This window comes from Pocillopora verrucosa, chromosome 12 (genome assembly GCF_036669915.1).
Source record: "Pocillopora verrucosa isolate sample1 chromosome 12, ASM3666991v2, whole genome shotgun sequence".
Taxonomy (NCBI): domain Eukaryota; kingdom Metazoa; phylum Cnidaria; class Anthozoa; order Scleractinia; family Pocilloporidae; genus Pocillopora; species Pocillopora verrucosa.
Window position 1 is genome coordinate 10,321,070 of NC_089323.1, and position 144,179 is coordinate 10,465,248.

Sequence of the window (144,179 nt, forward strand, 5' to 3'; positions counted from 1 at the left end):
CCATGAAATGGACATTCTTTTGAGATAGACATTCCCTACATAGGATGGAATCAATTAGGCTGCAGGACCCAAATCGTTCGAGCTCGCTCCCCTAATAGGTTGATACTGACATTAAATTTCAGAGGTAGGGATTTCATCATCCATTTGAAGTAAGTTAGCATCAGAAACATCGAACGCTTGTCGACTTCAGCATTTTCTCATGTCGTGTGTACTGAGTTATCGAGTTGAACACCCGGAGAGACGAAGAGAAATTCCATGTTCACACGCGCCCGTGTATTGTTATCTATTTATTAGTAAAGTAAATTTGCCACGATAAAGAGTTTCTAAGCTGACGTTTAGAGTGTTAGCCCTTCATCAGAGCGAAAAGAAAAATTGCGAGTTGTGTGTGTGTGTGTTTGCAGAAAATGAGGCTACGTGATTGGCAGGAAAATGGTCACAAGAGAATAAAGATTTCATTTTTCCTTATTTTTCTCGTTGATGATCGTGTGGTCTCATATACCATCGCTAAAGTCGCATGAATTCTAGTTGTTCATCAATAGTGTCAACCAATGCACTCAGAGAATTCCTTTTTTTTATTTTTATTGCCACGTAGTACAGTTTGCAAATACAATCTTCCTAGGTACTAAAAAATTAAGGACGACTCCACTTGATAAATGCCAGGTGGCTTTCTCACTCTGGAAATAGAAAACAATTTTTCATCAATTTGACTATATTCTCGCTGTTATTCATTATGCATTCCCTGTGCTTTCTTCACTAACTCTGCTATATATGTGAATGAAAGTGATCCTCGCAGTAATGTGCACTACTTAGGCAGTAGTGAAAATAAGGCCAGAAAAAAAATTCAGGCCTGTACGGGATTAGAACCCATGACCTCTGCGATACCGGTACAGCGCTCTACCAACTGAGCTAACAAGCCAACTGGGAGCTGGTCATGATGTTGGGTCTAAATAAACCCGTGAAGTGATGAAATAAACGGTTAAGAATATATGAAAGTCACATATTTGAACTGGGGATAAAGTTCAAATATATGACTTTCATATATTCTTAACGTCTTTATATATATATGCTATATATGTGATCAATGCTTAACTCACACGAGAGAAGTAAATTTTACTTCCTATGGTTATTTCTACAGCAAACATTTGAAAAAAGAACATTTACTAAAAGAAGCAATTTTATCATCCAGCTGAAGTTACCTGAAGTAATATTCAAGAAAATGTAAAGCAGAGTTTCATTGTAATCTCTATGAATGAAGTCTCTTAAATCGTGTGTCAAAAAAATTTTTTCATCTTTGGAAAAATTAGCTAACTCGAAACCATTGATTTTCATTAAAAAATATATATTTTCTTGTTTTACATGTCACCTTACCAGTACAAGATTTCGATTTGATTTCTTCGATCGTTTCTTTAAGTTTGTCGAAGTCCTCCACCTGCACCACGTTACTTCCACCTGCGATCTGCTTCAGGCTTTTTATATTTATCGTCTTACCAATTCCCACGGCCAATATGCTAACGTTCTTTTTCTGTTGTAGATAGGTAGGTAGAAATAAAATGATATCAGGAGCCAGCTGATATAGGAGAGTGAGGTATTTACGTCATAACTTGAATGAGGGGCAAGGAAAATTGACCAACGAATAGACAAACTTACTCCCTCACTAAATTACAAACAAACGGGCAGATAGACCTTTAGCTGAACAAATGATGTAAATTCTTAACTGATATGATGATACTTTTTCAAACACCGTCATAAAATAAATTTTTATACGAGCTGCATAATGAAGTACCACCTTTTTAAATTATCAGCACGCTAATTGGTGCCACAAAAAGAGAAAAAAAGGTTAAAAAACATATGGCATGTCAATGAAACCTGAATGGGAACACTCACTTTAAATTCTTTTTCTATATTCGCAGCAAATGCATCAAAACTGAAACTTTTCCCAGGATGTGTTGGCATTCCATCTGTCAATACAATCATGACATTTGGTTTGTCTGGTCTGTCTCCCCCTGCCTTGGTAAACAGCGAGTCTAATGCCAATTTTAAAGCCAGATCGGTGCGAGTATGCAGACGCAGTCTAATTGGCTCATCGGCTATTCTCTTCACGAGAGCTTCCTTGTCATGGTATTTTGAATCCGCAAAGGTAAACGCCAGTTCCGCTCGCTTGTTAAACGTGATGAGACCGAAGTGGTCTTCTTCTGGTGACGGGTGAAATTTCTTCACAAGTTCACACAAGAAGGTGATAACCTTTCTCAGATTAGCTTTTCTGACACTCTCGGATTTGTCGAGTACAATTCCAATGTCGAGTCCAGCTGTGCATGGAGGAGCTGTGGAGGAGTAAAATCTTGGTGATGTACAAAAGGAATCAATTAAACTGCTATGGTTACTCTAACTCTCTATCTATTGTTAGGCTATAATTCTTTTCAATTTATTCCCTTTTTTCCCACTTTCCCAGTCTGGCACTATGTCCGAGAAACTAAGCAAGAGTTCTGTTTTTACACTTAGCTGTACTGCGTCTTTCAATTTACTATTACCAAATAATCGGTCCGAGAAAATTGATTGGATTGCAACGTCTTAAACATAACGTTAATCAATGACAGTCTTTTTTTCTCATTGGGTTTCGCAAATAGAACCAGAAGGTTGCGAGTTTGGAGAGAGACGTGAAAGAGATCAAGCAGATTTCTGGTATCTCTTTGATAAGCTCTGAAAATAAACAAGTAGAAAATAGTAATTGATTCTGTCTTCGCCCAAACTGCTTCTGCAAGTCTTACGATGGTTTATATACTCACGACATATTGCTTCATTGCATCGAACTGTCTTTTCAGCAGGTCCCAGTTCACTGCAGTCCTTTCCACCGTTAGATGGCGGAGGATTGGTACAAGTTCTTGTCAGATTTTTTGTCCCTCCTCCACATGTCACACTGCACTCAGACTCAGAAAACTCAGTGTAACCACCATCAATTGCTACACAATCAACCAAAAACTGCAACTTCAGTTGTGCTTATTTACTTCAGTTATAGCATATAAACAAAATTTTTTACATCTAAATAAACTCCTCTAACCATAGGTGACTCAAAGTGACATTAAAGATACTTACGACATTCTGCTTCGTTGCATGAAACTGTCTTTTCAGCTGGTCCCAGTTCACTGCAGTTCTTTCCACCGTTAGATGGCGGCGGATTGGTACAAGTTCTTGTCAGATTTTTTGTCCCTCCTCCACATGTCACACTGCACTCAGACTCAGAAAACTCAGTGTAACCACCATCGATTGCTACCCGAACAAACAAAATTTGCCACTTTAATTGTGTTTATTTACTTCGGTTATAGCATATGGAACAGGTAAACAAAATTTTTTCATCTAAATAAACTGCTCTAACCATAGGTGACTCAAAGTGACACTAAAGATACTTACGGCATTCTGCTTCGTTGCATGAAACTGTCTTTTCAGCTGGTCCTAGTTCACTGCAGTCCTTGCCACCGTTAGATGGCGGAGGATTGGTACAAGTTCTTGTTAGATTTTTTGTCCCACCTCCACATGTCACACTGCACTCAGACTCAGAAAACTCAGTGTATCCACCATCAATTGCTACGAGGAATAAAACAACAACAGCAACAAAAAACAAAGGCTGTTAGTTCAGTTTATACCTTTGCTGAAGTTCTAGCATGTGAAACATTTACACAGAAACTTCTTTACATCTAATCAAACTGCTCAACCATAGGAGACTTAAAATGACGGTTAAAATACTTACGGCATTCTCCTTCGTTACATGGAATTGTCGTTAAATCTGGCCCCAGCTCACTGCAGTTCTTTCCACCACAAGATGGCGGAGGATTGGTGCAGGTTCTTGTAAGTATTTTTGTCCCTTCTCCACATGTCACACTGCACTCAGACTCCGACCACTCAGTGTATCCACCATCAATTGCTACAAGAAATAAAACAACAACAACAACAAAAAAAAAACTGTTAGTTCAGTTTTACTCCTTTGCTGAAGTTCTAACACGTGAAACATTTACACAGAAACTTCTTTATATCTAATCAAATCGCTCAACTATAGGAGACTCAAAGTGACGCTTAAATACTTACGGCATTCTCCTTCGTTACATGGAATTGTCATAAAATCTGGCCCCAGCTCACTGCAATTCTTTCCACCGCAAGATGGCGAAGGATTGGTGCAGGTTCTTGTAAGTATTTTTGTCCCTTCTCCACATGTCACACTGCACTCAGACTCCGACCACTCAGTGTATCCACCATCAATTGCTACACAACAACAACAAAAGAAGCATCTCTTATGTTTGTTTTTTCAAGTGATAACTTGTAAAGTACAAGCTCGAACAATTTATTTGTATTTCAGCAAAGTGATTTTAACCTTAGGAAAGATTAGATTGCATCTGAGGAAAAGAAAACCTGAATGGAAGACTCTTCATTTAGGTTAAAACGAACCGTAGGGAGATGAACGCAAAGTTTCTAATGAAATCATTTTTTTTTTTACTGTCCACTTTATTATTAGCAAATTGGAACATCGGATACCATACAACTTATCCATAGAAAACTCCTGGTGATAGCTTATTAGACTCAGGAAATCTTCTTTATAATAATTATGCCTATCACCAGGTTTTGAAATGAAAACGCAGAGTGAAGATGGTAGTTTTTTTTATCGTTAGTGTAGTCCAGTAGATGAAATATAATTGCCTTCGTTATCAAAACAGAGAGTAGCAGTAAAAACACTCATTACCAGTTATTACCAGGTTTTTAGATGATGATGCAGAAAGAAGATGGTAAGGGTTTTAACGAAAGTGTAGTAATGTAGATGTAGAATTTTTCCTACACTATACACAATACACAGAGTAGCAGCAAAAATACTTACAAAATTCTTCTTTTCATCTAAATAAACCGCTCTCACCATAGATTATTCAAAATGACACTAAAGATACTTACGGCATCTTGCTTCGTTGCATGAAACTGTCTTTTCAGCTGGTCCCAGTTCACTGCAGTTCTTTCCACCGTTAGATGGCGGCGGATTGGTACAAGTTCTTGTCAGATTTTTTGTCCCTCCTCCACATGTCACACTGCACTCAGACTCAGAAAACTCAGTGTAACCACCATCAATTGCTATACAAAGAACCAAAAGCTGCAACTTCAGTTGTGCTTATTTACTTCAGCTATAGCATGAAAAATAGGTAAACAAAGTTTTTTACATCTAAATAAACCGCTCTAACCATAGGTGACCCACTAAAGATACTTACGGCATTCTGCTTCGTTGCATGAATCTGTCTTTTCAGCTGGTCCAAGTTCGCTGCAGTTCTTTCCACCGTTAGATGGCGGCGGATTGGTACAAGTTCTTGTCAGATTTTTTGTCCCTCCTCCACATGTCACACTGCACTCAGACTCAGAAAACTCAGTGTAACCACCATCAATTGCTATACAAACAACCAGAAGCTGCAACTTCAGTTGTGCGTATTTACTTCAGCTATAGCATATAGAACAGGTAAACAAAATGTTTTTGATCTAATCAGACCGCTCTAACCATAGGTGACTCAAAGTGACACTAAAGATGCTTACGACATTCTGCTTCGTTGCATGAAACTGTCTTTTCAGCTGGTCCTAGTTCACTGCAGTTCTTCCCACCGTTAGATGGTGACGGATTGGTACAAGTTCTTGTCAGATTTTTTGTCCCTCCTCCACATGTCACACTGCACTCAGACTCAGAAAACTCAGTGTAACCACCATCAATTGCTATACAAACAACCGGAAGCAGCAACTTCAGTTATGCTTATTTACTTCAGCTATAGCATAAAGAACAGGTAAACAAAATGTTTTAGATCTAATTAGACCGCTCTAACCATAGGTGACTCAAAGTGACACTAAAGATACTTACGGCATTCTGCTTCGTTGCATGAAACTGTCTTTTCAGTTGGTCCTAGTTCACTGCAGTTCTTCCCACCGTTAGATGGCGGCGGATTGGTACAAGTTCTTGTCAGATTTTTTGTCCCTCCTCCACATGTCACACTGCACTCAGACTCAGAAAACTCAGTGTAACCACCATCAATTGCTACACAAACAACCAAATTCTGTAACTTTAGTTATGCTTCTTTACCTCAGTTATAGCATATAGAACAGGTAAAAAAAATGTTTTCGATCTAATTAGACCGCTCTAACCTTAGGTGACTCAAAGTGACACTTAAGATACTTACGGCATTCTGCTTCGTTGCATGAAACTGTCTTTTCAGCTGGTCCCAGCTCACTGCAGTCCTTCCCACCGTTAGATGGCGGAGGATTGGTACAAGTTCTTGTCAGATTTTTTTTCCCTCCTCCACATGTCACACTGCACTCAGACTCAGAAAACTCAGTGTAACCACCATCAATTGCTATTCAAAGAACCACAAGCAGCAACTTCAGTTATGCTTATTTACTTCAGCTATAGCATATAGAACAGGTAAACAAAATGTTTTAGATCTAATTAGACCGCTCTAACCATAGATGACTCAAAGTGACACTAATGATACTTACGACATTCTGCTTCGTTGCATGAAACTGTCTTTTCAGCTGGTCCTAGTTCACTGCAGTTCTTCCCACCGTCAGATGGCGGCGGATTGGTACAAGTTCTTGTCAGATTTTTTGTCCCTCCTCCACATGTCACACTGCACTCAGACTCAGAAAACTCGCTGTATCCACCGTCAATTGCTTTCAATAGAGAAAAATGAAATGCATGACTTTCATATTATTAGAAAGCTGCAAGGTCATATAAGATAGCGTATTTTTTTAAGTTTAACTTTTTTATGGTCAATAATGCCTTGAAGTTTTAGCTCGACGCCATTTTACGATTTGCAATCACTCATTCACCGTTACCTATTAGACACCAAAACCGCCCCTTATTTTCACTTGCTTGGCTGGTCCGTTCAAATTATTCATATTTGATGACAAATGACAGACGTACTTGGAGACTGAACAATAACACCGACACTATTTGCTGCGCTCTTTACCACGGATTCTGTTTACCACACCCCTGGCCTATTAGTTTTCTGTTTTTCATAAATGTATACAGCTTGTAGGTAACAGTGGTGTGGTGTGATGGTACTTTCCAGATTACCCTAGCACATGTCATACGCTTAGCTTTTCACTTGTGACATTATATAATAAAACCAGCTAATTTACAGATATTCCACATAAATTGAAATCAACTTTAAAAGTAAATACTGTTACATATAAATATAATTTTAAAATTTAAAAAAATTTAAGTTAGGGACATGAAACATAATCTTAAATAATCCCACGTTAAGCTAAGAAGTAAAAAAGGATAATCAAATGTACTAAGAATAGAAGAGCAATATGTAAAAAGTTAGGTTAAAAAGCCCGAAAGGTCAATTTTGTTGGCCTTTAAAGTTCTAACCGTTCTAACTTTATATATGTATTTTGAGTGAACGATGGAGCTTTCTTATATTCAATTTTTTTTCACTCATCTCCCAATTAAATACAGAGGCACCAGTCTATGTCTTAAGGCCCATTGATGATTCAATTACTTTTTATTTCCAATACAGATTGATTAGTTATTTTTGATCTTACCACATGTAGCTTCTAGAATATCGTCCAAATGTTCAGATAGGTCGTGAAAGTTAGGGTACAGAAGCACTTTTCCATTCTTTCCCGCAATCATTGACATTGTCTCCTTTTCTTTGAAAACGCTATTACCGACTCCAACGACAACTATGCTTACACCTTTGCTCTGTGTAAAAACAAGAGAATGAAACCTTATCCAGGTCACAAACTACAAGGCCCTTATGTATGATTCGTGCTTAAGTTACAATCTTCACAAATCTTCAGGATACTTCCTCACAAATCCAAAAGAAAGTTTACAAAGTTTCGTTCAAAAAAAATATCGTGCGGAATTTAAGAGAATATTCGCAAGATTCGTTCGTTTACATTCTTTTTCTCTAGCACCGTATGTCTGTGCTAGATATATGTTGCAGGATCACCAGCTCCAGTTGGCGGCCTTTCTTTCACATATACCTCTGAAATGTAAATATTTCATGACCGCAGTAAATTTGTTTCGCCACTCGTAAAAGACCTCGTTTAAATAGCCGTGGTGCTCGAATAAAGTATTATATTGGTCTTTGCATCCTCAAGATTTACTCCTGGTGTTTACAGAAAGAAAACACCAAACATACCCGAAATAATCTACTGAAACGGAAAGGAATTTAATCTTTACGGACTCAGATTTGCTATTAGTGAGCACATCCTTGAGGAGGGTAGATTATAGGATCCAAGTACTTTCTATCCTTATCTGAATGGGCGGTTGATAAAGAAGAAGTCTAATTTTTTTACCTCCAATACATCTATGGAAGTGCTCAAACGGAATCTTAAAAGAGTGAACACCTGTCAGTTAAACTGAAATCTATTTTGTCTACCTCCAATACTTTAATGGAATCCTTAAACGGAATCACACGTCGTTTATCTCTCCTCGACTTATAAGGTTTCCCATCTGTAAACATGATTATAAAGTTCTTAGCGTCAGGCCTGTTTCCTCCTTGTTCAGTAAACAACTCTTTGGCGGCAAGATCCATGGCGAGATCTGTGCGTCTTCCCCAGGCCTTGGGTTCCACTCCTACTTTCTTCTGAACCAAGTCTTTTAATTTGTCTTCCTCGTAGTATGACTCATCGTTGAATTTGCTTTGAATAACTACTTCCATTGCAAAGGTGATAATAGCAAAATGGTTTCCTGATGGGGAAACACCCTTCTTTTCTACCAGCTCATCAATGATTTTTATCTTTTTCCTTCGCTGCTGCTCGCCTACACCTCTTGATATGTCTTGCAGTATCGCGATATCCAATTTTTTATCAAGACAGCTACCTACCAATAGATAATATAATCTTTATCAATGATTTATCCCTTGAATGTTCTACATGCGCGGGGAGCAAAAGAGAGCAGAGCTGTGCGCATGAAGATGTTCGCCTATCCATGTCTCAGCATACTAAATATAGCGATATCTCGTAACAACGCTGTGCTACCACCACAGCGAGTCTTCTACAGATGTTACTTGCCTTCGAAATAAGAGTATTATAGTCACTAAGGAGAAAAGTGCAGGCCTCCTGTAGTCTGTTCTCAGCGACTGCATCGCGCACAGCTCTATGGCACTTTCACTTCTACCGATCTAAGACTTTCCTGAAGGGTTCAATAGACTGACTTTTGCATTATTTTACATGATTAATTCGAGAAGCGAATTGTCTCTAAGAATTTGAGATAAACAAACCCAAGTGTTCTCGCTTCAAAGACACCATTGTGGCGGTTTATAACCAGCCAATAAAATCCTTTGATTTACTGCATCGTGCATTGTATTCGATCACCAGAACAACCCCTGTTTTGCACAAAAGTGGTGTCTGCCATGTCAGAAAATAACTGGTTAATTGCATTAAAAAACTGATCAAAATTACGAACCTTCTGGGTGAGGTACAGGCATTTCCTCTGCAAAGAAAAAAAGAGATCAATTAGTGCAAATCAAAATCACCTTACAGTACCCAGTAAAAAGATTACAATTATACTGATAATAATAAACTATACTGATAACAATAAACGATACTGATAATAATAAACGATACTGATAATAACGAGACGACAAAGAATGTTCCTTTATTAATGGTATATTCAGAAATGAAACGAATGTGACCAGCTAAAAAGCTATATAGAAACCAGGCCCAACTTAACTCAGATCTCCGCAGTGCGCCAACCGTTTAGGCTTCCACATAACGCCGCCCAGCTGGAGTAGAGTAGTTGACTAGATTCTACATTTGGAGGTGGGTTACACCAACTTAACTATTAAACACCATCTTGGACACCATTTTTGTCTGTGTCATTGCTGATTAATTCGGTTTTCCCCATATTTTACATTTTTAACTCATTTTTTTAGTATTTTTGTCCCTTCTCCACATCTCACACTGCACTCAGACTCCGACCACTCAGTGTATCCACCATCAATTGCTACACAACAACAACACAAGAAGCATCTCTTATGTTTGTTTTTTCAAGTGATAACTTGTAAAGTACAAGCTCGAACAATTTATTTGTATTTCAGCAAAGTGATTTTAACCTTAGGAAAGATTAGATTGCATCTGAAGAAAAGAAAGCCTGAATGGAAGACTCTTCATTTAGATTAAAACGAACCGTAGGGAGATGAACGCAAAGTTTCTAATGAAATCATTTTTTTTTTACTGTCCACTTTATTATTAGCAAATTGGAACATCGGATACCATACAACTTATCCATAGAAAACTCCTGGTGATAGCTTATTAGACTCAGGAAATCTTCTTTATAATAATTATGCCTATCACCAGGTTTTGAAATGAAAACGCAGGGTGAAGATGGTAGTTTTTTTATCGTTAGTGTAGTCCAGTAGATGAAATATTATTACCTTCATTATCAAAACAGAGAGAGTAGCAGTAAAAACACTCATAACCAGTTATTACCAGGGTTTTAGATGATGATGCAGAAAGAAGATGGTAAGAGTTTTAACAAAAGTGTAGTAATGTAGATGTAGAATTTTTCCTACACTATACACAATATACAGAGTAGCAAAAATACTTACAAAATTCTTCTTTTCATCTAAATAAACCGCTCTCACCATAGATTATTCAAAATGACACTAAAGATACTTACGGCATTCTGCTTCGTTGCATGAAACTGTCTTTTCAGCTGGTCCCAGTTCACTGCAGTTCTTTCCACCGTTAGATGGCGGCGGATTGGTACAAGTTCTTGTCAAATTTTTTGTCCCTCCTCCACATGTCACACTGCACTCAGACTCAGAAAACTCAGTGTAACCACCATCAATTGCTATACAAAGAAGCAAAAGCTGCAACTTCAGTTGTGCTTATTTACTTCAGCTATAGCATGAAAAATAGGTAAACAAAGTTTTTTACATCTAAATAAACCGCTCTAACCATAGGTGACCCACTAAAGATACTTACAGCATTCTGCTTCGTTGCATGAAACTGTCTTTTCAGCTGGTCCAAGTTCGCTGCAGTTCTTTCCACCGTTAGATGGTGGCGGATTGGTACAAGTTCTTGTCAGATTTTTTGTCCCTCCTCCACATGTCACACTGCACTCAGACTCAGAAAACTCAGTGTAACCACCATCAATTGCTATACAAACAACCAGAAGCTGCAACTTCAGTTATGCTTATTTACTTCAGCTATAGCATATAGAACAGGTAAACAAAATGTTTTCGATCTAATCAGACCGCTCTAACCATAGATGACTCAAAGTGACACTAAAGATACTTACGACATTCTGCTTCGTTGCATGAAACTGTCTTTTCAGCTGGTCCTAGTTCACTGCAGTTCTTCCCACCGTTAGATGGCGGTGGATTGGTACAAGTTCTTGTCAGATTTTTTGTCCCTCCTCCACATGTCACACTGCACTCAGACTCAGAAAACTCAGTGTAACCACCATCAATTGCTACACAAACAACCAAATTCTGCAACTTTAGTTATGCTTATTTACCTCAGTTATAGCATATAGAACAGGTAAACAAAATGTTTTAGATCTAATTAGACCGCTCTAACCATAGGTGACTCAAAGTGACACTAAAGATACTTACGGCATTCTGCTTCGTTGCATGAAACTGTCTTTTCAGCTGGTCCCAGTTCACTGCAGTTCTTTCCACCGTTAGATGGTGGCGGATTGGTACAAGTTCTTGTCAGATTTTTTGTCCCTCCTCCACATGTCACACTGCACTCAGACTCAGAAAACTCAGTGTAACCACCATCAATTGCTATACAAACAACCAGAAGCTGCAACTTCAGTTGTGTTTATTTACCTCGTTTAAAGCATATGGAACAGGTAAATAAACCGCTCTAACCATAGGTGACTCAAAGTGACACTAAAGATACTTACGGCATTCTGCTTCGTTGCATGAAACTGTCTTTTCAGCTGGTCCCAGTTCACTGCAGGTCTTTCCACCGTTAGATGGCGGCGGATTGGTACAAGTTCTTGTCAGATTTTTTGTCCCTCCTCCACATGTCACACTGCACTCAGACTCAGAAAACTCAGTGTAACCACCATCAATTGCTATACAAACAACCGGAAGCAGCAACTTCAGTTATGCTTATTTACTTCAGCTATAGCATATAGAACAGGTAAACAAAATGTTTTAGATCTAATTAGACCGCTCTAACCATAGGTGACTCAAAGTGACACTAAAGATACTTACGACATTCTGCTTCGTTGCATGAAACTGTCTTTTCAGCTGGTCCCACTTCACTGCAGTTCTTTCCACCGTTAGATGGCGGCGGATTGGTACAAGTTCTTGTCAGATTTTTTGTCCCTCCTCCACATGTCACACTGCACTCAGACTCAGAAAACTCAGTGTAACCACCATCAATTGCTATACAAACAACCAAAAGCTCCAACTTCAGTCGTATTTATTTAACTCGTTTAAAGCATATGGAACAGGTAAATAAACCACTCTAACCATAGGTGACTCAAAGTGACACTAAAGATACTTACGGCATTCTGCTTCGTTGCATGAAACTGTCTTTTTAGCTGGTCCTAGTTCACTGCAGTTCTTCCCACCGTTAGATGGTGGCGGATTGGTACAAGTTCTTGTCAGATTTTTTGTCCCTCCTCCACATGTCACACTGCACTCAGACTCAGAAAACTCAGTGTAACCACCATCAATTGCTATACAAACAACCAGAAGCTGCAACTTCAGTTATGCTTATTTACTTCAGCTATAGCATATAGAACAGGTAAACAAAATGTTTTCGATCTAATCAGACCGCTCTAACCATAGGTGACTCAAAGTGACACTAAAGATGCTTACGACATTCTGCTTCGTTGCATGAAACTGTCTTTTCAGCTGGTCCTAGTTCACTGCAGTTCTTCCCACCGTTAGATGGCGGAGGATTGGTACAAGTTCTTGTCAGATTTTTTTTCCCTCCTCCACATGTCACACTGCACTCAGACTCAGAAAACTCAGTGTAACCACCATCAATTGCTATACAAACAACCGGAAGCAGCAACTTCAGTTATGCTTATTTACTTCAGCTGTAGCATATAGAACAGGTAAACAAAATGTTTTAGATCTAATTAGACCGCTCTAACCATAGGTGACTCAAAGTGACACTAAAGATACTTACGACATTCTGCTTCGTTGCATGAAACTGTCTTTTCAGCTGGCCCTAGTTCACTGCAGTTCTTTCCACCGTTAGATGGTGGCGGATTGGTACAAGTTCTTGTCAGATTTTTTTTCCCTCCTCCACATGTCACACTGCACTCAGACTCAGAAAACTCAGTGTAACCACCATCAATTGCTACACAAACAACCAAATTCTGCAACTTTAGTTATGCTTATTTACCTCAGTTATAGCATATAGAACAGGTAAACAAAATGCTTTCGATCTAATTAGACCGCTCTAACCAAAGGTGACTCAAAGTGACACTAAAGATACTTACGGCATTCTGCTTCGTTGCATGAAACTGTCTTTTCAGCTGGTCCCAGTTCACTGCAGTCCTTCCCACCGTTAGATGGCGGAGGATTGGTACAAGTTCTTGTCAGATTTTTTGTCCCTCCTCCACATGTCACACTGCACTCAGACTCAGAAAACTCAGTGTAACCACCATCAATTGCTATACAAACAACCACAAGCAGCAACTTCAGTTATGCTTATTTACTTCAGCTATAGCATATAGAACAGGTAAACAAAATGTTTTGGATCTAATTAGACCGCTCTAACCATAGATGACTCAAAGTGACACTAATGATACTTACGACATTCTGCTTTGTTGCATGAAACTGTCTTTTCAGCTGGTCCCAGTTCACTGCAGTCCTTGCCACCGTCAGATGGCGGCGGATTGGTACAAGTTCTTGTCAGATTTTTTGTCCCACCTCCACATGTCACACTGCACTCAGACTCAGAAAACTCGCTGTATCCACCGTCAATTGCTTTCAGTAGAGAAAAATGAAATGCATGACTTTCATATTATTAGAAAGCTGCAAGGTCATATAAGATACCGTATTTTTTTAAGTTTAACTTTTTTATGATCAATAATGCCTTAAAGTTTTAGCTCGACGCCATTTTACGATTTGCAATCACTCATTCACCGTTACCTATTAGACACCAAAACCGCCCCTTATTTTCACTTGCTTGGCTGGTCCGTTCAAATTATTCATATTTGATGACAAATGACAGACGTACTTGGAGACTGAACAATAACACCGACACCATTTGCTGCGCTCTTTACCACGGATTCTGTTTGCCACACCTCTGGCCTATTAGTTTTCTGTTTTTCATAAATGTATACAGCTTGTAGGTAACAGTGGTGTGGTGTGATGGTACTTTCCAGATTACCCTAGCACATGTCATACGCTTAGCTTTTCACTTGTGACATTATATAAATAAAACCAGCTAATTTACAGATATTCCACATAAATTGAAATCAACTTTAAAAGTAAATACTGTTACATATAAATATAATTTTAAAATTTAAAAAAATTTAAGTTAGGGACATGAAACATAATCTTAAATAATCCCACGCTAAGCTAAGAAGTAAAAAAGGATAATCAAATGTACTAAGAATAGTAGAGCAATATGGTTAAAAGGCCCGAAAGGTCAATTTTGTTAGTCTTTAAAGTTCTAACCGTTCTAACTTTATATATGTATTTTGAGTGAACGATGGAGCTTTCTTATATTCAATTTTTTTTCACTCATCTCCCAATTAAATACAGAGGCACCAGTCTATGTATTAAGGCCCATTGATGATTCAATTACTTTTTATTTCCAATACAGATTGATTAGTTATTTTTGAGCTTACCACACGTTGCTTCTAGAATATCGTCCAAATGTTCAGATAGGTCGTGAAAGTTAGGGTACAGAAGCACTTTTCCATTCTTTCCTGCAATCACTGACATTGTCTCCTTTTCTTTGAAAACTCTATTACCGACTCCAACGACAACTATGCTTACACCTTTGCTCTGTGTAAAAACAAGAGAATGAAACCTTATCCAGGTCACAAACTACAAGGCCCTTATGTATGATTCGTGCTTAAGTTACAATCTTCACAAATCTTCAGGATACTTCCTCACAAATCCAAAAGAAAGTTTACAAAGTTTCGTTCAAAAAAAATATCGTGCGGACTTTAAGAGAATATTCGCAAGATTCGTTCGTTTGCATTCTTTTTCTCTAGCACCGTATGTCTGTGCTAGATATATGTTGCAGGATCACCAGCTCCAGTTGGCGGCCTTTCTTTCACATATACCTCTGAAATGTAAATATTTCATGACCGCAGTAAATTTGTTTCGCCACTCGTAAAAGACCTCGTTTAAATAGCCGTGGTGCTCGAATAAAGTATTATATTGGTCTTTGCATCCTCAAGATTTACTCCTGGTGTTTACAGAAAGAAAACACCAAACATACCCGAAATAATCTACTGAAACGGAAAGGAATTTAATCTTTACGGACTCAGATTTGCTATTAGTGAGCACATCCTTGAGGAGGGTAGATTATAGGATCCAAGTACTTTCTATCCTTATCTGAATGGGCGGTTGATAAAGAAGAAGTCTAATTTTTTTACCTCCAATACATCTATGGAAGTGCTCAAACGGAATCTTAAAAGAGCGAACACCTGTCAGTTAAACTGAAATCTATTTTGTCTACCTCCAATACTTTAATGGAATCCTTAAACGGAATCACACGTCGTTTATCTCTCCTCGACTTATAAGGTTTCCCATCTGTAAACATGATTATGAAGTTCTTAGCGTCAGGCCTGTTTCCTCCTTGTTCAGTAAACAACTCTTTGGCGGCAAGATCCATGGCGAGATCTGTGCGTCTTCCCCAGGCCTTGGGTCCCTCTCTTAATTTCTTCTGAACCAAGTCTTTTAATTTATCTTCCTCGTAGTATGACTCATCGTTGAATTTGCTTTGAATAACTACTTCCATTGCAAAGGTGATAATAGCAAAATGGTTTCCTGATGGGGAAACACCCTTCTTTTCTACCAGCTCATCAATGATTTTTATATTTTTCCTTCGCTCTTGCTTGCCTACACCTCTTGTTATGTCTTGCAGTATCGCGATATCCAATTTTTTATCAAGACAGCTACCTACCAATAGATAATATAATCTTTATCAATGATTTATCCCTTGAATGTTCTACATGCGCGGGGAGCAAAAGAGAGCAGAGCTGTGCGCATGAAGATGTTCGCCTATCCATGTCTCAGCATACTAAGTATAGCGATATCTCGTAACAACGCTGTGCTACCACCACAGCGAGTCTTCTACAGATGTTACTTGCCTTCGAAATAAGAGTATTATAGTCACTAAGGAGAAAAGTGCAGGCCTCCTGTAGTCTGTTCTCAGCGACTGCATCGCGCACAGCTCTATGGCACTTTCACTTCTACCGATCTAAGACTTTCATGAAGGGTTCAATAGATTGACTTTGTATTATTTTACTTGATTAATTCGAGAAGCGAATTGTCTCTAAGAATTTGAGATAAACAAACCCAAGTGTTCTCGCTTCAAAGACACCATTGTGGCGGTTTATAACCAGCCAATAAAATCCTTTGATTTACTGCATCGTGCATTGTATTCGATCACCAGAACAACCCCTGTTTTGCACAAAAGTGGTGTCTGCCATGTCAGAAAATAACTGGTTAATTGCATTAAAAAACTGATCAAAATTACGAACCTTCCGGGTGGGGTACAGGCATTTCCTCTGCAAAGAAAAAAAGAGATCAATTAGTGCAAATCAAAATCACCTTACAGTACCCAGTAAAAAGATTACAATTATACTGATAATAATAAACTATACTGATAACAATAAACGATACTGATAATAACGAGACGACAAAGAATGTTCCTTTATTAATGGTATATTCAGAAATGAAACGAATGTGACCAGCTAAAAAGCTATATAGAAACCAGGCCCAACTTAACTCAGATCTCCGCAGTGCGCCAACCGTTTAGGCTTCCACATAACGCCGCCCAGCTGGAGTAGAGTAGTTGACTAGATTCTACATTTGGAGGTGGGTTACACCAACTTAACTATTAAACACCATCTTGGACACCATTTTTGTCTGTGTCATTGCTGATTAATTCGTTTTTCCCCATATTTTACATTTTTAACTCATTTTTTAGGAGCACAGCGATTGAAGACCTCTTAGCCGGTGCCAGCTGCTCTTTTCGAACAAGGAAGTAATCTTTATGAATCAACATTTTTCGCGATGAAGTTTTTGTCTTTCTCATTTATCAAAAAGGATATGCTAATCAAAGCAATTTTTCTTCAACAAGACTTTAACTTAACTTTAATTCTTCAATTTAACAAGACTTTCGCTTGTTTCAATCTAACGCACAGAAAGACGAAGAAGTTGTGATACATTTCTTTTCTTGAACGAAAAACAGATCTTGTTTATAAATCTCCTAAAAAATCCGTCTGTTTTAAACGGAATATTAACAATCGTTGAAAGACGAATATTGCTTAATACAAGTTTTTGAAAATTTGTATTTTTTGTTCGGTACGATTTACTGATTGTTCTCAGTCGAATGCATCACACTTAAAGTACGAGGTGCGACTGTTTTTCTCCAAAAGAAAAGAGCTGTCACAGTTTTGAGACAGATTTAAATTTAAGGCTTGGCCAGCCCTTTTATAAATTTTTCGACAAATCATTAACGGCTTCGCTATTGAAAGGATGGCTAAACATTACGCGGCTCTAGCTTACAAATTCTTTACGCTATTTGCCCTTTTAAAGGAAATTTGTTTACCATTCAATAATTAATAAAATAATTTTTGAATGATTTAATTGATAAAATGGTTATTCTAAACACATCGAAAGATAAAGCAATTTAACAAGGACAGCTTACCACAAGTAGCTTTCACGATATCGTCCAAGTGTCCGGGAAGGTCATCAAAACTGGGATACAGAAGGACCTTTCCCCTCTCGCCAGCCATCTCGTACATATTTCTTTTTGCTCTGAACACGTTTCTACCGACTCCGACAACAATTATGCTCACACCTTTACTCTGTTGAAAGGCAAGGAGTCAATTTTTAACAAGGTCATGAACTGCATGAATCAGTCTTGTATGAACCTTTAATTTTGGCACATTTTCGCGATATCTCTGAAAATCAAATTCGAAAGAGAGAATTCAAAGTTTCGCTGTAAATTTCCGTGGAACAATAGACGAAATATCATCAAGTTGGTCTATATTAATTTTCCACAATATTGTGATGTTACCTCCACGAATGCGTTCAAAAGTTAAAAAACAAATAAGCAAAACTTGCTAAAAAAAAAAAAAAAGAGCGAACACCTGTCAATTAAACTGAAATCTATTTTGTCTACCTCCAATACTTTAATGGAATCCTTAAACGGAATCACACGTCGTTTATCTCTCCTCGACTTAAAAGGTTTGCCATCCGTAAACAAAATTATGATGTTCTTAGCACCGGGCCTGTCTCCTCTTTGTTCAGTAAACAACTCTTTGGCGGCCAGATCCATGGCGAGATCTGTTCGTGTTCCCCAGGCCTTGGGTTTCACGTATACTGTCTTCTGAACAAAGTGTTTTAATTTGTCCTCTTCGTAGTTTGATTTATTGTTGAAGTCGCTTTCGATAACGACGTCCTTTGCAAAGGTGATTAGAGCGAAATGATTTCCTGAAGGAGAAACGCCTTTCTTTTCTACCAGGTCATCGATGAGTTTTATCTTAGCTCTCCGCTGCCTGAAGTTCATACTCCTTGATACGTCAGCCAAAATAGCGATATCCAGAATTTGATCATGACAGTCACCTACCGGTAGTAACATTATTATTAATAATTATCCTTTTTTTTAAGTCGACATGCACACGAAGTTACTCAGTGTGAGGAAACATTTCGCGTCTTGTATGCTGTGCATGGTGGCAGCACAGATTGGCCTTAAACAAACTGCATGACACAATTGATACACTCGTTGGTTTTATGTTGCGTTCAATATTAATGAGAAAAGAGCCAAATAACAAACCTTCTGCCTGAGATAGATCTGAGAATGAAAAAAAAAAAAAAAGAAACTATTAATATTAATCATAACTCTCGCAAAAAAACATGATGTGAAATAATGATGCTGATACCGATTATAACACTAATTATAAAAAGAAAATGTGTAGAGTCCTGACAAAGGTGGTACTAAGAGTCTCGGGGGCAAAAGAAAGTCCAAAAGAGACAGGAAAACAATCTTAGAAGTATTGATGTGCACATTTCAGTATCACTTAAAACAAATGCTACTTTTTAGAACAACTGGAATCTTAACAAAGATGTTAGAAAGCAGAAAAAGTGTTAAAGGTTAGTTTGACCGGTGGGCAAATCACGGCGACGTGATACCAAGAGTTACAAACCAGCCTGACGATCTTAAAACCTGTGTACCTATAAATAATAATGAAATTGATAATGACCCTGTGTCTATGACAGTCATTAACGTTTGATCGAGTTGTTTCTCCCTGATGAGGGTAGAGTCCTTACAAGGACTGCTTTCAGTTGCAATAACTAACGCTTTAACCGCCTTAACGAAAGTTATCACTCTACTCTCGTAATAACTCACACCCCCGCTAACTCCAACCATTTTCCTTTCCATTGGGAGTTCGAGTTGGCGAGGTTACTTTGATAATAAAATGATGAGATGATAAAAGAATGTTTTTGGCGATCAGGGCTTAGGAAGAAATTAATGCATAAAAATGCTCTCCACCTGAAGATAGGGCCAAAGTCAAGATGAGACAAAGCCACAAAGTTTCCATTATCAAAAACTGGTCAATTTCTGAAAAACAATGACAGTGAACATCAATTTTAAGTGTGACATGTGCGAGCCATGCTTAAGTTATAATTACATTCCATGCATGATGAGCAAAGTTACAAATGTAAATGACACCCACATTGAGCAATAACTTTCAGAACTCACTCAGAACTTCTCTAATTTTGATTCTACTACATTAAATCCTAAGCGATAGATGCGAGAGCGGTTTGTGGAAATACTAATCGCGAGTTTAAACTTATTCTATCGTAATTGTACTGATTTATTATAGGATAACAGTATTTAATGAATACTTAAGAAGCAACGAGTTTAGCACACACGTTTTTGACACATTAGTCTTTCGTGCGACCGCTGATGACCAGAAAGGCATATTTCTAAAATTTTCCACAACGGTCGGAGCCCCTCAAATATTTTGAAGGTTGTTATAATGGATGCAACGAGTGACATGCTTATTATCGAACATTCATTTATATCGTTGAGATGATGTCACACCCACGAGGTGAAATCCTGAAGTCAAGTAGCGTGTTCCCTTTCTTTGCATTTTGTAATGACTACGTATTTTTATCATCAGTTTCTTTTTGCCGTGGGTTCTGATGTGTCGCGAAACTGATGGGAACGCTTTAATAGGTTTATTACTCTGCAGCTGAAGTGCTTCTCACATGCATGGCTCGGTAATTTTCCCACGAATTTTTACTCTTTTCGGGTCGTTAATCATACAGCAATTAAAATATATACCCTAAGGGTGTAATTGTATTTTCAAGATGCAACTTTTAAGTTGTTTCTAAATGGTTCCAGTATCCTTTATCTCCAGTTATTTGATGGATCGATACTACCATACTTTTTTGTTAAAAAAATTAGGCGGTCGATCATTTTGAAGCAAAGTTTGATCAAAATTATTTTGACGTTAGGCTAACATAGCAACGCAAAAGCTTCTTACAAGCACGCTTCATTTCAGTTCATTGCCTTAGACCTCTGTGTGAATGAGAATATGGACCATGTTTTTATTCTTATTTTTTGAATTACAATCAGTCTCAAGATCAATATTTATGCCCTTATAAACAAAACTCATTGTAGGTAGTTTTCTGTGAATAAGACTAGTCATGGTAAATGAGATCAGGGATGAGATTACCCTTACGACTCTGCAGCAACTTTAATTCTTGCTGCATGGTTGAGCACATAACATCAAACAGTAATCTAACAGCTGTTTTTAGAGCTATCATGTCATTGTAACATCAACGTTGGACAACCTAAGTTCCATCCTAAAGCGGACTACACGTTGGATTTTAAATTGAAAGCAGGGATCAAGGACATTTCTTAGCAGCACTCATTTGTTGGTCACAACGATATGCTAATGTATACTAGCAATTGTTTATTGGGTTGGATCAGTATTTGATCAGTAACGGGAAATGTAATAGAGGTGTTTGTGTAAATAATAAACGAAAACTCTATCATAAAGTATCTTTCTTCGACAAACCCTAGATGTAGTTTAAAGACTTGTTTCCAATGATGACGTCGTGGCGCCATGAAAGAGATATGTGGATAACAGCCAACGAAGAAGTGGCAGACGAATTCCGTTGTACAATGAACGACTTGCACCCCAAACCAAAAATTTGAAATCGCTTCTAAACGAACAATTTACATTAGTTTTTGGAAGTTAGCGGATTTAAATTTGGCCACAATACCCCTCCGAAGGAGAGAGCTGTTAAACTCTCAAATTTTACAGCTATGTGCGTTCAATTTCTTTAAATAGCTACCGCCACCAGAATGAAATACATCCACCTTTTAAATAAGATTATTATGCTCAGACTGAAAATAACAGAAATTGAACGGAATAACTGACTTTGTGTAATCTAACTGAAGAATTGCCTAATTGACATAAAAAAATAAGCAAAGTAGATATTTAAGAATTAGTAGGACAAGACTACTATTGAAAGAGCATGAGACTCACCTTTCAAGAAAATGACAATACAAATGAGTTACCCCTGAAAAATTGGCATATATATTGTGACTTTTTTTTGGGTTATGTGCTCCTTTTGTTTCAGTCTGATATGAGGGCCCATTATGACGACAATCCTCTCGAACTCGAGAAACTCGCGGTTGTGGTGCGTATCGGTTCGGTGATTCTCTAAGAAATCTCACCGCGGTAAGTTGAACAGCGAACAAAAGGGTGTTCATTTAATTAACTCGGAACACTATATGGAGAAGTGTTTATCTCTCGTGAAATTTGAAAAATAACAGGAGAGAAGCCACCTATTTGCAATATTATGGTATGAAGGATGTCAAGGATAATCACCTTCAAAAGTAGTCATTGTATCATGCTGTTTTAACACGATGTTTAAGACTTGTAAATTGATGCTATGCTCTTTGTATTTTCTTGCTTTGAAGCATTTAGTCGGTTTATAATTGCAACACCTGCCTGTACTGTAAGGCACGTAGTAAAGTCATTCGAAGTAGTCATAATCCCAGTTTTAATGTTGAAAGATTGAATATTTCCTGTAAAACTGTAGTTCAAGCCTGCCATGACTTCAGAACTTTGCTCAAGGTACATTCTTGCGTGGGGACTAACATAATAATAATAATAATAAAGACTTTATTTTACGAGGGTAACACATAATAGCATAGCTAATAAACTTGTGGCCCTCAAATTCAATTACAATTTCAATTACATCAGCAAACTGTTATGATCAGAATTACAAGCCGAGGTGCATTTACCAAGTGTTCTAGTTTCCAAATTGGTCTCCTAATTGTTGCAATCAAGTTCACTCCTTTTTAAGCCTATCTTCAGCTGGACCATCCTGTTACACGTGGAAACATCAAATGCTACTCATATATTCCAATAATTTTCTGAATCAAAAGTTATCATTTTTTTGAATAAGCTGCTTCCTTGAATTGTGCTCCAGAAGTTATTAATGGTATTGAAGAAAAAGGGGGAAAGTTCTTGAAGCATTCTAATTTACATGAAAATTCGTTTTAAACGTTAATTGCGACGGCGACGAAATCATCTGTGAAGCCATACTAGCAATTAACTTTCATGTAAACAACCATGATGAAGCATGTTATGTTACAGTCAAGTTCATTCCTTTTTAAGCTTATCTTCAGCTGGACCATCCTGTTGTATGTGGAAACATCAAATGCTACTCATATATTCCAATAATTATCTGAATCAAAAGTTATGATTTTTTTTAATAATCTGCTTCCTTTAATTGTGCTCAAGAAAAGGTAAATGGTATTGAAGAGAATGGAAGAAAGTTCTTGAAACATTCTAATTTACATAAAAATTCACCAAGAACGTTAATTGCGGCGGCGACGAAATCATCTGTGAAGCTATAATAACAATTACCTTTCCATGAAAACAAACCATAATGAAGCATGTTATGAATAAATTTCATCTCACCCAGTTTGACTGTAGAATCCAAAATCTAATTAACTAGCAGGTGATTAGGAAAAACGTCAATGTGTTTTCCCTGCTTCTATCATTCTATGTACTTTTTCTTATGGTCATCCATTTTTAATATCCATCTTTTACCAGCTGAAATTCAGAAGTCCTGACATGTATGATTGAAGTATGTCAAGCATTAAGGTTTGATTGTCAATTTGCTCTTCATTACTTGTAAACAGCTTATTTCTGGCAGATTTGAAAATTTCTGTAAGCTACCAGCAACAGGTTTTTCCATTGCAAGTGTGTCATAAGATCAGATTTTAATTATCTGCTTTCTTAACTGTGCTCCAGAAATAGTAAATGGTATTGAAGAAAAATGAAGAAAGTTCTTGAAACATTCTAATTTACATGAAAATTCTTTATAAACGTTAACTGCGACGGCGACGAAATCATCTCTGAAGCTATAATAACAATTAAGTTTCCATGCAGACAACCATAATGAAGCATGTTATGAATAAATTTCATCTCACTCAGTTTGAATGTAGAATCCAAAATCTAATTAACTCGCAGGTGATTAGGAAAAACGTCAAAGTGTTTTTCTTGCTTCTATCATTCTAAATAACACAAATTAATCACTCCACCACGTCAGTGTTTTTTTTTTTTGACGATACGTACTTTTTTTCTTACGGTCATCTATTTTTAGTATCCATCTTTTACCAGCTGAAATCTGTGAAGAATCAAGTCCTGATATGTATGAGTGAAGCATATCGAGCATTAAGGTATGATTGTCGATTCGCTCTTCATTACCTGCAAACAGCTTATTTCTGGTAGCTTTGAAAATTTGTAAGCTACCACCAACAGGTTTTTCCATTGTAAGATCTTGTAAGTGTTCATAAGATCAGATGTTCATCACATAGTTTTTTACATTTGAAAGCTTAAGTACAGGTTAATGAATACAGTATAATTAAATCAATTAATACAATATAATTAAATCAAACTCCTGAAATTAAGTTGACTACATGATTCAGAATAACTCAGAATAACGTAATAACTCTTAACCAGGATGAAAAAGCAATGCCATTTATGAATTTTAAAAAAGTAAATGCCAAAAACTTAAAGATGAAATGAAAAAATCTACTACTAAAATATGGCATTTGTATTCACTGAGATTTTAAATATTAGATAGCATACACAGAGATATAAAAGAGGCTTTGTAAAAGAAAAATCAGGGCAACAAGCAAATGACATTAACTAGCTCACTGACACCTGCTCACCTGAATTCAATCCGTAAAAGGAACCCTGTAACATGTTTTATCTTCTCACACTTAAATCAAAACAATAAATATAATTATTTGCAGGCAGGTCTGGGAGGAAATTAAAGGCATGGATATATTTTAACTATAAATTAAAGAAACACATTACAATTGAATGGAGCAGAAGCATATTACCTACATGTCGATGCTTCTAAATACAGCTATGATAGGAATTTTTACGCCATTGTCTTCACGTGTAAACCGAGTGCAATAGACGGTCGTAAAAGCAATTTTACGACCCATGAAGGGTGCCCTGTGTATCAAATATATCAGGTTCAGTGCCTCCAGAGTCATAAGCCGGGCTTGTGGGGCAAAAAAATAATCAAATAATCAACAAGTTTTTCCAGGCCAATTTATCGAGAATCAACTGTAAATTAAGTATATTTTCCTAAAATAGTATGGGGAAATTTAAAATGTGCTTTTCTTTAAATTCCGAGGGTTTGACTCAGTAAATTCAAAAGAAAATATCTAAGCAAGTTACAGAAATGGTTCTCGAATTGTAAACTGATAATGCGTTCACAAAACGTCCCGAAATATGCTTTAATGATAGTGCCGATACGAATTTATGGGGGTGTTGCAAAACTACGGACCAGAAGACCGTGGAACCTCCGAAACCTGCGGAACCCTTTATTTTTTGCCGAAGAATAATAATGAAATAAAATATTTAGCTAAAAAGACCTTAACACGGTTTGAAAGTTGCTTAGGGTAAGGTTTTCGGGTATAAAGATTACTTTGCAAGAAAAATACATTTAAATTATCCTTGACGACGACCAACTTTAACTGTGGCGACACCTACCGCGCAAGGGTATGTAGAGTCATAGGGAGCAATGAGTAGTCACCTACCCCGAGTGTTAATAATTGAACCATAAATTGAAAGCTCCAACGTTTTGGGTACCGCGATATGCTAGTAACAGATCATCCAGAGGCTCCCAGAAAACAAAAACAAGCTGGAAATGGCGGCCTCTAATTCCGTTTTATCGTACATGACGCTGGAGTGAGGAACACGAACGTAAAGTAACATCATCGTCTGTGATGCATTGTGATTGTGAAACTTAATGTCATATTGTTTTTTTGTTTATTTCGTGTACGCGTTAATTACCCGCGAGTGTTTTTATTTTTTATTGGTTATGTACTTGTGATTGATGTTTGTACAGTTGGATGCGTGATGCTACCGTAATTATGTCAAATAATATGTCAGATTTTGTGCATAAATTTAGTCCTATGGATGAATTTTTATGTCCACTTATATTTAATTTTTTAAATAAATGATGAACACAATTTCGGGGTGATCAGGGCGTCCGGACTTGCGAATTCATAGCGTTTTGCCTGCAGTGGATTCGTTTGGTTGACTCACAGACATATCTTAGAGAGGATAAGTTAGAGGTCTACTGATCTGCAGTTTAGAAACATCTAATTTATCGTTCATAATCACTAATGAAATTCCGAGACTGTAACTCAATGACTTCAACAGAAAATATCTAGGAAGGTTTCAGAAACGGACTCGTGAATTTCAAAACGTACTCTTCAATTCGAAAACTGTGAGCAAAAATTATTTACGCTAACCTTGTGCTTGGCAGCGTGCTTGCGAGCTCAAATTGCCAGGGCCCGTACCAATACACGATCACAGCTTGGACGCTTCTTGCAAAATGGGCTGACTATCAATTTTAGAGATTGATTCTTCAGTTTCTAGCATTAAGAAAAAACTATTGTATCGCAAACAATGTTCATCATAACCCGAGCATTAAGTTTACCTCGAGATGTTGTGCGAAGAGAACTGAATTAGCTCATGTTTTGTGCGACAAACCATTTCCTGAAGTTCGAACAAATCGAAGCCACTTTCTAATTAACGATTTTGTAAAGTATGAACACACTCACCACCTGATTTGTTGCAAAAAATCCACATGAAAAGTAGAAGGGTAGTATTAATTGTTAAAAGAAATTAATCATTTCAAAATTTTTTTTCATTCTCATATCGAAGAGTTACCAAAATTGTTGATAGAATTCTCGATGAGAGTAAGGATACTCAATCGAACAAACAACTTTTTAAAAGCAAAACGAATTCACTCTTCTCTAGGATGCTTATTAAGTATCATGTAAAAAAAGTAAGAGGATAGCATTAATTGTTCAAAGAAAGTAATCATCTCAAAAGTTAATTTTATTCATTCGCATAACAAAGAGTTAGCAGAATATAATTCTCGATAAAAGTAAGCATACTCAATCGAAAAAACAACCTTTTCAAGGTAAACTGAATTCACCCGAACAATATTTTTTGATCAACTGCACTGGCGAGGGTTAATCGATCGTTTAACGAGACAACGGACAGGCTACCTGGTTGGTAGCTGACAGGATAACTGGCCGACTTACGGACTGGTTTTCCGACTAGCTGGCTAGTTTACCGACTGGTTGAGTGACTGACTGGCTGGCCGACAAGCCTGTCTGGCCTACTGATTGACGAACTGACTGACGAGCCAAGCTGATTCATTGAATGCCCGGCAGACGGTTCACCTTGAACCTTGAAGAAACAGAGACAATGGCAGTGACAGTTACCATGAAGTGACGGTGACAAACGCAGAGACAAAGACAGAGACAATGCCAAAAAAGAAGACCTGAAGCGGACTAAGCGGACGTTAGCATTCTACTATGCGCAGTTTTTCATTTATTTATTTATTTATTTATTTATTTTGCCATTTCTCAACTGGGAGATCTTGATCCTTTCTTTATTTTTATTGTAGATCTATAACAAACGCTAATGAATTCAGGGGCATTGCTTTTTTCATATATTTATTGTTACTAGTAACAGTTTGCAAATACAATCTGTTCAGAGATTCTGCTGGTTGAAAGCACCCCATAATGGTGAACCCTATTTGGAGACTAACTCCACTTGGTGAATCTCAAGCAGGGTTTTCATTCTGGAAAGAGAAAAAACAATTTTCAAGTTAGTTTCTCATAATTACTCAATACATACTCCCCGTTCTTTTTCCTCTCGCTCTGTTATATAAAGCCGGGGTCAATGCTTATATCTCACGAGAAATTCACATGTTACTTCTTATTGTTACTTGTGCAGCAAACAGGCCACAGAGCAGCTTTCAATTGAGCGTCTAAAACCCAAAACTATAGTTATCGTAACTAACCAATTAAGACAAAGGTTACTAGCAGGCAACCTGCTTGAGGTGCGGTTAAAAGCGAGTGATCGAGTTGAGGTTGATGTTAGGTTTGCATCTGATTGGTTGAGATGGTGGCGCGAGTTTTTTTTGGACCAATCAAGGAGCGAAGTAAAGCAAAACCCCATGCACTTTCGATACTCAACTAAAAACGTTTCTAATCTCAAACAATTGATGTCTAACTGAGAGTAATCGTTTTCTTTTCTCTATGTCACCTCACCTGAACAAGCTTTTGATTTGATTTCTTTGATCGTTCCTTTAAGTTTGTCGAAGTCGCCCACCTCAACCACTGAGCCTCCACCTGCAATCTGCCTCAGGGTTTCCTTTTGCACGTTATTGCCAATTCCCACGGCCACTGTACTAACGTCCTTTTCCTGTTGTTGAGAGGTGAGCGAAAATAATTGGCGAGATTATTGTGAACTTTCGGATACAATGTCCAGAATATGATTAGAATATACTTATTGTACTCGGGTTGCGAAATGAACTTGACATTTGATTCCTACCCCCACCCACCCACCCCTAAAATGAGTAGTTTAAGTTTTGACTGATGGACCAAATCTTTTAAGAAGCATACTCTCCCCAGACTCATGAGGCCGAATTTGCATATGGAACCTCCATATAATTCGTTCCTTTGCTACGTATATCCACGAGTAAAAATTGACATCTGGCGCCAGCTGATGTAGGAGATGGGGTGGTATTTACGCTATGACATAAATGGGGAGCACGAAAAATTGACAGACCAACGACCTGCCTTTAGCCTACACGTACTACCATAGTAAATTTCCTCTATACGACTGAAATTAATAATGATTGACACTTCCAGTGAATAATAACTCACTTTAAATTTTTTTGCTAGTTTCTTAGCAAATTCCTTGAAGTTGAAACTTTTGTCAGGATGTGTTGGTCTTCCATCTGTTAATACAATCATGACATTTGGTTTGTCTGGTCTGTCTCCCCCTGCCTTGGTAAACAGCTTGTCTTTTGCCAATTTTAAAGCCAGATCGGTGCGAGTTTGAAGGTTCAGTTTTAGTGGCTCATTGGCTATTCTCCTCAAGAGATCTTTCTTGCTATGGTATTTTGAATCTGCAAAGGAAAACGCCAGTTCCGCTTGCTCGTTAAACGTGATGAGGCCGAAGTGATCTGCTTTGGGTGCAGGATTGAATTTCTTGACAAGGTCTCCCAAGAAGGTTATAACCTTTTCCAGGTTAGGTATCTTGATACTCTTTGATTTGTCGATTACAATTCCTATATCAAGTCCAGCTGTGCAGGGAGGACCTGCGAGAAAGCGAAAAAAAAATTCCCATCTTTCATACTCCATTTACAAAGCGAAATCTTGTTAATGTTAAAATTTCTTTAGAAGAACCGATGAAATTTCTATATGTATCATTTAACTCTCTATCTATTGTTATAATAAAGTTCAGATATAACGCAGGTCATTGGTTGAAAGAGCGTGCTCTGTAAGAGGATGGAGCATATAGAGCTAAGCTATAGCTGCCATCTGCCGAATTGTACCATGTCCGACCCTTTCCGGGACTTCTCTCCAGCTTTTTTTCCTCAGTTGAAAGTGAAATTTCGGATCAAGCGAGCAGGCAACAACCAAACAAAGGTTTGAAAACATGCCAGGCACCATTATTTGCGTTATAATAACGTGAGCAGAGACGAAAATCCCCGGAGAGAAAACGAGACGGACAGTCCGAATTTTGAAAGTTTTCACGCTCAATAAGATTGCAAGCTTACGTACGGTAATAAGAATAAAAAACAGCTAACACTCGTATAGTGTATAAATTTTCGTGTTCAAAAACAAAACAGGAATCATGAAAAATGCAGCCAAACTAACATAATTGTTAAAATTCATACTAATCATGACGGTGTCAGAGCGACTGCAATCATGCTGACATTGAGGATCATCTCTGGACATCGCAGTCAGTGAAGCATACCTCAGAAATTACATCGGCCACCCTTCGAGTGAACAACAAAGAGCTTGCTCTGATGTCCTTTCCAATACATTGAGTGGAAGGCCACATCAGTCACTGCAGCCGATTTTCACGGCGCTTTCATACCGTGCAATCTTCATGTTCCGTTGAATCTGGCTGTCTTCATTCATAATTCATTCCTTGAACAGCTTGTTTTCCTAATTGTTATGTGAAAACACTTGCGTGTTTTTATAAGCCACAATTCGACCGGATTTTACTTAACATTCTACTGTCAGATTGTGTATTAGAGACTAAAAAACTTCAGGCAAAAGTGTTAAATTCGACCTGCCGAACTATTTCAGTTTGTAAACTAATGCTGAGTGTGAGCTTTGATTGTTGGACATTTTGACAGCTCTAGCCTTGTACAGCCAATCAGGTTATTTAAATAATTCTAACAGGGATTCTGATTGGCTTATTGTAGCGTACGTTGTGAGAGTTTATAGAGCATGCTGACGACACTATTGCTCGCTTTGGAAATAAAGTTTGTTTTGAAAACTGAAAGTAATGCGGGGGGAATTTAACGTATTCTTTATTATAAAACCAATAGAGAAGCCTTGACATGTGCTCTGTTCTGATATAAAGCACTTAGGAAGCGGCTAGAGCACCCGAGAAGTGGAAAGAAACACTCGACTACGTCTCGTGTTTCTCCTTACAATTCTTTCGTGCTCTAGCCGCTTCATGCGTGCTCTAAGAAGAGGGCACAGTTAAGGCTTCTCTATTTGCTAATCAGGCCATGCTCGTGTTTTCAATCTATTCTCTTTCTTTGTAGAGAGTCACCCTTTGTCCGAGAGGCTAAGCAAGGTTTATGTCTCTCCTCTTATCTGCACTGCATCTTTCAATTTACCATTATTAAGTAGTCTAAGGAATTTGATTGCGCTGCCACATCTTTAACACTTTTTAAACTTTTGTTCTGGTGTAGATTAATTTGTTTGTTGTAAATGTGATGTAAATGAAGGCGTTCATTAGAGGTTGTTCTTTCCTTGCCTTTGAATGAATGTAGGAAGCGTAGCAAGGCAAAACGAAATCTGATTCGAAAACTGAATTTGAAGAAGTAAAATGTTTAAGTTGATGTGTGTTGAAGGGTAAAATAGGTAAAGTCGGCTTACAAGCCTAGTGATCCATTTGGCCAGTGAAAATACAGGCCAGCATGAAATTAGGCCCTTCTCCTCACCCCCTCCCTTCCAAGCATTTTTTTCATTTTTTCAGGCCCCCTTTATGGTTCGCCAGTAACTATTTATACACCACGGTGGTGAAAGGCTTTGTGAGACTATGACGCCCAAAAACACTTTGACCCACATCGTTAGATCCGGATCTGGTGGGTCTATTGTTAAGTCACCACGCTTCACACTCTTGACGCCTGTTCAACCAAGGTTTGGATAAGTTTTAAAAACAGTATACTGGCAAACAAAAGACAGAATCAAGTGAAATAACGATGTGATATATAAGTGCGGTCGCAGGATGAAGCAGATTTCTGAAATCTTATTTTTAAGCTCTGAAGTTTTTACTGAAGAATCTATTTTGAAAGAGGAAGAAGAATACTCACGACAGGGTCCTTCGTTACATTTAACTATCTTCTTAGCTGGGCCCAGTTCACTACAGTCCTTTCCACCGTTAAATGGCGGGGGATTGGTGCAGGTTCTCGTTAGTGTCTTTTTCCCTTCACCGCACGACACGCTGCACTCAGATTCAGACCACTCAGTGTATCCACCGTCAATGACTTGTAGGAGAGAAAATAACAGCAAGATTTTGACTTGATTAGGAAGCTACCAGGGCAAGTTAGATGTGAAATCTTTCAACTGAATACACAAGCAATAATGTTCTCAAAATGTTAAGTTATACACCATTTCACGTTGTTTTGTCACTGATGTTTATTCATTACGTCCCAAATCGACGATCTAATTGCAGTCGCTCAGTGCCGGGATTGAGTCAAATCATTCAGGCTTGACATACCTAGAGACTACGTTGAGACATAAAATGGACATTATTTATGGCACTCGTCATTACTGCCTTTATTTTCCTCTACCCTTCCTTTACAGCTTTCTGATCTTAACGAAGTACGGAACGTCTATTAGGTAACTAGGTAGGCTACTTAAAAGATTGACTCTCTATTTGCAGTAAACGAATGATCTTTTTTAAAATCATTTGATATCTTCTATTCGTTAAATGCAGTGGGATAAGTTTATGTCCAAAACTACAGATTTTTCGAGCTTCTCTTTTTTCGAATGTAAATTGGACCGCGATCTTTCAACCACGTAATCTTTACTTGAAAAACTTTACTGGCATCTCTTTTGAAAACGTTGATCGATACACAGAAATTTAACAAGGAGAGCTTACCACACGAAGCTTCTAGAATATCTCCCAACTGTTCGGAGAGGTCACCAAACTCAGGGTACAGAAGCACTTTTCCATTGTTGCCTGCAATCTCTGACAACGCCTTTTTTTCTTTATAGACGTCTCTACCGACTCCCACGACAATATTCCTCACGCCTTTGCTCTGTCAGAAAAGGGTGAAACCTTATCAAGGCCATGAATTTCTAGATTGCTGCATCAGATTTGTAAGGAAGTTGATAACTACGATCATCTTCGAGACTGTTTTATGCGAAGTTTATGAGAACAATACAAGAAATCTGACGAAGTTTGTTTGCATTTTTTTTACTTAATATCTTTGTTAAACATGTTTAGCTTTGGTAGGTGTCTTACGGTCACAAGCTCTGTTTGGTGGTCTTTCCTTTAAATTCTTTTTGAAAATGCTACACGGGTGTGCATCCTGTAAAAGGGAAGACTACTAAACCCTGGTGCTCTCTATCCTTATTTGAATGTAAGATATATGAGAAGAAGAGAGCACTAAATTTTACTGAATACATCAAGGTATTAAGGTGAAGTTCAGAATTCAATTATATTTACCTTTAAAACTTCTAACGAATCCTCAAACGGTATATCAGGTCGTTCATCCCATTTTGACTTAAAAGGTTTCCCATCGGTAAACATGATTATGAAGTTCTCAGCATTAGACCTGTCTCCTCCTTGTTCGGTAAACAACTCTCTCGCGACGAGATCCATGGCCATATCTGTTCGTGTTCCCCAGAACTTAGGTATCACATTTAATTTCTCCTGAACTAAGTCTTTCAATTTGTTTTCCTCGAAGTATGACTGATCGTTGAAGTTGCTTTCGATAACGACCTCCTTTGCAAAGGTGACGAGAGCAAAATGATTTCCTGATGAGGAAACGCCTTTCTTTTCCACTATCTCATTGATCAGTTCTATCTTCTTACTTCGCTGCCGCCTGTCCATGCTTTTTGATACGTCGGCCAGTATTGCAATATCCATCTTTTGATTAGGACACTTACCTACCGATGATATCATTTTTATCAATGATTTGTAATTTGAAAATTCGACTGCACACTTATTAACACACTCTGAGAGAGTAAACGGCTGGCCTGCATGCCGGTATAGGTGTTGTAGTATAGCACGTGCACTGGTCTCAACTAACTATCATGGCATTTATCCCTTCATTGTATAGATATCGAAAATGCACCCGAAAAAAGCGGTTTTATTGAGAATTGGTTTCACTCCAGCCCAGTCCTGTTTCAGATTTCAAGGTCTTCGCTTAGGGTTATCAATAACTACGCGATAAACTGAAATGTCATGCTTGGCTTTCAACTACACGGGTCGATAAAATCTGTGGTAAGAGATATTATCAACACTCCAAGATTAAATTCAATTCCACGCGCAGTCGTGTAATATCTTGTCTGTGTTACTTGCCGAGCAGCCAGCAGAAGTTATCAGAGCCGTACACATTAAGGGATTCGCCCATTCACGTCCCATTTCTTAGTGATGTTCATTTAGTACGCTACCTACGTGCTGGTCGCTATGTAGGAAAGTACAGAACAATTTTAAATTCATTATGAAGATTCAAAAGCCCTTTAAGGATGTATTACTTCTAACACGCCACGATTTCTACTTGAGTTTGGATGTATTGATTAATCAAAGAAGTGAATTGTCTCAAAGAATTTGAGATACACCAGCTGAAAAGATCCAGCTTAAAAATACCCGTTTTAATCAGCCAAAAAGATCCTTTTGTACTCTATATCGTGAATTCTCTGAGCATCGTATTCAATCACCATTGGGCTACTTGGGAAAAGAACTGGTTCTACTAGCAAGCGTTTATTTAGGGTTGCTCTCGACTATCCTTCTTCAGCCGTACTCTCCGAACTCCCTAAGTGTATCAATACCCAAGTATACACATGTCGGATCAATATCAGTATCTGGGCAACTGCCCACCTACCCCTCCCTTAACTCAACAACAGTCAATTTACAACGAGTTAAGGTTAATGTTGGGTTAAGGGAGGGGTAGGTGGGCAGTTGCCCAGATACTGATATTGATCCCACATGTCTATCATTTTTTCTATACTGATGGCACTCGTCAGCTACGAAACACGTAGCATCTAATTTACGCCGAAAGTAAAAAAAAGGCGAAAATTACACACCTTCCGGCTTAGGTACAAGTGTCTCTGAAAAGAAAAAAAAAGATATAGTTCAGATAATCGTCTCTCGATAATCATTAATTGTTCACAATTCTAATGCTAATAATGATAGCGATAACGTTAAGATGATGACAATGACAACTACTACGATAAAAGAAGAATGTTATCCTCGTCGATGGTGTACTTAGAATTAAGACATAGATTACCAGCTATGAACCTACTTCTCGCATATTTTTTTAAACCAGGTCGAATTGGGACTCAGTGAGCTAACCCATAGGCCACCTCATTATTCCCTAGTTGTATCAGAGCTGTCTATTAGTGTTACCTTTACAAATAGTATTTGTAAACTAAATCCTTGAACATTCCTGTTCTCTCAAACTTAAGGCCGTTTCCTGGGTGATGACCATCAATTAAAACCAGAATATTAGAAATCTCGCAGTCTTGAAAAACTGATCGCAATTGTGACATGCATGGCGAAAACGTTTCTGAACGTTTTTCGTTAAACAGGTGATAAGAAGTAACTGATGGTTGGTTGTAACAGTTATTGATATGAAAAGCGTTCCCACAGTTTGTCCCACTTAAAACGTTCTGATGGATAGGTAGCCTGTGGTGCTATGTAACCCAACAGCCTAAGTTATCAAACGGTCGGCAAAACAAAAAATGACAGAATATTGAGATTGCTTCAAAAGTTAAACCAGCGGGTGAGTTCGTTTAACGGATAGCCCAACCCCGGACGGCTAACTGAAAGTGAAGGCTAATGGACCTTTACGCGGGAAAAATTACTATTTAGGTATACTTTCTCCTGGCGCAGTCACAACTATTCTTAACTCACTGAAAGATTAAACAAATAGTAAAGACAACTTACCACAAGTAGCTTTCATGATATCGTCCAAATGTCCGGGAAGATCATCAAAATTAGGGTACAGAAGGAGTTCTCCCTTTGGCGTGCCAGCAATCTTGGACATTGTTGTTTTTTCTTGAAATAATTTTTCACCGACTGCTACCACAATTACGCTCACATCTTTACTCTGTTGAAAGAACATAAGTTTGACTTCATCAAGTTCAAAAACTGACCCGAAGGATCAATCTTAAACCGGTTCGATAGACTGATTTAAATTTAACTCTTTTCGCGTTTTCTCTTTGAAAGTCAAATTCAAAAGAGAGTAAACAAAGTGTAGCAGTCAGTTATATTACCTCTAATGCCTCCAGGAAATCTTCAAACGGTATATCAGGTCGTTCATCCCACTTTGTTTTAACAGGTTTTCCATCCGTAAACATGACTAGGACGTTCTTAGCGTCAGGCCTGTCTCCTCCTTGTTCGCTGAACAACTCTTTGGCGGCAAGATCCATGGCGAGATCTATACGTGTTCCCCAGAACTTAGGTATCACGCTTGATTTCTCCTGAACTAAGTCTTTTAATTTGCCTTCTTCGTAGTATGACTGATCGTTGAAGTTGCTCTCAATAATGACTTCCTTTGCAAAGGTCATGAAGGCAAAATGATTTCCTGAGAAAGAAGCGCCTTTCTTTTCCACCAGTTTATTGATCAGTTTTATCTGATCGCTTCGCACCTCAGGTGACATACTTTTAGATACGTCAGCCAGAATAGCAATATCCATCTTTTGATCTCGACAGCCACCTAGCAGCCGTGACATTGTATTAATACTTATGTTTAATAAGGTCGACATAAACACCTTGTGTCTGTTCTGTTGCGCGTAACCACAGCTTAACTAAATGTTGCCCTAAAATATAGTGTATGACGTAAATGTATGTCCAAGAAACTCTTTAGATATGATATGTGTCGCTAATGATTTAGTAAAATACATAAACGTAAGGAAAAGTGTAAAATAACAAACCTTCTGCCTGAGATAAATCTGAAAGAGAGAAAGGAATCAGAAACTGTCAGTTATAACAAAGATAATGCGAAATAACCATTATAATGGATCGCAGGATGGTTTGACCTGTGGGTAGCCTTACGCCTGAAGTGAAACAACCCGTTTAGAGATGTTAAAATGGTGTAAAAATGAAACCTGATGATAATAACGATACTGATAATTATGAAAACGATCGTGTAATCTGATCGTCCGAATGAGTGTATTCATCAGAACGACTGCTTTCGGAGGTAGCGAAAGACGTCTCAACGACCTTAATAGAATTCTTCAGTCGTTCACTAATTCTGACAACAGTTCTTCCTAAGAATTTTCTTATTCGGATGATCACGCTTAAAGCTGTGTTCAAATAATTTACATTTTCATTTGAATGAAAAGGAAAGGACAATGGCAATAACAATATCAGTAATAATAAAAGGAAGTTCATTGTTATTTGAGGCTTTAAACGAAATAGGTGCACATAAATGCTTCCTACCTGAAGACAGGCTTAAAGTTAAGATGATACAAACCAAAAAGTTTTCATCATCAACGAGGGCTCAAACTCTGGAACACAATGACAATGAGTAGCAAGTTAAACAAGTTAAAGAGTAACGCTGGACCAAAATGAATCTCTAGTCATAATCCGCTAATGCATAGAAAAGATTAAAAATGCTAATTATATCCTCAATTGGTGATAATTTTCATAAGTATCACAGACGTTTTCTGCTAATTCAGTTACGCTTTATTACCGACCACACCGAAGACGTGATGTTTATAAGCCTTTAAGTTTAAACGATAAACTGATGAAAACTTTATAGGATTACTCATTGCGAGTTTCAAATCATACCATTGTAGATGCAATAGTTTAATGATATCGAACGATATCTAATGAAAAAATCAGAAAGGAAGAATGAATTACTGGCACGCAGCACGCTTTTGTCGACACATCTGTCTTCGACAAAAAACTAATGAACTAATAAAAACATTTTTAAAATCTCTAACGGTCGGAGCCTTTCAATTTATTTTTAAGGTCGCTGAATAAACGAAACAGGTTGCAGATTAACGACTCATCATTGTCGGTGAGATACCTACCTAACGAGATGTGTTACTGAAGTATAGAACGATTTCAATTTATTAGCACTATGTGCTGAACATGTATTTTTAATCATCATTTCACATCCGCCTTGGTTGTGATGAGGCGCCAAGATGATGCAAATGCTTTTATCATACGTTTTTTACTCCGCGGTCGGATTGCGTGCTACACGGAGCGGTGACTTTCCAAAGAGCTCTCGGGTCGTTGATTACGAACCAAAGGCTGATTAAGGGTGTATTGGCCTTTTTTAGGGTGCAGCTTTTAAGGAGCCTCTAAATGACTCCATTAGCCAGAAATCCCGCTTTTTTGATAGATCGATACTATCACACTTTCTCGTTTGTTTCTTATGAAGTACAAACAATATGAGAAAACTAACTCAGTTCGCAGCAAATTTTGATCGTAGTTTCTTTTGATGTGATGCCAGAATAGCAACACTACAGCTTCTAAGAAACACCCTTCACTTTAGGTTTATGTGCCTTAAACCTCCCTGTAAATGAAAATGGTGACCAAGTTTCTTGCATGAATTACTGGATTACAATCAGTGTTGAGTGCAAATCAATGTGGATGGTTTTCGGTGTAAGTGGCCAGCCATGTTAGTGGGATGGGATTATATTCAAATGATTTGTGACTTTGCGACAGCTTTACAAATTGAATTTGTACTGGTTGATCACTTCACAGCAAACCCTTTGACCTATAAACTTCTTTCAGTGCTATCATGTCTCGGTAACATTTATCATTGGCCAACCTAGTTACAACTGCAATAAAATTTGGATTTTTTCCCCTTGTATTGGAAATCAAGGAACAAGATCATTACTTGGTCACTCATCAACAGTGTTATCCATTATGCTAATGTAAAAGCAATCGTTTGTTGGACTGGAACACCATTCAATATATAATGCAAACTTTTGTTGGTAAAAAAGAGTGAAAGCAAATGCACTTGTGAAAATTCTCTCTTTGAACACTTCTTTTCGATAGTGGTTGCCTCGGCGCACCATTTAAAGGATGAGAAAATAATTTACAAGCTTTTCGACGGACAATTAACCTTAGTGTTTGGAAGTTAACTCAATTAGTTTGGGCGACTGAATACTCTGAACTTCTGAAGTCAAGACCTACGGGTGTTCAATTTCTTTCTAGCACTATTACCGATAGAATGAAATATACTTATTTTTAAAAACATAATTTTGTGCTACACTCGTTGAGAAGACAGTAGAAAGAGAACTGGATGACTGACTACTTGAAGCAAACTGAAGTGTTGCTGAGTTCGCTTCACTTTATTTAGCCCCAGTTTATAATTTTTAGAAAAAGAAAAATCTCATCCTCGGCATCTTGAAATCGACCGAAAAATGATGAGTAAAGTTTATATTTCATCGTCAGTCTGAATAAAACCGTTAGCGAAAGAGCACGAGACTCACCTTTCAAGATGTGATGGCTGATTGTGCCTTCAGTAAACTGTGCAGATGAGTTCCCACTAATAACAATTGGAAAGTTTCTCCAATTTATGTGAATTTACGATTGTGTTATCTGCTCTTATTGTTTGGAAGCGTAGATTTGATCCCATAATGACGAAAGCGCCTTTTAACTGTATTAACCCGCATTTGGGGTGAGTACCGGTTCGGTGATTTTCAAAGAAATCTCATTCTATTTAGTTGCCCACGAAACAAAAGGGTATTTGTTTACTTAAGTCAAAAGGCTATAAAGAAAACTTCTAGTCCCAAGTGAAATTGAAAATAACAGGACAACCCCCACTAGTATGTATTATTTAGTAGCTCGAAAAGATAGCAACAGGGATACTGTGAATTTATATGGTGTGTAAACAGTGATCATTGGAAAGGTTCGTTGTAAAGACAACCTCTCCGAGCCAACCATATATCTGAATGTGACCTCCAGTCACTTTGACCAAAATGAAACTGGAAAGGATGGCCTTGATTCCGTGCGATGGTTCGCTTAGGGCCTTTATGAGAAGAAAAGTGACTTTAACATCCCATTTCGACCAAATAAAACACAGCTTTATTCATCAAGGGATTATGTCATAAATTCATTCACTAACTTTTCGCTGACGTCGTGTTTCTGTATCGGGTACTGAATAATTATTTCGTTTTATCACATAAACTGCGGTGTTCAACAGGGATTTTCCGGCCTGAGAAAAGCCGTAACAACACACGTGAAAAAAATCGTATTTTCTTTCGTGTGTTGATATTGCCAATCAGCTGCTGACACGTCACTCGCCTTTGGCGCCACTCAGTCAGGTCACAAAAGAAAAACCGAAAATTACGTATTCAGTGGCTTTGGTGTTGGCATTTCTCGCGGCTGAAAATGAAAATCGACAACTGGAAGATTTACTGGCCGACTTTGCCCGTTTACCTGAAAGACTTAATCTGTCGGTAAGGACAAAGTCAATAAATGAATTTTTGTAAATTGAAAATTAGGACCATTGTTGTTTTTGTAATCATGATTCAAGAGCTTTTCCATCTTAAGAGTTAGCGCCAACTCACTCTACTATTGTTATTTGGGATTGTCGATTCATTTGTTTTTTCTTCATTAATGAAGTCGGCTTTTCTTCTCAGTAAAGGGCTATTGTGTTTATATGATAAACAAAATAATTCATGGTTGCTTGTAGATATGAAATTGTTCTTCTCGTGTTGAACTCGACATCTCACTCGTTCGCTGCGCTCATTCGTGAGCAGTCGAGTTCAACACTCGAAGAGAAATTCCATATCTACGCGTGCCCATGTATTATTCTCTATGCAACGAGTTAATTTAATAAAGAAGATGAGAGTGATCTTCGCAACAATGAACACTAATTAAGCAGAGGGCAGAACGAAGCCTGAAAAAAATTTTTGTAGGCTTTATTTTCACCACTACTTTGAGGCATAATCCGCAGTCCAAATATAAACATTCATATATTCGCAGTCGTTAAGTTGTTAATTGAGATGAAGACCACCACAGCAAGAAAAATAACTAACCATACATTTCCAATACACACTGTGCATCCGACAACCCCTTTGACTACCAAGGAAAATTATACCTTGGGCTTAGGGATCGGTTAAAACCAGTGCTGTTACAGCAATGGTCTTTGAAAGGCTCCGATGTGGTAGGAAAAAGAGCGAATACATCAAACATGTCATTCACTTTTTTTTTTATATGTTTCAAATATGCGTTGCAAAAACAGCACCGGATGCAGTTAGCAGGAATTACTTAGTTTTACGGTTTTTCCGTTATCCCTCCATAAATTTTACGCGCTAATGAAAAGAGATGATTTAATAACGTTACTGCCATGTAGAGTTACTTTGAAACTTTCTTTGATCGAGGTTTGCCCAATTTGTTTTCCTTCCAGGAAACTGACTTTTGAGGAGAGTTTATTTTCGATCAATTCGACAAAATCAATAAAATTGATCATGCATAATGAAAACCCTAATCGAGTTCATTGATTGCCGACCCAGGACTATAGTCAATTTTTGATTCTTAACGTCTGGGATCAGAGCCAATTTTAATGAATTAACAGAGAGGAGAAAATATGGAACAAACTCATCTTATTAAGAGCCAATCTTGCTCCTCCTGATCGACTGAAAAGCTGCTTTGAATCCTTACACCCTGTTAATACCAGTGAAGCAGGCAAGAATTCCAATCTGTCGCCAAACGACACTGTGTTCCTTTTAAATGCCAAAACGCTCCACATTTTAGTTTTTATAATTTTTTCAAATTTTTATAGTCCTTCCTATGAACATCTTAGTATTTAACAGAGATCAGACTGAAAATTCAAGCTTACGTTTGGCGAAGAATACCATTTTTTAACCAAAGAACGCCTTTTCATAGTTTATATAGTATATAAATATGGAGACCACTTTGATTCATTTGTGGCAGGCAAGCTTTTTTTTAAAATAATTGATGATTTGCACGATAAATTTAGGTATTCAAGCTTGAGAATATTACCAAAGCTGCCCTGTGGCGTTTTTTTCGCCTGCTTGTTTATCCGTGCGCTAAAAGTTGATCGAAAGTGGTATGGTTCGTTGAATACTTCTATGGTATTACTCAGCTTATCAACTTAGAGGGAACTTACACGATCTCATATTCTCTCAATTTTTTGGTTTCATTTTTAGTAGGAGCTTGCCCGCCCGCCTTCTTGATTATGTTCAATGTTTTGACTGAGTAACAATGATTTCATTCACCGTTGGCCAATTATGACAGGTAGCAGTAACGCTAATGGCTAATCGATTATCCGATTAAATTACTCTACCCAGAGCGGAGCCCAAATAATAGCTTAGCTTATGTAAAAACAAATAACTTTAAGGTAAAGCCATTTAGCCATCAAAAGGTGCCCAAACACTTGGCCAACTCGAACAGTTAATTTCAATATAACATCTGACAGTGTTTACTGACAAAGCAGATGACAGTATTACAGAATATTGTTACTAATGCACCATTACCATAGCAGGAAATTATACTGTTAGAGCACTCTCACTGGTTGGCTGAACAATTTTTTTTACACCTGCAGTTATATTCGGTGAGTCATAACCAAGTTAAGAGAATCGGCTTTTTCAAATGTCTACAGGTGTTGTAAAAAAAAAAAATAAAAAAAATAAAAAACAAAAAAAAAAAAAAAATCAACAATAAATCAAACAAAAAAACCGCATGCTTCTTAATGAAATCCAGAATTGCATTCCGCATCAGAAATACACAGTAATTACAGTAGTTGTTGTATGTTTGTATTCGGTAATAAAGGTAACTTTTGAACCACTCCGGCTTATGTACTGCGTCGACAAAGAGAAGCGATAGGTAACCAGGGTCTTTTTTTTGAGCAGTAAGGAGCTTTTAGGTCCATTAATGTAGCAACTAAATAACTATATGATTTTCTCAACATCCTGGATTACAATCGGGTGAAACATCAAGGGTGACGAAAAAATGGAAACCTGGTTTTGGATTGTTGGCTGGTTTCTTTCCATTCTGGCGATAACAGGGAATGGATTTATTATCTTCCTTGTTACTAGCAAACGAGCATCTTCGAACTAAAACCAACGCGTTTTGTCGTTTCACTCGCTCCTGCCAGATCTCTGGTGTAGGATAACAGGTGTTTCCTACATTGTTTTGCTGCAACAAGGTGGCAGGTTGCAACTCAGAAGATAACATGATGTACATTGTGTAGAAACTTTTTTTCGGGCCTTTGCGTCCGTGATGAACTTGTGTAGCTTTGTCCATGGATCGCTTCATTGCCGTTGTTCAACCTTTAAAATACGTGAGTCCGCATGACGCACGTCGCCGTCTCAGTCAAATGCGTTTCGCCTATCTTTGGTCACTTCCGTTTGTATCTCGAGCATTTTACCGCATTGCCACCCCTTTGTTTGCAAGTCCATTTGGCCTCAAGTTCTTAGTATCCTAACTCTCATCATCTTTGCATTCCTTCCAACTATCATATGTGTGTTTTGGTTTTCTAATCTATGTTACAAATTCTCTGTAAACATGATTCAAACAACCCCGCTTGTTAGCAAAACAGTTAAGTTTCAACCATAAGTTTTCTCGTAAGAAATGGAAAAGGCAGTTGTTATAATTGACGGGAGTAGTGGTCGACATATTTCTCCTGTGTTACAGTCTTTACATGCGCGTTCTTTTGTGTACTATTTTCAGTGGACGGTCAAACCGTGTAATGATGTTCACTATAAAATCCCTGTTTTAGTGCTAAACTCTGCCGTCAACCCATTAGCTTACTCTTTCTTTAGAGAGACGTAAAGAAGAGATTAAAGACGACTTTGTGTGCAAAATAAAACCTAACGGGACAAATTATCAAAATTCAAATGATAGGCACGTTGCGCCTGCATTCACGACCACTTACCATAGTACAATTATCGAAAACTTAGTAAACCTTAGAAGTAATTTGCTCTATCTCCTGAATTAAACACTGTAACTCAGGCCAAAAGAGTGCAAGAGAAACACTAGTAACGCTTCTTCCTCTAGTCAGTCCTCAAGTTAACCCAGGTTCCCGGCTCTATCATGCTTTATATCTTAATCCAGAGAGGAGAAAATTAGCACTTCGTTTTACAAGCTGCTTGTAGAATTCAGTCGTCGTGCTTATGGGCAAATGTAACGTGTATGTCCGGCGATATCAACCCCGAGTTAATTAAAGGTATTGAACTCTTCGGACTCAGCAGATAATAGGCTGACAAATAGTGTGGGGCTTTTTCGATATTCCGACTGTTTCCTGAGAAAATCTATTTCTAAGTTTGACGAAAGAAAATTTTTATGTTGTACCGTTCCGGAACGTTATGAGGGATTTTTGTCGCGATTTCGTAAAAGCCTCACACGATTTAATGTGTTAATATCTTCAGAACATTTTAGCCGATTTTCACTAACATCCAACAAATCTGTAACCCACTCAGTTCGTTTTAGGTGACTCGCCGTAAAAACAAACCCTCGAGTTTTTTCGGCTTCAAGAAATTCAGTTTTCGCACCGCATTTAAGCGCGTGTCAATGCGGTCTTGTCGATCTCGTGTTATATTTAGGAATTTTAGCCTTTGACCTAATTTTACCACCCTGCCAGTACCTAACTTGAACATTAGTAGCTTTAATTGGAAATCTACAAGCCAGAGTGGAAGTGTTTGCTGTATTTGATGACGACTTTAACACGTCTAGGGTTCGTGTTTTAGTCAATTGAATCTTTCAACAAAATATAACACTTCATGCTACGGATTAAAAGTTTTGAATATCATTACTAACAAAAACAGTAAACTTCGGGTACCTACAAAGAGTCTGTGACATTTCGGAAGCTTTCGGAATAATCTCACGACGTGAATACGAAAAGACCGCAGGATTTATTCGATTTCTCTTTGAAAAGAAACATTTCGATCTAACATGCAGCGGAATTGTTTTCCAGAATCAGGACTTATTTTCACTACTGCTTTGGTAGTATTCATAACTGCGAAGGTCGCTTCCATATTCATTTCTTTATCCGCAGTTCACATGTATGATTTTCATATCTTTATATTCATGAATTAATTTATTGTATTTTATTTAAGTTCAGGAATATAACTCCAATGCATTTTCAGATAATCCTTTTGAAAATAGCATTGCTAGTGTGAAAAATGTAGGGACTTCTAATTGGTTCTAGATTACCGCAAAGTGGACGAAAGGCTAGCAGTCATGAACTGCGGCAATTCCACCACCAAGGAACAGTACTAACGCAAGGCGTAAATAACAACAACTTTCCGAGAGGAGGCAATTTAAGGACAATTTATTATACTTATGAAATGTTAACTCTCAATCAGAAAACCACTGGGCCCTAACTTCTCATTTTCTATCATTTTTTTTTCCGTCTAATTCGACTATTTAGCGCGTGTTGTCTGGATTTCGTTCAGTAGGCGCGATAAAATCACTCTCACGAGGAATTGTTTAGCTTTAGTGCGACCAATGTAAACGATAAGACGGTGAGGACAATTTACGTCGTACTACGGCCCCTGGGACAACAGTGTCCTCAACATTGGAAAATGCTCTGATATAATGGTATGAAATGAAAGATTGGGGCCTGAGCTCGCTAGTTTTACGATAGATATGTGTGCGTGTGCGATCGCGTTCAGTCAGAAAGTAGAAAGGAAGTCTCGGTCGCCAATGAGATAAAATGTTTTTCGCCTCATGGGAGCATCTGCAGCAATCAACACCACGTTTCAAGGAAAATAACAGAGTCATTTCCTTTCACTGTGAATATCTTTTCAGGCCTGCGAAAACGTGGTTCGTTATCACTATCCATAACACATAGGACTTCTCTCTTGAGAAAATAAGAGGAAGGAAAATGGGAACGAAGAGGTAAATTCTGAGTACCGAATCTGAAGATAAGTACTTGCAACAAATCCTCTGGTGTACTGTTCTTTGCTATTAACTTGTACTGTATCGTCTGCCAAGATCTCCGTTCTCCTCTACTGTGATATTTTCTAGCTCTACTCACTTGTCATTTCCTTTTCCCAGTCTTCGCTTGTCGTTGTGTCGTCTAACTCCTCAGACGTATTAGCTTCGCCGTCCTTCGCTTCGAGTTCGGTAAGCAAAGCTGTAGCTTCGGCGAGTGTGTCGGCAGCGCTCGAAGTTCGTTGGAATGTTCGGCTGGACGAGTACTCATTGGAGGTCGTGGTGTGTGGGGCCCAGTAATGCTCGTTCATTTTCGTTTGAGCCATTGCAGCAACGGCCCACTGCCAGCGTACGAATTTTGAAGTAAGTATCTTTAGCTTGCGGACATTTATTTGCCAACTGAACCAGGAATTTAATGCACTGGTATGCCCGGCGACTGTCAGTCGTGTTACTTGTCTTGATAACCGCTGGAAAACAAATACGCATAGCTCATCCTTAGGACCAAACGTAAAACAGAAAGATCGTCGGCTATAGTTGTTCTTCGTTACCATAAATGGTCACCGGAAAATGGGGGCGTAGCCATACTACTAACCTCAAACGTGCAATCAATAGCATGTGTTTTAAAGAACAATGGCTGAAAAACGTTACAGGTGAAGTGTAGGAGCCTACTGCTCCCTTATGGTGAGAAGTTATCACTGCTAAGCATATGGGATGCTAGTCCATCGTACCCCTACCCCGCCATTTTCTCAAGTTCGCTGAAAGTTTGCCGCCGCCTCTTTATTTTCTTCCGGGTGGGGGTAAGGCACTATGTACTAGGTCACCAAGCCTCTCGTGATATAGACGAAAATTGAAGGAAGCAGAGCACATATTTAACAAAACTTCTCCACCATCCTACGGAAAGTTTTCGCTAAAAAACTCACCTAAGACGCCATCTCCTTGTTCATCGGCCACACATTTTAGTCGCAACAACTGTAAAGGATCCTCGACCATCTGTTGAAAGTAACGCGATTTAGAAAACTTACAAGAAAAAAGAATACCGTAAGTTTCAAGTAAATCAGGTTTTTGTTTACCAGTATCACCATTACCGAATTTCTGCATCCTTCATGCATTGATTGATCGCTAATTGCTCAAGGCTCTTGCTTTAATGGTCATACAAAGTTACTTAAGATCAAACTCACGTACGGAGACCGTCGTCAGTATTCTAAGGTACCCGTGTCAGAACTTATGGCTAAGTCAGGAGAGCAAATGAAAATAATCAATCGCCTACTTTCCAACGTAATGTAACATGTTTTGTGTTTTTGAGTTGTTTTTTTCTGCTGTGCCATTCTACTTAGCTTCTGAGTCTGAATTTCTAACGAGGTGCTACAAGGGACTGTGTGCATTCTACACACATCAGAGTCTTGTTTACCAGTAAATCAAGTAGGGCACCAAACCAATTCCTCATGTCATTGGCGGAAACAGTAGCAAGGAGGGCCTGTGAAATAAACGCATATCAGTGTGCTGTGCAAAATATAGTATTCATTCAGTTCTTTTCCGAACTGCTTTCCCTCATTTGGTTCAACAATGAAACCAGCGTTCAGCGGACAAGGGTAGGGCTCAATTAGTGTCCCCTTAATCAGTATGTCAAGTCTGGATATATTTAAAAAACTGTAACACAATGTTAAATTGTTAAACCCACAAGAGTAGGGTAAGTCCTAAGAAAACCTTTCGGATCTTGCCGTTTTCGCGTCGATATAGTAACACAAGGTGTTAATACAGCAATACAGGATGTCTGCTCGACATGGATCCCCGGCAAATTGTTAAATTAAATTTGACTGCTTGCAAGTTGTTGTGTAAGACTAGGTCAATCGCACAATTGATCAATCAATCAAACAGTTTAGTCAGTCAGTCGGTCCGTTGGTTAGTCTGTGACTCTGTGTGTCTGTCCGTCCATACGTTCGTTAATGTGAGTAAATTTCGAAATTAGTAAAACGGGCATGGACAACAAGAAAAATTGATGCATGCAAATAAAACAAAGCAGAGAGACAATACCATGGACGTACCCTGATATGCTGGCAATACTTTGATACTAAATTGTTCGTTGCACCAACTGCAGTGAATGAACATATTGATAATCTGTTTGTGATGTGCCCATGACGTCACAAATGGCTGTAGACACCTGATACATAAATGAAAACAACCAGCAGCTCACAATACTACTACCGTATGATGAAAAGTATGACATCTTAAAAAACAGGGCCAGTTACAATTGCAAACAGGGGCTTTTGCTAAAGGAAGGTAAAAAAAAAAGGGGGGTTACTTAGTAAGCTTATCCCAGTTATGCGCTCATGTGCGAAAACCTCACCAGTTTCTCTACAAATAGTGAAGAAATTATAAATAAAATAATAACTACTTAATATGAATTCAAAAGAAAATATCAGAAAAAAAAGGAAAGAAGGAAGGTAAAAGAAAAAGAAGTGGAAAACTATGACTACCAATAGAACGAACCTTTCCATGCTATCGAATACAACAGACAGTTAAAATAGAAAGAGTAGTTGCTCTTTTGCAATGCATAGAAACTGGTTATCTTCACATTAAATAAGAAATACAGTAATATCATTTATTAAAGAAAAGAAACTATTGAATCTGACCAAATACAAAGAAACAAAACACTTCTGTTGTTTGTGCATCACTTTTTTTTCGTTACTAACCTCTTTGATGTAAAGTTGCTGTTCATCCCCCGAAGATGGCATCTTCCATTTGAGGAGGCATGGGAATAAGCGATTCAGCACGAACAGTTTCAAGGAACATGGGTCGCAAAGACCTGGGTTCTTATAATCAAAACAGGTCATCATAAGATTTGTTTCGTTTAAAAGGATAGACTGCCATCCATTCAAGGGGCAAAACTACAACGATATTTCAACTTTGCATAAACGATGGAGGTGTGCTCTTACCGACGGTAAGTTGTGACGAAACATCACAACGAGCAAACTAGAGTGGCCAGGACACTGTACAGATGAGTAAACTCCTGAGCTTGAATTGAGCTCCACCTCCGGTTAGATCCCTAGTTACGGGTAAAAAAGGTAATTATGCGTATATGAAAAAGATAAAACAAACAATTGAATAGATGAATACGTGAATAAACGAATAAATGTAAAAATACATCAGTAAAGATATATAATATATATATATATATATAAAGAAGGCAAAAGTAATAAAATTTGTACTCATTAGTCTTACACAGGTAATATTAAGACAAGCGACAACAACACAAGATCACAGAGCGTTACTTCGCCTCGGCCAGACAAAAGAACCAGTCAAGATTGTGAATAAGAAGAATAATGATACCTGAACTAAGGTAACGAGATTTTAATCTCGCTGCGAAGATCACTCCACCATTTAAAAATGGTCGAGTAACTTTCGCAGTGAAGTGAAAATACAAATCTGAATTACGTTGGAGAAAGTCGTCCACGGGACTCAGACATGTGACCTCTATGTCCCTCAAACAAACTAAGGTGCGGAGCCACTGACGTTCGAAATAAGTCAATTGTGAGCTCACGTGATATACTACCATTTACAACCAATTAGATTACTAGTGCGTCACAAACTGCAGTCGACATAAAGCCATCGTCTCCCCTAACTACGATGTCAAACATAACTCACAAAAATACTCACATTTTCAGCATTGGGTCCGACCAAGAAATGCAGAAACTTTGAAAAGGCTGCTTGGGCTATAAGATGTTCACAAGTCTTTCGATTCTGTAAGGAGAATGGAAATAAGGACTGAGAGTAGTATGTTTTTTTCCTTCCTCTTTTGATTTTTCTTCCGTCCTATTGACTGTTGACTCTAAACGTTGTAACTTATAAGAACATAATAAGGGAGTTCTACCGGGAAGTAACAATGTGAAAGATAACTAAACAATGTGGGTGAGAAGGGTTCATATTGACAGACTAACCATTAAGTGCAATGGAAAAATGTATTCAGCGCTTATCTTAGGGAAACACTCTTTTACATTTATAAGCTTATGACAAACAATTAAAATGACTATTTTATAATTGGCCACGAGGGTAAAATTGCTTGAACTTAATTGGTTGCGAAAAGTTGTTCTCTGCCCGCCAACAACGTTAGAAAAAAGAGTCACGTAGGACGATAGTGCAATCATTTCATCAAAACATCAGGGGAAGCTGCACAAATGGGAGAAACACACAACCATAGTTCAATGATTTAGAGGAGAGGATAGTAATTTTTCAATCTGCTTGCGTCAGAACTTGAAAGCGTTCCAGCATAAAATCAGTTCAATGGCTTTCCAAGATCTCTTCCAGGATACTCCTCAAGATTTTTCATGACCGACGATGAGGAAACTAGAGTTAAAAATTATGTGGAAACGATATTTTAATTAAGGCGTTTCTTGTCTTTTAGATAAATTCAGTGATTTTCCGGACATGAAATTAGACGATCTCTTATGGGTATTCCATAACCCGTACCAAACCTACCGTTCGTAATAAGAAAACTTTTTCATACAGCTGGAATTGCTCACACTGAGAAGAGTAAATTCTGTTCACTTAGTGGTCACGATCAAAAGTACGTATCCAGTTAACCGCTTCCCTGAGAGAAAAATCACTACCCTCCTTATCATATCATTATCCTCGGGTCATACCAGAACTTACATATTCACTGAGCAACGTTTGGTAAGGTAGGAATGCGCTTTTGTCTGCTTATCAAGAAAGTAATTAAAAAAAGGAAAGTCCGCTAGTATACTGACCATTGTGGCGTATCGATTCATCAGCCAGAAGTACTCCGAACAGCATTTGTGATTGTCTACCACATCACGATCACACATATGCAACAATGTGTCAATCAAAATATTGAGTTGTCCAGATACCTGAAAAGGTTACAAAGTTTAAGTGGGCAGGTCTTTCGAGTGAGGTGGCTCAAAATCAATACCGGAGAAATAACGACTCTCGCTGGATGGAACGCTAGTCTACGGCAAAACGAAACGGAAAAAGGTTTTTTTATCGGTCTAGGGGTCGTCTTATGAGAAAACTTTTGTGCCCCTGTGTGGAGTGCAGCCTAGAGCCGTACCCAAGACCCAAGACCTCCGGCACAGTTTTTTCTTTCCATATAGACCTTCCACCCAGTAAATAATATATCTATACATTAAAATTAAGTGCAATTGGCTCGCCCCGCTCTTTTTAAATTTGGAATGGGTAATTTTTTTTTTCAATTTCTCGAGTCTATGCAGTTTCAGTAACGCACGCCTATTTCGGAACACTCATGCAGAAAAGGCAACTAAGGCGAGAAAGTAAGAAAACAAAAAGGTACTTACACGCATCAAACTAGTCAAAACAAAACGAAACAAAAGAAAGTTAATACCTAGGTAATTCATCCTCTTAAACCGACGATTATTTAAAACCAGTGCTATTAGGAACGATAAAAGTCTCTTACCACACTCCCTCCATGAAGTAGATAGCTTTCAAACGTAAAACCAAGAATCTGAGCAAATGCTTTACGAACTTCTTGTGAAGGGCATTCCAGGAGGAATGGTCTAAAGTAGAAAGAAAGAGCGAAATTAAGCACAAACAAACAAACAATCTAATGACTATGAAAGCGATCTTCGCAGTGAAAGATCTTCGCAAGAACCGATAGCCAACCAAATAGCCAAACATCTACATCGTCTGAAAAAATTCACGGTTGTGAGAATAGAAGAAGGGGTTCAATGGTTTTGTGGTAAGATACTGTAGGTTGTCAGGTCGTGTTCGATTCCTATCGTGGTAATTTATTCTACGTAATTCTTTCCCTACACTATTGAAAGGTAACCCTTACTTTGAAATGCATGTGATTTGGTGTCAGTCCAGAGAAGAATTGTCCGTTTGAATGGAAATGAAAGCCAACCTTGTGGAAGGTTTGTGTGACTGGCAAGAAGCAATACCTGATCAATGCGAAATGTTTCAAGAACAAGGTACCCCACTCACAGAGGCAAACGCCACGAACCAAAGTAAGGTATTTCGAGAGCCTAGAGTATTGAATATCGTAGTGCTGGTGTTATTAGACCCACAACATATGTTGCAAGATGACTCGAAAACCGTACCTCACGTAACCTTTGCCTCTTTCTCCAGCTAAGAAGTTGATAAACCACAGACAGGCCTCACTGTTGTTCTTTACTATGTCTCCAATACACGAACACCATTCCTCTGTTTGGGTTCTAAACATTACAGATCCTTGGTAAATACTAAGCATTGCAATGTAAAAATCGTGCTTTAATTTCCATTTCGATGAAAGCTCAGTTCAATTAATGGCTATGGTTAAGCATTGAGTTTGTTTGTCATCGAACCAAACTGAAAGGAAATTAAAAGTAACTATGAATAGAATTGTGCTCATAAGACAACTGTTTGGTTATCACTAACCTAAGTTTCTTCGTCGTTCTAAAATAGGTGTTAAATAAGAACTGAACAGCAAGCTGCAGGCTGCAAACTGACAGGATGGCGTGCTTATCAGATGATGAACTTCTCTGTAAAATCAATATCAAATTGAAGTTACCACCCGGTTCTGTTACACCCCCCTCCTCCCCCCTCAAAAAAAAAAAAAAAGATCCGTTTTCCGAAGACGAAAGAACTAACCGAAAGAATGCAAATACTTAGGAATAATAATTAGAATGAACACTTCGATGACGATACTTACACTAAATAACAGAGTTACCAGGGAAGGGTGGGTGGAAGTATTTGAGGAATATACCCGCTCAGGCAAGTTAAGAAATTTGAGGGCGTCTCACCGATTTCTGCTAGACGTTCTGGCTCCTTTTAAGAAATCTCTTTGAGCGTATGACTTACCGCATTGCAAGATGCTAGGTTGAGGATAAATCTGAAGTAGTCCACGTTATAAACATCTCTATTTTGCATGAATTGAAGATTTTCAGTGTGAACCTAAATACACAAGAAAATAAATTCTGAACATCTTTCGCTAATACCACATAACGCTAAGTGAGATAAACTGACTTCTTATCAATCCCATACAATAACAGAGCTTCAAAATTCTAACTGATTATAGTGAAAACAAAAATTCTGAACTAACCACTCTCTGGATAGAAGCAGGCATTTTGTCCTTAAAAATGCCTTTCTTTTCTCCTTTCTGAAGTAACGCTGTAAGCTGACTCAGACCGTCTGTCCGGGTGGGTGATGGGGGCCTGAGCTCGAAGATATCGAGGATGAGGATGGGGAGGGCGGAGAGGATCTGGGTATAAAATAAGAAGAAATAATAAAGCTGGGAAAGAGAGGAAGAGAGTGTGGATGGGGCACAGTTGTAACTAAGAATAAAACGGATTTTAATACAATCAATGGACTACGCCTCCAGCGCAATTTCATTCCGCACTACTCAGAAAAATACCCGATCCCTCCCTTCCTCTCCATTGGGCCCCTGACTGTTAGATTTAGTACTTTGTGCCATGAAGTGTTTTTCCAATTGCAAGTGCATTCATACCTCAGGCCTACATCATGTCGCACCAGTCCACTACCATCACCAAGAGAACCATACTGTGACTTGAGTTTGTCTGAAGACTCATAATAAAGCATGTAGCCATTCCAGTAGCGATGTCGAGTTTCTGGATAACTGTTAACTGCAGGGAAAAGGCGTAACTCCATAATTAGCAAAAAATTCATATACCTCATCTGCCATGTATTCAACGTCTTTCTACTAGCTCTTTTGAAGAGTTCACCACACTCATTTTAAATACCAAATCAGACATGACTTCATAAATGTATTTCAATAGAAGTCAAACTCAAATTCAGGACAAAAATCTTAAAATGAGTTTCCTCTTACAAATAATCTCCTTGTCACAGATTAGCCTGTCGATTCTTCGAGAAATAACTGAAGGCAGAAGAAAAGTTAGAGTGAAAAAAATCTACTCCGTATTTCTAGACAGAAAATGCCATTGGTGAAGTTTCTTGAAAACGACAACAAGCGAAGGCAGCTCTTGGGAAAGGTCAAGTACATTCTAAATTCTCTGTATAATAATATTGGCATAATAGAATTTATTCCGTTGTGTGTGTATACAGAGTATATAAACCAAATTTTCTCGGCTTGATAGGTTACTACTATTTCTTTAAACGACTGTGAATATATGAAAGTCATATATTTGAACTGTGGATAACGACGTGAAGGAAAGTGATCTTCGCAGTAATGAACATTTCTTGAGCAGTAGGCCTTATTTTCACTGCTGCTCAAGTAGTGTTCATTACTGCGCAGATAACTAATTCTTTATAGGCATGTAGCTTTGCTGCGCGCACGCTTTGCGAGCTCCGCTGTTATTTTAGCGGACTTAATTTTTTCGAGTAGAGACATTGAGTCGGGTTAGAGGCTCTTTGAAACTAGCAGAAACAAAGTCTAAAATTGCACTTCCTGCTCATGCACTGTCAATGGTCTATGCTTCACATTTTAGAAGATGGACCTCACTAAAGAACCAAACTTCTCTCAAGGTCGCTCGATGCGTTGCTCTAAGTGTCTTTAAAAATGTTACTCACCAGTATCATAAACTGTTGCTTTGTATGTGCCGCCAAAACATTCTGCTTCTAGTGTGTCCTCGTTCATGTCAAATTCCTCAACAAAGATGTCATTGAACTTGTACCACTTTTCTTTACTCTCACTGTCATTTGCACCATTCCTTTTGGGAAAAAAAATTTGAAAACAAAGCAAAATGAACAACAACAACAAAAAAACAGAACAAAAAAATAAATGTCACCGGCATTCGTATATTTTCGAAATCCTACTATTCCATGATGTTTTCCGTACTATTTTTCCATGACCCACGATTAAGTACCAGCCGCTGTTCGAGAAATGAGTTCCTCGAAGAATCAAAGACTGAATCCGAGAAAATGACGGAAATCGAGGCAAAAGATCGAGGGGCGTGTTTCTCAATGTGCTGTGAGTCGCTCGATGGTGGTAGAGTTTTACGTTGGTCTACAAAGCAGTTATTCTTACTCATTACCAACACTTAAAATTGGTGATTTTCCAGGGCTGGTAATTGATATGACAACATTCGATGACTTTTCAGCTATTCCATGACCGGCACGATCCCCAAAAGAGTATTAGTATAAATCTACCAGTGGTCGATTAAAAAAGCTGCAATCTCATTGGCCACACTAATCGCCATCGACTGCTCATTTTAGGAATTTAAATATGGTAAAAATAGATATTCACATTTGAGCTCCAGGTAATAACATGAGGATAAATTCATTTCCATAACTTTAAAAAATTGAGAAGTATCAACGTTGTCATTGTTTCAGGTCGCTATAAAACACGATCACAGCATTAGCAAGAGAGTTTCCCTACAGACCTTCTGTCCTTAATGAATGAGTAATAATGTCCGGCATTTGCTTGTCCGCTATGGACAATGACTCCTACTAGCTCGTACTGAATCTCAGGTGCATTAACAGATACGGTGGAGTGAAGCGAAGACGACGATGCAGACATGTGTAGATCTGTTATACTTCCATTTTCACTGTCTGTATCTGCCTGCAAGTTTGTTGTGGACTCTCGTCTTGATACTCCATCCGTTGTGTATGGCTCCATGTTCAAAACCCAGGGAAACTGGTAAAAAAAATGGAAGTTACTTTTAACTTGTGTTCCTTGTGGAAAAGGGCTGCAGCCAATGAGCACTCGCACTGCTGCATTGTTGTTTTTTTTTTCTTTATGGGAGTTTCGAACGGCTGAGCCGCGAGAGAAATATGTAAGAAATAATTTTAAAAATCTGCTTAAATTCAAGGGGTTTTGAGTTTACCCGCACACCTGAAATGTATAACTCTGTTTGGCTGTCTGAGAACGCTTAACGATCCACTTTACGCTCCTTGATCTTGTTTACCTCCCAAGAGTGACGTGGAGGATAAAGAGTTAAAAAGAAAAACCAATCAAGTTCCAAGTAATGGTTTTTCCACTGGTGGCTTCCTTTCTCTTTTGCGGGGCTCTGCCACTTCACCAAGCGCCCCCCGGACGAAGAAAACAAACGCTGGCTGGAACACCCATTCCATAGTGCAATTATATACTGACGTGGTGTACATTACCTCAAAATGATCGTCAAACTTGAGTGCTCTACCAGCCTCCCAGTCGTACCCAAACCTCTTCAGTTGAATAACGAGGACCGGGGGGAGGCTCTTAATACACATGCGCTTTACGGTAGTTCGCTGAAATGGAAATATTTGCGAGAATACAATGAAAACCTACACAAATGCACACAAAGTGTTTGTAGATGAACCAAAATGCCAGCTAATTGACTTATTCTTGGCATATCTTGCGGTCATCTGTGATCTATTACTAAACAGACGCAGATAACAAAATAATACATCATAAAACACATATTTTAAGAGCAAACCTCCATCTCTTAGGGGCGTCCTTTTGAAGAAAAAAGTACACCAAAAATTTATAAAATAAAACTAGGCTAAGACAAATTAGTAAAACTAATGAACCTTTTTTTTCTAAGTCCCCATTAAAATTGCGCACTTAGACTCCTATAACTAAGATAAATCGCGTAAAAATGTGGTTAAGTTTCTATTAAAACTCGAGCAAGGCATCCACATGTTTTACACTCAATACAAATAATACATGCATAGTTACTCTTTCATTGCACTTTTCGCAGAAGTAAGCATTGTCCCCTTCAAGTATCTCGCCATTTACAAACTGTTCTAGGGAGTCTTCCAATTTGTGGTTCTTGACAGTCACTTGCAGAGAATGGAAAGCTTCTTCTCTTTCATACCTGTCGCCAAGGAAAGTCACTCATTTACCACCAGATTACCACTTGACATATAATGAATGAAAGTCACTACAGAGCCAAGACTATTACCGGATCCGCTTGAACAATTTAACCGGCCATATCATGGTAAACGACTTCTGATTTCATTTAATTCAATTGTGCCAATCAGTGCTTGGAACTTTAGCAAGCACAGGATTCATGTTTTCCGTTTCTGATAATCAGATTGGTCAGTGTTGTGTGAAAGATCTCGGTTATGAGTCACATGGTAATCTCAGAAAATTTGACCAACCTCTAAATTATTTGCGAGTAATTGACTAACAACACGGAGAGAAAATAATAGATTGATCTCTCACCTGTGATTACACTCTTTACAGATTTTCTGGTCAGCAAACATACCACAAAATGTTTTTTTGAATAACTGCTCTTGTCCTTTTTGCTGAAGATAAAAAAACACTACAGGTTATTCCCTGAATAAAAAACAAACTAGATATGATTTCAGATCTTTATTCAGCTTGAGAAAGATCTTTGTCTCCATATAATCATTTCAAATAAATATCAGATGGTTTCTTTACAGAATTAAAGCATTTCTGTTCTTGTCTTGGCGATTTCTTTAGCTCGTATGTTCGTTGCTCATTCAAAATAAGGGATATTTTTTCACTTACTTTCTTAAGAAAAAAAATTATTACCAATCAAAGAGGAAACGAAAAACGACTTACCTTAAGGATTTCATCGAGCTGATCCGTTAGGTTACTAAAGAACTCAAAAGCATCCTGTCAAAAAAAACCGAAACAAAAAAACAAAACAAAACAATACAACACAAAACAAAAAAAGAGCATACAATTCATTAGCCACGAATGAAAAGAAACGCTGCCACTGTTGACTTTCGCTCAATGGCGATTGAATCATACGCCAGTAAGCATTCATCGAGATACGAAGCACATGGGAAGATTAGAGCGCACCAAAGGATGCGTAAGAGTTGCTCGCCGAGAACAACTCTTATTAACTTCTTGAATGCTCCCCTGACTTTTTAGGCGCCTCACATCTTGATGTACGCATAGCTTTATTACATTTTTAACGTTGGAATGATTTTGAAGCCTTTGCAACCTTTACATCAGAGTGAAAAATCTTCAAACTTTCCATTTCACATTCCCTTCGATGCTGAGACAGCAAGACAGTTTGTTTAACAATAAAGAGCTTTCTTGGCTGATGATCATTTCCTTTATTTTCGTGACCTTCATGTGCGATTCAGGGGTGATATTGTAAGAAGAAGAAATTAGATGCTAATCACTCTTAGGGGTCAAAAGAACTTCGTCTGTCAAGGTTCAATGGATACACAGATCACCAGCCTACACAGTAGGGGTACAAAACACTCTCCGACGATTTAAAATACCTCCACAACTTCCTAGCCATGGTTATCAACTGAAATAAATAACTCATTTCACCCACCTGTTGTTCACGAACATTGACTGGTTGGCCCCATAGCTTGAAACATTTCCAAAATTGCTCAGGGGCAAAGAACTGTAACTTGCTGTCCATCAAGTGGCCAAATAGCGATTGAACTTGGAAAAAGACGCTGTGAATAGTGCATAGAATGAACAGACAAGAAAGTCTACTTAAGGTTACAAAAACACTACCACATCAGGTAGAGAAATTGATTTACCGGAACAAGCGCGTGTCTACAATTTATTCACTAATTTGCGCAACTTTTGTGTCAAATTAGAGAATGGTAATGGCAATGGTATGAAATAGTTGAAAAGCATTTTCTCATTGTATAAAATAAAATATCCCACCTGTAACAAGCATTTTCTTGGTTAAAAAATTCAATTGAACGCTCGCGTGTATACAGAGGACGTACCTGTGACTCGTGGGATATTCCATACTACAAGAAAGTGCCATTTCTAAATATATTCTGGCACTTGAGAACTTGGAAAATGGGATACTGAAAGCGTTTTATAATCGGAATTTATAAAATACGCTGATATAAGACACTAATGTTGGAACATTTTAAGCTCATCACACTTATGCACGATACTGTGGGGATATTGTTGGTGTGAGAAACTGCAAAGACATCTATGTTTAAAACAACAGACTAAGGCAAGACAATGTGCACATATTTTGCTTAATACACTCCGCAGGAACATACTAAACACCGATTAAGCTTCGTAAAGTTACAAGAATGTCATACCTTTCTTTATCTGGATGAAAATCATCAAATGACAAAATTGCCTATCGTAAGAGAAAGAAATAGAAATTCCGTCTATAGAACTTGCATATGTTATCGTTGAATACCCAGGAAGTAATTGTATGCCACTGTCTTGTCAACACTCGACGCAAAAACTACCACCTTGTTCCGTCCAAAAGTACCCGAAATACTCAGCTGTTCAAAGCCCCTTAGGTGGTTCTATCACCACAATTACCAAATTCTAATTGATAAACTACGAGGTTTAACATCGCATTAACTCTGTTCAACACACGACGAAACAGTGTTGTCACCAACAACTTTACTCAAGCTAACAAATGACTCACAATAATCACAAAGAAATCAAACTAAAAAATTGATGTACATATCGTTTTCTGTGACGTGAACAGACCCACCTCTCTTAGTCCTGGTTGCATGTACAACTGTTGAAGAACAGAGTTCATATAGCATGTTGCTCCCGCATTCTTAAGACCAACAAATCCACACTGAGCCCGTGGTGCAACTGGAGGCTGGAACTAAAACAGTACAAGTGTATTGCTGTTAGCTGCATTCGTAAGACTAAACGTAAAATAAGGATTATCAATTCATAAGGGCTCTTCAGGAAATTTTTTTTTCCCTATATTATGCCGCAAATGCCCCGGCCAGGTTTTCACCTTCCAGCAGGTTCCGCAAATTTCCCCCCTCTTCTCAATGTAGCTTTGATTGAGGGCATGATTTGCACTGGCTTAAAGGTTTTCGGCCTATTTAGATGTATATATTTTTTGTCACGAGTATAGTAACGATTACAACTCACTATGATCAAATATTCGATATTCAGCGTCTTAAAACAGGATTTACAACCATTAAAGAAGACAGGTTTTCGTTTCAACCCTTTATCTAAGAGTGATAAGCATCTAATTTCTCCAACCGTATCAGCCCTGAATTAAACATTATGGTAGTGAGAATTGAGGAAACGATCCTAAACTCAAGAACCTTTTGATCGTTAGACAATTCTCCTTGTAAGTACCACAGGAAACGTAAGAGAACAGTAAGGAGAATATGCATGATGATGTTGAGGTGTAAAGGGTTAATAAAACGGTAGCATGTTCGTTGCTGGGATATCAACAAAATGAACTCAAAGTGTACCAAATTTTTATCTCCTATTCAAGCATTTAAAAAGAAATTCTGGAGATAAATGACTTTAGATAACAGGCCTAAACAAACACCACAAAATATTAATGAACGTACCTCCCACTCTTTAATAGTACCAGGATCTCCAATATGATGCATACTAATTAATTGTGACACAATGTAAACCAGATTTTCAGCGCAGCCAGTGGCCAGTTCCACCAACAGCTCATGCGCAGCTACTTGACACTCTCTGGCCACACATCTGAAACAACAACAAAAAACTATCAAATATGATAGCAAAATAAAAAGATAGAACCGAGAGAACTACAATGAGATAAGATTAGATATTTTTAAATTCAATTTTTGGCAGTTATAATTAACAATTGGTTCATATGTCAGCGTGCGTTCATCGAGCTATGAAGCACGCGGGAAGTTTGGAGAGCACGAAAGATGCGTAAGAGTTGCTCGCGGCGTAGCCGAGAGCAACTCTAGCTTCTTGAGTGCTCTCCAAACTTCCCAAGTGCTTCATATCTCGATGAACGCACAGATGACGTATGAACCAATTGTTTTATAATATTTTCAACCCGATGGAAAATTTTTTTTCGCGAGGGATTTGTTTGCTGACGTCATGAGCGTGCACAATAGGAATATGAAGCACGCTCGCGCAATTGAATTTGATTAGACAAATTTACTGGCTATGTTCTAATGCAAGCTGCCTGATATACAATATCAACTTGGAAAAAAATTGCATTTGTCTCGTGCTCTACCACTCAGAGCTACAGAGAACTCTATGGTCAACTTCTGAGCGAAAGCTCTCAATACTGAAGATCCTGAAGCTCTATTCCATAGATGGAAAGCTCAGATACTATGGTAAGAAGTATGGACGTCTCCGATAGTCAACAAAACCCTTGCTAATAAGATCCGCATGTCGATATTTACACTGCGGCACAACTTGTCTACAAGGCTAAGTTTAGAGCACATTTTAACCAAGGCTTGTAAAACCAGAAAAAAAAGTTTATCATAGTAGCTAATCAGAATACAAGTTGAAATCACAAAGAGCCAATTGGAACTCAAAAAGTTCACATTCGAGTTCACTGCATCAAGCGCGAAAAGTCGAGAATAGTTTTGGTCTTGGATCTAGCTGAAAGAATTTTTCTAAGTAAATCAAAGCCACGATGCAATACCGATATTGCAGGGTTCTTCCCTCTTCCCTTCTTTTCGACTACAAAGACCTTTCAAGGCACCGGAAGTGTATTCCAATGTGCCAAGTTAATATTGATCTCAACTTACTTAGGATGGACATCAATAACAGTCTCTTTAGACGGTGTACTCCTCGTATCGAAAATTAACTTCGAAGCAGGAAAGAGAAAGTCATCTAAGAGGTCTTTTATCAACTTCTCTCCTACAGGAAAGAAAGAAAATTGTGAATTGTTGCCGAATCCCATTTATATTTGTGGAAATAGTAGTGAAGATGTTGTAATCTGTTATGAGCACTCTCACTTACCCAAACCCTTTTTATCCACCCCTTCACAAGTGAAGAGAGTTTTAATTAATTTCAAATGTCCAGCTAGTAGTGGAAAGCTGTTTTCTGTGAATAAATATAAATTAAATCATCAAAATATGCCACATTTCCAATGCTTGCTCTGATATTGGTATAGTAATCTGCATGTCTCGATTGATGGGCACTAGTGATGGTTTGAAGCTTTTCGCCTTTACGCTGCATTAGTCGCGATTGGAACTTGGATATCTTTCAAAACCTCACGAGTGACCAGACATAACAAAATACACCAGCAGTCCATGTGAATTGCCTTCACTCAAGGCGATCACAGACTACTACGCAAACTTGAAATACGTTTCAACAGTCCTAAGTGTCTTCTTTCATTTGACAAAGCGAAATAATCACACCAGCCAATCAGGACAGAGGAAAAACATCACGATCTACTGAAATCGCAAAGTAAAAACAAGCAAACTGTTTGAAATGCGGAAAAACGCGGGCGACCAAGTCGCCATTGGCTTCAGTTTTGAGAAAGTGTCGCGAATTTTCCAAACAAACCAAAGAGTGAACACTCTCAAACCCTGACGTGCAAACACTTGAAATGAAATAGATACAAACCATTACGTAGCTTCATGACTCATTAGGTGACTTGTTTCAACAAAGTATAAATTTTTCAAGAGTAACTTAAACAAATGTAAGAATACCTAAATTAGTTCCGCATTCAAAATTCAGAAGCCATTGTATTTCAGTGTCGATCATCTTGGTTGGATCAATTTTCATCTGTCTCTGCTCTGTCACTGAAACAAAAGTGGATTGTTTTGATTCAACAGTAGGGATTTTACATGTCTGACATACGGGTTACTTTCTCACCAAATTTTGCCTCTTAGAAGAAGAAAAAAATCAGTTTTCATTGATAATTGTTTACGGTGATGAAGTGAGCGTCATACACCCGCTCAAACAACAACAACAAAAAGACATCAGTGGGTTTAAACCTATGACCCTGCACTCTTAATGCAAAGTCTATTCCTCACCTGTCAAGTAGTCTAACAGTCGACAGAGGAGATCAAAGAATTGACTGCAATGACGTTGCAATCTAAAAGTTAAAGAAAAATGGAAAATACCTTCATTTAACAATCGTTTTCACGTTATTTTGGCACCATATTCTCTACTGGGGGACGCGCACCAAGAAATTCTATCATTTGGAAAGAGTGCGAACACTGTTCATAACTGGGATGCTATTTTGTGCAGCAGGATTCTGGTTTTTCTTCTCCACGTAACATCTTAATACAACGGAAACCCTACCCATTTTCAAGTAACGTGACTTCCCTTGGGTAGAGGGGTAGGGTTAATCCACGCACTCAACCCTTCCGATTAGTGTCCCATTTGCTAGCAGAGGAAGGATTCACCTTGCCCCTCATCTTGTTGAAGTTGCCCCTACCCCGTTTTAAATAATCTTAATTTGAATTAATTGTATCTTTGCCAAAAGGTGACTAGCAACTGTACCTGTAGTTTTTTCCTCTGACATGAACTGTAGGTGTCCATAATGGGAGGGGAGCAGTAAGCATCACACTCAAAAGGAAGTGATTTGGTGTCTGAAGTTTGATCTCTTAAAAAGCCACAAAGACGTGATTTCAGACATATGATGAAAAGCACAAGAATAACACAAATAAAACGTAGCTGTTGTTACTGCTAATGTCTCTACCATAAATAATGCTATCCGGCGGAGAAATGTTAACAGAACCTGCCGCGCTATTTACCGGATGGCGCTATCCATCTTTCGAACAACCGGAGCCAGGTGAAAACACATTAAATGTACACAATATACAGTAGTTACCATTTATTATAAAATAATTCAAGTAGTACGCGCGTTCTGATTGGCCATAAAACCATTTTACATGAGAGTATGTAAACACGGTTTTCGTTCCTCGTTCATTAGTTATTTTATGAAAGAAATGTAAAATGGTTTCCGTGTTTACATCAGGCTATGTAAACACGGAAACCATTTTACATTTCTTCATTATTATTGTTGTTATAATTATTTTTTATGTCGTATGATCGAATTTAAAAAGACGATATTGTGTTCGTGTACATACCTCCAACAGGAGTTTGACTCAGAATTAAAAGTTGTTCAAGTGCCGTGGACCGCACCTAAAGAGGAGACAACATAATTGTATCATTTGTGGCTAAGCGGCAGACGGAAAAGGAATGAATGAGTTGCCAATGATCGGATCCTTGTGTTTGCGCAAAGATTTCTGGGATTGACAGAAGGCAAACATTGTAAGTTCCATTTCTGATAAAACAGCGACTAAAAAATGTTGATCTCTCCCCAAATTTTTTTCCCCTTGCAGCGTCAAAACAACCTTTCGCCATGTATTTCCCTATGACATCCTGCATTACCTTAAAAAACAACGGTGTAGAAATGATAACTGTTATTTAACTAAAACGTTTATCTATTAAACAATCAATTTGTTCTTTGGTAGAGAGTTAGTGCCAACACCTAAATGATAAATGTATACCTGAGAATTGATGGAGCCTATGAGAACTTCCACAATGAAGTCATTTACATTTGGGAGATAGTAAAACACTCCTAGAAGAAAAAAGCTTAGCTTGAGTGTTGGTTGTTTAAATTTCTGTCAGCAATACAAAGTGTTCGTTAGTGCTGTTTTCTGCCAGAAATATGTCTTACCCATTAATTGCGTTCTAAGTTGCAAACAAAGAACCAGAAGCTGGAGGGCTTCGCCGACAATTACTACATCCTGAGGATACAAAGCAAAAAAAAAAACATTTTCATGTGCGAGACTACATCCACTACTATTGTAGGCAAGTGACAGAAACTGAAAAATCTTCTTCTAGTGGCGGTTTAGTTTTGGTGGTCTGTCACTGTTTTTAAGCGGGAATCAATGGAAAGAAAGCAGCTCACAAAAAGCTCTGAATACAAGGTTATGGTTGATCGCCAAATCAACTGGCCATTTCTATATTAACAATGGAATTTCAAGGCAATTCATAAAGGTTGCGGTATGATAAGTTGGTTAATTCTTGGAAGACAGATACGTGCGAGACGTTAACATTTGATTTTAACACAAACAGATTCCATGTTGCCGCGATGTTCTTCCCACATCTTGACGTCTTCTATATTCTCTTACAGTACAGACCCACAACCACATGGAATTTAATTGTCAAGCAGACAAAGCGTGTTTTGCTTTGAGCTTAAGTGTTGGTTTTTTTGTTGTTGCTATTTTACAGCACAAGTGTATGTAATAATAAAGATGACGATGAAATTAGGGGCCTAGTTAAGCATTTGTGCTGTTCTGTTTTATCGTCTTGTTGTTTTATTTTTTTATTTTATTAATTTTAATTTACAACCCGTTCTACAAAATCAAGTCAGTCAAGAACGCACCTTGTAAGGAGATAACAGGTACTAGATGGGGCAATAAAAATAATGGTACTTTTAAAAAACTCAAGGTGCACGCAACTAGCAATAAATCACTGACAAACCTTGTTTGTAACCTCTGAGGGGCTCCCGCTGGAAACACTGGATCTGAAGGATTTCACAGACTCAGAATCACTACCCCCTCCTCCCATACTACTTCCTTCATCATCGGAACTCTGACTGGATAACCTCTGCCTACCCCCAGCCAGGTTTATTCTGCCAGCAGCTGCAGCCCATGCCACACGCATGAAGCATGCAATTGTTTCTGCAAAATCATCACGACCCATTGTCTGAGATGAAAGAGGACAAAACTATTATTTCACGATAACAAGACATTACAGACTTTTCAATCATTTCACCTCGATTTATCAGCTCACAAAAAAAGGAAAAGCACTTTGCACTAAGTAAGATGTGACCTAATTACTTCTTTCTTCTGAGCGATTGTAGTATTTAAGTTTTCAAAAGTATTTCAAACGTCACACTGATTTTGATGCAAGTAATTATTTTGGTAAGTAAGTAAATTGTGTTAAAGCAGTTTGTTTTGCGCAAGAAATGTATATCGGCCAGTGTGAGTAAATAAGCTACTTATACGTGCATGTCAGGTATCACTGTTAGAAGTCTAAGTTATGCTACTACTATTCATGATATAAGTCATGGTACCCTTGGTAGTTATGCTTAGTAACGTTATTTCTGTAATTTTTTAGTACTCTACAAATAAATAATACAATTAAGAAAAGAACTAAAAGTAAGATGTGGCCTAGGGTAACCGTTAAAATTCCCTTCCTGCACTGCAATACTAGCTTTTACGTCTGGCCCTTTAACGTACCTCAATAGCAACTCTAACAGAAGGATGTACATCATCGATCACGCTACTAGAGCGTGCTCTTTTTGCTTCCACTGCCGAATTGTTTAGACTATCATTTAAATCTGTTTCCATGGTGCCTGTTGCCATGGCAATTGGTGAGGATGCAATAGTTGCATGCTCCCTGTGTGGTGGAGAGGGTGGTGCTGTAAAAGAGTTTTCTGAGGATTGTCCACATAGCAAAAACCTTCAAGACAAAACAATTAGAATGCAATTTCACAATAAGGACTGTAAAAAACATTACATCCCCAGGATGTTAGATTCAAGAGAATGATGAAAATATAACCAATTAACTACCAAAACAATTTCTTTGAAAGGAACCTCCACTCTTAAAGCAAATATTGCTAAAAAAAAAGCTTTGAATGTATCAAACACGAGATTTTTGGTACTTAGAATTATTTCTCTGACCTTGTAAATTTCTTTCGGCCTTAAAAACCGGCCATTTAACTTCCCGCCATCCTGTTAGGTGCGCAAGGCACTCAAGGTAAATGATGTGTAATGGTAGCGGGGTCTCTGTCCAGTCATTCTCCTGTTAACAAAGCTATCCGTACTTCCATTAGGTTTGATTCATGGAAGCATGGTCCTCGAAATGTTCCGAACACAGACGCGAATCTTTTGGAAGATATGTCCTTCCTATAGCAAGACTCCATGCACGTCGTAAACTGTTGTCTTTTCGGAAGCTAGAAAAGAGGAAGCTTGGTATCCTGCTTGGTTTCTGACTGATTACTGCACTCAAAAGCAACGCAATGAGCCGTTTTGCTGGGAAAAACCCCAAATACGAAACAACGGAACAACCATTACACGTCCTCACACCAAAACTGATTGGCCGATTTTGAAGGCCGAAAAAAAATTAACACGGTTAGAGAAATAATTTTAAGAGCCAAATATCTTGTGTTTGATACGTTTACAGCCTTTTCGGAACTATTCGCTTTAAGACTTGGGTTCCCTTTAAACATAATGCCGGAAAGACTAACAACCACATGTAGCCATTAACAACAACAGAGACAAAAAGTAAAAACAAGGTAGACAAAAATACGACAAAGTGGCCAAAAAGGTAATTTTATTACAGACCTTGCTAATTGTAGACAAATTGCGTAGCAACCTCTGCGAATCTCAGTATCAACATCTTGAGGAAACATGTCCTTCTGGAGGATATTCACCACAACACTGTTTCATAAAGTCGACAAATAAAAGAAGAAAAAACCACAATTACGTTCGAAGTAATTATTTGCATGAACCCTTTCCACACTACTAACATCAGTAGACATATTCTCCATTCTATTCTCTATGCAGACAGAGAGTTTTTTTTTATTTTTAACAATCAAGAATTTCCTAAGTTGGTGATCATTTCCTTATTCTTGTGACCTTAATGTTTGATTCAGGGCTGATTTTGTAAGGAGAAATTAGATGCTGGTCATTCTTAGGGTCAAAGGGTTTATCAGCTGGTATACGCTGATATGGATCATGACGTTTAGACTGCACACTGCTTGTCTTATTCAGACAATGAAGTCTACTGCACATGCTTCACCTCATGAACAGTTTCTTTGTGTACTTAAGCAAACATAATTATGTGCAACGCCTCAGTTGGATGAATTTTACCCTAGCATCTGTGGTCGGACAAAACCACCAAAAATAAAAAAAAATTTAAAAAGTAATATCCTTTGGAAGGCACTCGAACACAACGTTTTTTTACTTTCTTCAGTCTCGCTACTCATTATACTTCATCGGATCGGAAGAAATTTAGCACACACTAAATTGAATATGAATGAACTCTTATGTAAGTCCTCAGTACAATGTATATATATGCATATGCTTGGAAAAAAAATCTCTCGTCTTCCCACTACGCAATTAATAGTCATCGTGTTCGCTTCTAAGGTGACTTTTCAGTCTTTTCAACAACCTGGCTGTTTAGGAGATATCTCATCTATGATAAAGCCACCACAAAACAGTCAAGTTTCAGGAATAAAACAATACCTTAGTCCCCCGGCTGCTAAAAAGTTCTCTTTGAACATCCTTGCATTGGCGCCTCCATCTCTGTTTTGTGTCGGCATCAACTTGCTACTTAGGACCTAAAATTTGTCAAAGAGAACACTAAGATACTGCCGTGAGTTCCAATTTGCTTTCCAGCCCTGTCAGTTTGTTTTTTTAAACACTGTGACCTCATGTGAGTTGATAACCATTGTAGACTCATTTTCTTTTTCAATACTGTAGCAATACATAATCATTTACCTCAAGGTTATAGAGTATTCTGAATGGAGACATGCCGGGCATCACACACTTGAACATGTTTTGCAAATTTGTCATCGACAACATTCTGTCATCTGTACCTCCAGGAGAGCAGCTGATGTTATACTGTAAATCAAAGAGTTTTAATACGTAGTTGTATGGTGTATATAACAAACAAAAGATCACACCCTGTTAGCTGTACAAGTAAGTGTTAAACAACCCGAAGGGGAACTGACCTCTCATCACAATCCTTCTGAATGCGAATAATTAATTCAGACGAACTGTTTCTAATGATCTACGTAACAAAATATGTTTCCCCAGACAATCGATATCAAGTAAATTTCTAGTTTGTGGTCATACAATGACAGACCGCAACATCTCTATACAAAAATTAAATTCGATGGCATGATTGAATTAAAAGAATTGGTTGAAATCGTCGATTTGAATAATCTCTGGTATTTAATCAGGCCAGTACGGGATTTGAACCCATCACCAGCTCCCAGTTGGCTTGTTAGCTCAGTTGGTTGAGCGCTGCACCGGTATTGCGGAGGTCATGGGTTCAAATCCCGTCCAGGGCTGAATTTTTTTCAGGCCCTATTTTCAGTACTGCTCAAGTAGAGTTCGCTACTGTGATGATCGCTTTCAAATTAAATCGAGTTTGCAATGAATTCACTACCTGTTTTCCTATGGAGTCCAAAGCTTCCTGTACATCAGGATCTGTTGGCAACAACATCAGTAACCTCTGTACTCGCACAGTAATGCTGCGACAAGAAAAATAATTACTAAATTTAGCAACTGCTAAGATCTTTCAAACATGTGCGTTTCTGCCATTTTTGTGGCAGTTAAGTACTGCACTTATTTTGAGGCAAGAGTTTACCTTAGTGATAAAGCATGTATGTACTTCACTGACTATTAATAACTGTAATAATTTCGTCAACAGACCTCGTTAAATCAATATTACACAAACATGCCAACCAACCTCGGTTCTTCAAGCTCGGCCAGTTGATACAACTTGTCAAAAGCTTTACATTCAGTGGCCATGATAACACCTGGCATCATCCTCTCCTGAAGGCAAAGTCACATTTCTAAAGTCATATATCTATAGTATCAACCGACACGCGGCGTTTTCGATAAACGTCGGTACGAGTGCCACCTAAAAGCACTGTTGCCGCTGTCTGTTGAGCCTGTGAGCAGGCTCTTGTGTTTGGATTTCGCCTTACAAGCCCCTCTCAAGGCATACTTACACCTCTCAAGGCACACATACACCTATTACACCATCGGCAGCCACTTATGGACAAACTTATTTAAAAAAAAACCCTTCTATACGTCTACCGCTGCATGTCAAAAAGTGGCCATAGGCAGAGGGTCTACACTAAAATGTTTCGTTCATTTAAACATGTATTCAGGTGTACTCTTATTGTCAAACTCACCTGCTCCAAGGCATAGGTTTGCCGATTTGACCCACTTGCACTGGACTAAACACAAAACAAATCAGATCATAGAATCATGTTCATAAGGTGTCCTAAGAACCAAATTTCATTTTTCTGTCACCTTCAAGTAAATGTGATGTATTATTGTTGTTAAGAGCTTCCAAGTATAGCTATAGCACTTTCACAAAACGAAACGATCATAAATGTACCTCATCGATCCGCATGGCCTCTTGACTCTGAAAAATAAGACAGAAGATCCAAATTCAAAAAACTATTTCAAAATCAAAATCAGCAAGACAGTACTGACACAAAGAATGCTGGGAGACCTTTTCCAGCTTCGATTTTGAAAATAATTAAAGCTTAAGGCTTTACATTTATCCAAGATGATTTGGTTTTATCAACCGAGTTTCTTAAGTAAATTGACCACCTTTAAGAGTTTCTGACACTGACGTTTCAAGCGTTAGCCCTTCGATAGAGCGAATGTTGAGTATTCTCGTGGTCGTTTCAAAGGAAATACTGAGACAAGAGGTTTAAACCACACTTTGCTGCAATATTCCTTATCTCCTATTGCTGAGTCATTACCAAAAATAAAGTACGACATTGTCAGCAGGGAGTAGAGGTATTAGGAATAAAATCAGTAGGCCAATCCAGAAAAATGAAACCTTAGTGGCAGACAATCGACAATTTTGTTTCAATTCATCCCATGCGCAACAAAATACAACCTTCAGACTCCATAGCACCAATAGAGTCATAAACTGACCTCAGCTTCTTCCTTGGTGGGTACAGTGGTGACACCTGACACAGAAACTTTGGCAAATAGCAGTTGTTCATCTTCAAACTCCAGTTGATACAAAAGCTTCTGATCCTTAGATGGCAAAAGCTGAAATCCAATTAAGACAGTTCGTAGTGCTCATCAGTTACCAGACTATTGTAAAATAACACATGACTGATAATTCTTCTTCTGTGAGCAAGTCACGCAGAGACTTATTCATGTATACTATACACATTAAATGATAAGGTTTGTAACGCCATCCCTACCGTTTCGTTTGCGTTATGCGTCACATGATGCTAACGATAAGATACGGGACCATTCTAGCTCCGCGTGGAGCAGAACGTTTCAGAACGCAATCAAGCGCATAGCTTCGTTCGAGGCACGAGTTTTCGCACGGAACTCTGACTAACCTTACAGTCTAACGGTTCCATACGGTTCTTGGTTGAGGCAAGAGTTATTTTCGAATCTCTAGTACAATTTTAACACCGATCTTGTACATTCCTCTAGCATACACGGACCTTAGGGATTGGATTGTGTGGTTTGCTCGACTACAGTTTCCTTGCATATACCCCTTTCTAGCCGAAAACGCGGTCGCTACAGGTTTGCTCACAACAATCCGATCGCATACTCATAAAAGAGCTGTACAGATGTTTATTTTGTTTTATGAGACATAGCTATATAAGTAATTTGGACCTCAAAAACATCTAATTGTTACAATACCATCAAAACAACGCAGAAAAATCAATCCTAAATAGAAAAAAACACACCGCTCGCTACAACAAAAATATCAGACTAACTGCTAAAACGACTCTCCCTGAATACATCAAGATCCTAAACAACACTTGCAATCCATCCTCGTTATTCTCGCAAAATAACTAAAGAGCAATTAAGGACAATTAAGGAAAACACTTGAGTTCCAGGAAATGGATTGAAAATGCACCTACCAACTTTTCTGAAGTCGATATCTGAATTTGCTCATGACTGGTGTTCAGGCGGTTGGCTATCCTGTGACGAAGGGACTTTAAACTTTCGTTGGAATGGGACTAAAACAGATAAAAAAATATACATTAAGATAAATAAAACGTAGTATGTAGAAAGGAATCTTTTCAGTAGTTTGATCATTGGGCGATTGGCAATTCTTTTAAAAATTTTCCAGAAACAAACTTTTACTGTTTGCCGTCATGATTTTCTGTTCAAGTAACAAACAAGGAAATAAATTAAATATATACTCCTCAACATATGACACGTGTGGATATTTTGCGAGTTGCGTAGTACTTATCCGAACCTGGAGGGGCAAGAAAAATTGAGAGCAATGAGCATAATGACTGATCGTATTTCATTTTTAACCATCGAATGAGGGAGTTGTTCTGCTATTGTTTTCTTTCTAGTTTTCGAAATCCATCCTTGGCCCTCATCTGAGCATGGCATCGATCGCATAGGGCATGGGGGAAAACAGAAACAACAAAGCGAAACCAAGTAAGTGTTATTGTGGCCTATAAATGAGCGTAAAAGCGAACCTTATGATACAAAAAAAACAAGTTTGGAATGTTTGCTGAGGCCATTTTGTTGCACCACTTTCCGTCGGCATTTTTGCTGTGTTCTGCAGTCTAACACTGTAGCATATATTGCGCGCTCCAGTGCCCTCCTATGATAAAATGCTGTACAATAATGATTCAAATTAAAAAACTTGTCAATAATCCTTCACAATGATGTTTAATTGTTGTGATAACCCTTTCCCAAAAGTCTTACCAGTAGCCATTAATGAAACTTTCCTACGGGCCACACCCATAGAAAGCTAAGAACGACAACAAATAGATAAGAACCTGAAGAGTGATCTCTTGTCTGGGTAAATCAGAAGACACATTGATGGTGATAGGATATCCATGAAATGACGCTCCATGAGGTAATAAAGTGCGAGGACCAGCATGGAGATCCTTATGAAAAATGAATGAAAATAACCATTGGTAACTACTATAAACATCACAACAGGTTAAAACTGTATGGCTCTAACATCTTATGTTCGTTTTACATTTTGCTTTTTGTTTGTCGGCTCATTTCTTGTTTAATTTTTATTTCAGGGTTTTGTTCTTTCTTCTGTTTGTTCGTTTCCTTTTTTGTTGTATATTTTTTATTTCACGTGTTTTTGGTTTTTTTTTGGGGGGGGGGAGTTCCTTTTTATAGTAACCCATCCCTCTTAAAAGAAAGTCGAAGTTTATCATGCCAGGAATGTTGATTTCGCGTCACCCAAATTTATAATTTCCGTAGTTCATAATTCAGCAGGTCCTTCTGAGCTTCATAACTACTCTTATTATCAAATATAATAATCATGGCCGAAAGATCCCCTTGAATTTTTTGATTATCAAGAACCGGTTTCAGATTTATTTAGAGATTTAGAACTAAGTATAGGTTTCCTTTAAATCAATCTTCCTGCAAAAACCATTTTAACTACAATGCAATTAAGCACGAGATAAGGAGAGTTATGGGGATGCTTTGAGGTAAAACTTAGGAAACTTAAACGTTCAACTACCATAAGAGACAAAGACAGAATTTCTCCTTATGATGTCAGTACAATATCAAGCAGAAAACTGATGAGAAGGAAGAAAAATGTCGATAAGGGGAATATTAAATAATCCAATATAAATTCTTAAGACTAACATCATAAAATTATATGGCACACAGTAAGGCAAATTACTGATGAGATCTTGAGAGTGAAAGGGTGAGATGATACAATTTCAAACGTTAGGATAACATTTATAGGACAACAAACCTCCACAGTAATGATGTACTGTTCCACTAGCACTAAAAGCCTCTCGACACTTAACATGTAGTTAGCCCTGTAAACACAAACACAAACACAACAATCAAACGTACAACAATCGACATGGAAACGTACATGTAGCACTACTGTACATGACTCTGCAACTTAGTCTGTTTTGCTTGTTTGTTGGTTTGTTTGTTGGTTTGGTTTGTTAATTTTTATTAAGGCCACAGGCCTCCAGTTTTCAGAGGCAAGGACTGTCAAGCCACTAATGATTCAAGTGTATACTTTTTAAAACGCTGGAATTAGTTCTCTCTATCAAACTCAACGGTTTGGCAAGCAGAAGATAACACTGAAAACTTGATTAAATGGAATACAGTTAAGGCGATTCTTCAGTATTGCATTACGCATCCTGTACTGCGCACAAAAATCACGTAATCAAGTGAATACGCGCACGCGTACGGAGAACGCAATCAATGGACCAGGTAAAGAGGTACGATGGGCTTTGGCTCGTGAACGAGCACTGTGACCTATAAGCCTAACAGGCCTTAAAGCTAATTTCCTGCCCATACCTGGCTGATCCTGGACTAATGGGAACATCAGGTGTCACAGGAGCAGAAGTACCAGCAGCAGCCGCAACACCTGCTGCTTGGTTGAATGAACTTTGTCCCAGGCCAGACATCATTGCCTACAATTTAGGAACAAGTCAGTATGATAGTATTAACCAAAAAGAGACTGCACTATTTTGAACAGAGGTGTAGTCACACGTCTTTATAGAAACATTACCAAGTGGTCATGATAGACAACTGCCTGTTTTTGTGGAGGTCACCATAATTATGCCTCTTTAAGACTCTGCCGACAGTTTTTAACTAAAAATTAGGACACACAAGATATCACTTACAAATTATCAACAACGAACCACCACAAACTACTCAACACGACCAAAGTAAGCCAAATGAATAGAGAGCAAAAAAGCAGTAATTAGTGGTCAAGATTGTGACCAAGAAAACTGTAGTCGAAAAAAACCAACCCACCTCAAGGCGTTTGTAACACTCCAAAATAAATTTCTTGTGAATATTTACAGGATCCTTGAAGGCAAAAAACAGATACGCATGTACCAAATTTGCACTCTAAAAACGACACTCAGAACAGAGAGTATAACACTGTTCACGAGGATGCTGTGTCAATAACACATACAAATGTACCCTTGCGTCATTTATTTAATACATTGTTGATAACAAATCACTATGCAGTAGAGTGACTTATTTTCTAAAATGAGTGTACTTAATACGATGTTTCTCTTAACTTTAAAGACACACTCAGACAAGTGCTTGTTTTTAAATTTGTTTCCATACGTTCATGCACAGTTGGACAATTACATATCACAAAGACATGAAACATTCCTCGAAAGATGCAAGCACACATACATCACGCAACAAGGATAAGACGCAAACATCTTTATTTTTACATACAGGTAGAACCTGATCGCATATCAAGTCAAACAAAAACGACACATGATGCAACTCAATATCACAAATTAAAGAAACTATTAACCATTTGTATTACAGTATTTACTTTCCACGCTCACCTTCTTCAGCTTTGAAGACAGCCAAGTGTAACTAAGTTCCATAAGTTGTTTAACAGCTAACATGGCTATTTCCTCCGATGGAACCTCAAGAACAATCCTCCACAAGTAGTCAAAACCTACAAGGTCCATTTTCTCCACTGTAAAGATGTTACCAGTCTTCTTGATGCGATTGTCATTGTGGTTAACATTCTCCAGAAATGCTTTGCAGCAAGCAAAGCCTGCAAAAGAAATACGGCAGATTATAAAGTTGTAAACAAATTGAAATGTTTGTTTAGATTTGACCCATAAAACCCAAGAAATTAATTTCTCCTTACAACATCAACACACATTTGAGCAGGAAGGTACTGAGAATTAAGAGGATGGTCAACAAGGGGATTATTATGATTATTGTGATCAAGAGAGAATTTCTCCTAACACCATTAATACAGTATCAAGCAGACAAGTGATGAGAATAAAGAAAAATATCAATTAGGGGATTATTGGTTGATCCAATTCCAAATTCTCCAAACTAACATTATCTGAATTGTATTGCAGACAGTAACGAGAATTACTTAAGTGAGATCTTGGGAGTGAAAGGGTTAACAGCAAATTCTCAAAAAAAAAACCTTATGGTATAGGTAGGGCAGACACTAAGGAGAATTACTAATGAGTACCCGGGGGTGAAAGGCTAAACAACACCTCATGTTATATCATGCCATAACCTGCAATTATATCCCAAGCATCACAGATTATCACTTGACAACATACATGTATGCCACTGAACATTACCATATGGACAAAAAGTTTTCAATGTCATATTTTACTTCTGACATTCTCTCTTCATCCTTCTTTATCTGTAGTGTTTTAGGATGGTCAATGAAAGACCTCCATATGATTTGGTCAAGCATATTGTGGTGGAATCAAGTACAATAGGCAACCACATGAAGGGGGTAAGTTTCTAAAGAAACTGAGGTGCAACATTGGTGGAGGTGGAGGTGGAGGTGGAGGTGGAGGTGGAGGTCAATAAAGATCATTTGGATATAAAATTATTAGCAAAGTTGATAATGTAAATTGGCCTTCATAAAGAGTTTCTAAAACTGTTGTTTTGAATATCAAATATCAAGCAATAAAAGCAAAAATTTTATATTTTATATAATATCAAAGGCTAACCCTGAAAATGTCAGCTTTAGAAACTCTTCATAGTGGCAAAATTACATTTATTAACCCAGTTGAGAAAGGCAAATCACCAAAAGTTATCAGTTTGTATTATTTGCTATCTCAGTGTACCTTTCATTGTCAGCTTACTGGGATCCAGCTTAAGAACCTTTCCGGTAAACATCTGAGATTGAGTGTCTGGCTCTAAATCACACTGTCCTTTGAAGAACCAATCAAAGCAAGTCTGCAAAGGTTAAAATGAAACATAATTGAAAAAATGTCTATCACATTTATTTCTCATAGGAGCAGAACAGAGAAAAATATATGCATCCAAGTTGAGAGATCAAATTTCAGTCTCATCTTAATAATTTGCATCCTCCACATTGCTAAGATAAGCTTTAGGTCAGAATATTTATATAATTATTATTTGCCTTAAGCCTGTGATTCAAGAAAATTTTTTCATTTCCTTTTAAAATTCCACAAGGTTGTTGAATTCGCAAATAAACAAAGTGCAGTCTATCACTTAAATTGCACTATAGACACAAAATGGATACATACACCAAGTAAAGTGCGATATAAAATTCAGTTGTCCTTATCATTATTGTCATCATCATTAATATTTTTAATACTACTTTCATCATGATGATCAGTTAACCAAAGCAGCTTGTAGATCAACCAACCTCACGATCAAATTCACAAGCATCAACATTAGCTACTAGACAATCCCAGATATCTCTAGCTCTGTGCCAGTGGAGGTAGAGTACCCCCTCTTGCAAAACAAATGCAAGAAAACGCAAGTGGATGTTGACAAACTCCTTGTGTGTGTAGCGACCATCAACAAGGGTGTCTTCCTCCAGTCCAGCAGGGGAAGCAGCAGTGACAGCAAGCTGGTGACAGTTCACAAGGCTGGTGACAGTCAGCTTGATTATGTCATGATTTTTATGAAGCTCTGGAAGGATGCCCTGAGGATACAGTATATTTGTGGGATTGTGGCTTGAACTGAGCAATAATATACTATCACAAAAATGAAACTTACCTAATAAGCAAAGAATGGAGTGGTTCCTATTAATTAACAAGTTCTAATATAATGCGCTGTTTTCTTACTTATCCCTTAATTGTAAACTATGTAATACATTTTAAGCAAATGAAGATCATCGCAGTATATACTCAACTTAAGCAGTTGAGAAATAAGGCCTGAAAAAAAATTCAGGCCTGAACGGGAATCGAACCCATGACCTCTGCGATACCGGTGCAGCGCTCTAACCAACTGAGCTATCAAGCCAACTGGGAGCTGGTCAATTGTGAGTTCGTCATATACCCGTAGATGGAGAAGGTAATATGTAATACATATTAAGGATTTTAAAAACAGATGCAGTGTTGCAGAGGTCCCAGAATGACAATTAGTTAACAACTGCCTTACAAAAGCACAGTTTTTGAAATATTAAACAAAGGATTATTGATCCAGTTTTCTGACTAATACCTGAATTTTGAGTTACTGCTGATGATTAACATTGATTGAAAGAAGAATATTCAATCCAATGCACAATGTTTTTCCACCTCACAAAATAATTCTTAGGTTTGAGTACTTGGAATAGAGCACAGTCACTCCAAAGTTGGTTGTAATTGTAGACATAAAGCTGAATGAAGCAATCCAAAAAAATGAACTATATCATTTCAAGTTCTTGTTGACCTCTCCCCTCCCCCCCCCCCAAAAAAAAGGTGTTCAAGATTTTATTTTTAAGCCAAGTACCAACCTTGTCATGCTTGTTAAACTGTTGTTTCACCATTCCTCTTGTGATTTTCAAAAGTTGACGGATAGCTGGTACAATCAAAACACCTTTCCTAATGTCCTCCACACACTTGACAGCATAGTTCTTTTTGATCTGTTCCTTCACAGCATAGGAATCGCTGAGGATTTCAATGTGAGATTTAAGGGCCTGATCAACCATATCAGTTGTTAGTGATGGCAGGTGAGATAAGCTCCATAGAAGATCAAGAACCTGAAATAAACACACAAAGGTTGACATACACTTTAAGCACTTGTAGGGAACTTTTAACCATAATCTTTCTCTCCGAAAAGTCACTTAACGTATAATTATACAATCTTAGTCTAAACAATCCTGCCATGTTACTATGTCATGCCAATAATGACAAGTACCTTAGTGGTAATCTTTCCCACTCTCGCTTCCTTTCCAATTCGTCCAATGAGCACAAGCAGCTTCTCCTTCATGCGATCATTCTCTGATCCCCAACTCTAGGAAAAGAAATGCAATAATTGATATTTTACAGACACTGCAATTGTCCTAAAGGTATCGGTAGCCAGATAGGGAAATTGAAATCATACATTGATCTGATACTAAAGCTATACCAGCCAATAATTTCATTTCTAGAGTAAAAAGAGGCACAAGCAAGTACACTGTACTTCTTTCAAACAATACTAGAAATTTTCATAGCCATAGTCTTGAAAATTACTGATTTGCAAGCTTAACTGCAAGAAAGTAATCTTAATTAAATTAATCTTAAATCTTGATTACAACAATCATGCAAAATGTACCTGTTGGATCAGCACAAATAGGTGTTCAAGTTGGTTGGAGTTAAATTGTACAGCTGCTGTGGCTAAGATATTATGAATGTTGTCCACTTCTGTTGGGTGCTTTCCAACCTTAGTGGAGAAACAAACAACTAACACTTTGAAAATTTCTTTTAATATTTAATCATTATCATTAAAAATCACTTTGCTTAAATTCTATATGCAAGATAAAGGTTTCATAATCTGTTTATTGATGAGGCATTCTCAAAAACTCTTTATTCAGAGAGTGACTAGTAGTTTCTCTTGTGATTGTTAACCCCTACACTCCTCACAACTTATGACCTCATTAAGTAATTCTTCTGTATGACTACTATACAATTCTTATGATGCTAGTTTGGTGAATTTGGTATTGGATCAGCTGATCGACGTAATCCCCTGACTGATGTTTTTCTTTCTTCTCATCACTTGCCTGCTTGATATTGTAAAAAGGAATTTTATCTTTGTTACTCACATGAGTTAAAGGATTAAGTCTGACTGATAATTTCGGAATGATATCAAGTAAATAGTTGATATCTATCAAAAACTACTCTGACAAGGTGTATCCACAACAGTAACTGTTTTGAAGTGATAAGTAAAATAATAGTTACTTTACATCATTCTTTCATTTAAAATGTTTCCTCTGCCAACTAAAGAATATTTTCTATTGACAGTAATTACATCTATTGAATCCTAGAATTCCTATCTGTGGTACACCTGCAGTCACCTACACCACCAATCTGAAACATTATACAGATTTGGAGGAAATTTACCACCAGTATTAAAGTTTTAACCGATGGTTTGGACTGAGTAACTAAGTCAGCAAATAAGAAATGTAACATAGGAAAGCAATATACACTACCTGCATTTTCCATATGGTTGTCAATTCATCCAGCGAAAGTTTTGTTCCGAGAAATTCCACAAGGACTTTAATTCGGTCACAATACTGAGACTGATGAAGATTACCTGTTTGTCATCAAACAGAAAAAGTTGTAAGAAAATAATAATGCATAAAAATTTGGTCTTAAAACAGCTATATGAGGCAGCTAATGTTTTTTTTCTTTACAACATGGCAACTAAAAACAGGAGATTCAAGACATTTTGAAGAAGACAGCAAAAGCTGCAAAGTAAGTAGCTAGTAGAAGTTTGATCTTTACTCTAATGTTTTTAATTTCAGAGAAAATAGGCCATGGTTTTTTCTCGACATGGACGGCAAATTTTCCCAGTTGCTTGATCTTATTGAAACGCCAGCCTGTAACAAAAGTACTAATAGTTTATTATTATGTAAAGAATCTCTCTACATTACAAAAATGAACCTGTTCAAAAACTATGTGATGAGAATTTCCAGTCATTGCATCGCATAATGTCAAAGAAAATGAGTGATGGTCTTAAACTCTTGTTACCTACACTTACTGAAGCATGGCATAGGTCTTACGCCATACATAACAACTGGCTAAAATTTCTTGACAAATTGCTAGAGCAGTTTCTCAACTAAAATGATTCCTTGTTACATGAAACTTCGAAAGATTGCCAAATGTGCTTGATATACAGGTAATGGATGGGAGCTCATTTGGTGCATCTGTAGTTTGTCAATTTTCATTTTCATTCATTGTTTTGGATTGGGGAGTAACAAACAAAAACAACATACTTTCAAATGCAATTGAAAGCACTTTATTTTGCAGTAGCCACTCTGTGATGGCATCTTGAGACAAGTTCACTTTGGTGTTCTTGTTCTTCTCTGAATCTTCAATCAGTTTGCAAACCTAGAAGAAAAAATTCATTTCAATTACATCACTGCACATGTAGATGAGCTATATATCTGATGGAGTTGACGAATTAATTTTAAGTACCAATAAAAATGATTCTGTATCACCATGATTCTATGTACAAACCTCTTTCAAGGAGTTCATCTTTGCATTAAAATGAGGACTTTTGAGCATTTTCAAAGCAACTTCCAACCTCAAGTCATCCACTCCAGCCACCATGCTCTGCCAAAGCCTCATACACAGGAGTTTCAGAGTTGTTAACAAGTCAAAAACATCACCAACCGTCTGTTAAGAAGTCAGAGTGTTAAGAGATTAAGGAACTAAAATTGATTACTGCAAAATAATGTGTTTGTAAAAAGATTGCAAACACAAAGAAATGGATAAAACTCCAGCCTCATACATGACAATAACTTTCTGAAGGAGAACAGTCCATTAATGGGGTCCTCTACTGAATAAGCTGGACTTGAATTTCAGAAATTACTGTAAGCCCAACAGGGAACAGTAAAAGCAAAAGCAGAAAGATTAACAATTTGACCCCTTTGAGTGACATCTAATTTCTCCTTACAGTATCACCCTTGAGTCACATTTTAAAGTAATGAGAATAAAGGAAATGATCACCAACTAAAGTGGCTCTTGCTTTTAAATCAAATTCTCCCTTTCAGCACCTTATGAAATATAGGGGAGAATAGTATAAAGAACAATTATACAGGGTTAAAAAAAGCAACAACTTCTCAGCTTCAGGTAATTTTTAAGTTTACCTTTTGTTTCATATCTTCATTAGTAAGTTCTTGAATGTAAGCCAAGGTCTTTTCAAAAACATCACTGAAGACTTTCTATTATGAAAAGTAACAGAGAAAAATATTCAAAGAAATGAAATTCCTAGCTACAGTTGAAGTAACTCAAGCCCAATAGGGGTATAGGGAAAGCATCTTTACAATCAAGCTGACTCACTGTATTATTTTGTGAAATCTTACCGGTAACACTTTGGCATTCAAATAACTGGCGCAAATCCCCAATGGTTTCAAAAGTGCAGCCAGCATCTAAAATCAGAAATGAAATGAGTTTGTAAAAGGCTATAATAACCATAACCATAACCACTCACCCACAAGATGAAAAACTCCAGAATCTTCAAAATTCTTGATTAAAAAATCTTTGAATTCCTGTCTTATTTACTGTACAAGTGTATGTTATTAAAATAATGAGTAATGCTCTTACGGGAGCATCCACTTTCTCAGCTGTCTCAATCTGCTTTTTGATTTCCTCAAAACCACCGAGCTCTGCAAACTGAAAAAGAAAGTTCATGCTTGCCAGTCTTCCTAGTTTGTTACCCTGTCCTATTTTTCACTCAACACACTTGTGTTATTACTCAACACAATTGATTATAATATGAGCAAGGACTATGATGTATGACCATCCACCTTCTTATGTGCTGTTAACCCTTTCACTCCCAGGAGTGACCAAGACAGAATTTCTCCTCACAATATCAATACAATGTCAACCAGATAAGTGGTGATAATAAATAAAAAAAATTTGAGGAAAACTTGTTAAGAATTGTATGGTTGACAGTAAGGAGAATTACAAATTTGATCAGGGAGCTAAAGGGTTAGAATCTTAAGGTGTCAGTAATTCAAGGCTCCTTGAGAGCGAAAAAAGTAAAAACAATAGTCTGGATACATGAATTTACATTAATAAGTCAGACTACCGTACATCTAATACTATACACATTAACTGTCCAGAATCTATACACAAAAATTAAAAGCAAGTGATAGACAAGCTTACAAATGACATCCATAGTGAAAAATGAAAACTCATGAGTACTCATATGTTACACCTAACTGTAATAAATTGAAGTTAATGACAAACATTAGATCAAAAGTATTGCCTCTATAATATTATTTACTCCCTAATTTCATTTTTTTTATGTACAAAATTACACCTGAATAATTAGTGTGCAATTTCCATGAAATATAGCAGGTGTGCCTACAGATGTCCTGGAATATGTAAGAAGTACTTAAGTCAGAAGTCATAAACTTGTAAGAGATACAGTCTTAATGTTACCTTGTTTATCAAGTTTACCAGCCACCCATAAGGCTCCTATGGTAGAAAAAGAAAAAGCCACATGATGTATTTATCCACATTGTAAACTTTATGTATACTACAGTTAAAAAAGCATGTTTGTAGAAGAAACATTAAATGTTCAAATAGTATTTTACTAGCAATAACTTAATTTTGTATTCCCTGATTCATCCAACAAATTCTATTGTAAATCATAACTCTTAAAAAAATTTAAATTAACCAAAAAATGAAAAAATTAACCAACAACATTGGTTGTAAGGATTTGAAAGTGTTGCCAATTTTTTATAATAAGCAATAGCCGCCATAGAAAAGAGAACATAGATTTTAGTCAGCATTTCTTTTTTTCAAATTTTCCAACAGAATTTGTCCAAGATTGTAGTTTGAAAAAAACTAAAGCTGAATTGGATTTTACCCTACTGGATAAACAAAACATGTATTTTACCTTGTATGAAGCATGAGTGTAATAGGCTGAAGTTGGTGGACACACTGCGTAACAATCATCTGCTCCAAAAACTCCTTCATAATACTTCTTTTCCCATGGTTTGGTTCTGTTTTTGAACTGGAACTCTGTTTCTGGATTAAATGCCTAAAAAAGAAATGACCAATATAACGTCAGGAGTGCCTACAGTTAAAATAACTTGAAACACTTAGTTAAGGTTGTAACATGATTATTGGTGCAATTTGGTGTTAAGAAGCTGAGGTTAATTTTTCAAAGATGATAAAATTGCTCAAGTCTGCAGGGCAATTGCAAATTGTACTCTTTGAAACATTCACAGGTTTTTATTTAAACTAAAATAGAAATCATTATTAATATTACTTATTAATAACTTACATGGAAATAGCATCACAAAAGATCAAGACAGATGAAATTTTGACAGCATGTGTGCTTATTTGTAATTTGCTCTTGCATTACAACCTTGCACTCAGGTTACATGAAAAAACATGTTCATTCTTAGTCAATCAGGAGTGTTTAATTTCTTTAGGAATGTTATTATCATAAAAACATAAAACAATTGAGTGCAATCAAATTACACTTGCCAACAACTTGTAACAAAATCAGTGACATCCCCTATTGCAGAGCTAAGTGTGCTTAAAATTGTTTGACGTGTACATGTACCTGTGTCAATAATTCAAGTAAACCAAATGGGACTGGCTTGTACTTAAGTCTGGAAGCTACTAAATTCAAGAGTAGATGGAGCATGTCATAGATTCCCTCGTGAATTTCTTGACCCCATCTATGGACTGCTTGTGTGGTAAGTAGCTGTAGAAAAGGAGAGAACAGTGAATGGTTTAAACCCAAGAGTAACAGTTGATCTTGCTGGCTAACTATTAAGTTGAGAGTAAATGTTACCACTCCAAGTTGCAACTGTTTTGGTCATTATGGTGACTGAAAAATATATTTGGCAACTGAAATTATGGCAAAAGTGGCCAATTGGCAACCAACAGATTTGAAAAAAAAAAACTTGGAAAAGAAAAATGTTAAAAATTTATCAATCCTTGGTCAAGTTACCATACAAACAAATGCAAACAAACCATTTGGTAACTCCCAAATATGCATGAGCAGGGATCAAGTTGAACTGATTTCATTGAGATAAATTTCAATTTGTAATGTGTGCAGCATTCAACTCAAACCTTCAATTTTGCATTGGGAAGTATGGTAACAAAATATCAAATGATTCAAGAAGTTATTTACATTATGGGACGTTTTAATACCAATATTTCTGCTCACTTCAAATGAGAGATGTTAATTGGCTGAGCAATAGACCAAAATCGTATTAAACTTGATTTACGTCTCAGTCTCGGCAACTTTATAGCAAATTGTATCTGCTTTCAGATATCATAGATTCTTCATTCTCTCTCTCTCTTGACCATCATTTCAATCTTTTACTTGGCAAGGGAGTAAACCCAGCAAATTAGCAAATGAAAGCATAGCAATCCCATTGTCCTGATCACTACCTATGTCAAGTACTTGAACATGAAATTTCATTCCATTGTTATGAGGATGTTTTTCTTTCCTTTTGTTTATGAGGAAGGGGAGTGCAACCAAAAATTTTTTCATGGCAACCATTTTCCAATTGAAGGAGGTCCCAAAAGGCCACTTTTAATAAAAATTGGGCTTGGAGCCATGAATGTAGTTGTGAAAAAGACTGTTCAGTTATAGTAAGTGACATTTGGACCATCTGCCAATTTGGACAGAAGAAATGATTAGAGTCACTTGATTCAGATATGTCTTCATATAAAAGTTGTCACAACATCAGTCAATACACAGACAACAGTCTTTTTCAAGATTCCTCTCAGCTCAATGATCACGCCACACAATTAAATAACTACAGTTGTCACTACCCAGTGAAGTAAATATACTGTGGTAGTCATCAAATACATTGTTTACCACATGAATAATGCAAACTTTAAGCCTTACATGTAAAGTAGGTCATGCCATGTTCTAAAAATGAACTGATTAAAAACTAACCACATCAATGACTCATAGATTGATGTGTGAACAAGTTATTGAATGCATCAAGTAAACAAATGATCCTGATACATTGTAGATGAGCTGCAATTATAGCAATTGGAGAAAAGAAGCTGGAAAAACTTAAGTCTTCAATGGGATTAAATGGGTGCAAATGTGTGAATGTGACCATACCTTTTTAAAACATTCAGGCAGTGCTCTGTCCATAAATCTCTTGCAATTTTCATCAGCTTCAGCGAGACCTAAAGAAGAGACAGAATCTTTATTGATAACCGTAAAGCTGATTTTACCATGGGGAAGATGCCTGCTCTAACTTAAGAGTCTATGATCACAAACTGTATCTGAATCAAGTTCATTTATAATAGCAAACATTCTACAAAGATTAAAGACGCTACATCAGTTGACAGTACTTCTCACTACTTACATGTATGTTTTCAGGTCTCTACTAAGTTATCAAAGGGAAAAAAACAAAGATTTGAAACTAAGCAACATACATGTACAATGTTCCAAGAAGATGGAGAAAGTAAGAAGTTTATTGTTGCTCCACGTAATGATTTTTAATTATATGAAACAACTTAGAGTGACTGACACACATCAGAAGTAAAATGAGGGAAGAAATGAAGAAGTCATGAAGTGGCAAGGTTATGTACAGAATACTCTACAGGATGAGAATGGATAGGTCATGGACATGGACAGGACATGAAAAATAGGAACTGATAACACTAAAATGATCTACCACATCCTGCTTTTAATTTCTAATACACACATGCACTAACAAGATAACACCAATTCCCTCAGTAACTTTAATTTAGAAGATAAATAAGCTGTGGATGTTTCCACTGGTAAGCCAAAATCCAAATGTTTTCCAAAGTTTTGGGGAAAAAAAAGCCAATGCACACTATAGCATTTTTCAATAGATATCCTTTTCCAGATTGCACTACTAGTGATGGACTTTTTATTTTTTAGCCTCTCATACCACATGCAAAATCAGAGCAAGATTTCAGTTTCAAACATAATATTTGAAAATCTTTCCAAACAGATGATCGGAATCCCTCCAGACCTCTTTCTGAAAGGATGTGATGTGATAAGAAGGAAGCACTCAAGATTTTTCCAGTCTTACAGAGACAGGATAGAAACAAATATTGATTTAATAAGTTTTGTTTTCAACGAGAGGATATCGAAATGATTTTCAAAATACACTCGAAACTTGAGTACAGTTCAAAAGGGAAGAGGAAGTGATGCTTTCCGTACACAATCATGTATAATTCAGTGTGTAATTGAGCCTGGTTTGTAAAATTCAAGAGAAATAAATACTGACGAAAGGATAAAGTTCCAAAGACCCAGACTCAAGTTATACATCATGGTCCTGACCACTGGTTAGAAATGGTTGCAACTTTCGTTGCACTCACCATCTTGAGCAAATCTTGCAGCACTCTGTAAACATTTTCCCAAAGACTCATCTCTCTTGTAAGGAATTGACCAGTTGTCCACAAAAACCCTGTCCTCCAGTTCATACAGGTTAGTAGTGGGAAATTCCAGTGGTATCTCCATACTTTCAGTTTCATCTCGACTGTGGCTAGCTCCATTTTGGGACAGACCCGCAGGATTCATGGCTTCGTCGTACGACGGAGGTGGCTCTCCCGTTGGAGGCTCAAAAACGTCTCCATCTTCACCTTCTCTAGGATCCAGTAAAGGAGGAATCATGTCTCCGTCATCCGAGCCGTGTTGCGTCTCTGTGTCTTTCACTTCCGTGTCTTCGTAATCAAAACTTGTGCTTGTTTCTTCTCCTGTAAGAAAAGCCACTGCATCATTCAAATCATTCTTTGCCAAACTTAGCGCTTTGCGGATCTGTGCGCTGTCGACAAACCCCATGTTTAGCAGGGTGTCGACGTAAGCTTCGTTAGGCTCCACCATTCTGACAATAATGCCAGAGGTTAGAAATTAATGATTCGTAACTGCTGATCTCTTCATTCAGGCTATAGACTCTGTCGCCATGTTGAATTTTAGGGCTGTCCCGGATGGGTTATAAGCCGGGAAAACTGGTAACTACCTCAGGAACCTTGCTCCCAGCTTACAACCGTGTGTCAACACAAAATGGTGGAACTTAGAAAGCGGGGAGCCACCAGTTCTCCCCTCGAGGCAGATTTCAAGTTAACCCACGATTCGCCCTCAGTGATTGCACATCCAAAGGGGAGAAATTCAGCAGGCTGGACGTTCTTTTTAATTCTTATTTTGTACTTGTTCTCCTGGTACATTAGCTTCAAAGCTTCCAGATCTGTCCCCGCGCCCAAAACATCAATGAGGAGTTCCGTTAGCGAATTTGTGGAAGAAAAAGCTCGCCAACATTTAGATGCAATTACATCCTTGGGACCGCGGCCTGCTGGGAGCTATGCAAACGAAATTCAAGCTGTAAATTATATCGTTGGAGCTTTACAGACAATAAAGGACACTGCACGCGAAGATGTGATCATCGAAATTGACATTCAGAGACCATCGGGTAGTTTCAATTTAGCCTTCTTTGATGGATTTACAAGCGTTTATCGCAATGTGACCAACATCGTGGTCAGAATAACACCGAAAGAAAGCTATCCGCCCAAAGACACTATCCTCGTCAATGGGCATTTTGATAGTGTGCCGGGCAGTCCTGGCGCTAGTGACGATGCGGTGAGCTGTGCTGTGATGCTGGAAGTGATCCGATGCCTCGCGCATACGCGCAGCTTCCGTTTTACACACGGTGTTGTCTTTAATTTTAATGGAGCTGAGGAGAATGTCTTACAAGCAAGCCACGGCTTTATTACGCAGCATAGATGGGCAGAAACTATCAAGGCGTTTGTGAATCTGGAGGCAGCTGGTGCAGGTGGGTGGCAGGGTAACGTGGCCTTACATGTTACAGAGCTGTAAAACGTTTGCGTGCATCACGGACTCTCACGGGCTTATGTGTGAAGCCATATCAACAGTACAATAAAGTGGCAAAATTTGGAAGAATGAAGAAATGACGCAACTATTTGCCTTGGTTTAGAGGCAAGTAGAAGAGTTAGGCTTAAAACTTTTCCCACTGACTGTCCTTTGACAGGGACATAAAATATTTAAAATTGCCATGTTAGCAGGATATGTTACAGTTGTAATAATATGTATTGAACAATCTAGATGAACTGTGTTCAAATGAACACTTAAAATTTATGACAGATTTCTACAATTCAGGAATGTTTGGAAGAGATATTTGAGCAATCTGTGGATATAAAAATGAAAACAAGTGTGAGCAGTCCATAAGCCATGCAAGGGCATGAGGCAAAAGCAAGAAAGAAAGGGGAAGCTAGGAAAGGGTAAAGCAAGGCATGGTGTGCCACTATGCCTAGAGAATCCAGAAAATTCACTTAAATTATTTCACAATGGTCCATAATACAGGTTAGCCCCAGCATTTCATCAGACTTTCCTGACAATTTTTGTTTACCCACTTATACTCCTGTAATATCTTTATGTTATTATTTTGGTTGATTTTAGTTGATTTATCTTTTCAATCCAGGTGGAAGGGAAGTGTTATTTCAGGCAGGTCCTGAACATCCTTGGCTGATCAAGACATATTCAGAGGTAGCCCCACACCCCTGTGCACAAGCTCTTGGCCAAGATGTCTTTCAGAGTGGAATCATACCTAGTGACACTGATTTCAGGATTTACAGGGACTTTGGCCAAGTACCAGGTATCTGAATTATGGACTGACACCTAGAGACTGATTGAATGACTGAATGACTGACTAAGTGAATAAATGACTTATTGACTGATTGTTTGAATGAATGAGTGAATAAACAACTTGATGGCTGGCTTACTGAAAAACTTACTGACCTACTGACTGAATTACTCACTCACACTGACAGATTGAATGACTGATTGAATGACTGACTGACTGATTGTATGATTGATTGCCTTACTGACTGACCGACTGAATGAATGAATGAAATGCTCCTTAACTGACTGAATGACTGGTTAGTATTTGATCAATTCATTATTCACTGATTACCTTTGATCTGATTGATTGTAATCTTAGTGAAAATCTCTTGCATTGAACCAATCTGGTTAGCATACTAATAATTTTCTGATGTGTAGGAATGGACCTTGCCTATATTGCCAATGGTTATGTTTATCACACAAATTATGATACACCAGCTGCTGTTACTCCAGGCTCTATCCAGCGTGCTGGTGATAACATACTGGCTTTGGTCAAGAGCATAGTTAATTCACCATTTCTGGCTGACCCTGGAGAGTATCGTCATGGTTCCATGGTCTTTTTCGACTTCCTGGGAATTTTTGTGGTACATTATCCTGAAAGAATTGGTTTGGTGATAAATCTGACATCAGCTTTTGTGGCAGTTCTTTGTCTTATGAAAAAATTCCTTCATTTTCCAGCAAAGAGAACCATCTTTGAGGAGGGTAAGGGATAATCTACAAGTAGATATCTATTATTAACATTCTACATTTTCTAAATTTTGTACAATGAGCTATGAAAACATAGGCCTTAGAGCTGACCTGAGTACATCTTCTTTTCCATATGTGAATTAATCAAAGTTTTGTGGTCTAAAAAAAAATCAAAGCTACACAGAATAAACAAGGTAACAATGGGTGTTTTTTTTTTGGTTTTTTTATCAACTCTTTTAGAGCATTTCGTTAAATATGATTAGGTCATTTTTGGGACTGGTAAGCTTTTATATTCTGTTCATTGTTTCCATGCATGTTGATAATATTGTCAACATTTTCAATTTTCTGTTAAGCCAGTTTCCTATTGTGATAGGAGAAATGGCATAGATGAGGGGTGTCATACTATTTTTACAAGATTGTGGATCCTAAAGTACACTGCAACTGAAAGCTGTCCTTAACACTCTTTTTAACTGTTGTTTTTCATCAGGCAAAGTATTAAGACTCACATCTGGTATAGGAGACCTTATCATCTCTCTGTTCATCCTATTTCTCTCATGGATAGTTGGAACATCATTTTCTGTGGCTGTAGGTGTCCTTCTGACATACTCAGGTCACTCACTAACTTGGTACTGCCGACCTTACCTCCTCTTGGCATTATACACAGCACCATCTCTACTGGGCATTGGTTTGGTTCATTTTCTCATTAAGAAGTCTATTGTGGCAAAGGTAGACACAATTTAATTGTCAATTTAGTGACAAGCAAAGAAAATATAACAATTTCCTTTCTTCTTATGACCAATATATTTGATCTGGGGGGTGACAGTCAGGGACTTCAAGACAAGCTGTTGACCGCCAGAGTTTCACCGCATACTTAATAACATGTCCCTGGTTACTCTGGTCAAAATAATTACCTTTTGGCCTTTTAATGAACTAATTCCCACTCACATACTTTTGCTGCATCTAATGCCGACTTCAATACATTTTGAAACACCTGGACAGCATGGGGAGAAATGAGATGCTAGTCTCCCTAAGGGGTTAATGGGTCAACAGAAAAGTTAGTATTGTTTTGCCTCCTTTTTGGTCTGCATAATGTACTTGTGGTGAACTGATCATCTCAAGTCTTTGTTTGCACTCATTTGAATTTCATTATTTGTCTCCATTGAAAGTGAATTTTATTTTGTCAGGTTAAAGATTTATCAATGTCTTAATTCATTGGTTTGATTGTTCAACATATGAAAAGAACCAAGAAAAAAGAACAAAGAACCAAAATTTATATTTTCATTTTGATCTCTGCTTTCAGTTTCTTATGGCAGAATTTGTAGCACTTAGCTATGTAGTGTCCTCCTTTTCAGGCAGTAACTGGTAAAATTCATCACTAATAGCACTTATTGTTACTGCCTAAAATCACCTGATATTCTGGAAAATTCAACATTTTAAAGGATTGGTCTGAAAATTTAACATACCTGTTTTACTTAAAATAAGGGAGAAGAGTGGCTATGCACACTTGTTATGCTTCCAGTGAAGCAGAACAGGTTAAAAGTCAAATCAAGCAAAAAAAACCACCAACAATGGGCTATGCATGAGCATTTCCTACCAGTTTAAGTTTGGACTGGATCTTTTTTCATGTTGTGGGATACTTTGCCATACTGCATCTCAGCATCAGTTTCAAAAATCTTATAAATTTATTGAGGACTAGTCACAGATCCAAAAATGAAGATGGAAATTACATTTACCAAAAGATAGTGTTTTCAATGTTTTTTTCCTCAGGAAAAAGCTGTGTCAGAGAAGAAAGAAGACAACATTCCTCTCAAGGAAAGGATATCTAACCAACTTGTGAAGAAAGAAGTAGAAACATTTTATGCTGCTTTCCTTGTCTGGACAATAGTCATGTTGATAATGTCATATTATCGCCTGGCTTCAGCACATTTACCATTGCTCTTCATCATCTTTCCACTGATTATACGAGTTGTTATATGGGACAATGTATTAACTGCAAAGACAAGTCATGAAAATGTTGGAGCGTTTTTGTTTATGTATCTCTTAGCTACACTAGTACCTGTTCAGTTCTGTATGTATTTGACATTTGCTATGTTTGACGTCTTTATGCCTATTATGGGTCGAGCTGGAACACAAACACCCCCAGATGTCTTTATAAGTGTCCTGTGTGCCCTTGGAGTTGTGCTGTTGACTTCTTATATGGTGAGTGTGCTCAGTGAAATTCGATCAATTTGCTGATTAAATACTGTTAAAATTCTGATAAGAAGATAATTAAGGGAAAGTTTGTACTTGAGCCAAGCAACCCCCCTGAATGGGATGCCAGTCCATCACAAGGATAACCCCCCCAGAATTTTATCAGGCTTCCCTGACAAACTTGGTTGGTACCTACTCTTACTTCTGGGTCCAATTGTTCGAAAGGTGATTAGTGCTAACATACAGTGTAGGTTTACATTTTATTCTTGGTTTCTTTATTCCCTTGTTTAAAAGCCTTTTTTTGGGATAATTTTCTCTATACTTTTTAGAGCATTCAACATCAAATTGTAGACAAAAAGAATTCTCCTGAATGATCTGAAATCAGATTTCACACTGACCCTGGGTTATCTTAACCCAGCTTTGAACAACTGAGCCCTGTATGGAGAGAGAGAGAGAAAGAGGGGCACTGAGAAAGTGGTATGTTTCTCGCTTAATAACACAACCCAATGACCTGGCCAGGTCTCAAAGTCAGACCTCCTTTCAAGCCAGAGTTCAGCAAGCTAACCATTTGGCCAACACATCTCCCACAAAGTTCTAATATGCTTGTATAATTTAAATTTACCTTTTTTCTAGGTTAGCACTGTGTATGTTCTGGGAAACCTCAAGCTTCCAGCCATATTTCTTCTGTTTGTTACCACTGTAGGAATGGTTATATCGCTCTCAGGACTGTCATTTCCTTACTCAGCCATCAGTCAGTGCCCTAAAAGGGTGTTCTTTCAGGTAAGAAGAAATTCATTCAATCAATTCATTCAATCATTTTCCTGCAGGATTGTACCAACTGTTTCAGCTAATTGAACTATTTTAACTAGTTGAACCAATTCAGCTAGTTTTTGCATTTTTTCTAGGGGAAGCAAATCAGCATGTTTGACTATTTTAACCACTGAAACAAATCTAGCATATCTGTGCAATTTGTTTAGTTTAACCTACTCAGCTGATTTGAGCACTTTTACCAGTTGAACCTATTCGGTTAATTTGTGTGTTTTGTCCAATTTACCGGTCACTGTTTTAGCCAATTTTGGTGGTAACAAGACAATGTGAACAAACAAATAGTATGCTAGTCTCCAGATTGAAGTGAGCAGAATAAACAGACAAAAATTGTATTCAGATCAGAGGTTCTCTTATAAAAAGTTTGACCCTTTGCACCAGATCTCTTTGCATTTCCCATAATACTGACAACGAGAATTTGTTTGATAATCAAGAACTTCCCTAAGCAATGATCATTTCCTTTATTCTTACAATGACCTGAAACAACTTCAAACAAAGTTGAAGCCTTTTCTTTTGAAACATGTCTCAACTTCCCCAACCAGGATTTGCTGAAAATGCAGGTTGCAAAGCCCTGACACTGTGCATGCTTGCATTTTAATTGTTCAAGCTTTCAGCATAGATTATTAATTTTTGGAGGGTTCTAAATTCACACTGGAGTGTACATTTTCACAACCATTTATTAGACCATTAAATAGTGGGTATGTTCACACTACTGATGACACCAACCAAAAGATGTTTTTCAGTTAAACCTCTCATCAACATTTTTTCTACATCCAGCACACATCAAGAACATTTTACAATAATGCTGGTGAAGTGGTTCAACAAGATGCAGGTGCCTGGATCACTCCACTAGACTATCTTGGCATACAGCCATTCAGTGATATACCCATGTTTAAAAAGGCTTTGCCTGCACCTCAGGACGGAGTTTATGGAGGTTTTCCTTATTACTTGCCCTTGAGGCATCTCATGCGGTATGTGGTACTTGCTCATTCAATGTTCTTCGATTGGTCTCTGGTTATTCATTGCATGGCCAATTCACTGGAATTTCATCGAATAAAAGTATGGAATAGAATACAAGCTGTCAGGCTTTGCTAAATTAATACGTTAGACAAGTTGGGCAGAAAATACACAGCTTTGCTTTAACTCTGGAATGGGAGGGGTCAGTAGAAAATGGCAAAGAATTATTCTGGCAAATCATTAGCTCTGTGTACTTAATTAATCAATTGGCTAAGAAATGGGGACCATGTGTTATCTATTAAGTGTTGATCTTCCTTTCATGCCATATGTGATTTATTTATTTTGCTCACCTATCCTTGAATGTTTAAGGAGCACTTTCATGGCTACTTGATAACAAAGCTACAATAAACAATAGGTACCATGAGCCATCACACTTTTTTCTTTCACTGTTACTCCAACATCCTTATAGCATTTAGTTTGTGACATGTACTGGGTGATTTGTGATAATTGTTCCTTAGATCCCAATTATAGAAAAAGAATCCTGCATGAACCCAACTCTGAATTTATTTGATTACTATTCTGAACATTTAATATGACTGTTTAGTTTAATTTTATAACTCTGTCTAATTGTGAAGTATTGCATTTGCAATCAGAAAATCTTGGTATCTTCCTGGTCCTCCACCTCAAGTCAAAACATCTCCAATGGAAGTGAAATTGCTACATAGGAAGAAACAGGATCAAGTTTACTCATTTAAATTCTCAATATCAGGTCAGGTTTCTCTCTTTTAACCCTTTGACCCCTTGAAGTGACCAGCATCTAATTTCTCCTTTCATTATCATGTCATGCATTCATATCTCACTAGTGTCTGACTTCAAACTGCCTTAGGTCCTGATCACATGGCTGTATATGTATCACCTGCTAGTGACGTAGATTTGCTGACCTCTTCCCTCGGTCCCCTTTTACCAATTCAAGATGGTGGAGACAGAGTTGTGTACTTTATTTACTATTCTCATGGTACTGATGTGGGGCCTTGGGAACTATCGCTTGAGCTTCTGGTGAGTTGGACAATTACAGTATTAATCATACTCGTGATTAACAAATCAGACTCCTGCCTTACAGTCGTCTGACTTTGTAAGCTTCTGAAATGTTCCAGAACATTTTGTATATATATATATATATATATATATATAAAGACTCACTTATGTGGTAGTTGGGGTAGTTGTTGTTGTTGGAGCAACGACTGCATAGTAAGCTATACTGAGAGAGAGTTACTGCTGAAGATCACTTATTTCAAGGAACTGTGGAGACAGCAGTGAGATTGTGTCAGTGGTGAGCTAGGATTTAGACTGTGGTGGGCTTAATTAAGTTTATTAATGATAAGTATTTTACTGCTTTGAGGAGTTGCTCCTTCTCAAGAACATCACTTGCTGTTTAATAAAATATTAAGCTTGTAGGATTGTAGTGTTTTCTGTCAGTTAGATTATACAATAACAAAATAAACTACCGGTATTAGTATCTGGTGTTTGAAAATTGATAACCTTAGTCTGTAAGCAGGTCCCTATTAGAGGTGCTTTGGCACAAGTGTTTCTTCACCTGCAGGAAAATATGAGGCCTTGAGTAACACAGCACCACATTTTTGTAGAAATGTACACCCTTTAAAAAGTGCAAGACTTCATTTTGTCATTATAGAAATGAAGAATGCTTCATATTGTTGTTACAAAAACAAACAATGCATTTAGGGTCATTACTCAAACATATTTCAGTTCTGACTAAATGATTGCTTTCGGTGTACTAGTCAAAGTCTTCATGGTTTTGGTGGAAATGAACACTGCATAAGTGATAAAGATTTCTCAAATTCACAAAACGTTTGTGAGTTCAAAACAAGTTCATATCAAATGAACAATGCTTCATTTTGTTGTCATCACTAGAACATATTTCTTTTCTGATCATCATCTTCATGGTATTATTAGGAACAAACAGCGCTTTATTGATAAAGATTTCTCAACTTCATTGCCCATTTAGGGTCTGTCAGTTAGATCTTTTCAGTATTTGTTTCCTCGTGAGACATGACTCAGGATTTCTGGCAACAAGACTAAAAGTTTCGGGCAACTTGACTCTGGTTTTGAGCAACATGACTTTTGAGTGACTTGACTTGATCCCTGGTGAACCCCCTCCCTGACCTGTCTCAAGTATTCCTTGGGCAGAGAAACGTGGGTCCTGCAGTGCTGATAGCAAGCGCTTGCTCTCACGCTAATATATCCCAAGATTCTTTTAATTTAAATATCATTTCAGCCAAAAAGACACCTCCTGGCCAAGAGCAATTTGTTGGACTTTGCTGTGGCAGCTCATTATATTCACGGTAAAGAGTCATCTTCACCTTTCCTCAAAGAAGTCATTCAAGCTATTCCAGACTGGATTTTTGCTAATGATTGGGTGGACACATACAAGAGCTGGTCTTACACTACATAATTCCCTGTATTGCAAGAATGCATCAGTCCAAGACCTTCTAAACACTACTATGAAATACTGATAAACAAAAATTTCAAGCCAGGAATTTGAAGAATTGCACCAGTTTGAAACAGTTCACAGGTTGAAAATTATCATGAAGATTTTTACATTTTAGGGTGGATGACCTCAAAATTATTTATCAGGATTATAAGAAAATTTGACAGGAAAAAAATGGATGTGAAATAACACATCATCAGAAGAAGTCAGGCTGGTCATACATGAATCCAAAAAATTTTTAAAATCACCTTAATTAATTTATAACGATTTTATCTGGAAATTAAGTTCCAAATAAAACTAAGGAATCAAGAAACATAAAGTAAAGGATTGTTTGCTAGCCTGTGGTCTGTCAGCAGACCCTCAGTATAATGATCCCCTTTAATGCCCAAGAGTGCCAAAGCATGTTGAGGGCATAAAAACATAGCTCCCTCCAATATAACACTTGATATACCACCCTTCAACTTTTTGTCTTTTTACTGTATTGGTCTATATCTCACAACAAACAATGCTCTAGGTGCTACAATTTAAGCTACAGTTTATTTAACAATCGGTTCATACGTCAGCGCGCGTTCATCGAGATATGAAGCACGCGGGAAGTTTGGAGAGCACGAAAGATGCGTAAGAGTTGCTCGTGGCGTAGCTCTAGCTTCTCGAGTGCTCTCTAAACTTCCCAAGTGCTTCATATCTCGATGAACGCACAGCTGACGTATGAACCAATTGTTTTAAAACATTTTCAACCCGATGGAAAATTTTTCCTCGAGGGATTTTGTTTGCTGACGTTATGAGCGTGCACAATAGGAATATGAAGCACGCTCGCGCAATTGAATTTGATTAGACAAATTTACTAGCCGTTATAATATAACATAGCGTGTGAATTTGTCTAATCAAATTCAATTGCATGAGCGTGCTTCATATTCCTTTTGTGCACGCTCATGACGTCAGCAAACAAATCCCTCGAGAATTTTGCTCTCAATCAGAAAATAAAGTTCATTTACACGCATGAATTCACCTGTCAGTTTTTTGACCAATCTAAGACAAGATCGTTTACAGCGTAGCGAAATGTTTTCCTGAAATAAAATTATCAACGGGCTGAAGCGTAGCAGAGGGATTATCGACCCTTTCACAACATTTAAACCATCGGGTTGAAAATGTTATAAAACAATTGGTTCATACGTCAGCTGTGCGTTCATCGAGATATAAAGCACGCGGGAAGTTTGGAGAGCACGAAAGATGCGTAAGAGTTGCTCAAGGCGTAGCCGAGAGCAACTCTAGCCTCTTGAGTATATACCTATATACCCCATATGTATAAGGCAAACAAAATTTCAACCTTTTTTTTATTTTTCACTTTGAACACTTCTCAGTATTTTTAGTTACATCCTCCTCGCCTGTTTGTGTCGTTATAGCATACCCCTGAAAATATCTTTGAAATGATATATTATACGTGGTCTAAAGGTTCATCGTTCTCGTTTTAGAAAAATTTGGCATTTCCCTAAGGCAGTAAAGGGATAACCGTTTCCGCACGAGTGGTTCTTTGTTTGCGGGAGAATATGAGGCCTTGTGTGACGCAATCCAGTCAGCAAGGGGTCTAGTACTCATTATTGATGCTAACCCCCCGTCAAACTTCTCCCTGACTTTATTCAAACTTTCCTGTGGAAAGAGAAACGCATGTCCTACACCCTGTTAAAGCAGTTTAGTCAGAAAAATAGAGCATGATGGTAAACTGAGCGAGAGTAGCTGCAGAGCGATAAGAGGAGGGAGGTTTTGGGTTGAGTTGGATAATAGTAGAAACCTTGATTCTATTTTCGCTCTACTACTACTATGTGCTGTTCACTATTGTGCTCTGTTTTACTGACCGAACACCTGGAACAGGCTAGTTTTTTCAAATTTTAAGCTCTTAACCAATTTAAAGGGGATATAGCTATAACCCCTGGCTATTACAAGCCTTTAAAGAAAAAGCTGAAATGAGTTGGAACTCCCCCTATTGCCAGCGTAACTGGCATTTTTGTATGCGCTTTGATATGTCAAACCAGGAGGAGCCTTGGAAACAAGTGACAAAGCCATGAGAGGTTTGGAACAGAAAAAGTGGTTTCTCTGACCAAACTTCCACTTCTTATGGGGAGCCACTTGTGCCAATATCATCAATCGCTAGTGATAAAACTCAGCCATTAGTGCTAAAATATCAATCGCTAGTGATAAAACTCAATCGTTAGTGCTAGCAACAACTCCACGAACTCCTTGTGACAGAAGAGACCTTAGGTAGATCATCCTGTCTACCTACCTCACGCCCTGACTTGAAACCGACTCAAAGCCCGAGTCTCCGAGGATGACGCAACACGCGCTTAGCGCAAAAGAACAACAGCACAACTCTGTCGATTGTGACTGTGCTCGGCGCCTGATGGACAGCAAAAAACCCGTTTTCTTTAACTTCTCGATGCAAAACATTAATTGATTGCAAGAAAGCCTCATTTTGGGGGTTAGAGCATTTATTGTAAGAGAAACTCAGTCCGACTCAGGACGGATGCTGAGAAAAAAAATTGATTATCTCTCATATATGCTACATGCGCCGCCGTTTGCAATTTGCACACAACATATTTCATCGTATGAAAATCTGACAATTTTTGTCCTACGCAGTAAGCCATCGAGGCTTGATATTTTGAGAAAGTTCCATTTTTCACGAGAAGATCGAACAACGAAATAAACCTTGCAATAATTGTTTTTAAAGCAGATGAACAGAGAGATATATTGGTCAATGTTTGCACATTATTTGAATGACTTCAAATTTGATTCCACCAGTAGTACGGTCATTTGAAAACTTTTTTCTTGGCTTAATGAGTTACTAGCAAATTTTATAGGTATGGTTGGCTCTGTGAGCTCTACTTTAATAATATAAAATAGATATATGGGATCGGACGAGGTAAAAGCGATTGATGATAAATGGACTCTTCCCCGGGATAAAGTTAATTCTGTTTTCGTATGGTTTCAGCTGGTTTGTGCTAATTTAAGTTCCAAGTGAAACTTTTCATTAATAGTTGATTAAAAGATGACAATCTGTTAGTAAGCCTTTGCTCTTTTGTTTCAATAGCCTTGATAATTGGTCGTCAAACACTTGAATACTTATTTGTTTTGATAGTATGCCAAAACAGTACTAGCACTGTGCGCCCTCTGTGCGCCTGTCACGCTTTAAGTTCGCAAGAAAATTACTCCATCATCGAAGAAACTCAACTTTGAAAGGTAAATGGACACTTACGTATTTTATTTTTTTTGTCATGAATGCATGGTGCGAGTATTGATGCGGTCTAGTTTTGCTGGTAGTTTTTCTTTAATTTTTCATCTTTCAAATGCGAAAAAAAAAACTTCAAGGAAGTTTTCCCTTTCACAGTGATGACATTTTAAACAGGCTAAGTCTTGCAAGTTTACAATTGTAGTAAATGAAAAATGACGAGTTCAGACCTGATAGTTTTAAAAGCGTGATGTATACCACTCAGTTTAAGATACGGCTGTCTAAGACAGCCGTAATCTTCACAAGAAACGTGACCAAAAATTGGTTTATTATTTGGTTGAAAGCTGTATTGAGAAAAAAACTTTGACAGTCCTCTGGCATCAAGTAGACTGAGCTTCCCTTTAATGTACCGTTGTTATCGACGTAAAATGACCCATTTTAGATAAAGAAGTGAAAATATAAAAAATAAAATATATAAAATATAAAATATTCTGTGAATTTCCATTTTTGAAAAAAAGAAATAGGACGTCTTTCCCATATCAGTAATGATGTTTTAAAGACGTTGGCCTTGATACTTCATTTTAATAATTTTGGAAAATCGGAAACGATAGGTTCTGGGAAAAGATTTCAAAAGCGTGATGTATATTCGTCAGTTTTAGACAGTTGTTTAAGCCGGAATCTTCGCAGGAAACCTGGCTCAGAATTAATTCATTCTTTTGTGAACAGGTGGAGTTGAGAAAACATGTTCAGGTCTTTTGCTTCAAATAGACCGAGCTTCCCTTTATGTACCACTTTTCATAAACACAAAATGACCCATACTAGAAAAAGAAGCTGGCACTTGATAGGGAACATTTTATGCCCATTTGAGATTTTATGGACCTTAAAAGAGGTGCGAGGTCTTCCACCCAGTTTTCTAATTAAAACGCATGGTGCTAAGAACCTTGCTAATTTCAATCATTTTAAAACATTCCCCACGTAGATCGCTGGCTTACATCTGAAATAAGGTATTCTCTTTTTTTTTCTTAATCAGGGTGAGTGATACCTGATATTCTGCTTGCTGCTCCAGAGTAAACTGACATGAAGGTATTAAAACGTAAAGATGTTTTGCGCATGCAATCTAAATATAGAATGATGCCCCTTTGCTCCAAGCTTACCTTCTTGAAAGTCGTCTTTCACGACTTGAAATCAATGATATATCACCTAAATGAAGAGTTAAAAACAACAGAACAAGACCAAAAACATCAAAATAAATCAAAGGCGGAAAACACACTTTGCACAATATTGCGGGAGGTATTTTACCGTTGGCCTGACATTTGTCTTTAGAAAAAGCAATACATTGAGGCATGAGTGAGACATTTGGCCACAAAGTGGCTGGCAATTGTTTCAGGAAGTTCGGGTGATATCTAAAAAGTTACGTAAGACTCGGCTTTAATCATCAAGCTACAGGAACATTTACATCGAATAATGATAGAAGTGGCTCATATTGTACTCAGTTTTAGGCCTGAAACTTAAATCGGCTAAGCTCTGGGATTTGCTGTTTAAATCTAATTTCTTGAGAGCAAACGGAACGAAAAGGCCATTTGTTAATGTTTTATGCAATCAAACGTGAGTTTGTGTTAAGGTGGATCTGAAGCCCATGCGCTTTTATGACGTATTTTGATGTGATAACCACTTTGCAGTAAAATTAGAGGAGCCAACAAGCGTGGTTTGAAATTGTCATTACTTAACCGGAAATTAACAAATTCAGTTGACGCCTCCATCTTTCAGTAAGTGTTCAATAATAATGTATTTATTTCAGTTATTTTTGTTTACCAACTAAAAGCTATCAAGATTACACAAATGAAATGGATGTGTGTATGAGAGTTTATAATATCGCTGGCAGAGCCCGTGGGCAATATGAGGCGAATTCTGTGTTCTAATTGCCCACCTGAGCGGGCCCATCTTGTCCGCAGGGAATTTTCCATTTTGATTCAGCGCAAGAAAAAAATTACTTAGAAAAACAACTTTCTTATGTTTGGACAATACCGGTGATAAGGTCGCAAAAAGCGGCAAAAGACGGTAAAAAACAAGATAACATAAATGATAAACTTAAACGATCCTCGTAGGTTTATTTTCTACAAACACAGGGGGCTTCCTTTCCAGTCTTTCGAAATGAATGAGTGTTAATTCTTAATAAAGCGACGATCTTTTTGTTAATCATGAATCCTTTATTGACTAAGCTTGTTCGGCCTAAATGGCTGGATATTAGCCTCATTATTTTTCCGTGTCATTGACCTCGACTTAGTCTCGTCCATGAAAGCACAAGAAAGAAACTCGGCCAATATCTAGCCCTCGTGACCTCACATTTGTTCAATACCGCATATATAGGATAAACTAATAAGATTACCGTTTCTCATTGATACTAATTTTAAAAATAATTTTATTTTCCCTAAAGGGATGCCTCAGCCACAAATTTTTTTCCTATTAGTGATGTCATTTGGGGTACAATGCTTAAGTATGTTGACGCTTTATTCTTATGGCCTACACATAATATGTTACAAGTCTTATTAGATGCCTCAAGCTGAGAAAACTCTTTAAGGTGGCCAATTTACGTTATAAACTAAGTTTATAAGAAGGATTGTGGGTGGTGTGTGAGTTTATATGTAGAAAATGGAACTAAGCTATTGGTGGGAACAGGGTGACGAGAAAAACAAGAATAAATTAGGTGAATGAAGAGCGTTCGTTGATACCGTGGGAATTACGAGTGAGCACAGGGCAGTCTGCGACCTTCCTTACAACTAAGCAGTTTCGAAAGCCGCAAAACTCTTGAAGAACTATTTATCTTTCAAATCGGAACTCTTAATCCCCGCGGTATCAACGAATGCTCTTCATTCAACTAATGTATTCTTATTTATCCATTTCCTGCATATAAACACACACGCAACCCACAATTCCTCCATTCTCTGTGAAGAAGGGCTAGCGCTCGAAAGTCACCTTGAAACTCTTTGCGGTGGCCAATTTACATTATCAACTCACTTGATAAAGCCAAAATTATCTTGTTATACTCCCTCACCGACGCGGCAACCCAGTTTCTTTGGAAACTGACCCCCTTTATCAAATGATAAATAGCATGGTTTCCGCAGGGCTTTTAGGACAACTTCCAACTAAATATCACTCGCAGCTTCGCCGTTGGTGATATGAGTGTTGAACACCCATGATTTTCAATTTTCACTAAAAAAGTAACGTAACGTCACTCACAGTCCACAGCAAGTTATCAATATCGGTCCAATTAGAACGAAATTCAATACCAGCAAGATCTCCCCTAGTAACACCCTAGAAATATTGTTACGGGAAAATTTACTGATTTTTCCGTGTGTTTGTTTGGAACATATTTATCCGTAAACTTTTCACATTTAGCCATTTCCAATTTATTCGAGCTCATTCAAGTTCTTTCATTCTAGTAAATAATAATAATAAAAAAAAACCACCGTAGCTTTTGAGTAGTAAACTAAGAGATTTTTGCTTTGTTCTTGCTTTCATTATGCATCTGCATGTCGGTACTTTTGTTGTTCGAGATCGAAGGATCACTACACAGAAGACTTTTCTAGTTAATTAATTCACCAGCGAATTTTGACGCGTTGGTACGAAGAAGCATACATTACATAATAATAATTATACTAATAATAATAATAATAATAATAATAATAATAAACAATCTTTAAGGAGGAAGCGCCCGTTACGTAAATACGTGGTTTTCAGGGAGGTCCTTCGTAAAAAATAAAAAGTATTAAAAGCTAAAATAAGAAATACAAATGTCACAGATCTAAAATATAAAATATACCGCGTATATCTAAAAATTTAAAAAAATTTTATCCATCATAATCCACATAAAACCAAAACAAACAAAAGCGCGAAAGTGATTACGCTTCGAGTCCAATTAGAGTTGTGACTCTGAAGACGAAACAAGCGAGACAGAATCAGAAGCTATTGAAGAATTTTGTGCCGAAAACGCTGTCGCGAACGAAGGTGTGTGCGAAGAACCTGATAGTGAATTCGAGCGAAGCAACCCGTTGAGCGACGAAGACATCAACATTCGACACGATATGCAAATGAACTCTGACGAAATGAGCGATTTCCGAAAGACAAGTTATGGATATCCAGCAACAAATGTGTAGACAATTTTAAACAGCAATGGAAGGGGCAGCTGTAACTGAACCAGCCTTGGCGAAGCCTACACTGTTCCATGGCTAGGAGAATGAAAACTTAGATCCACGGCTCCAGCGTTTTAATCTTTATTTAACCAACAGAAAAGTCAATCCAGAAAGCGATCAAGCAGCCATCCAGTTAGCTCCACATCTCCAGGGCCCAGCTGAGTTATATTACTACAATCTTCCAAGCGATTTACAAAGCTCCTTCAGATGTTTGAGTAATGCCTTGACAGGGAGGTTTTCGCCAACACATTGCTCATTAAGGTTACGACAGGAACTTTCAGTTAGACGCCAGGGTTCAAATTGAACAATTTGATTGAAAAATAACTGGCTGACCTGAACGACAAATTTAGCTGTCTCGATTTACGCGACGAAGATAAATTGAGTTATTTGATTCAGGGCCTCAGACCTGACATCCAAGCCGAGGTACTAAAGAAAGAACCTGAGACATATGCTGCCGCAGAAGACACAACCCAGTTGATTAACTCAATCTAGCAATCCTTATCCTAGCGACGCGAAGACGACATATCACGGATTGTCCTGCAGGAAAGATTATTGAGATCGACATCCAATACCAGTCCAAGTAATCGGGAGTCTTCCGCATCAGACCAGGCAGTTTCAGCCATAATTAAACAATCCCACAAGAACACTACACAGAGAGAAGACTCGTTTTAGCTCAGCTCGAAGCCCTGTTAGCAAACAACAATAGAAAGAAGTCTGAAGACCCAAAAGAACTGACTCTTTTCTCCAAGTTGAATGAACTCTTGACCAAGGCCCAAGGTTCCACTGGCGACTCGCCAAAGCAGTCCGTCGCGCCCCTCACAGCTTACTCAGAATCAGAAAGACGGGGGACTCCGGATTATAAACATGAAATCCAACGCGTGGAAGCTAAGTTGGAAGAATTCTTCCGACGCATGGATGCTCGAATAAATGACCTGGCCAGGAGAAATCAAAACAACCGTGAAGATCCGCCAAGACAGCGCACACGAGAACGACTGTCTATTTGTTACTCGTGTGGGCGAGTTGGTCATGTACAGCAGAATTGTAACCAGAGGTCTCCACGTGAACCAAGTCAGAATTTTGAGCGGTACCAACCAAACTACCAACATCGCCAAGAAAGCGGAAGTTATCCTCAACGCAACGTTATAATCAGCCACAACGAAGAGACGAATTACCCTCTGCAAATCCAAGAAGTTCTCGTTTGGCCGCCGTGGATGGTCAATATCATGAGCCCGACCCTCTGGCTCCGGTAAAAGGAGATATGTTCCCACAGATCGCACGCGAGTTTCTCGAAATGGACTTCGGTGAGCGTGACTCCCAAGCCGATGAAGGACTCCATCAACAGGTCCAAAACGGGCTGCAATTCTACGCAGAAGCAGCCAGATACTACAAAGTGCAGGGAAGAGAGCCAACAGACGTGATTTTTTCAGCTCTAAAACGACCACTGGGCGCTTGCCAGCAAATAGTTCAGGACGCGTATGCAAATGACTACACTCTCACACCCACCACTGACTATCCTGGCGATACGTCGCCAGGAAGCCTGGGAACGAGAGCCAACTTAGGGATGACCAGCCGTCGACTGGGCACGAGTGAAAGTCCACAAAGAAAGGAAGAAAATAAAACCCAAGAAGAAAACGAATCCTAAATGCCATGTGAAATGTGAATCTACTAGAGCTACTCCAGAGCAGTTTAAGAGTCTCGTATGTTCTACGGGAACAATGTTTGATTTGATTGACGCTATTGTAAACTCCGAGAGTGCAGCGGCAGTTAACCCACTTCCAGACCCCTCTCTGCCACCACCTAGGACTTCCGCCTAATGTGAACCTGAATCAGTCATCTCAGTTCCACATCCTTCTCTGCCAACCCTTAGAACTTCCGCCGGATGTGAACCTGAATCAGTCATGGCAGTCCCAGATCCCTCTCTGCCAGCCCCTAGCACTTCCTTCGGATGTGAACCTAAATCAGTCATCTCAGCTGCAAACCCCTCCGTGTTATCACAACCAAGTATTTCCGCCGGATGTGAGGAAAATTCGCCACCCAGTGTCCCGGCTCCTGACCAGACCCCATGTGAATCCATTGAAGCTACCGCTGACCAATGTAACATCACGTCCGATGAGCCGAGATCACGTGTTCTCACGGTTGCCGCCCAGTTGAATGAGAAAGACTCAGGGCTACTTGTAGACACCAGAGCAAACATGTCTGCCATTGGTGAACAGTCCATCAGAGACCTATTTGACGGAAAATTACCCAGTTTACAGAAAACCCCCCGACTACCAGTTATCAGATCCAGTCGATGCTTTGAAGACTGACAATCTCAGCCCTTATCCTGTTCCTCGCAGATTCCCAGACACAGACTTTAAGATGTTTGACATGCAAGAGCAAATTAACAAGCTTGGAATGAAGCTAGATGGAATCGTCCGGAATATACAGCCTAAACAGGAAGTCAGTTTTAAATGGAGGAAGTACAGTTTCAAGACTAAACCGGTATGTTATCGATGTGGACGCCGTAGCCATATTCATTATTACTGCAACTGTAACCAATCTAATGACGGTTTCCGGAAGGAGAGACAGATCCTACATCGTGCTATCCAACCAACTTACCGTCAACCAGAAGAATCTTCCACTTACGAAGAAGAGAACCTATCGGATGCTGAGGGGACTGTATCACAACTCGAGAGTCAGGAAACGCCACAAACCACCCTAACTTACTATAGAAGATGAAACCGACACGAGCCAGTGACCAAGGTAGAAATTCAAACCAGAATCCAAGAAAGTTACAAATGCCAATTCAGTTAAGTGTCCAGCTACCCCGCGTAAATTAAGCAGACACGTACCCTACCAACCTGATCACTAAAGGCAAAATGGCAGGAAAACCTGTTCGTCTAGTGTTGGATACTGGTGCAAGCGTTTCAGCTATAAAAGAAGAAGTTTTAAAAGAGATCTACGGTCACGTTCCCTTTTCTGCAGTTCAGACTGGGAAAGACAACCTACTGCGAAGAACAATTATCTTGCCGTTATATCTTAAGGAAAGTCAGTTCCCTTGTGAATTCCGGGTCGTGCAGAACCTCGCTTATGACGCCATCCTTGGTCGCGATTCCTCCAAGTAAACAGAGCTATGATTGACCTTGATAACAACACCGTTACTCTAAAAGAATCAGCAAATCAGCAAGAGCAAGCATGTTCAGCTTCAGTGCCTTTGACAGGAACATTTATACCCCAAGGAAAGAATGTCAAAGCGAATGGACACGTCTCTACCAGTGAAGGTTCAGTGCAGCCTCGTGCAGGAAATTTGCCTTCCCGTTATCCAAAGAACAAAGAAGTTGCACTAAGTCAGTCTATTGATATTAGTGCTTATCGCTGTGCCCCTGTCCGCAACATTTCACACCGACGCAAATGGTAACATCAGGTCTGTTACTAGAAGGTTACGCGCAATAAGAAATACGACATAAGGGCACACAAGAAGAACATATTTTGGTTTGGAACATATTTATTCATAAACTTTTCACATTTAACCACTTCCGATTTATTCGAGCTCATTCAAGTTCTTTCATTCCAGTAAATTTAAAAAAAAACATAAAAAACCACCGCAGCTTTTGAGAAGTAAACTAAGAGATTTTTGCTTTGTACTTGCTCTCATTATGCATCTGCATGTCGGTACTTTTGTTGTTCATTACTAGTGAAATTTTTAGGTAAATATAATTGTTAATGGTCTTTCTGGAAAAATTGGTTCCCATAGTAGTTGGCAGCTGAGTTTATACTCGTAATTTTAATTTCCTTTCATACGATAGTTTCCACACCAATCTTGCATAGATAAGCAGAAACTTTTTATTACTTTTCCACTTTTATTTCCCAATCTGATTTACTGTTATTAAGATAGGTATATTTTCTATGCCAGAGCTGTGAATTCTCTCCTAATTTTCCTATTTTTAATGGCCTCGGTTTTATTGTATCTTTCCTTTTAATTTTGAGATTCTTTTCGTCGTGGAGACAGATGGAATATTTAAGTAGCTTTCGTTTAACTTCAAAGAAACATTTTCCACTTCTTTTGTTACACTGTTCAAATATGGTAGATTTAGAGAACAATTTAGTATTACTGACATTAGTTACTGACAGAATTGATCAAAATTCAAATGATGTATATAATTCATATGGATTTATACTCTTATAAAAATCAGGGACAGTCCTTTATCAAGGAATCTGCCTGACTACTCGATGAACAAACAGATTGAAACAATTTCCAAGATGATTCTTTTCTTCATTAAAAAGTTTCATATCTTTTATCTTTTTACGTGTCTGCGTGCTGTTATCCCGTGTTTGATAGGAATGATCTTATTATCTACATATGAATGTTTTTATCAAACTCACAGAGACAGTACTTTTAGTAGCAAATCTAAGCTTTGACCGAATCATAACTTTTAAGATGACTCTTTTCTCATATTGATAACTTGAATCTCCTTACTTTTATCAAGAATTCTATCAAAGATTCTCCTAACTCTTCAAAAAAAGAATGAATAAAATCAATTTTCCCAGATGATTACTTTCTATTAATAATTAATAATATCCTTTTACTTTTTATGTTGATTTTGTGGAACTAATCAGTGTGTGTCTTCATACTTTACTTAATGGTTAATGAGATTGTAACTTGTTCCTTTTCATGAGAATGTGGTGCAATAACTACCGTTATGTGCATTATCGATCAAGTCTAAAGACATCCTCATAATTGATCAATCCTATAAAGTTATCACGCCCATGAAACCCCAATAAAAAGGACAGATCATCAGTGATTTCAAAATAGTACCATTATTAATATAAGAAATATATAAAACGACTTTTCTTCACATTATATTTATTATTCTCGTTTAAGTCCTGTATCAAGGATTCTGCTAACTCTTGAACATGAGAATGAATTTAATCAACTTTTCAGATGATTACTTTCTTTTAATACTTAATAAAATCCTTTTCCTTTTCATGTGGATTTTGTGGAACTAATCAGTTTGTAAGTGTCTTCATACTTTACTTAATGGTTCATGAGAATGTGACTTATTCCTTTTCATGAGGATATGGTGCAGTAATATGCAGTATTGATTAATTTCTAATCACATCCTAATTAATTAATCCATCTTATGATGTTCATCATGTCCATGAGAGCCAATGAGATGGCATGGATCACCAGTGATTTCAAAATACTATCCTTATTGATTTAATAAAAATGACTTTTCTTTATATTATATCACATTGTATTTATTATTATCATTTAAGTCCATGATATATTCTTTGATATAGCAGAATAAGTTAAATTAACTTTTCAGATGATCACTTCTTTTTTATAAATAATACTATCTCTTTACTTTTCATGTGGATTTTGTGGAACAAATCAGATTGTAAGTATCTTCATACTTTACTTAATGGTTAAAAGGAATGTGACTTGTTCCTTTTCATGGGGATATGGTGCAGTAACTGCTGTAATATGCAGAATTGATTAAGTTCTAATTACATCATCATAATTAATCTATCTTATGATGTTTATCATGTCCATGAGAGCCAGTCAGATGGCATGGATCGCCAGTGATTTCAAAATGCTATCCTTATTGATTTAATAAAAATGACTTTTCTTTATATTATATCACATTGTGTTTATTATTATCATTTAAGTCCATGATATATTCTTTAATATAGCAGAATAAGTTAAATTAACTTTTCAGATGATCACTTCTTTTTTATAAATAATACTATCTCTTTACTTTTCATGTGGATTTTGTGCAACAAATCAGATTGTAAGTATCTTCATACTTTACTTAATGGTTAAAAGGAATGTGACTTGTTCCTTTTCATAAGGATATGGTGCAGTAACTGCTGTAATATGCAGAATTGATTAAGTTCTAATTACATCATCATAATTAATCCATCTTATGATGTTTATAATGTCCATGAGGGCCAGTCAGATGGCATGGATCGCCAGTGATTTCAAAATGCTATCCTTATTGATTTAATAAAAATGACTTTTCTTTATATTATATCACATTGTATTTATTATTATCATTTAAGTCCATGATATATTCTTTGGTGCGGGAACGTGACCACTTTAATCATGTCAAAAGAACCTGATTTCCTTTCATATTAATGCTATCTGATCAGAATAAAATCGGCTTAAAATATCAGTTTGCCTATTTTGCTGAGTCACATTAATTATTGACATGATATTAAATAAGCATCCCGTGGTTTGGTGATTCCATTTTACTTTCAAATGAAAGTTGTTGTTTTTCCTACATTGAATCTCCTTACCTTGATTGAGAACTCTATCAAGGATTCTGCTAACTCTTCAATATCAGAATGAACTAAATTGACTTTTCAGACGATCACTTCTTTTTAGCAAATAATACTATCTCATTACTTTTCATGTGGATTTTGTGGAACAAATCAGCTTGTATCTTCATACTTTACTTTATGGTTAATGAGAAAGTGACTTGTTCGTTTTCATGAGGATAGGGTGCAGTAACTACAGTAACTGTTATATGCAGTATTGATTAATTTCTAATTACATCATTAAAATTAATCCATCTTATGATGTTTATCATGTCCATAAGAGCCAGTTAGATGGCATGGATCGCCAGTGATTTCAAAATGCTATCCTTATTAATATAATAAAAATGACTTTTCTTTACAGTATATAACATTATATTTATTATTATCATTTAAGTTCATGATATATTTTTTGGTGCGGGAACGCAACCACTTTAATCATACCAAAAGAACCTGATTTCCTTTCATATTAATGCTATCTGACCGGAAGAAAATTGGTTTAAAATATAGCTCTGTCTGTTTTCCTGATTTACATTAATTCATTGACATGAGATTTAATGAGCATCCCTTAGTGTAGTGATTTCATTTTGCTTTCAAATTGAGGTTGTTGTTTTTTCTAAATTGCATCTCCTTACTTTGATTGAGAACTCTATCAAGGATTCTGCTAACTCTTCAATAGCAGAATAAGTTAAATTAACTTTTCAGATGATCACTTCTTTTTTATAAATAATACTATCTCTTTACTTTTCATGTGGATTTTGTGGAACAAATCAGATCGTAAGTATCTTCATCCTTTACTTAATGGTTAAAAGGAATGTGACTTGTTCCTTTTCATGAGGATATGGTGCAGTAACTGCTGTAATATGCAGTATTGATTAAGTTCTAATCACATCCTCATAATTATTCCATCTTATGATGTTCATCATCTCCATGAGAGCCAGTCAGATGGCATGGATCGCCAGTGATTTCAAAATGCTATCCTTATTGATATAATAAAAATGACTATTCTTTACAGTATATAACATTATATTTATTATTATCATTTAAGTTCATGATATATGTTTTGGTGCGGGAACGCAACCACTTTAATCATACGAAAAAAACCTGATTTCCTTTCATATTAATGCTATCTGACCGGAAGAAAATTGGTTTAAAATATAGCTCTGTCTGTTTTCCTGATTTACATTAATTCATTGACATGAGATTTAATGAGCATCCCTTAGTGTAGTGATTTCATTTTGCTTTCAAATTGAGGTTGTTGTTTTTACTAAATTGCATCTCCTTACTTTGATTGAGAACTCTATCAAGGATTCTGCTAACTCTTCAATAGCAGAATAAGTTAAATTAACTTTTCAGATGATCACTTCTTTTTTATAAATAATACCATCTCTTTACTTTTCATATGGATTTTGTGGAACAAATCAGGTCGTAAGTATCTTCATACTTTGCTTAATGGTTAAAAGGAATGTGACTTGTTCCTTTTCATGAGGATATGGTGCAGTAACTGCTGTAATATGCAGTATTGATTAAGTTCTAATCACATCCTCATAATTATTCCATCTTATGATGTTCATCATCTCCATGAGAGCCAATCAGATGGCATGGATCACCAGTGATTTCAAAATACTATCCTTATTGATATAATAAAATGACTTTTCTTTACATAATATTTGGTAATATTTATTATTATCATTTAAGTCCCTGATATATTCTTTGGTGCGGGAACGCAACCACTTTAATAATACGAAAGAGACCTGATTTCCTTTCATATTAATGCTATCTGACCCGAATAAAATGGGTTTAAAATATCCGCCTGGCTGTTTTCCTTAAAACTAATCTTTGACATGATATTTAATAAGCATCCCTTAGTGTGGTGATTTCATCTAATTCTAAATTAAGGTTTTTTTTCTTTAATGGAATCTCCTTTCTTTCATTGAGAACTCTATCAAGGATTCTGCTAAGTCTTCAATATAGAGATGAATAAATTGACTTTTCAAATGATTACTTTTCTTTAAAAAATAATACTATTTCATTACTCTTCATGTGGATTTTGTGGAACAAATCAGGTTGTAAGTATCTTCATACTTTACTTAATGGTTAATGAGAATGTGAATTGTTCCTTTTCATGAGGATATGGTGCAGTAAATACCGTAATATGCAGTATTGATTAAGTTCTAATGACGTCCTCATAATTATTCCATCCTATGATGTTCATCATGTGCAGGAGAGCCATTCAGATTGCATGGATCACCAGTGATTTCAAAATACCATTGTTATTGATATAATAAAAATGACTTTTCTTTGCATAATATCTCATAATATTTATTATTATTATTTAAGTCCCTGATATATTCTTTGGTTCAGGAACGCAACCACTTTAATCATAGGAAAAAAACCTGATTTACTTTCATATTAATGCTATCTGACCGGAATAAAATGGGTTTAAAATATCAGCCTGGTCGTTTTTCTGCTTTACACTAATCGTTGTCATGATATTTAATGAGCATCCCTTAGTGTGGTGATTTCATTTTGCTTTCAAATTAAGGTTTTGTTTGGAATCTCCTTTCTTTTATTAAGAACTCTATCAAAGATTCTGCTAAGTCTTCAATATAGAAATGAGTAAATTGACTCTTCAGATAATTTTTTTTTCTTTAAAAAATAATACTATCTCATTACTTTTCATGTGGATTTTGTGGAACAAATTAGCTTCTAAGTATCTTCATACTTTACTAAATAGTTAATGAGAATGTGGCTTGTTCCTATTCATGAGGATATGGTTCCTTTCATAGTATTGCTAACTGAGCGGAATAAAATGGGTTTAAAATATCAGCCTGGCTGTTTTCCTGCTTTACACTAATCGTTGACATGATATTTAATGAGCATCCCTAAGTGTGGTGATTTCATTATACTTTCAAATTAAGGCTTTTTTCCTTTAATGCAATCTCCTTTCTTTGATTGAGAACTCTATTAAGGATTCAGCTAACTCTTCAATTCTGCTAACTTTTTAATAATTTAGAAATAAATGAATTGAATTTTCAGATGATTACTTCTCTTTAAAAAATAATACTCTCTCATTACTTTTCATGTGGATTTTGTGGAACAAATCAGGTCGTAAGTATCTTCATACTTTACTTAATGGTTAATGAGAATGTGACTTGTTCCTTTTCATGAGGATATGGTGCAGTAACTACCGTAATATGCAGTATTGATGAAGTTCTGATCACGTCCTCATCATTATTCAATCTTATGATGTTCATCATGTCCATAAGAACCAATCAGATAGCATGGATCACCAGTGATTTCAAAATACTAGTCTTATTGATATAATAAAAATGACTTTTCTTTACATAATATTCCATAATATTTATTATTATCATTTAAGTCCATGATATATTCTTTGGTGCGGGAACGTCACCACTTTAATCATACCAAAAGAACCTGATTTCCTTTCATATTAATGCTATCTGATCAGAATAAAATCGGCTTAAAATATCAGCTTGCCTATTTTGCTGAGTTACATAAATAATTGACATGATATTAAACGAGCATCCCGTGGTGTGGTGATTCCATTTTACTTTCAAATGAAAGTTGTTGCTTTTCCTACATTGAATCTCCTTACCTTTATTGAGAACTCTATCAAGGATTCTGCTAACTCTTCAATATCAGAATAAATTAAATTGACTTTTCAGATGATCACTTCTTTTTAACAAATAATACTCTCATTACTTTTCATGTGGATTTTGTGGAACAAATCAGCTTGTAAGTATCTTCATACTTTACTTAATGGTTAATGAGAAAGTGACTTGTTCGTTTTCTTGAGGATATGGTGCAGTAACTACCGTAATATTCAGTAATGATTAATTTCTAATCACATCATCATAATTAAGTCCCTGATATACTCTTTGGTGCGGGAACGCAACCACTTTAATCATACGAAAAAAACTTGATTTCCTTTCATATTGATGCTATCGGACCGGAATAAAATGGGTTTAAAATATCCGCCTGGCTGTTTTCCTTTACACTAATCTTTGACATGATATTTAATGAGCATCCCTAAGTGTGGGGATTTCATTCTATTTTCAAATTAAGGTTCTTTTCCTTTAATGGAATCTACTTTCGTAATATGCAGTATTGATTAATTTCTAATCACATCATCATAATTAAGTCCCTGATATATTCCTTGGTGCGGGAATGCAACCACTTTAATTATACGAAAAAAACTTGATTTCCTTTCATATTAATGCTATCTGACTGGAATAAAATGGGTTTCAAATATCAGCCTGGCTGTTTTGCTGGTTTACCCTAATCGTTGACATGATATTTAATGAGCATCCCTAAGTGTGGTGATTTCATTTTACTTTCAAATTAAGGTTTTTTTTCTTTAATGGAATGTCTTTTCTTTGATTGAGAACTCTATCAAGGATTCTGCTAACTCTTCAATAAAGAAATAAATAAATTGACTTTTTACATGATTATTTTTCTTTAAAAAGTAATACTATCTCATTACTTTTCATGTGGATTTTGTGGAACAAATCAGCTCGTAAGTATCTTCATACTTTACTTAATGGTTAATGAGAATGTGACTTGTTCCTTTTCATGAGGACATGGTACAGTAACTACAGTAATATGCAGTATTGATTAAGTTCTAATCACGTCCTCATAATTTTATCTCATGATGTTTATCATGTCCATCAGAGCCAATCAGATAGTATGGATCAACAGTGATTTCAAAATACTGTTCTTATTGATATAATAAAAATGACTTCTCTTTACATAATATCTCATAAAATTTATTATTATCATTTGAGTCCCTGATATATTCTTTGGTAAAGGAACGCAACCACTTTACTCATACGAAAAAAGCTGGTTTCTTTTCATATTAATGCTATCTGACCGGAAGAAAATGGGTTTAAAATATCAGCCTGGCTGTTTCGCTGCTTTACACTAATCGTTGACATGATGTTTAATGAGCATCCCTTAGTGTGTTGATTTCATTTTACTTTCAAATTAAGGTTTTTTTTCTCTAATGAAATCTCTTTTCTTTAATTGAGAACTCTCTCAAGGATTCTGCTAACTCTTCAATATAGAAATGAATAAATTGACTTTTCAGATGATTATTTTTCATTAAAAAAGTAATACTATCTCATTACTTTTCATGTGGATTTTGTGGAACAAATCAGAACGTAAGTATCTTCATACTTTACTTAATGATTACTGAGAATGTGACTTGTTCCTTTTCATGAGGATATGGTGCAGTAACTACCGTAATATGCAGTATTGATTAAGTTCTAATGAGGTCCTCATAATTATTCCATCTTATGATGTTTATCATGTCCAGTAGAGCCAATCGGATTGCATGGATCACCAGTAATTTCAAAATACTATTGTTATTGATATAATAAAAATGAGTTTTCTTTGCACAATATCTCATAATTTTTATTATTATTATAATAATAAACCTGATTTCCTTTCATATTAATGGTACCTGACCGGAATAAAATGAGTTCAAAATATCAGCCTGGCTGTTTTGCTGCTTTACAATAATCGTTCTCAAGATATTTAGTGAGCATCCCTTAATGTGGTGATTTTTTATTTTACTTGCAAATTAAGGCTTTAATGGAATGTCCTTTCTTTGATTGAGAGCTCAATCAAGGATTCTACTAACTCTTTAGTATAGAAATGAATAAATTGACTTTTCAGATGATTACGTTTATTTAAAAAATAATACTATCTCATCACTTTTCATGTGGATTTGGTGGAACAAATCAGGTTGTAAGTATCTTCATACTTTACTCAATGGTTAATGAGAATGTGACTTGTTCGTTTTCATGAGGATATGGTGCAGTAACTACCGTAATATGCAGTATTGATTAAGTTCTAGTCACATCCTCATAATTATTCCATCTTATGATGTTCATCATGTCCATGAGAGCCAGTCAGATGGCATGGATCACTAGTGATCTCAAAATACTATCCATATTGATATAATAAAAATGACTTTTCTTTACATAATATCTCCTAATATTTATTATTATCATTAAAGTCCCTGATATATTCTTTGGTGTGGGAACGCAACCACTTTAATCATACGAAAAAAAACCTGATTTCCTTTCATATTAGTGCTATCTCACCGGAATAAAATGGGTTTCAAATATCAGCCTGGCTTTTTTGCTGGTTTACCCTAATCGTTGACATGATATTTAATAAGCATCCCTAAGTGTGGTGATTTCATTTTATTTTCAAATTAAGGTTTTTTTCCCTTAATGGAATCTTTTTTCTTTGATTGAGAACTCTAACCAGGATTCTGCTAACTCTTCAATATAGAAATAAATAAATTGACTTTTCACATGATTACTTCTCTTTAGAAAATAATACTATCTCATTACCTTTCATGTGGGTTTTTGTAAAACAAATCAGGTTGTAAGTATCTTCATACTTTACTTAATAATTAATGAGAGTGTGACTTGTTAGTTTTCATGAGGATATGGTGCAGTAACTAACGTAATATGCAGTATTGATTAAGTTCTAATCACGCCCTCATAATTATTCCATCTTATGATGTTCATCATGTCCATGAGAGCCAATCAGATGGCATGGAGAAGCAGTGATTTCAAAATACTATTTTTATTGATATAATAAAAATGACCTTTCTTTACATAATATCTCCTAATATTTATTATTATCATTTAAGTTCATGATATATTTTTTGGTGCGGGAACGAAACCACTTTAATCATGCAAAAAACCTCTGATTTCCTTTCATATTAATGCTATCTGACCGGAATAAAATGGGTTTCAAATATCAGCCTGGCTGTTTTGCTGCTTTACACTAATCGTTGGCATGATATTTAATCAGCATCCCTTAGTATGGTGATTTAATTTTAATTTCAAATTAACGTTATTTTCTTTAATGGAATATCCTTTATTTGATTGAGAACTCTATCAAGGATTCTGCTAACTCTTCAATGTAGAAATGAATAAATTGACTTTTCAGATGATTTATTTTCTTTAAAAAATAATACATTCTCATTACTTTTCATGTGGAATTTGTGGAACAAATCAGCTTGTAAGTATTGTCATACTTTACTTAATAGTTAATGAGAATGTGACTTGTTCCTTTTCATGAGGATATGGTGCAGTAACGACCGTAATATGCAGTAGTGACTAAATTCTAATCACGTCCTGATAATTATTCCATCTTATGATGTTCATCATCTCCATGAGAGACAATCAGATTGAATGGATCACCAGTGATTTCAAAATACTATTCTTATTGATATAATAAAATGACTTTTCTTTACATAATATCTCATAATGTTTATTAGTATCATTTAAGTCCCTGATATCGTCTTTGATACGGGAACGCAACCACTTTAATCATACGAAAAAAAACAGATTTCCTTTTATATTAATGCTATCTGACCAGAATAAAATGGGTTTAAAATATCAGCCTGGCTGTTTTCCTGCTTTACACTAATCTTTGTCATGATATTTAATGAGCATTCCTTGGTATGGTGATTTTATTTTCCTTTCAAATTAAGGTTTTTTTTCTCTAATGGAATATCCTTTCTTTGATTGAGAACTCTATCAAAGATTCATCTAACTCTTTAATATAGAAATGGATAACTTGACTTTTCAGATGATTACTTTTCTTAAAAGTGTTTGTTCTTTTAGTGTAGTGATTTCATCTACTTTTAAATTAAGGTTTTTTTTCTTTAATGGAATCTCCTTTCTTTCATTGAGAACTCTATCAAGGATTCTGCTAAGTCTTCAATATAGAAATGAATTAATTGACTTTTCAAATGATTACTTTTCTTTAAAAAATAATACTATCTCATTACTTTTCATGTGGATTTTGTGGAACAAATCAGCTTGTAAGTATCTTCATACTTTACTTAATGGTTAATGGGAATGTGACTTGTTCCTTTTCATGAGGATATGGTGCAGTAACTACTGTAATATTCAGTATTGATTAAGTTCCAATCACATCCTCATAATTATTCCATCTTATGATGTTCCTCATGTCCATGACAGCCACTCAGATGGCATGGATCACTAGTGATTTCAAAATACTATTCCTATTGATATAATAAAAATGGCTTTTCTTTACATAATATCTCATAATATTTATTATTATCATTTAGGTCCCTGATATATTCTTTGGTGCGGGAACGCAACCACTTTAGTCATACGAAAAAAACCTGATTGCCTTTCATATTAATGCTATCTGACCAGAATAAAATAGATTTTAAGTATCAGCCTGGCTGTTTTGCTCCTTTACACTAATCGTTGACATGATATTAAATGAATATTCCTTAGTGTGGTGATTTCATTTTACTTTCAAAGTAAGGTTTTTTTCTTTAATGGAATCTCCTTTCTTTGATTGAGAACTCAATTAACCATATTGCTAACTCTTTAGTATAGAAATGAATAAATTGACTTTTCAGATGATTAGTTTTCTTTAAAAAATAATACTATCTCATTACTTTTCATGTGGATTTGGTGGAACAAATCAGATCGTAAGTAACTTCATACTTTACTTAATGTTTAATGAGAATGTGACACGTTCCTTTTCATGAGGATATGGTGCAGTAACTACCGTAATATGCAGTATTGACTAGGTTCTAATCACGTCCTCATAATTATTCCATCTCCTGATGTTCATCATGTCCATAAGAGCCAATCCGATGGCATGGATCACCATTGATTTCAAAACACTATCCTTATTGATATAATAAAAATGACTTTTCCTTACATATTACCTCATAATATTTATTATTATAATTTAAGTCCCTGATATATTCTTTGGTGCAGGAACGCAACCACTTTAATCATGCAAAAAACCTCTGATTTCCTTTCATATTAATGCTATCTGACCGGAATAAAATGGGTTTCAAATATCAGCCTGGCTGTTTTGCTTCTTTACACTAATCGTTGACCTGATATTTAATGAGCATCCCTTAGTGTGATGATTTCATTTTACTCTCAAATTAAGGTTATTTCTTTAATGGAATCTCCTTTCTTTGATTGAGAACTCTATGAAGGATTCTGCTAACTCTTCAATATGGAAATGAATAAATTGACTTTTCAGATGATTACTTCTCTTTAAAAAATAATATTATCTCATCACTTTTCATGTGGATTTTGTGGAACAAATCAGCTTGTAAGTATCTTCATACTTTACTTAATAGTTAATGGGAATGTGACTTGTTCCTTTTCATGAGGATATGGTGCAGTAACTACTGAAATATGCAGTATTGAGGAAGTTCTAATCACGTCCTCATAATTCATCCATCTTAAGATGTTCATCATGTCCATAATCAGATGGCATGGATCACCAGTGATTTCAAAATACTATCCTTGTTGATATAATAAAAATGACTTTCTTTAAATAATATCTCATGATATTTATTATTATCATTTCAGTCCCTGATATATTCTTTGGTGCGGGAACGCAACCACTTTAATCATACGAAAAAACCTTATTTCCTTTCACATTAATGCTATCTGACTGGAATAAAATGGGTTTAAAATATCAGCCTGGCTGTTTTGATTCCTTACACTAATCGTTGACATGATATTTAATGAGCATCCCTTAGTGTGATGATTTCATTTTATTTTCAACTTAAGGTCTTTTTTTGCTTAATGCAATCTCTTTTCTTTGAGTGTGAACTCTATGAAGGATTCTGCTAACTCTTCAATGTATAAATGAATAAATTGATTTTTCAGACGATTACTTTTCTTAAAAAAATAATATTATCTCATTAATTTTCATGTGGATTTTGTGGAACAAATCAGGTGGTAAGTATTTTCATTTTTTTACTTAATGGTTAATGAGAATGTGCCTTGTTCAATTTCATGAGGATATGGTGCAGTAACAACCGTAATATGTAGTATTGATTGAGTTCTAATCACGTCCTCATAATTATTCCATCTTATGATGTTCATCATGTCCATGAGAGCCAATCAGATGGCATGGATTACCAGTGATTTCAAAATGCTATTTTTATTGATATAATAAAAATGACTTTTCTTCACATAGTATCTCGTAATATTTATTATTATAATTTAAGTCCCTGATATATTTTTTGGCGCGGGAACGCAACCACTTTAATCATACAAAAAAACCTTATTTCCCTTCATATTAATGCTATCTGACCGGAATAAAATGGGTTTTAAATATCAGCCTGGCTTTCTTGCTGCTTTACACTAATGGTTGACATGATATTTAATGAGCATCCCTTAGTGTGGTGATTTCATTTTACTTTCAAATTAAGGTTTTTTTCCTTTAATGGAATCTCCTTTCTTTGATTGAGAACTCTATCAAGGATTCTGCTAACTCTTCAATATAGAAATGAATAAATTGACTTTTCAGATGATTACTTTTCTTTAAAAAATAATACTATCTCATTACTTTTCATGTGGATTTTATGGAACAAATCAGGTTGTAAGTATCTTCATACTTTACTTAATGGTTAATTAGAATGTGACTTGTTCCTTTTCATGTGGATATGGTGCAGTAACTACCGTAATATCGAATATTGATTAAGTGCTAATCACGTCTTAATAATTATTTCATCTTATGATGTTCATCATGTCTATGAGAGCCAATCAGATAGCATTGATCACCAGTGATTTCAAAAATACTATCCTTATTGATATAATACAAATAACCCTTTTTTACATAATATCTCATAATATTTATTATTATCATTTAATTCCCTGATATATTCTTTGGTGCGGGTACGCAACCACTTTAATCAGACGAAAAAAACCAGATTTCCTTTCATATTAATGCTATCTGACCAGGATAAAATGGGTTTAAAATATCAGCCTTCCTGTTTTGCTGCTTTACACTAATCGTTGACATGATATTTAATGAGTATCTCTTAGTGTGGTGATTTCATTTTACTTTAAAATTAAGGTTTTTTTTCTTTAATGGAATGTCCTTTCTCTGATTGAGACCTCTATCAAAGATTCTGTAAACTCTTCAATATAGAAATGAATAAAATTGACTTTTGAGACGATTATTTTTCTTTAAAAAATAATACTATCTCATTACTTTTCATGTGGATTTTGCGGAACAAATCAGGTTGTAAGTATCTTCATAAATGGTTAATGAGAATGTGACTTGTTCCTTTTCATGAGGACATGGTACAGTAACTACAGTAATATGCAGTATTGATTAAGTTCTAATCACGTCCTCATAATTTTATCTCATGATGTTTATCATGTCCATCAGAGCCAATCACATAAAAAAACTTGATTTCCTTTCATATTAATGCTATCTGACCGGAATAAAATGGGTTTAAAGTATCAGTCTGGCTGTTTTGCTTCTTTACACTAATCGTTGACCTGATATTTAATGAGCATCCCTTAGTGTATACTATTATCATATTATAATTATATATTATATTATAATACTATCTCATTACTTTTCATGTGGATTTTGCGGAACAAATCAGGTTGTAAGTATCTTCATACTTTACAGTAACTACAGTAATATGCAGTATTGATTAAGTTCTAATCACGTCCTCATAATTTTATCTCATGATGTTTATCATGTCCATCAGAGCCAATCACATAAAAAAACTTGATTTCCTTTCATATTAATGCTATCTGACCGGAATAAAATGGGTTTAAAGTATCAGTCTGGCTGTTTTGCTTCTTTACACTAATCGTTGACCTGATATTTAATGAGCATCCCTTAGTGTATACTATTATCATATTATAATTATATATTATATTATAATACTATCTCATTACTTTTCATGTGGATTTTGCGGAACAAATCAGGTTGTAAGTATCTTCATACTTTACTTAATGATTACTGAGAATGTGACTAGTTGCTTTTGATGAGGACATGGTGCAGTAACTACCGTAATATGCAGTATTGATTAAGTTCTAATCACGTCCTCACAATTATTCCATCTTATGATGTTTATCATGTCCATCAGAGCCAATCAGATGGCATGGATCACTAGTGATTCAATATACTATCCTTCTTCATATAAAGAATATGACTTTTCTTTACATAATATCTCGTAATATTTATTATTATCATTTAAGTCCCTGATATATTCCTTGGTGCGGGAATGCAACCACTTTAATTATACGAAAAAAACTTGATTTCCTTTCATATTAATGCTATCTGACCGGAATAAAATGGGTTTAAAGTATCAGTCTGGCTGTTTTGCTGCTTTACACTAATCGTTGACATGATATTTAATGAGCATTCCTAAGTGTGGTGATTTCATTTTACTTTCAAATTAAGGTTTTTTTTCTTTAATGGAATGTCTTTTCTTTGATTGAGAACTCTATCAAGGATTCTGCTAACTCTTCAATAAAGAAATGAATAAATTGACTCTTTACATGATTATTTTTCTTTAAAAAATAATACTATCTCATTACTTTTCATGTGGATTTTGTGGAACAAATCAGCTGGTAAGTATCTTCATACCTTACTTAATGGTTAATGAGAATGTGACTTGTTCCTTTTCATGAGGACATGGTACAGTAACTACAGTAATATGCAGTATTGATTAAGTTCTAATCACGTCCTCATAATTTTATCTCATGATGTTTATCATGTCCATCAGAGCCAATCAGATAAAAAAAACTTGATTTCCTTTCATATTAATGCTATCTGACCGGAATAAAATGGGTTTAAAGTATCAGTCTGGCTGTTTTGCTTCTTTACACTAATCGTTGACCTGATATGTAATGAGCATCCCTTAGTGTATACTATTATTATATCATAATTATATATTATATTATAATACTATCTCATTACTTTTCATGTGGATTTTGCGGAACAAATCAGGTTGTAAGTATCTTCATACTTTACTTTATGATTACTGAAAATGTGACTAGTTGCTTTTGATGAGGACATGGTGCAGTAACTACCGTTATATGCAGTATTGATTAAGTTCTAATCACGTCCTCAAAATTATTCCATCTTATGATGTTTATCATGTCCATCAGAGCCAATCAGATGGCATGGATCACTAGTGATTCAAAATACTATCCTTCTTCATATAAAGAAGATGATTTTTCTTTACATAATATCTCGTAATATTTATTATTATCAATTAAGTCCCATGATATATTCTCTGGTGCGGGAACGCAACCGCTTTAATCATACGAAAAAAACCTGATTTCCTTTCATATTAATGCTATCCGACCGGAATAAAATGGGTTTAAAATATCCGCCTGGCTGTTTTCCTTAAAACTAATCTTTGACATGATATTTAATAAGCATCCCTTAGTGTGGTGATTTCATCTACTTTTAAATTAAGGTTTTTTTTCTTTAATGGAATCTCCTTTCTTTTATTGAGAACTCTTTCAAGGATTCTGCTAAGTCTTCAATATAGAGATGAATAAATTGACTTTTCAAATGATTACTTTTCTTTAAAAAATAATACTATTTCATTACTCTTCATGTGGATTTTGTGGAACAAATCAGGTTGTAAGTATCTTCATACTTTACTTAATGGTTAATGAGAATGTGAATTGTTCCTTTTCATGAGGATATGGTGCAGTAAATACCGTAATATGCAGTATTGATTAAGTTCTAATGACGTCCTCATAATTATTCCATCTTATGATGTTCATCATGTGCAGGAGAGCCATTCAGATGGCATGGATCACCAGTGATTTCAAAATACCATTGTTATTGATATAATAAAAATGACTTTTCTTTGCATAATATCTCATAATATTTATTATTATTATTTAAGTCCCTGATATATTCTTTGGTTCAGGAACGCAACCACTTTAATCATAGGAAAAAAACCTGATTTACTTTCATATCAATGCTATCTGACCGGAATAAAATGGGTTTAAAATATCAGCCTGGTCGTTTTTCTGCTTTACACTAATCGTTGTCATGATATTTAATGAGCATCCCTTAGTGTGGTGATTTCATTTTGCTTTCAAATTAAGGTTTTTTTTGGAATCTCCTTTCTTTGATTAAGAACTCTATCAAAGATTCTGCTAAGTCTTCAATATAGAAATGAATAAATTGACTCTTCAGATAATTTTTTTTTCTTTAAAAAATAATACTATCTCATTACTTTTCATGTGGATTTTGTGGAACAAATCAGGTCGTAAGTATCTTCATACTTTACTTAATGGTTAATGAGAATGTGACTTGTTCCTTTTCATGAGGATATGGTGCAGTAACTACCGTAATATGCAGTATTGATGAAGTTCTGATCACGTCCTCATCATTATTCAGTCTTATGATGTTCATCATGTCCATAAGAACCGATCAGATTGCATGGATCACCAGTGATTTCAAAATACTAGTCTTATTGATATAATAAAAATGACTTTTCTTTACATAATATTCCATAATATTTATTATTATCATTTAAGTCCATGATATATTCTTTGGTGCGGGAACGTCACCACTTTAATCATACCAAAAGAACCTGATTTCCTTTCATATTAATGCTATCTGATCAGAATAAAATCGGCTTAAAATATCAGCTTGCCTATTTTGCTGAGTTACATTAATTATTGACATGATATTAAACGAGCATCCCGTGGTGTGGTGATTCCATTTTACTTTCAAATGAATGTTGTTGTTTTTCCTACATTGAATCTCCTTACCTTGATTGAGAACTCTATCAAGGATTCTGCTAACTCTTCAATATCAGAATAAATTAAATTGACTTTTCAGATGATCACTTCTTTTTAACAAATAATACTCTCATTACTTTTCATGTGGATTTTGTGGAACAAATCAGCTCGTAAGTATCTTCATACTTTACTTAATGGTTAATGAGAATGTGACTCTTTCGTTTTCTTGAGGATATGGTGCAGTAACTACCGTAATATGCAGTATTGATTAATTTCTAATCACATCATCATAATTAAGTCCCTGATATATTCTTTGGTGCAGGAACGCAACCACTTTAATCATACGAAAAAAACTTGATTTCCTTTCATATTGATGCTATCGGACCGGAATAAAATGGGTTTAAAATATCCGCCTGGCTGTTTTCCTTTACACTAATCTTTGACATGATATTTAATGAGCATCCCTAAGTGTGGGGATTTCATTCTATTTTCAAATTAAGGTTCTTTTCCTTTAATGGAATCTACTTTCGTAATATGCAGTATTGATTAATTTCTAATCACATCATCATAATTAAGTCCCTGATATATTCCTTGGTGCGGGAATGCAACCACTTTAATTATACGAAAAAAACTTGATTTCCTTTCATATTAATGCTATCTGAGCGGAATAAAATGGGTTTCAAATATCAGCCTGGCTGTTTTGCTGGTTTACCCTAATCGTTGACATGATATTTAATGAGCATCCCTAAGTGTGGTGATTTCATTTTACTTTCAAATTAAGGTTTTTTTTCTTTAATGGAATGTCTTTTCTTTGATTGAGAACTCTATCAAGGATTCTGCTAACTCTTCAATAAAGAAATGAATAAATTGACTTTTTACATGATTATTTTTCTTTAAAAAGTAATACTATCTCATTACTTTTCATGTGGATTTTGTGGAACAAATCAGCTCGTAAGTATCTTCATACTTTACTTAATGGTTAATGAGAATGTGACTTGTTCCTTTTCATGAGGACATGGTACAGTACCTACAGTAATATGCAGTATTGATTAAGTTCTAATCACGTCCTCATAATTTTATCTCATGATGTTTATCATGTCCATCAGAGCCAATCAGATAGCATGGATAACCAGTTATTTCAAAATACTGTTCTTATGGATATAATAAAAATGACTTTTCTTTACATAATATCTCATAATATTTATTATTATCATTTGAGTCCCTGATATATTCTTTGGTACAGGCACGCAACCAATTTACTCACACGAAAAAAACCTGATTTCCTTTCATATTAATGCTATTTGACCGGAGGAAAATGGGTTTAAAATGTCAGCCTGGCTGTTCTGCTGCTTTACACTAATCGTTGACGTGATGTTTAATGAGCATCCCTTAGTGTGTTGATTTCATTTTACTTTCAAATTAAGGTTTTTTTTCTTTAATGGAATCTCCTTTCTTTGATTGAGAACTCTATCAAGAATTCTGCTAAAACTTCAATAAAGAAAAGAATAAATTGACTTTTCAGATGATTACTTTTCTTTAAGAAATTATATTATCCCATTACTTTTCATGTGGATTTTGTGGAACAAATCAGAACGTAAGTATCTTCATACTTTACTTAATGATTACTGAGAATGTGACTTGTTTCTTTTCATGAGGATATGGTGCAGTAACTACCGTAATATGCAGTATTGATTAAGTTCCAATGACGTCCTCATAATTCTTCCATCTTATGATGTTCATCATGACCAGGAATTTCAAAATACTACTCTGATTGGGCATGGCATGGATCACCAGTGAATTCAAAATACTATTCTTATTGATATAATTAAAATGACTTTTCCTTACATAATATCTTATAATATTTATTATTATCATTTAAGTCCCTGATATATTCTTTGGTGCAGGAACGCAACCACTTTAATCATACAAAAAAAACCTGATTTCCTTTCATATTAATGCTATCTGACCAGAATGAAAGGGTTTAAAATATCAGCCCTGCTGTTTTGTTTCGTTATACTAATCGTTGACATGATATTTAATGAGCATCCCTTATTGTGGTGATTTCATTTTACTTTCAAATTAACGTTTTTTTTCTTTAATGGAATCTCCTTTCCTTCATTGAGAACTCTCTCAAGGATTCTGCTAACTCTTCAATATAGAAATGAATAAATTGACTTTTCAGATGATTTATTTTCTTTAAAAAATAATACATTCTCATTACTTTTCATGTGGATTTTGTGGAACAAATCAGTTTGTAAGTATTGTCATAATTTACTTAATAGTTAATGAGAATGTGACTTGTTCCTTTTCATGAGGATATGGTGCAATAACGACCGTAATATGCAGTAGTGCGTAAAATCTAATCACGTCCTGATAATTATTCCATCTTATGATGTTCATCATCTCCATGAGAGACAATCAGATTGAACGGATCACCAGTGATTTCAAAATACTATTCTTATTGATATAATAAAAATGACCTTTCTTTACATAATATCTCATAATATTTATTATTATCATTTAAGTCCCTGATATATTCTTTGGTGCGGGAACGCAACCACTTTAATCATACGAAAAAAACCTGATTTCCTTTCATATTAATGCTATCTGACCGAAATAAAATGGGTTTCAAATATCAGCCTGGCTGTTTTGCTGCTTTACACTAATCGTTGGCATGATATTCAATCAGCATCCCTTAGTATGGTGATTTAATTTTACTTTCAAATTAACGTTTTTTTCTTTAATGGAATATCCTTTATTTGATTGAGAACTCTATCAAGGATTCTGCTAACTCTTCAATATAGAAATGAATAAATTGACTTTTCAGATGATTATTTTTTCTTTAAAAAATAATACATTCTCATTACTTTTCATGTGGAATTTGTGGAACAAATCAGCTTGTAAGTATTGTCATACTTTACTTAATAGTTAATGAGAATGTGACTTGTTCCTTTTCATGAGGATATGGTGCAGTAACGACCATAATATGCAGTAGTGACTAAATTCTAATCACGTCCTGATAATTATTCCATCTTATGATGTTCATCATCTCCATGAGAGACAATCAGATTGAACGGATCACCAGTGATTTCAAAATACTATTCTTATTGATATAATAAAATGACTTTTCTTTACATAATATCTCATAATGTTAATTAGTATCATTTAAGTCCCTGATATCGTCTTTGATACGGGAACGCAACCACTTTAATCATACGAAAAAAAACAGATTTCCTTTTATATTAATGCTATCTGACCAGAATAAAATGGGTTTAAAATATCAGCCTGGCTGTTTTCCTGCTTTACACTAATCTTTGTCATGATATTTAATGAGCATTCCTTGGTATGGTGATTTTATTTTCCTTTCAAATTAAGGTTTTTTTTCTCTAATAGAATATCCTTTCTTTGATTGAGAACTCTATCAAGGATTCTGCTAACTCTTCAATATAGAAATGGATAACTTGACTTTTCAGATGATTATTTTTCTTAAAAAAATAATACTTTCTCATTACTTTTTATGCGGATTTTGTGAAACAAATCAGGTTGTAAGTATCTTGATACTTTACTTAATGTTTAATGAGAATGTGAATTGTTCCTTTTCATGAGGATATTATGCAGTAACTATCGTAATATGCAGTATTGATTAAGTTCTAATCACGTCCTCATAATTATTCCATCTTATGATGTTCATCACGTCCATGAGAGCCAATCAGATGGCATGGATCGCCATTAATCTCAAAATACTATTCTTATTGATATAATAAAAATGACCTTTCTTTACATAATATCTCATAATATTTATTATTATCATTTAAGTCCCTGATATATTCTTTGGTGCGGGAACGCAACCACTTTAATCATACGAAAAAAACCTGATTTCCTTTCATATTAATGCTATCTGACCGGAATAAAATGGGTTTCAAATATCAGCCTGGCTGTTTTGCTGCTTTACACGAATCGTTGGCATGATATTTAATCAGCATCCCATAATATGGTGATTTAATTTTACTTTCAAATTAAGGTCTTTTTCTTTAATGGAATATCCTTTATTTGATTGAGAACTCTATCAAGGATTCTGCTAACTCTTCAATATAGAAATGAATAAATTGACTTTTCAGATGATTATTTTTTCTTTAAAAAATAATACTTTCTCATTCTTTTCATGTGGATTTTGCGAAACAAATCAGATTGTAAGTATCTTCACACTTTACTTAATGGTTAATGAGAATGTGACTTGTTCCTTTTCATGAGGATATGGTGCAATAACTACAGTAATATGCAGTATTGATTAAGTTCTAATCACATCCTCATAATTATTCCATCTTATGTTGTTCATAATGTCCATGAGAGCCAATCAGATGGCATGGATCACCAGTGATTTCAAAAATACTATCCTTATGGATATAATAAAAATGACTTTTCTTTACATCATATCACTGTTATATATATATTCTTTGGTGCGAGAATATGACCACTTTGATCATACCAAAAGAAATTTAATAGTTGATGAGAATGTGACTTGTTCCTCTTCATGAGGATATGTTGCAAAAACTACTATAATTTGCAGTATTGATAAAGTTCTAAACGCATCCTCATAATTAATCCATGTTATGAAGTTCATCATGTTCATGAGAGCCAATTAGATGGCATGGATGACCAATGATTTTAAAATACCATTCTTATTGATATAATAAAAGTGACTTTTCTTTACATTATACTACATAATATTTATTATTATCATTTAAGTCCATGATATATTCGTTAGTGCGGAAACATGACCACTTTAATCAGACCAAAAGAAACTGATTTCCTTTCATATTAATGCTATCTGATTTACATTAATTGTTAACATAATATTTAATGAGCATCCCGAAGTGTGGTGATTTCATTTTACTATCAAATTAAGGTTATTGTTGTCTTTATTTGAATCTCCTTACTTTGATCGAGAACTCTTTCAAGGATTCTGCTAACTCTTCTATATCACAATGAATTAAATTAACTTTTCAGATGATTACTTGATTAAGTTCTAATCGCATCCTCATAATTTATCCATCATATGATGTTTATCATGACCATGAGAGCCAATCAGATGGCATGGATCACCAGTGATTTTAAAATACTATCCTTATTGATAAAATAAAAATGACTTTTTCTTTACATTACATCACATTATGTTTATTATTATCATTTTACTTTGAAATTAGGGTTGTTATTTTTAATTAAATCTCCTTACTTTGATTGAGAACTCGATCAAGGATTCTCATTACTCTTCAATTTCAGAGTGAATTAAATTAACTTTTCAGATGATTCCTTTTTTTTTTACTTGTTATGTTGATTTTGTGGAACAAATCAGGTTGTTAGTGTCTTCATACTTTACTGAATGGTTAATGAGAACTTGGCTTGTTCTTTTTGATGAAGATATTATTTTATTATTATTTTTAACAAATAATACTATCTCTTTACTTTTCATGTTGATTTTGTGGAACAAATCAGGTCGTAAGTATCTTCATACTTTATTTAATGGTTAACGAGAACTTGGCTTGATCGTTTTGATGAGGATATGGTGAAATAGCTACCATTATATGCGGTATCGATCAAGTCTAAAGACATCCTCATATTTGTTCAATCCTTTAAAGGTATCACGCCCATGAGAGCCCACCTAAAGGGACTGATCATCAGTGATTTCAAAATAATACTATTATTAATATAAGAAAAGTGACTTTTTCTCGCATTATATTTATCATTATTATTTAAGTCCTGTATCAAGGATTCTGCCAACTCTTGAATTTGAGAATGAACAAAATCAATCCCTCACAAAATTACTTTCTTTGACCGAATAGTTTCTTTTAAGAGAATTCTTTTCATATATTGATTACTTGAATCCTCCTCCTTTTATTAAGAATTCTATCATAGATTCTCCTAACTCGTAAATATAAGAATGAATTAAATCAACTTCTCTGATGATTACTTTTTTTTAACAAATAATACTATCTCTTTACCTTTTATGTGGATTTTGTGGAAAAAATCAGCTCGTAAGTGTCTCCATACTTTACATTATGGTTAACGAGAGCTTGGCTTGTTCTTTTTGATGAAAATATTATTCTATTATTATTTTTAACAAATAATACTATCTCTTTACTTTTCATGTTGATTTTGTGGAACAAATCAGGTCGTAAGTATCTTCATACTTTATTTAATGGTTAACGAGAACTTGGCTTGATCGTTTTGATGAGGATATGGTGAAATAGCTACCATTATATGCGGTATCGATCAAGTCTAAAGACATCCTCATATTTGTTCAATCCTTTAAAGGTATCACGCCCATGAGAGCCCACCTAAAGGGACTGATCATCAGTGATTTCAAAATAATAATATTATTAATATAAGAAAAGTGACTTTTTCTCGCATTATATTTATCATTATTATTTAAGTCCTGTATCAAGGATTCTGCCAACTCTTGAATTTGAGAATGAACAAAATCAATCCCTCACAAAATTACTTTCTTTGACCGAATAGTTTCTTTTAAGAGAATTCTTTTCATATATTGATTACTTGAATCCCCCTCCTTATATTAAGAATTCTATCATAGATTCTCCTAACTCGTAAATATAAGAATGAATTAAATCAACTTCTCTGATGATTACTTTTTTTTAACAAATAATACTATCTCTTTACCTTTTATGTGGATTTTGTGGAAAAAATCAGCTCGTAAGTGTCTCCATACTTTACATTATGGTTAACGAGAGCTTGGCTTGTTCTTTTTGATGAAAATATTATTCTATTATTATTTTTAACAAATAATACTATCTCTTTACTTTTCATGTTGATTTTGTGGAACAAATCAGGTCGTAAGTATCTTCATACTTTATTTAATGGTTAACGAGAACTTGGCTTGATCGTTTTGATGGGGATATGGTGAAATAGCTACCATTATATGCGGTATCGATCAAGTCTAAAGACATCCTCATATTTGTCCAATCCTTTAAAGGTATCACACCCATGAGAGCCCACCTAAAGGGACTGATCATCAGTGATTTCAAAATAATAATATTATTAATATAAGAAAAGTGACTTTTTCTCGCATTATATTTATCATTATTATTTAAGTCCTGTATCAAGGATTCTGCCAACTCTTGAATTTGAGAATGAACAAAATCAATCCCTCACAAAATTACTTTCTTTGACCGAATAGTTTCTTTTAAGAGAATTCTTTTCATATATTGATTACTTGAATCCCCCTCCTTATATTAAGAATTCTATCATAGATTCTCCTAACTCGTAAATATAAGAATGAATTATATCAACTTCTCTGATGATTACTTTTTTTTAACAAATAATACTATCTCTTTACCTTTTATGTGGATTTTGTGGAAAAAATCAGCTCGTAAGTGTCTCCATACTTTACATTATGGTTAACGAGAGCTTGGCTTGTTCTTTTTGATGAAGATATTATTTTATTATTATTTTTAACAAATAATACTATCTCTTTACTTTTCATGTTGATTTTGTGGAACAAATCAGGTCGTAAGTATCTTCATACTTTATTTAATGGTTAACGAGAACTTGGCTTGATCGTTTTGATGGGGATATGGTGAAATAGCTACCATTATATGCGGTATCGATCAAGTCTAAAGACATCCTCATATTTGTCCAATCCTTTAAAGGTATCACGCCCATGAGAGCCCACCTAAAAGGACTGATCATCAGTGATTTCAAAATAATACTATTATTAATATAAGAAAAGTGACTTTTTCTCGCATTATATTTATCATTATTATTTAAGTCCTGTATCAAGGATTCTGCCAACTCTTGAATTTGAGAATGAACAAAATCAATCCCTCACAAAATTACTTTCTTTGACCGAATAGTTTCTTTTAAGAGAATTCTTTTCATATATTGATTACTTGAATCCTCCTCCTTTTATTAAGAATTCTATCATAGATTCTCCTAACTCGTAAATATAAGAATGAATTGAATCAACTTCTCTGATGATTTCTTTTTTTAACAAATAATACTATCTCTTTACCTTTTATGTGGATTTTGTGGAAAAAATCAGCTGGTAAGTGTCTCCATACTTTACATTATGGTTAACGAGAACTTGGCCTGTTCTTTTTGATGAAGATATGGTGAAATAGCTACCGTTATACGCAGTATCGATCAAGTCTAAAGACATCCTCATAATTGATCAAACCTATAAAGTTATCACGTCCATGAGAGCCGATCAGAAGGGACAGATCAACAGGGATTTAAAAATAGTCATTATTGATATAAGAAAAATTCCTTTTTTCATACTTTATTACACCCATTTTGAAATCACTGGTGCTCCCTGTAATCTGATTGGCTCTAATTGGTGCGATTTATTGACGAATTGGACCCTTTTTTTGCTTTAAATCGCATTATTTTCCCAGCCAATGATGAGGCTACACTGAAAACAAAACGACCAATCAGATTCCAAGGCTTGTTTAAAGTAACCAATGTAATTGCAGGAAAATGAAAGACAAAGAGTATCATGTGGAAAATTTTGCAACCATTGTTTCGAAAACTCTCGTTTTTCCCCCCAAAAATGGATGAATTTAATTTCAAACTAGCTCAGTACTGCATCAATAAAATATTTGAACTGACCAAGTCCTGTACTGGGGCGATTTCAAAATGGATGTGATAAAGTGGTAATTGAACCTTGTGCCGTGCAATTTTGGTCTGAAATCATACTTATGATTTCAAATCAAACTCGCGCTGTGCGCTCGTTCGATTTTGAAATCACACATAGGATTTCAGCCCAAATTGCACTCCACTCAGTTCAATTACCATTATGCGTCACATTATATCTATTATTAACATTTAAGTCTTCTATATATATTTTTTGTGCAAAAGTCACTACTTTTACAGTACAATAAGAAGGTATTTCCTTTCATAATGATGCTATCTGACCAGAGTGGAATCAGATCAAAAAACGACTATAAAATACTATCATCATCGGTATAAGAAAGATGACTTTTCTTCACACTATATCACACTATATTTATTATTGATATTTAAGTCCTGAAAAAGGCTGAAATTGTCTGTACATGTATCACAATCATCATTCTTTAACCTTTCACATACTAACATCAGTATGCGTATTCTCCATAGCACCCAAGTGAGCGTGGAAAATACCAGCCATAAGTTAAAATGGTTATAACTCATGAATTCTTATAGTTATTTTAATTTGATGTAGTAAAAAACTCGAATGAATAGGCAATGTTTTGTGCATGCAATTTGCAATATTGGTAGGTAGTTCTCCTATTTAAAGCCGCTTTAACTGGCCAATCATTAAAAGTTCTCTTACGAATATAGTTCACGGTGGCTGGTCATCCTGGGGGTCATGGGATAGGTGTAGCCTAACTTGCGGTGGTGGATCGCACAGCCGAGTGCGCAGCTGTACAAATCCTCCCCCATGGCGGGGCGGAAAACAGTGCCAGGGACATAGTGGCATGAGCCAATCTTGCAACACAAATCATTGTCCAGGTGAGAGTGTGTAATCAGTGTTGAACCAACAATCTTTTATCATTTTGATTGTTAATTTTGCTGGTTCCAGGTGCTCTACGCACCTTTACATAGTTTTTTAGATATCAATATTAAGTAGTTGCAAGGTTTTTACCATATGCTGCTATTTAGATTTGTTAAAGTTCTGTTCATGCCTTATCTTTATTTTCTTCATTCAAAAGGATGAATGAATCGGCATTATATACGCATGCAATTTGCAATATCAATGTAGATATCAATGTTTAGTAGCTGTAAGGTTTCTAACATATGCTGGTATTTAGATTTTGTAAAGTTCCTTTCATTCCTTATTCTTATTTTAAACGGTCAAAATTTTGAATGAATTAGCAATATATATGCAAGCAATTTGCAATATCCGCGGGCCGTTCTTTATTTTATAACATATTTAACCAGTTAATCATGTTAACCTCTGATACGATGATAGTTGATGATGGCTTGTCATCCTGGGGAGCATGGGACAGCTGCAATGTAGCTCATGGGGGTGGATTGCAAAGACGAAATTTAAAGTTTTAAAGTTGTTTCTTAACGGCTTGTTCTTGAAACATTGTTAGTCAATGGTGGTTGGAATGAATGGAGTCCCTGGAGTATCTGCACTAAAACAGTCAGTGGCATACAGATAAGGTTTAGAGAATGTTCCAATCCAGAACCAGCATATGGCGGGGAGCATTGTAATGGGAGCCGAGCACACTTAAGGGAATGTAACAAAATGTCCAGCTGCTACGAAGGTAACATACAGATGGTAAAATCAGTGCGTCTGAGTTTTAATTACATAGGGTAACTTTAATTGAAATACAGACATCATGGATGGTACGAAGTCTAATCATAGTTGGACCCCATATTAATAAGGCTAAGTCCTGCCAAATGCCTTTGATATTTCATCTACATCTTGGTAAATTGACCTTGTCCAAAATTAGCATTAGCATTACATCGCAGCTTCATTACTATTATCATTATCATTTTCTCACTCATTATTATCCTCAGGATCATCATCATTATCGTTATCATTATCATACAATCCCTATTATTATTATCGCAAATGTTTATGTTACTTTAGTATCATCATTTATATTGTTATTATTATCATTGCAGTGTTCACTGTTGTCATTCATAAGCATTTAGTGCCAAATTTCTTGTCAATCACAACTGAAGTATTTAGTTTCTTGATAGCATAGTATGGGATGTCTGATGTGAGCGTATCAATTATGTTCTTTTTTCAAACTGATCCTAGAAAAAAACTATTTAATTTGGGCTTGATGATTATGTTTCTAATATATGAAACTAAGTACCTGTTTGGGGCAATCATCGGCAAAATAAGTAAAAATTTGTAGAATCTTGAAGAAGGCCTCTCAAGATATAGATATACGTTTGTATTATTTCTTTCATTAGTATTTCCACTGCGCTTTAAAACGGAGAGCAACCCGTCGGTTGGTACAATGGAAATCCACACAAACAGAAGCTGGGAAAAGCTTTGCACCAGTACGTGGAATAAAGTTGAAATAGATTTGACATGCATGGCAATGGGATACTCTAACAGCAGTGATTATGGTAGATGGTATGAAGACCGTGGCAATGTATCAGAGACATCTACTAATTTCAACTGCACCACCACTTTGACTAAATGTGAAGAAAGCTTCTCAAACAAACTGCAATTCTGCAAAGGTATTAATCAATTATGCATTTTGGAATCTGTTGTCAGATCTATTTCAGTCTGTACATCCTATTCTAGGTACCCTTATAGACTTGATCATAATTCCATTGGTAGACCTTGCCAAAACATCCTTTCTTACTTTGGTAATTGATTATGTACTAGTGTTTTCTCGAAGACGGCTCTCTAAAAAAATATGATATATATTGACAATTAGGTTTTTTTGAGGAATAATTTAAATTGTTGAAGGTGTAAAGAGGCCCAAAATGATACCTGAACAGCTGCCCATCAAAGAACCCGTACAGCTAAATTGGATTTCTAAACCTGTATGAACACCTTGCACTTTTAAATTTCTTCCTAATCCTGCTGTCTCCTTCTCTTATCCATATTTCTTCCTTTTATAAACTCACCGTTAACTTACCTTTACTGATTGCTCAATATTTTGTGACGTTATAAGTTCCCGTTCGCTTGAATGGTGCAAATGTAGAGTATGGTGGTAGAGTGGAAGTATTTTACAAAGGGAGATGGGGAAAAATTTGTACCAATGGATGGGATTTCAATGATGCCCAAGTTATTTGCCGTCAACTCGGCTTTGAAGAGGCTCTTGCTGAATTCATTGGCTCAAACGTAGAGGATGGAAACATTACTTCTGTAATGGTGGATGTTTCCTGCAATGGAGAGGAGGTAGAACTTGCATCTTGTGCACGCACTGATGGAAAGTTAAATGTCCCTGGTCAATGTCGAGGAGATGGCAAAGGTTCTCAAGCACTGTGTCAACCAAGTAAGTAAGATATTAATAACGTCGAGGTGGAAATTCCTAAAGGTGACTGGTCCTCGTGAATAGTCACGTGTTTAAAGTTAAACATCAAAGATCAAGATATTATTAGTTTTGAAACAAACTAATGCCAAAATACTGAGACAGAATGAACTGATAATTGTGCTACTTGAAAACATTTCTTTCAGAGAACAAAGAAGTATTGGGAAAAGAGAATCTTTACTTTGATATTGGCAGCAATGAAATCCTTCACTGCTCAATACGTAACAAAACCAGTTTTGCGAGATGGGTCATTAATGGTCAAAAGGTGCAAGGGATGAATTCCTCTTCTAAGAGGGTCAAGACCACAGAAGATGGTAAACTGGTCATAGAAAATGTGCAGTTGTCTGATGGAGGAACATATGAATGCCTCAGACTGGAATATGTTCAGTATTACACGGTTTACATTAATGGTAGGAAAATCCTTTTCAACACATTTAGAAGACCTTAATTGCCTCATTGTAGAGTAAGTTAACACAGCAGTAAATAAGCCCGGCACTCACAATATAGACACACAATAGGGACTAGTTAGCTTTTCTTCATTGCGGCTTCAGTAAGTGGTTATTTTCTTTATTTATTTCAACAGCAAGATTCACTGAGAACACTAGAGACCAGCAGAGCCTCACTGCTTACACATCTGGTACTATAAACTGTGGTGCTGAAGGAACACCACGTCCACAGGTAACTTGGAGGAAACAAGGAGAAAAGTTAGTACTTAATGGGAGAAGATTCACTCAAATTCTCAGTGGCAGTCTGCAGATTGATCCTGTTCACCCTGAAGACAGTGGCACATACAGATGTACCATGACACAAAATAAAGGATCAAAGAGAGTCACAAGCAGACATAAAAGCATTAATGTGTCTGTTATAGGTGAGTGAGTTATTGGAAAAATCTGAAACTGGTTCGGTCATTATACCAACACGTAATAATAGTAAAAATAGTGATAAAAACTTTATTTCAGTGTCAAACCATGAAGCCTGAGCAATCCATGCTAATAAGGGAACACAGACTAATACAAAATACAAAACTTAAACGACTAAAATATCTACCCTAAAATATGAATAGTACAAAATGCAGTCTAAAATACATTAAAGATGAAGCTAAACATTATAGGTAACTATCAATAGCTGATCTTAAGAATTTAGTCATTAAGTAGTTCAGTTGCATGTAGATAATGCTGGTAAGATGGGTTTCTGATTTCATTTGAGGTTAAAACAATCTTTGTTACTTTTTTTTGAAGGGCTTTTAATTTTTTGCCAATAGGCATTTCTGCAAGGTCACCTTATATGTTCCAATGATTTGTTGTTTTTAGCCGTTCGAAAAGGACTTTCATCTGGTTATTCAAATTAGTCAGATGAAAATGCATTGTCTAATTTATACACTGATGTTAGTAACCCAAAATGAAATTGCCCTTTAGGATATTTGTATTATGTGTGTATAACTAAAGCCACTGTAGTTTAACTTTTTTACTTGTTTATTCAAAGTTCGACCAGAGGTGAAAATTTCAGGAGCAAGCAATCTAATCAGAGAAGGAGACACTGTGACTTTGACTTGTAAAATCATTCAAGGTCAGCCTCAGCCACAGATAACCTGGCTTAAGAATAACTTATCTGAAGGACACAACATGTCTCTCTCCTTTCATAAGATAACACAGAAAGACACAGGTCTGTATACCTGTGAAGCGAAAAATCCTGGAGGAATTTCTGCTGAAAACATCTATATTTCTGTTAAAGGTAAGTTTTTAAGTCTAAAACTGGCTTTTAAATCATTCAGTTATGTAAGCTGCAGCGGGATAGACTCTTTACTAATTGCTTTGGGTTAAGGCACTGGCCAGGATCATTGTGCCGTCTTCTTGAGTGAGGAAATACCTCCATCTAGTTGGAGGGTTTTCTTCTTGAAATCTCTTCCTTCTTTTAACATTTACTTTAAAATTTTGACTGCAAATCGATATAATACATATGTACTGCTGGTTAGTCGAGCAAGATCATTTCTGTGGTATCCTCTTGGATGACAGGCCTCGCCTGCATGGTGCCTGACTCTCCACACAGACAGTGGAGCTACGCTATTGGTGGGAATGTGGTGACGAGAAAACACGAATAAATTAGTTGAGCGCTTTTCATTTAACTAATATATTCTTGTTTCTCATCACTATATTCCCACCAATAGCATAGCTCTATTTTCTGCATATAAACCCACACACAATCCACAATTCCTCCAATTAATCTGGCAAAGGGCTAATGCTTGAAATGTCAGCCTTTAAGTTCTTTACGGTGGCCAATTTACGTTTTCAACTCAGTTGATAACACTCAATTACCCTGTTATACTCTCCCACTGACGCAGCACCAAAGTGTTTTTTAGAAACTTACCCCCTTTCTCCACACAGGTGTAGTGTTGAACTTATAAGAAAAATTAACAATTGATAAGTGGTAGTAACTAATTTCCGTTACTTCTGTTACGTTCCTCTTGATTGATGACCGAGAAATCTCTTGTGGTTCCCTATTATTCACAAATCAGACTCAAAGAATCTGCCACAACATTACATTTTGCTAACTTTTAAATTTCGAACTCCATATGGCAATGATGCAGTTGTATTGGTGGTTAGCCATGAAAAATCATTTCATACTCTCATGATGCCTGAATCTCCACCGGGAATTTTAATGAACTTTTAGGAAAACCCTTACTAGTTGTTAAGGGTTTGTAATTAATTTTCCGAGCTTGATCCATACGCGAAGAGTTACGAGTGATTTGCGATCATTCACAAGTTCAATAGCAAATATTTTTCTCCCAATTTAATGTGTAGTTGAATCCTTCTTCAGTAAACTGAGAAGTGTGGTGCTTGCTTCCAACTTTTCGTTTCTTAGCTTAGTTATATTACACAGCTGCTATTTGTTAGTCATTGGCTGGAGCAATGAGTTGGAACCAAAACAAAATGTCTGCCATGACAATATTTTCTCTGTATCTGTTAATATTATCTCATCGTGACTTTTATTTTAAATTTTTCTTTGTAGTTCCACCACATCTAAATCCTGAACTCAAGAATCTTTCAGTCCCACTGAACTCCACATTTGAAACAGATTGTTTTAAAAGGGGTGATCCTCCAGTACATGTCAACTGGACCAAGGATGGAAAAGCTCTTGATAACAAAAATACATTAGTTATTAAGCGCATGACGCTTGATCATGGAGGTTTCTATGAATGTGCTGCTGAAAATCAGGTTGGAAAAGTTAACATCTCCTTCTGGATCGATGTCACTGGTAAATCAAAATCATTTTATAAATATTTACAAATGGTGCCTGGTTTGTCTTCGATTTGTATACCTCAGTAAGATATGATATCTAGATTTGAAGTGGATGCTCACTTTAGTTATGTTGGTATAAACTAAGGTTTTCATGTTATTAATATATTTAGGGGTCTAACATACCCATTTGAAATGTGATATCCCTATCTATTCCCATGTACAGAATCCAGGTAATATCTCTAACTTCTGAAAATACAAGTATTTAGCAGACTCAAAAAATCTTCTCACACATTTAATGACTGCAAAATGACCTCTTGAGAACCTTGATTGAAGATTAACGGTGCCCTTTTTATTTCCAGTTTCTCCTCAGATCAAACTGTCTCCGATAAACCAGTCTGTTATTGATGGAGACTCAGTCAACTTTACTTGCCGTGCCACAGGTGTTCCAACACCAAACCTGACCTGGACATTTAATGACGGTAAACTTCCATCAGGTACTAAAGAAAACAATTTAGAGGGAGACTCATTTGTAGAATTATTTCTGGAAATGCAGAAAATAACGAAGAAAATGGAAGGAATATACAAGTGTACAGCTAAAAACAAAGCAAATACAACCAGTTCCTCCACAACACTTCACGTTTTTGGTAGGTAGATAATACTAATGAGAAAGACAGTAATCATAATTTTAGTGATATATATGATAATGATGATACTGGATCTATTGTAAACAATGATTATATATGATGCCTTCATCTTTTGAGTTTATCTCCCTTGCTGGTGAATAGAATGTAAGTCGGAGATGTTGATTAGTCTAAGAGTCGATCAAAAATAACCAAGAGCTTGTTAAGACTGGTTTTTGAAAAAACCGTTTAGAGATTGATTTTCGAACACAATTTTGGAAATTGTGTGAGAAACTAAAGCCCATGTGAGCAGCTGGTTGGGTTTAACGTATCTGGGAAAAATGATGAATTCTTGGAAAGATACTCGTTGTGCGCGCATGTGCAATTCACCAATAGTTTGGGGTGACTCCTCAATGTCATAGCTTTGCAAAGTTTTTTTAATGGTCGCCCTACTCATTTTGGCCAGGTAATGCCGTTGAACCTTTTAACAAAAACTCTTTTGAAGAGCCATTTACCCTACAATTTTCGTTCAGAGGGTTGCTTTTGGATTCTTCTGGGTCCATGATAATTACATTACTAAAGATATTATCAGTGAAGCTGTTTTAGACTAAATTCTAAGTTTTCTCTTTCTCAACACAGAAAAACCCACTGCTCAAATAACACCAAATTCACAATTAATACTTGCCACAGATGATGAGCTCACATTAGCTTGCAGCGTCAACGAAGCAACAGTAAATATCACTTGGAAAAAAGATGGAGACCCAATAAAAGAAAGAGCAGACATTGATACACAATTGAATAAGAAAACAAGTTACCTGGTTATTGCAAAGGTTGTGGAAGAGGACAGTGGTAAATATTCCTGTGAAGCTCGTAACAGACTAAGATATATGGCCCGCTCCACTGTGACAATAGAAGTCAAACGTAAGCTATTATTATTGTAGTGTCTACCATTAACCATTAGAGGTCGTTTATTTTCGATGAAACTGCTCCTTTTCCAATCGTTTTTTTAGGAAAATGTAAATCAGAGTTTACAATATGGGTCCACTGGCTTTTAGAAGCAGTAGCACCAACTTGTAGAGACTCGAATAATTTGTTGCAATATCATCATGATTGTTTGTTTTCTATTTGGGTGTTGCCATTGGTCTACATACAATTTACAATAATTGAAGGTCGTTTCTCAATTCAAAACAAGATTTGAATGGCGTAGCTCATCTATTCATAGTTCTGATTTACCTTTTCATAAGGTAATGAGCAGGCGAAATCTAGCTTAAAGTAGTACGCCAACCCGGATAGTTGCAGTTGCTAAAATTTAGAAGATCAGGTTATCACTTTAATTTGCAGTGTCTGATGTTTCCTCGCTTTTAATGGGTTAGAACTGGCATATCGCGCTCAGATTGATGGGAAGTCAAATTTCCCAGGTAAATAGCAAGGAGATGGCAAAGGTTTTTTATTCTTGTGTCAACCAAGTAAGTAACGTACTGACAGCGCTAGAATGAAACTTCCTAAAGGTTGCTGGTCGTCACGACCATTCATTTGTTTACAGTGTTTACATGTTTACATTCAAGATCAAGATACCAATGTACCTGTGACGATAATCTTATCGTAACTCTTTAATTTTTCTTTCTAGGTCCACCACATCTAAATCCTGAACTCAAGAATCGTTCAGTCCCACTAAACTCCACACTCGAAACAGACTGTTTTAAAAGGGGTGATCCACCAATATCTGTCAACTGGACGAAGGATGGAAAAGCTCTTAGTAGGAACAATACATTAGTTATTAAGCGCGTGACTTTTGACGATGGAGGTTTCTATGAATGTGCTGCTGAAAATCAGGTTGGAAAAGTTAACATCTCCTTCTGGATCGATGTTACTGGTAAATCAAAATAATTTTATGAAGATTTACAAACGGTGCTTGGTTCGTTCACGTTGTAGAGTGTTGTACTGCCGTGCGATAGTTCAAGCCCTTGACTGGACCAACGTAAGGTCTTAAATAGACGAGGAGAATGTGCTGCCTTTCCTATGGCATGAGCAAATGGATAGGCATTCTAGTTTCTTGGACAAGGAGAATAAACTTTAAGCCCCATTTCCTGCGTCCTGCATCTTCTAGGAGGCCTTGGGTTCGACTTGGAGTTCTTTTTCCATTAATGCCTGTGTCGCTCACTGAAGAACATCATCTTAAAAAAAAAAAACAAAAAAAAAACATAAAAATTGCCTGAAGCTTGAGAAACCGCAGACAACCTTTTCGGGCATCTATGGGTCGAGTCTTATGACTAACGATGTGTATTTTAACATTAGCAAGCATTTTTTCCCAAAACCTGCCTCCGAGGCTACCGAGATAGGCTGGTGACAAAAAGTCCAATCTTATTATTTGTCGTCTAAATCTTAATTTTTTCTAATTTCACATTCATTGAACCTATCTCACTTAATTTTATCCTACTCTATTCTCTGCATGCCGCTCATGCCTAAGGTAATCTTGACACTATCTGTGCGTTAAGGACTCGAAATCCTAATGACGGAATATTGGAGTTGCTCACGGTCCACTTTCTGATCCTCAATAGATTCTTCATTATTTTGGGGAATTTTGTATTGTATCAACTGCAGTAGATAATTCCCCTATTGATATTTCTCGTTATTCTCAAAACTCTTGTCTGCTTGATATGGTGTTGATGCCGTTAGAAGAAATTCTACCTTGAAGCGACTTCAAAGTGACGCAGCAACCCGTTTACATAATGGATCGGAAATTCAACGAATTAATTCTGGCAGCAATTCAACCCGCAAAGGCGATCCGACCGATAGGTTAAATCCAATAAACATTACAATTAAGATTTATCGAAGATTACCTAAACTGTCTCAATTTCTCTCAACTTGAAAGAGGTTAGTCAATAAAACACGAAAACAAAGTGTTTCCACGCATGTTTAAACAAAACTATTCGCTTTGTATTTTAGAGATTTTAAACTAGAAGACTCCCAAATTTGCTCTTCTTACTGCCAGATTACTTGTGGTTATTTGATTGTATCTTGAGAACCTTTGTTGAACATCAGTGGTGCTCTTTTTATTTTCAGTGTGTCCTCAGATCAAACTGTCTCCGGTAAACCAATCTGTTATTGATGGAGACCCAGTAAACTTTACTTGCCGTGCCACAGGTGTTCCAACACCAAAACTGACCTGGACATTTAATGGCGGTAGACTTCCATTGGGGATCAATGAAAACAATTTTAAGGGAGAGTCATTCCAGGAATCATTCCTGAAAATACAGAGAGCAACAAAGAAAATGGAAGGAACATACAAGTGTACAGCAAAAAACAAAGCAAATGGAACAAGTTATTCCACAATACTTCAAGTATTTGGTAGGTTCAATAATTATAATGATTATGATGATAATAATAGTAATACTGACAGGGATGGTGTTGATTGTAATAATGATAGTAATAGTAACCTTAATTTTAATAGCAATAAGGGTAATGATGGCGATGGATCCGTTGCAACAATGATAATTAAAGATACCTTCCAAATATAAGGTGAAAATGGTGGCTGGTGGCTAGAGGTTGCCCAAGAAGAACTGATAGCTTGTTAAGAATGAGATGGAGTCTCGATACCCCTGGAATTTCTCCACGACAATGGAGTCAAAGAGTGCAAATACAAGCTTGAGTGAAAAATATCGTAATGGATTGTGGGAAAGATAGTTGTTGCACATGCACCATTTACCAGTTGTTTAAGATGACTCTTCCATATAATCACTTTGTGACATTTTGTTAAAGTCACTCTAATCATTTTGATTCAAAGCTTATGATCACTGAGATGATCTGTAGCTTTGTATAGGGCAATATGTCTTTATAATAGAAAACAAAGGGCCGGGTCTCAGTTTATTTAGAAGCATCTTTGAATGGGATCTGAGACCCTTTAGCAAATCTTCAGAAACATTTTGGACAAGTATTTCAAACCTTCTTTAGAACGTCTTTGAAGCCAAGTTCCACTCAAATTGGCACGTTATACCCCGTATGTACCATTTGGAGGGTTGATTTCGAATCACTTAGTTTCTCTGATAATTACCTTACTGAGGTATTTTGAGTAAATTTTTTTAATGAAAACCAAGTTATGTATAAATTATCTCTTTCTCAACACAGAAAAACCCACCGCCAAAGTAACTCCAAAACCATATCCAACGCTCACCCAAGGTGATAAGCTTAGGTTAACTTGCAGCGTCAACAAAGCAACGGTAAATATCACTTGGAAAAAAGATGGAGACCCAGTAAAAGAACGGGCAGTCATTAAAACGCAATTAGATGAGACAACAAGTTATCTGATTATTGCAAAAGTTGTGGAGGAGGACAGTGGTGAATATTCCTGTGAAGCCCGTAACAGAGTAGGAAATGTGGCCCGCTCTATTGTGATGATAAAAGTCAACCGTAAGTTGGCAGTATTGTAGTGTAGAAACAATCTAAAATTTAACAGCAGTAAATCGTTCGACTTGACGGAACCTGAAACTTTTAAGCATGCTATTTGCTGTTTTCTGTTTGTTTGTTTGTTTTGTCTTTCTTTACTTTTATTGTTGTTTTTTGTGTGTGTGAATGCGTGTATGGATGTCGGGTGGAAGCCTATAATTAAAATATGGGTCCCCTGGCCTGTTAGATACAGTAGAACCTACCTTTAGATACCCAAATAATTATCACCATTATTGCTTGTTTCCTATTTTGCAAAGGGAATTGCTCTACATCTATTCAACAAAAAAGCAGATAATTTCTCAATTAAAGACAAGATTCTGGTCAGGTCTTCTCCATATAGGTTTGATTTACCTTTCTTAGATTCTCAGCCATAAAACAGTAGCCATTTCTAATGAGCCAGCTAGGCTCAAGCGAAAAAAGTATCCAGAGGAGCTGGCTAATATTGTGTAACAACCCTTTCCTTATTATCACATCTACTACCTTTGTCATTTGGCTAAGAAGCATGTGTTTAACTTACACCAACAGCTGTTAGTCCATTTCTGGTGTGGTATTATATTTTTGGATCAATGGCTGCTGTCATTGTTATTTTGCTCATGGGCTGCTATTTTTGGAAACGTCGGAGGACAGGTAAACCTCTTTCTTCAGATCTTGTTTTGGGTAATTTTTCCAGTGAATAGTAAGTTGTGCGAGAAGCAAAAAATGGGACCAGTTTATGTTTACTTTTACTTCACCTCGTATTTCAATTGTTCTCCTCAAGTTCGCTATTAGTTAGGTATTAATATCATCTCGGTTTGCAGGAAAATGAAAACCCTTAAGGCACTATAGGCATGTTTCTACTGTTTCTTGTCTTGCGATTTTATCTGATTTATAATCTTCTATTAACCACTGACCAAAGTGTATATTATTTTTATTTAAGTATTAAAGTTAAGGCAGAAGCTTTTTTCCTTCTTTATTTCTGTCTTTGATTTGTCAATCGGACCTACAGCGGCTGCTACCGCTCTGTAAGTCAATGAGTTTGCCTTTTATTTACCAAACTGAAATGTTTTTTGAAAAAAAAATTGAAGTTGGGGTTTATATCTTACTGTTATGTCAACCATTCCATTTGGAAAGTTAACTTGAATGATAGTCTGTGTGAACGAGTAGTTCTACAATTGTAGTTTTTCTGCACAAGAAAATGTTGCTTTTTCATTTCTAGAGTGATTATCTTTCCATAAATTAAAGAAATCAGTCAAATAATTAAGAAACTCAAAACGTTTCCGTA

General features: G+C 36.5%; 5 protein-coding genes, 1 long non-coding RNA gene and 1 pseudogene across 10 annotated transcripts in view; 3 read left to right on the forward strand and 4 right to left on the reverse strand.

The window, feature by feature from the left end:
- Positions 1-565: 565 nt before the first annotated feature.
- On the reverse strand, positions 566-19,748 carry LOC131786456 (SCO-spondin). Its single transcript, XM_066158857.1, has 36 exons — positions 19,684-19,748; positions 18,967-18,984; positions 18,313-18,755; positions 17,836-17,995; positions 16,664-16,690; positions 15,637-16,079; positions 14,795-14,954; positions 13,752-13,925; positions 13,436-13,609; positions 13,120-13,293; positions 12,804-12,977; positions 12,488-12,661; positions 12,192-12,365; positions 11,876-12,049; positions 11,580-11,753; positions 11,264-11,437; positions 10,948-11,121; positions 10,640-10,813; positions 9,893-9,964; positions 9,425-9,451; positions 8,397-8,839; positions 7,555-7,714; positions 6,502-6,675; positions 6,186-6,359; positions 5,870-6,043; positions 5,554-5,727; positions 5,238-5,411; positions 4,930-5,103; positions 4,078-4,251; positions 3,743-3,916; positions 3,406-3,579; positions 3,091-3,264; positions 2,784-2,957; positions 1,885-2,321; positions 1,369-1,522; positions 566-674 (listed from the first exon to the last, which is right to left on the reverse strand). Exons 1-36 carry the CDS (start codon positions 19,730-19,732, stop codon positions 670-672), a joined length of 6,426 nt encoding a protein of 2,141 aa, XP_066014954.1. The 5' UTR covers positions 19,733-19,748; the 3' UTR covers positions 566-669.
- A 7,514-nt stretch (positions 19,749-27,262) lies between these two features.
- Positions 27,263-36,479, reverse strand: LOC131786432 (cartilage matrix protein). Its single transcript, XM_059103496.2, has 11 exons — positions 36,419-36,479; positions 35,911-35,928; positions 35,251-35,693; positions 34,922-35,084; positions 34,060-34,083; positions 32,477-32,919; positions 31,907-32,066; positions 31,116-31,289; positions 28,438-28,874; positions 27,820-27,973; positions 27,263-27,347 (listed from the first exon to the last, which is right to left on the reverse strand). The coding sequence occupies exons 3-11, from the start codon at positions 35,671-35,673 to the stop codon at positions 27,343-27,345; spliced, it is 1,983 nt and encodes a 660-aa protein (XP_058959479.2). The 5' UTR covers positions 35,674-35,693; positions 35,911-35,928; positions 36,419-36,479; the 3' UTR covers positions 27,263-27,342.
- A 7,954-nt stretch (positions 36,480-44,433) lies between these two features.
- Positions 44,434-48,577, reverse strand: LOC136277286 (ubiquitin carboxyl-terminal hydrolase 24-like; annotated as a pseudogene).
- Positions 48,578-51,646: 3,069 nt separating this feature from the next.
- On the reverse strand, positions 51,647-85,464 carry LOC131786459 (ubiquitin carboxyl-terminal hydrolase 24-like). The gene is made up of 53 exons (XM_066159127.1): positions 84,847-85,464; positions 83,612-83,679; positions 82,085-82,228; positions 81,410-81,553; positions 80,950-80,985; positions 80,107-80,175; positions 79,866-79,931; positions 79,650-79,724; positions 79,018-79,176; positions 78,774-78,888; positions 77,988-78,091; positions 77,114-77,221; positions 76,718-76,813; positions 76,314-76,559; positions 75,240-75,521; positions 74,692-74,803; positions 73,426-73,643; positions 72,872-72,925; positions 72,410-72,525; positions 71,847-71,913; positions 70,903-71,013; positions 70,024-70,122; positions 69,068-69,187; positions 68,517-68,543; positions 68,308-68,352; positions 67,857-67,942; positions 67,554-67,638; positions 66,881-67,003; positions 66,626-66,720; positions 65,723-65,818; positions 64,616-64,838; positions 63,855-64,079; positions 63,046-63,115; positions 62,876-62,946; positions 62,453-62,507; positions 61,863-61,965; positions 61,391-61,452; positions 61,064-61,156; positions 60,369-60,452; positions 60,155-60,266; positions 58,982-59,126; positions 58,150-58,269; positions 57,740-57,780; positions 57,001-57,127; positions 56,271-56,324; positions 55,908-55,990; positions 55,419-55,557; positions 54,869-54,988; positions 54,145-54,398; positions 53,333-53,472; positions 52,293-52,428; positions 51,888-52,046; positions 51,647-51,739 (listed from the first exon to the last, which is right to left on the reverse strand). The coding sequence occupies exons 1-52, from the start codon at positions 85,349-85,351 to the stop codon at positions 51,968-51,970; spliced, it is 6,207 nt and encodes a 2,068-aa protein (XP_066015224.1). The 5' UTR covers positions 85,352-85,464; the 3' UTR covers positions 51,647-51,739; positions 51,888-51,967.
- A 46-nt stretch (positions 85,465-85,510) lies between these two features.
- On the forward strand, positions 85,511-94,719 carry LOC131783342 (endoplasmic reticulum metallopeptidase 1-like). 2 transcript variants are annotated; one of them, XM_066159129.1, is made up of 10 exons: positions 85,511-86,294; positions 86,961-87,134; positions 87,539-87,862; positions 88,335-88,573; positions 89,615-90,046; positions 90,741-90,817; positions 91,642-91,833; positions 92,473-92,588; positions 92,706-92,875; positions 94,113-94,719. In XM_066159129.1, exons 1-10 carry the CDS (start codon positions 85,532-85,534, stop codon positions 94,287-94,289), a joined length of 2,664 nt encoding a protein of 887 aa, XP_066015226.1. In that variant the 5' UTR covers positions 85,511-85,531; the 3' UTR covers positions 94,290-94,719. The 2 variants fall into 2 exon arrangements, with proteins under 2 accessions (XP_066015226.1, XP_066015225.1); XM_066159128.1 differs by having other exon boundaries at positions 85,513-86,294; positions 90,671-90,817; positions 91,640-91,833; positions 94,113-94,718.
- A 2,755-nt stretch (positions 94,720-97,474) lies between these two features.
- LOC131783357 (uncharacterized) lies at positions 97,475-100,043 on the forward strand. The gene is made up of 4 exons (XR_010715941.1): positions 97,475-97,556; positions 98,576-98,628; positions 99,225-99,311; positions 99,980-100,043. It is a non-coding gene; the product is annotated as an uncharacterized lncRNA (long non-coding RNA).
- A 31,652-nt stretch (positions 100,044-131,695) lies between these two features.
- Positions 131,696-144,179, forward strand: part of LOC131783353 (inactive tyrosine-protein kinase 7-like) — a 17,387-nt gene continuing 4,903 nt past the window's right edge. The window contains exons 1-15 of one of the 4 annotated variants that reach the window (XR_010715893.1): positions 131,696-132,121; positions 132,709-132,882; positions 133,544-133,816; positions 134,260-134,583; positions 134,766-135,029; positions 135,203-135,487; positions 136,102-136,350; positions 137,626-137,871; positions 138,215-138,499; positions 139,115-139,396; positions 140,103-140,348; positions 141,539-141,823; positions 142,601-142,882; positions 143,444-143,545; positions 143,904-143,919. Coding sequence is in view for 3 of the 4 variants with exons in the window: in XM_066159606.1 (XP_066015703.1) it covers positions 132,088-132,121; positions 132,709-132,882; positions 133,544-133,816; positions 134,260-134,583; positions 134,766-135,029; positions 135,203-135,487; positions 136,102-136,350; positions 137,626-137,871; positions 138,215-138,499; positions 139,115-139,396; positions 140,103-140,348; positions 141,539-141,823; positions 142,601-142,882; positions 143,444-143,545; positions 143,904-143,919 (3,347 nt within the window). In the remaining variant the exon portion in view is untranslated. The remainder of the gene's footprint in view (positions 132,122-132,708; positions 132,883-133,543; positions 133,817-134,259; positions 134,584-134,765; positions 135,030-135,202; positions 135,488-136,101; positions 136,351-137,625; positions 137,872-138,214; positions 138,500-139,114; positions 139,397-140,102; positions 140,349-141,538; positions 141,824-142,600; positions 142,883-143,443; positions 143,546-143,903; positions 143,920-144,179) is intronic. The other 3 variants (XM_066159606.1, XM_066159607.1, XM_066159609.1) reach the window with 3 other exon arrangements.

Coding starts and splice junctions, on each gene's coding strand:
- LOC131786456 (XM_066158857.1), bottom strand. CDS start 19,732: ATGGAAACTTTGTGGCTTTGTCTCATCTTGACTTTGGCCCTATCTTCA. Junction 16,080..16,663: donor GCCTGTACCCCACCCGGAAG/GTTCGTAATTTT, acceptor ATCTATTGGTAG/GTAGCTGTCTTGATAAAAAA. Junction 12,978..13,119: donor ATGCAACGAAGCAGAATGTC/GTAAGTATCTTT, acceptor TTGTTTGTATAG/CAATTGATGGTGGTTACACT.
- LOC131786432 (XM_059103496.2), bottom strand. CDS start 35,673: ATGGATATTGCTATTCTGGCTGACGTATCTAAAAGTATGTCACCTGAG. Junction 35,085..35,250: donor ATTTCCTGGAGGCATTAGAG/GTAATATAACTG, acceptor TTCTTTCAACAG/AGTAAAGATGTGAGCGTAAT. Junction 27,974..28,437: donor AACTAGCAAAAAAATTTAAA/GTGAGTTATTAT, acceptor TCTCAACAACAG/GAAAAGGACGTTAGTACAGT.
- LOC131786459 (XM_066159127.1), bottom strand. CDS start 85,351: ATGGTGGAGCCTAACGAAGCTTACGTCGACACCCTGCTAAACATGGGG. Junction 81,554..82,084: donor TACTTGAATTATTGACACAG/GTACATGTACAC, acceptor TTTCTTTTTTAG/GCATTTAATCCAGAAACAGA. Junction 57,781..58,149: donor TGCAACCAGGACTAAGAGAG/GTGGGTCTGTTC, acceptor CTCTTACGATAG/GCAATTTTGTCATTTGATGA.
- LOC131783342 (XM_066159128.1), top strand. CDS start 85,532: ATGGTGGAACTTAGAAAGCGGGGAGCCACCAGTTCTCCCCTCGAGGCA. Junction 86,295..86,960: donor TCTGGAGGCAGCTGGTGCAG/GTGGGTGGCAGG, acceptor TTTTCAATCCAG/GTGGAAGGGAAGTGTTATTT. Junction 91,834..92,472: donor CCCTTGAGGCATCTCATGCG/GTATGTGGTACT, acceptor ATTTGCAATCAG/AAAATCTTGGTATCTTCCTG.